Source organism: Chiroxiphia lanceolata, chromosome 4 (genome assembly GCF_009829145.1).
Source record: "Chiroxiphia lanceolata isolate bChiLan1 chromosome 4, bChiLan1.pri, whole genome shotgun sequence".
Lineage (NCBI taxonomy): Eukaryota > Metazoa > Chordata > Aves > Passeriformes > Pipridae > Chiroxiphia > Chiroxiphia lanceolata.
In genome coordinates this window covers 68,959,305-69,103,483 of record NC_045640.1, presented here as the reverse complement: position 1 = coordinate 69,103,483, position 144,179 = coordinate 68,959,305, and the positions used below count along the sequence as shown (strand labels likewise).

The 144,179-nt window shown below is 38.7% G+C and overlaps 2 protein-coding genes and 1 non-coding gene across 5 annotated transcripts; 2 read left to right on the top strand and 1 right to left on the bottom strand.

The window, feature by feature from the left end:
- Positions 1-26,747: 26,747 nt before the first annotated feature.
- Positions 26,748-26,819, bottom strand: TRNAE-UUC. The gene has a single exon. It is a non-coding gene; the product is annotated as a tRNA-Glu (tRNA).
- A 17,224-nt stretch (positions 26,820-44,043) lies between these two features.
- Positions 44,044-90,024, top strand: INTU (inturned planar cell polarity protein). Of its 2 annotated transcripts, none has more exons than XM_032686463.1 (16): positions 44,044-44,192; positions 52,684-53,270; positions 62,176-62,261; positions 67,381-67,584; positions 71,561-71,679; positions 71,986-72,075; positions 72,461-72,538; positions 73,315-73,504; positions 76,317-76,370; positions 83,333-83,395; positions 84,432-84,653; positions 85,224-85,646; positions 86,132-86,229; positions 86,832-87,021; positions 88,242-88,396; positions 89,188-90,024. In XM_032686463.1, exons 1-16 carry the CDS (start codon positions 44,104-44,106, stop codon positions 89,297-89,299), a joined length of 2,760 nt encoding a protein of 919 aa, XP_032542354.1. In that variant the 5' UTR covers positions 44,044-44,103; the 3' UTR covers positions 89,300-90,024. The 2 variants fall into 2 exon arrangements, with proteins under 2 accessions (XP_032542354.1, XP_032542353.1); XM_032686462.1 differs by lacking the exon at positions 44,044-44,192 and adding an exon at positions 49,645-49,787.
- A 9,036-nt stretch (positions 90,025-99,060) lies between these two features.
- Positions 99,061-120,826, top strand: HSPA4L (heat shock protein family A (Hsp70) member 4 like). Of its 2 annotated transcripts, XM_032684874.1 has the most exons (19): positions 99,061-99,309; positions 103,356-103,413; positions 104,846-104,986; positions 106,128-106,250; positions 107,619-107,718; positions 109,131-109,264; positions 109,872-110,116; positions 110,202-110,278; positions 111,416-111,567; positions 112,060-112,166; positions 112,572-112,705; positions 113,887-114,089; positions 116,036-116,137; positions 116,643-116,780; positions 117,107-117,232; positions 117,890-117,997; positions 118,973-119,092; positions 119,436-119,597; positions 120,043-120,826. In XM_032684874.1, the coding sequence occupies exons 1-19, from the start codon at positions 99,203-99,205 to the stop codon at positions 120,235-120,237; spliced, it is 2,532 nt and encodes an 843-aa protein (XP_032540765.1). In that variant the 5' UTR covers positions 99,061-99,202; the 3' UTR covers positions 120,238-120,826. The 2 variants fall into 2 exon arrangements, with proteins under 2 accessions (XP_032540765.1, XP_032540766.1); XM_032684875.1 differs by lacking the exon at positions 116,036-116,137 and having other exon boundaries at positions 99,064-99,309.
- Positions 120,827-144,179: the final 23,353 nt, after the last annotated feature.

Genomic DNA, 144,179 nt, shown 5'->3' with positions numbered 1-144,179 from the left:
AATCAGTATTTACTAAAAGAGAAACAAAACATTTGATGGGTGATCCTATTACATGGAGTATTCCTAAACCCTTCTGAATCATCAGTAAACTTTTCCATATGACTTTGCATCAGGTTATTTGACCTACCTATGCCTTGGTAAAACCAGCCGGAAAAATGTGCTATAAACCTGGTAATGTATCTGAGCTGAGTTCAGGGTAAGTGAATTGCAAAAGCAAGGAAAAGACCTGGAGGCAGCTCCATGCCTTGTTATTCCTGGGAGGCCCAAGGTGTGAGACTGCAGCCAGACCCCTGTCTTTGGGGGTTAGGCTGATGGATATTCATTAGCACATGGCAATGTACGAAAACTCAGCTAAGTCTCATTTTCTCACAGCAGTTCTCCACCTAATCACAAAGGTGAAGCTAGTTTGCAAAACAACCACATCAGTCTTTGTCTACTGTAGGCAAGAGCTGAGGCAGAAAATACAAATGCTTATCTTTACATTCCAAGGAGAGCAAGTTCCCTTCACATTTCACAGTTTCAGTTCACAATTACTGAACTATTGAGAAAATTATCTGGTCAGCTATGATTTACACAAGTTGCTTTAAAATTACTTCATCTGTGGGATCTTCCAATGTAGTTTTGATTTGTTTCCTGAATTTTCAAACTTTATGCATTTGTGGGCAATACAGACATTCAGCTTAAATCTACAGAGCTGGACATACTGTTGTGGCTGTGTAGCACGCGAAATTCACCCCACTAGTTTTTCAGACTTCTAGATACATGGAACAACACCTTAAGAAAAATCAGTTCTTTTGAATGCACTGAAGGAGAACAAGAACACACAGATGTGTACGTTGTTGGGAGAGAGGGAATGACTCCTCCTACATAAGTGAAGCAGCCTCAAGTAAGGTCCAAATTGCTCTGAGTTCTCTTGTAAAACAAAGTCTATTTCCTTAAAGTTGATTTCTAAGTGCATTTTAAAGTTTATATTTTCACCAAGAGGTGGAGCATCAATTCTGAAGTCATTATCTGTTTGTGATCTAAAACAACCTAAATATTTACTAAACAGTAAAAGAAAGTGTATTTCACATCCTGGCTGATGTGAGAGAAAGAAAAGCTACGCAGAGTTAAAAGGACCGACTACTGCGCCAAGACAGGAAGAGTAAATAGGGGAGTGTGCCAAATAAAAATATAGTGTTTCAGTATTCTGGATCCCTTTCCCCACCCACGACGTGGGGCGGCCCAGTTCTAGTTCCATTTCCATCTGAAGAACCATTCCGACGTCTTGAAGGATGGGGAAAGGGAACTCCAGGGGTTTTCTCAGGGTTTCTTCTGGCCCTGAGGCTGGAGGGGAGAGGTGCCCTCCCCTCCCCCCATGCACGTGGTCCCATGGCAGGCACAGAGACAGCACACCAGCGTGGAGAGGAGGCAAGAGAGAGTTTATTCTTGGGGATGTTACATTTATAGGGTTCAGGAGGATTCACAGAGTAACCAATTAGAAGTCTCAAGGGGCTTACAGGAACACCCAATCACAGGAAGGGGTTAACAAAGGCCAAGGGGAAACACCTCAGGACACCTTCCCAGGACATTCCTGAGATAACATTACCCTGGGGGGTGTTGGGAAGAAGAAGCATGTGTTTGCAAAGACCACCAAAAGCCATTTTAAGACACACTTAAACAACAGATTTCCCATATAATGCAGATTTACTGCCACACAGTATCATCATGAAAATATAGAGTATTTTTAGTCTAAGCTAAAGACATTTTCCTTTTTTAACTGATTTTCTATAGCCAGTAAGAGCAGTTTCTAAAAATGGCTAAAGTAGTACAAAGTTTAATTACAGAAAAAGTAAGCAAGACAGACATGTTTCAGAAGTTTGGACATAGAGATCTGGAAAAAGCATTTGGTTTTTCTGAAGTATAGCACTATAATTTCTGAACTTTTGACAAATTGCTAAATTTTAGGGATTAAATCTACTTCTGGATTAGTGTAACTTCCCTCAACTTCTTAAAATAATCATTCCCCAAAAGTTGAAGAAAATAACATTCCCAAGGAACTTCATAGTCAACAGGCCATTATTTTGGGTCTACTTCATAACAAACTTTCTCTCTGCTGAAGTATCAAATTAAAATTTCCATACTAGAATGCATGAAGCCTGAATGATACTTCACATACAAATAATCAGAAACCATCTGCTTCTTGTGGTTTTGGCATCACTTCTGTTTATAAACTGTGTAAAATAACAACACTTTAGGCAACATTTGAGGGAAAAATATGAATAATTACTCCTTACAGTATCGCATAGGTCAAAATACTATCACACCATTTATAGTGCCCATAGGAGCAAAATATTGAAGTTTCTTCCTTGATGCAAACCAAAATGTGTAGACATTGCAGTCCACAGCAAATGAAGCTTTGCTGGGCAGAGAGCAAAAGAAGGGGGTACAAGGAGAAAGAAGCATTTTATCAAGTATGGGAACACAGGCAACAGCTCAAAGGAGAGGGGAAAAAAGGTCACAGCTTCATTTTAATTAAGTCAGTGTAATCTCATTGATGCTCAGCTGATGTCAGACTGAGAATTTAGGAGGCACATAGAGTCTGTGTTCCAGCAAATCAACTCATAAATCAAATTTACATTCTTCAGCAAATTTCAGCCTCACTGATGACTAAATAAAAACTCTAATCCATTATTACAATCTCCTATTCCTATAATTTCTGTAGTAAATTCACAGGACCTTTATTCATTCAAATATTTCTTACTCTTACAAACTATCTCTATTTTCTTTGAAGCAAATATATTCATTAGTGAGAATTGAAGGATGAGACCAGAAGCATCAGGGTGCTTTTTCACCCTGAAAATCTGTTTGTTTGTACTTTACATAAATCCACCTGTTCGGGCTATCTGCCCTTTCCTAGTCTAGAAGACTTTTTCATCTGTTTTCTGAATAGGGTCAGATGACTTGACTGAGGTAGTGATACACCTACACAGAAAAACCAGCACAGACACATATGTGTGTGTGTATATATATATAGGCATATATATTTATATATATAAGAGAGTCATAGAATCATACAGTGGTTTGGGTTGAAAAGGACCTTAAAGACCATCCAGTTCCAAACCCCCTGCCATGGGCAGGGACACCTTTTACTATCCCAGGTTACTCAGAGCTCCATCCAACCTGGCCTTGAACACTTCCAGGGATGGGGCATCCACAGCTTCTCTGGGCAACAAGTTCCAGTGCCTCACCACCCTCACAGTGAAAAATTTCCTCCTAATATCCAATCTAAACCCACTCCCTTTCAGTTTAAAGCCATTTCTTCTTGTCCTGTCACTATATGCTCTTGTATATCTTATTATACATATATTTTTTAAATTATATATATTTTCAGCAGCTTTGAGGTACAACAAAAGACTAGAAAGTCTCCTTTAGCTGGAACAGAATTCAAAGAGTGACAACACTCTTCCTGTAGAGGAGTGCAGTATCTTGTAATGATAGTTTTTTATTATACAAATTGGAGCACTTCTCTACTCTGTGAAAACAAAAAACTGAAATATTTTTGCCTGGTATGGTTACATGGGAAACCATGTGACAGTATAGTCATGACAGCATTGGGTAGACCATAGTGAAAATAAGACTTTGGTTCGTACTAAGGTCACCAAGATAATATCTTTAAAAGCACTTTGGGAATTTAAAAAACACCCAAGACAGTATAAGGATACAGGCAGGCCACAACTTATCACATCATTTGTGTCCAAAGCAGATGAATGGAATGATTACAAATTAAATTGAACAATAGAAATGTATTACCAAATCTCCTTCCGAAGTAATAAAGCAAAAACCAAACCCTTTGATGATCTTATATGAGACTTAAATAATGGGGATATTTTAACAGTCCATTTTCCTCAGTCAAATTCAATTGTTTTTGAATATGACATCCATGAGAGTTTCTCTTAGTGTCTTGGGAGTTAAAAACCTACCCTGAAAAAAATCCAGACACAGCATAAGCATTTTTGCAGTCAGTGGCATGTGAGCAAGAGGTCTTCCCGAACCTGCTATTGTTGAGGTCTATGTTCTTAGCTAACAGATGCCAGAAAAAACAAAATTTAATAAATGAACTAAGATGACAAAGCTAAATTTAAGTGAGGAAATGAGATGCAAAACCTTTTACTGACATATGATTCTAAAGATAATGTAATTTAATTTTACTTTGTTAATTATCCCAATGTATTTAATTTGCTATTTTATCTGTTTCTTTTACACATTGTGTTTTTCTGAAGAGAAATTATTTTTAAAACATATTTGAAATTAATTTCTCTTGATTATAAGACCCATTTCAGTCCCAGTGATACAGTATTTATTAAATTTCAGGAGTACAATGAATACATAATAAAATCTGTTGCATGATATGAGAAAAAAAAAAGTGGGGGAAAGAATTGGTGAAGGTCACATATATGAAAGCTTGAGAAGAGATTAAAGTCACGCTGCTGGTCTTCTGTTGGTCCTAAAACAGAATTCTCTACAAACAATTAATAATATTTTCACCATGCCAAGAGAATGCTGCATATAGATTACTGGGGAAGATCACTATTTAAAACAGGAGAGTTGAAATTAAAGAGAAATCCAGCTATTCCCACGAGGGTTGTTATGTTTGAAATTCAAGATTCTTCAGTGCTACTCAGGCTGACCCAGGGAATATGCCTTAAGTGTCCCGAAGTTCAGTAGATGGAAAGAGCTGCAGTACAAATTAATGTTAATTCAATTAATTACATTGTTAATCTATGATAAAGATATGAATGCTATACCGGTTTTCTGTAGGTTACCTAAAGCACAAAATGACTGAACTAGATAAATTAGAGCAGAGAAGATCCTTAAGCACAGAGCAACCCGTTTCCTCTTGAATTTTCCTATAGAATTACAGTATTTGTAACATAGTTGTATCTCATGCAGTGACACGAGAAAACTGTGTACCGATGGTATCAGAACTGAGTAAGAGAGGGACGGTGCCTGGCTACTGAGAACCTTAAAGTAGTTGTCTTCTAGTTCCAATGAAAAAATCGAATTAACAAGTATCTCCATGAATGTAACTAGCAGTTAGACATTATTTTGGTGAGAATTTTGATGACAGAGAGATCTAATCATTTCATACAGTAGATATTTCTGTCACTTGATTCGCAGCTTCATTTTATCACTTATGTTCATCGGCATTGTCCAATTTCCAAACACACTTTGTCTGCCTTTCAAACTGCATACTTAAAATAATGCTTCATCAAGACCTGGCAGGTCACAAGTGCCAGACAAATTCCTCTCACAGACCCTTGACCAAAGCAGAGTTTTTATGGAATTGCTGTAATGTAATTTTGTCTAACTTTTAATTTTCTGATTTGAATTCTGTGGATCACATTACCCAGGAAGGAGAGCAGAAGTCTCTTTAGAGTTGCAGAGGTTGCAAATAGTTGCTGGAGTAGAGTTTTGGCTTATGCCACGTGTTCTGCTGCCTGATTAGAAACAGTTTTATTGCTGGATTCAGGTGCTCTTCGGGAAATTTGTTTTATGGTAGACATTTCACTGGCTTCTAGTTCACAAAGACATTGTGACTATCTCTGTTGACAAACAATGCTGTGTAACACAAATTGAACAAGAACCTTTCAGAAGTATTTCTTCATTTTTTTTTTTAAACTGATATGAAATATTGTGATATAAAAATTCTACAGAAGTAAACAACGAAAGTACTGAGTTTCAAAGCACTTGATATATCAAAATAAAATTTATACTTAATCTGCAGACTGAGACTAAAGCTGCAGAAGCTACCGTATTACTATGGAGTAGCGTGAATATGTATTCCTGGCTCTGCTGTCAGTTGAAGTGTCTATGTGTGTCTTGGACGTGCCATATGGCAGGGAACTCAGTGTCCTGGTTATTACCTGTGGAAGCGGGAAACCTGAACCTTCAACTGGAAATAACTGTAATTGTGATCCACCCTGGCAGCGAGCCTGGAGCCATGTATTGTCCCTCTGTGGGCTCCTGCCCACTCCCACAGATGCCATAGCGGTTTGTCAATACAGACAGGGAAGGAAGAATGAGACTATAAAATTAAAGGCAGCCTGAGAAAGGAACCCATAAATAAATGACACTCAGTGCATTACATGTGGCTGTTGGCCAGTACTTGCGCTTGGGTGTAAAGTGAGTGCAAACATACTGAAGTTCCCTGGTTACACTTCCCGCTTTTATTTGCTTATGCCCTCAGCTACTTCATTACCTTCTGAAGATGACTGTCTTCCACATAGCCAGCAAAAGAGGTAAAAATATCATTTTTTAAAAGGCAAGAGGATACCATCCTTGTCTTGAGTCAGTTCTCTGTGTTTCCTATTTATTTTGTGCCTGTCAAGTGGTCCAAAGTGCAGAGGGAGTCAGAAACTTTTATGAAGAGAATTCTCTGGTAGATGAGAATCTTGAAGAGATAAAGATGCAGTTCCTACCCCTGATTTCACACGAGTTAAAACACATATTAAAAGGGAAACAGAGACTATTTATCCTTGGAAAAAATACAACTGCAAGCACAAGCAAAAGCATGTAAAAGAATTTGTTGCAATTGACAGGAGCCATTTAAATCATGTTGAAAAGAGGTGAGAAGGCAAGGATAAGTATGCAGAAATAAAAGGAGAGCATGTTGCTTTCCAGTGCCAGCTTAAATTATTCTTCAAAAGCAAGTCAATGCTACAGCAATTCCCCAATCGTTCACACAGCCTGGGATTTCTTTACTTCTTTCTCTAAGTAGAACACATTTATAAGCAAAAAGTAGCAGTGTACATTGACATTTACATTTCCACGTCAGCATATGTTCTCATTTTCTACAGAAATCTAATTTATTTCCTATTTCCCTGTAGAAATACTCACAGGAGTATTATATAAAATAATTGTCATCTTTGCCTGACCAGCAATATCAGTTTTAGGTTTTCTGTTCTTTCTTTTTTTTGGTCAATTTTTTAATGAATAGATATATTGATGAAAAACAACCAGAAAAATTACAGCTAATAATAAGGTCAGAAGATACTTTCAACTGCTATATGCAAAACAAGAACAAATCTCTTAAAATTTGTTTCTGCAATGATAAAACTAAAAATGCTTTAACCTTTCCCAGTATTATATTTAGGATACAGACTGCATCTATATCAAGAGGTTTATCTTGAAGGAGACTCAGTACAGACCACAGAAGTCTCAATATTTTTCATATCCTAATTCTTAAAAATGTATGCAAACTGCTCAAATATAAATATCTAAAGCAAAGTAATTATATAATTTGCAGGTAAAAGAGTAAGAAGAGAAAGTAACCCAGATGTAATTAGCATTAACCTCTAAAAGCTAAATTCTTCCTATCTATGTAAATTCTGTAGCAATTCCAAAGAATCAAGTTATCTTTTATTTACATTGCTCTGTATTAAGGGACAAATGGGTTTCTGATCTGTGATCTCATCTTTCAACAACCTGCAAGTGTATGAGATGTTACTCCACTGAATTCAGACACCATTGATACAAAACGACGAAGTCTATGGTTCACCAATGCACTACAGTAAATCAGTTGATTTAATGAAGTCCTTGATGAAGTCATTCCTGTGAGAAGTGCATTCCACACAATAACAATCTTTCAAGGCAAACAGGCATTTGTGTTTCACCATTCCGTGGCCCCCTACTCTTAAAACCTTTTCCTTCTTCTGGCTTAATCAAAAACCAACAACGAAGATTTTTTTTTCCCCAGAAAAATGGTCCAAAGTTGTGGCAGTATTTCTGCAGTTATCCTGGGTAACACTGCTGAAGAAGGTAAAGTCTGCAGCCCTGTTTGTCACTACGTACATCAGAGCCCTAGGAAACCAGACTGGATGCTATCAATTCCATAACACAAGGGAACTATTTCCTATGGGACAATTCCTGGAGTGAGGGGTTGCCTCTCCTAGTAGTAGTGACAGCTAATCTCCCTTTCTGCCCCCCCTTCTTCAATTAGTAGAAGCAACTGCGTCTCTCTGGCCTTCCCTCCTCTGCACAGGTACAGGAAATCTATAGAGTAGTAGGACTGAAGCATAGTGGAGAAAAGGGAACTCCAGGGGAAGAAAACTGGTTGTGGAACCCCCAAAAAAGAGCACAGGGGCAAGGAAGGCTACATACTTTCACAACAATGGGAGAGGAAAAAAGCAATTACACAGCCTTTCATAACCCTTAAAACACCCCTGGTTTCTTACCCATTCAAATTCTTTACTAGTTCTCTCTCCCTCTGAGTGCAAACCCTTTCTGTCTCCTTCTCAGCCTCCCTGTTTTTTTCAGCACTCTTTTCATTTGCACCCTCTTTATCTGCTCCAGCTTTCATTGATCCTATCCAACTGCTTTTCATTCAACAGCTTTTCACCATCCCTGCCAGAATCACATCTCCACAAAATTGAACTTTGCTTGCACTACTGAGGAGCTCTAACCCAGTTTTTCCTTCACTGTTGAGGATCTTTGATCTAGTTTTCAGTCTCCCAGATTTGGAAATGTTTATCTGGTCTCCAGTTCTGCAAGGTCTCGAGCAGAATCACTGTGCTTCATACAGAAGTATTTCTGCCCAAAGAGAAGTCTAAAGCCAGGCGTTAGTGTAGAGATTCACCGTAACAGAAAGCAGGCGATGTTATAGATACCAGCTGGCTCCATGAGTCCTGCATTCCTTTCTTCATTCTGTGTTTTTTAAATTTGTCTTTGACTCCTCTAAATTTCTTTCTCATATGGATACATATTCAGTCAAACAACTTAGTGTTTTACTTAGTTAAATAAACAAGGATAATATATTGCTTTTAATTTAAACAAAATGCAGAAAGTTGACACAGCATCTCTTTTTACCAGTTTTCAGATTACATATGAAATTATGCGCCTTCCCCTCTCCCCAGTGACAGAGCTGGAGAGGAAACCTAATTTGCATTATTGTTTTCATAAATGTGTGTGTACATATTTAGATATTGATCAAACTTAATGCTGTTCAACACATGTTACAAAGAATGAAAGCCAAAACACTGAAACTTTTGCATTCCTAATGAGAAAACTGTTCCCTTTTTCATTGTCTTAGTTCTGGTGTGTTGCTGGATTCAGATAGCTCTGATAAATGGAATGATACAGAGATCTTGAAATAGTGGAACACTGTGCAGGTGTACCTCATTAATGTCAGATATGGAAAGATGGTTCCTCAGAGACTAGAGATTTATATAGCTGAGTGTTTTACATATTCTGTGCTGAAACAAGCTAGATGCCACAAGTCTAGGCCAAAGCAAAGCCAAAGTTCACAGCTAGACTCTACAACATAACTAGCAATCAACTATCTTAAAATGAAAAGCAGAACTTCTGCTTTAAAAGTATCATGGGACATAAACTCATATTTACTTTCAAGTTCCACAGCAGCTTGAGTCAAAATCTTTTTTTTTTCCCCAAGTTTCTCACAGGAATGAGTAAAAGTATTATTGTGAGGAGAAAATATGCATTGCTTTCTCAGAGGAGTTCACACCATGCAGTCCTTGCATTGATTGGAGCACCAGTTCTTTGGAAGAGGACAGTAGGAGCTTTAGTCTCCTGTCACTGCTAAGTGGTATAGCCTCCAATTCCACATCATGAGGCAGAGTCACAACCCTGCAGCTTCCTCAGACACAGGGCAACGGGTTCTGGTTTGTATCACTTGCCTGTGATCCTTTCCATTAAAATTGTAAAACTAATATCAGAACAGATTGCACTTTTGAACTCAGGTATTATGACTGTTCTTCCCGCTATAGACTAGAATTTGCTGGTCTTATTCCTAAATTTTCCCATATCCTCCAAATAGGATTTCTCGTGCATAAAGTAAATAGACCTAATAATGTTTTAATAAAATTACCTCAGAAGCCACACATTAACTCAATTTCTAAGTCACGCAGCAGTTCAATAGAGCATTCATTTTAAAATTCTCTCACCTTTTCAAATTACAAACTCTCTAGCCTATTTCAGTTTAAAAAACTATATATTTTAGTAGCTGCGGATAATTTAAACAGACTTTTGGAATTTGCTGAATTCCTGACTAATTTTTACTTCCAATTTTTCTGCTTCCTATCAAACTTTCTCTTCTATTTTTTAACTGGCAGGCTAAGTTCCATTGAACTGAAGGTTTCAGCAAGACACACGTCACTAAGAACTTTCCTGGGCTGTTGGTACACAAAAATATCACCATAAAATATCCACATATTCTCCATGGAAACAATGGGACAGAGCAGAAAGAGAATGTGAGAATGTTTTGTGTACCCCTTAATATGGCACTGAGTGCCAAGGAACCTGTGCAAAGGTGCTGCCAGTTGAGTTACTGCTTGTCCAGTAGTAGAGGGAATCATGGATTCTTAAGCACTTCTGTGCAATTCTCCCCCTTCCCTATCACAGGGTATGACTTTTGACATGATCTGTTGGTATGAACTGGATTATTATGGCTTATACTTTAATGCAAACATCTGTAAGTATTCCTGTAAATATCGGAAATCTCACTGCACACATGTTCTAAAGTCAGACCTCTTCAAGGCAGGAAAAAGGGAGGTTAGATTCTAAACATAAAAGGCGTTTATCTTATAAATTCATAATAGGAAAGACTGCAGTTGTCAAAAACAGGCAGTTTTTCACTTGATTGCATATGCATCCATTATGGGTATTTTAAGGCAGGCAGCAATGTGATTCGCTTCTCCAGCTTCAGGAGGGGACTGTAAGACTGACACATTCAGTAATACAGAAAGACTCACTTAAAAAAAAAAAGTCCAGCAATTTGGATGAATTGTCTCTACATACACGACAGAAGTCAGGCTTGTGCAAAGTTAACCAGGTTAGGAAAGATACCAGAGAGTCACAGAAGTTTTAATTCACAGGTTGAGAAAATAATTGCTATGATGGCACTCCCAGTCTGTTGGCCCTGTTACTTCAGAACTATGAGAGGTTCAAAGGAATCTAGGACAGATGAACATGAATTGGTACATGGAGTGAATGGATCTGTTTTGTTCACGGTTACTGTATGTTGTGTTACTTTGAAAGGTTGAGGCTGAGTAGCAAGGAGAAAAGCTCCCTGTTCCCGTAGTACTGGCTACTGCTCTCTGGGTTAAGGAGAGACAGGAGAGTCACCACCTCAGAGCAGATAAACTTGCTCAGCACAGAAAAATTCTGGAGCACAGTCTGCGGCAGCCAGAGAAAGGAAACAACGCACACATAAAGTGAGAAACCTGATGCAAGAACAAACTAAATTCTCTTGTTACAAGCCTCAGAGGTGATGAAATCCGCCCCCATGCTTTACCAAGGTGTGGTAGTTTGGTCTAGGCCTTCCTTAGTGACCAGTTTGTAGCCAAGGAAGGGCCCAGATTTACCCAGTATTCCCTACGATTTTTACGTAAGCCAGACTGTAAGAAGAAAGGAGGAGAGGCCTTCGCTCTCTTTCCTTCCGGCGACTTTGGAGGTGCAGGTTCCCTGCTGTTGAGTCTGCCGTGTTGGAGAGCGCAGCCTGGTAAGGCCTTGTTGACCTTGGGAGGCGGAGGTTGCCGGCGATTGTTCCAGAGTGACTCTCGGTTGTCCCAAGGAGAGTAGTGAGATATTTCTTTGCTAACTCTTTTAGTTGCTAGATATTGGGTTACTAATCAAGATATATATATTTTTTATTTTGGTTTTGTTCCTTTTTCCCTTCCCCTTCCCTTTCCCTTGTGAAATTGTATATATATTTCAATTGTATATAACTGTAACATAAGTGTAAATATATTTTTATATATATTGCTATAGCTGTCTCTCTCATTTCAGTTTTTCTTGGTTGTTTTTCTCCCTCTTGTCCCTGAGGTTTGGGGGGGAGGGAGGGACTTCTTGTGGTAAGGTTTGGAGACCTGGCAGGGAGCCAGCTTCAAACCATATCACAAGGACATGCAGGATATTCTGCAGAAGTCTCTGCAGCACATCAGACCATGACACTCTACTAGGAACAGCAGCAAACCTGAAGACACCTCATGCAAGGACATAACATGTAGGCAAGAGTCACATACAAACATTTTTTTCTGTCAAATCTGCAGAGAGTTTTTTTCAACTCAGTAGTTAAAAGCTCACAGTTCCAGTTTGTGCTTTAATAAAATTAAATTTTGTAGTTCAATGTTCTTTTTATATTTGAGGGGAGAGCTTTGCAACAGGGAAAATGGATCACAAAGACACCTCTAAATTCTGGGTGCACTGGAGTCCTGTAACAACCTTTCCTCCCTTGCCTTGCTGTGGTTTTGCAAACTGCTAATACAGAAATAGAACCTTTGTATGAGAATTCTGGCTCTAAGGCAATTTGAGAAACTGAACTGTATCATTATTTTTTTGTTCCCATCAAGACCAGTAGCAAGAGTATTGCCATCAGCAGATCTTCTTTGTCCCTGTCAGGAAGCATACAGCTTTGAAGTGAAAAGGAAAAAGAATTAGCTGGGTATGCCATTAAAGAAAGAAAACAATAGAGGGGAATTAATTCACCTTTCAACACCCTTCAGAACAAAGAGTAGCAACCAGCATCCTGCAGAATAATGCAGGTCATTCCTGCTGCTACCAACATCCAGTCATGGATGCAGAAACCATAGAGTATTGATGTGGATTTATAAATGAAATTGAAATTCATCTGGTAAATACAGAGTGAGATTTTCAAAAGTGTTTATCTCAAGGCCAAATAACTCCAGTGGGCATTATACAACTTGTGTTCAGGGCAAATTAGACGGACACTGAGATTTTCTGGAAATCCCACACATAGGGCTTAACTTGTAGCTCGGTTATAGTCATGTAAACCAGACATTCACTCAGGACAGCTGAATGACATTAGATCAGACTCACATCCTTACAGCTCTGACTCCTGCCAGGCATACCAGGTTCATTTCATAATAGAGTCCATAGCAGATTGGGAACTTGGGAGGCTATTTGATCCACCCCACTACCAGTAGAAAGGACCAGATAGACATAAACCATCTCTCATACATGTTTTTCTAATCTGTTCTTAAAAATGTCTCTGACACCTGCTCTATTTATCTATCTTAGGTACAGATTGCCAATAAATATTTGATGTCATAAAAACACAGTCTCTCACTATTCCTACCTCAATGCAGTTATTTTTATACATCATGACTGAATTGTATTTTTAAATACTTAAAAACTTTGCTGCAGTTGGTCAAGATACTTTAAAATTCAAATATTATCAGCTAATTTTAGGATGAAATTATTAAATCTAAGATTATTTTCTCCAAGGGACTTTAATGAAATATTCTATGCCATCATTCAAGTTATTAATGAAACTGTGAACAATAATGAGCACAGGAGAGACTCCTGAAGAACTCCATTTGGTGTATTTTTCCTTTTTATTGGGAACCTTTGATACATGGCATATGACTTTCCAGCAAAATCTGCATTCACATGGTAGTAATTTAATCCACACCAACTTTTATTGATTCGTTTAGCTGGATGTCATCTGAAACAGCCGCAAAATCTTTTTTAAGGTGATGTGATACATGCAGTTTCTGTTCTACACAATGAATCCTGCCAGAGATGAAAATTAGATTGCTTTAACAGGATTTACCTTGAAAATTCCATGTTTGTTCTTTCTAGTTGCTTAATTACCTGCTAGGTAATTGCAAATAGATTAGTTGATTATGTGGGGGGTTTTATTTTTATGAGATTTTTAACTTGGGATGACTCATGTATAACTTTCTTTTAATAATTTCACTGTGAAGACAGGCATGGTTACCTCCCAGGAATCTCATCTCTTCTCCATGAGTCCTCAAATACAGCTGCCAAAAAGTTACTATTCCCTCTGTATTATATTTCCAAACCAATTTTATATTCAGAAAGAAACCTTGAATTAAGGTACATCTATATGAATAATAAAAGACATGAACTGTCACTTCTTAGCATAAAGACATATCAGAACTTTAATGAACCCCTTTAAAATGTTCACTTTTATGTTTCAGCTGATCTGTCAGGGTAGGACACTTATCTATGATGAGGATATATCAGGCTGCTCATTTTTAATCTTTAGTATTGTACACTGAAAATGTCAGACATATAATGATTTTGCCTAGTAATGTTTTACCGCAGTGTGTATTATAGAATGACTGACAAGTAAAAACAGGTAAAAAGAGTTTTTAATCTTTGCAACCCAGACTGTAGCTATTAGCCAAGTAACGCAGCCTTTAAGAAAATGTGGAAAAACAGCGTTCCAGGTGAACGTCTCTCCACATCCCTGAAGTCTCACGCTATTTCTAAAACAAATTCCAAACGAAAACACATTAACTCAAACTGGTGGGCTATAGCCACTTGCCAGGTTCCAATGCAGGAGAGAATCTGAGTGTTTTCCCTGCAAGTCCCAGGCATCTCAACCCCACAGAACACTTGCTATAGCAAGGGTGAGCACCAGATTGCCCCCTCTTTCTCCCTGCCTTTTTGCATTTTGTACTAGACAAACAATTTGTCTAAAATGTAATAAAATGGCCCTTTTGTCCCTTGGCTTGTAGATCAAACTCTCAAACTGCAGTCATCTCAATTTCAATAAAACAAACAATAGCAACAACCATGACCACAAAAGTACTGCCAGTGTTCTATGCAAGATTATCTGCCACAGCCTTTTGTGGGAATACAACAAAAGCGTGTGGCTATCCTCTCAGTGCAATAACTTTGACCAAGAAAGTTAATAAATTATATTTTAATTGCAAAAACCTGTGCATTTTACAAACTATTTTTGAATAAAGGGTGGAGACACGGAAAATGAAGCTGAGTGCTACAGACTAACTTAGCCAGAGTGTGGAAAGCCTGGCAAAACTACACTTGCTTTTAGGCTTCACAATTAGGGAAAAGCCATTCCACCAAAAAGCATATCAAAGAGTTGAAATAAAAACCATTAGAAAAGTAATTTCAAATTAAACTGAAGAGCAGATTTCAGCTGTTATATGACTCGAGTCTATCACAAGAAGGCATCATGAATATGTCACAGTCTTTTTCGTATGGCAATGTCATAGGCGTGATACAATTGCAGCTGGATCCCAGACAAATAAACCTACAGACCTGCTAAGAGACGCTGTGTGCAAATATGTTAAAAAAGGAAACATGCCAAAGCAAGCATCAGCACTTCAAAAACACTTCTGGAGATGGCTTTTTTCTTGGATAAAAAGAAGAGAAAAAAAGTCAGGACAAGGCAGTAAAAAATGGAGGTAAAAGGCAAAAGGAAGTATCTTGCCAAGAATGTTGAAGTTGTTGCTGTAAGAAGTAATAGTAAATCACTTTATTAGTTCAACAAAGTCACAGTAAGCTAGTTTACATTATCTGGATATCAAGGATAAACAGAAAAAAAATTAATACAGAGAGAAAAAACAAAAAGTGCCACTTTCCAAGGACTAATGTAGCATCACTGGACACTTCACCAATGAGATTACATTCCCAGAACTATACATTAAACATGTTGCATCACAGAGTGAGGACTGGAGGACCTACAAACCAATAAGGTTTGCGAAAGTGGAGGCAGTCAGGGAATTATATGGGACCATGAAAAAACCTTTATTATAACAAGACTTGAAATTGAGATACCAAAAGAAGAGCCGTACATGAGTATGACTTAGTGTAACAGTGATGGAGGTGACAAATACTATGGACATAGTAATTTTAAGCTCCTTTTTTCCATTTTTTTTTTTTAGGACTGAAGTAAAGCAAGAACAAGCTGCATCTCATATGTTGGACAGATTTTTACCCTCAGTACAATCATCAAAGAGAGCATCAAATACCATTTTTACCACTCAGCACAAACCTCAGAGACTTCCCCAGCACATGGGGATCTTCTATCACAAACCACTATAGAACATCTTGAATTGTTATTATGTTCCAAGAAAAATCATTGCCAACATTACAGTGGAGCTTACATAGTTAACATAGGCTTGAAAGAATGGTTAATCAAATAGATTGATATTAAATAATGATGTTATCATGCTTGGTATTGCCATTAACTTTAGTATTAGAAATATAGAGAAATGATATAGGCATTCCATTCCACAGTAAGAATAGATTTTGAAGATCTAGAGTTTGCTGATGATGTAGCTTTGAGTGCTAGCTCAACAAAAGAGCAAAGACAAAAGCAGTCTTATATTACCCCTAAAAAAAGATTTTTCTGTTATGAGCAAAAATCAACATCTAATTAAAACATAAGTAAACTGTAACTCAATCACTTCATTAAAAAGACAAGTAACTACAACAGGAATCAGTCAATTTCCATACACTGGCAGTAATGAATGAAAAATCTACAGGATTTTCAGAAGGATACCATTAATGAAAGGGCAAGATGGCAGGTGCGTTTACCAATTTAGGCAAGATTTGATCACTAAAAATCTCAAATTTCACAATTAATCTGTGAACTTGTAACACACATTGTTTTCATCATACCATCAATCTGAAAGATAGACGTCGACTAATACAGGCATAATACACCTTACCTTTAAACTTATCAATAAAGAAAATGGAAATATTCGGGGCATGTTAAAAGATCGCCAATCAAAATTATCAAAATTGCCTTTTCATAAATCTCCTGGGAAGAGATAGTGTATGGGAACTAGGACTCTCATTCCTTTTCATAGAATCACAGATTCACAGAATGGTTTGGGTTGGAAAGGATCTTAAAGATCATCTTGTTTCAACTCCCCTGCCATGGGCCAGGACACCTTTCACTAGACCAGGTTGCTCAGAGCTCCAACTGTCCTGGCTTTGAACACCTCCAGGAATGGGGATCCACAACTTGTCTGGGCAATCTGTTCTAATGTCTCACCACTCTCACAGCAAAGAACTTTCTCCTCATATCCAGTCTCAACCTACTCTCAGTTTGAAGCCATTCCCCCCTTGTCCTGTCACTACATGCTCTTACAGGCTCTCTTCAGTTACTGGAAGGCCACAAATAGGTCACTCTCAAGCCTTCTCTTTTCCAGGCTGAACAAATGCAATTCTCTCAGCCTTTCCTCACAGCAGAGTTGCTCCATCCCTCTAATCAACCTGGTGGCGCTCTCTGGACCCGCTCCAACAGGTCAATGTCCTTCCTGTGCTGGGGACCCCAGGGCTGGGTGCAGCACTGCAGGTGGGGTCTCACAGGAGCAGAGCAGAGGGTCAGAATCCTGCTGCCCACACTGGCCTGGATGCAGGCCAGGACATGGTCAGAACATGGTCCAGAACCATTTTAAAACATAGTGGTAAAGCCCTATTAAATCCAAACAAAACTCTGATACTATAGAAAGAATTCTGACTTCAAATAAACAACAAAAGGTATAAACCAGGCATATTTAGAAAATATTTCCTTGGATTACATCCTATTTATAGTTCTTGCAGCAGAATCACTTGCTGAGAATTCAATGTAATATGAAAGAACAGAAATACAACATACTAGATCTTTAGTTATAAAAGAACAGTTTGCCATCTGGCAACCATGTAACAGATATTAAAAGACTATTTATAAATGGAACTTTAATTTAAAGTATTTCTCAGATTTGGTCCTTAAAAAGTTTTGAGTTTATTTCAATTGGGCCAAGTTAGCTTTATAGCATGTATGAAAATATGTAGAACTGCTTCAGGTTATTGCCCAGACGTGCTGCCAAAGCCATGCATTCTGTATTGGGGATTAAACTTTCCATCATAGCAGGAAGCTCAGCTAACAGAAAAATCTTCATTTGCAATCCTTTTCTACAGACACAGAAGTGCCAGCAAAAGAATCCATGTGCCTGAAGAGTAGCAACCAGTGTCATTAGATACTCTAGGACATTCAAAAGTTTTGCCTGCCTAGGTGTGACAAATGGAAGAGCTGCTCTTCCTTATCAGCAGCTGGAAACCAGATGGGATACCTCAAAGCTCCTAAAATAATACTAGATACCTACCCTTGAGGTATCTGGCTCACACTCATTGCTATATTCTTGTCTGTTTTACTAAAGTACCAGAAATCACAATCTGATTAAAATATGTGCAGTATGAGGTACAAATTACAGGCATAATTTAATAATTTATACTATAAGTTTAGTCCATGCAAACACATCAAACAAACAAACTGAGGGAGGGGGATAGTTTCTTTTTCACATTCTTGCTATTAATCAGTGTACCTGACTAATACTAGTTTATCTGCATTCATGGTACAAACCACTGTTTAGATAAAAATATTTCATTTGGAGGAATATGTTTTTGAATAATTTTATCCAGATGTTGAAAAGAAATTTCCAAAATAAAAGAGTTTACAAATGCCAGATCTTATACCCCTTATTTATTATCACAGCTGGGAAGCAGGATGCTGTCACCCAAATATCCAGTGTAGGACCACCTGATTTAATGCTGGGAGGTGTGCAAGTAACTAGTCCTGTTATTGAAGTGGGACACTAAAATGGGATTTAAACTACAGTTCATGTTGCAGCCAAGATATTACTAGACAAAGAATGAATGTGGGCAGGGAATGAAAACAAAAGCAAAGCATGAGGGCAAACAATCACATCCCTTGCTCTGACTCCTCTATTAATAATTTCAGACAACCCATTCATTCTTCAGGAACCTGTTACCCATCCTAAAAAGTCCAAGCTGTATTTCAGTCAACAAGCAACACAAAAGACTTCATAAAACTATCCCTCAGTGCCTGATCATCAGTCTTGAAACAAACTAAACAAGATGTTAGGAGAAAACAGTATTAATCTCTCACCATTTCCGATACTCTTAGCCAATTACGGCAACGACTCTCACTGACAGATTTGGGTAAGTAGGGTAATCTATATTCAGACCCTTTCCTATAGCAGTTTACTATGTCAAACAGAAAATGCCCTTGATGAATCTAAGCAATGACAGGAGTTACAGAACATGACTTTTTCCCATCCGAGCCTTTCCTGTCCTGCCAAATCAAATAATTTTTTATAGAACAACTGCCTTTCCAGTTTTGTGCCATTTTGTCCCACAACTTCACAAGGCTTAGCCCCATACTGGCAAATATAATTGGCAAAATATTAATTAAAGAAACAAATAATTGTAACTAAATATTAAGAAAACCACAATGAACATCTGATCAGAATCAGGTGCAATGCTAATTGTTCTTTAAACATATGGCTGCTGGTCTGGGCACTGATAAATAGGGCTTGAGCTGCTTTCCTACTATCAGAAAAGACTCCCTTACCACATTATATAAGATTACAAAAACCCTCATTTGTGAGGAATATGTGCAAAGGTTAGTCCCCCCCAAGGCAGTCATATCACAATGCAGTTTTAATAATTCTTTTTCTCAGTTCCACTGACACCAGCTTTTAAAATATTATATAGTAAAAGCATAATCTGATACACTACCCCAAATAAACAGATGGAAGAAATTTAATTCTTCCGTACCTTTTTACTCCTATGCCTATGTAACTCTTTTTATCTCGTATTGGCCTTTTCAGCCACCAACGCGCTTGCAACTAACGTGAGTAGAGCCCTTCCCAAATCTTCGTTCGCGAAGCCCAGCCATGATCTATGTAACCCTTCTAAGGATAGACATTCCCTAATTTTTTGAAGTCACAAAGACAAAGGCAGACTATTGCGGAAGCGAATTCAATCCTGTCCTTTCAGGTGACCCATGATGTTTTTTCAGAGCATTCAGTAACATAAAATCTGGGAGTGTTAGCAGCAAGACATGTACTTTACTTATATACCCAAGTCACAAGAATCTTAACTGAAATCTAAATTTCCAGTTTTAAAATGAAAACTCTGCATCAAAATCACCTCTAGAAAGGAAACAGTGCAATTACCCCCTTTCTTTCATACTTCCACTGTAGGGAGTACTAAAAAAACCCTAAAAAACTAAAGAAGAACAAAAAAAAAGCTTTTCCTCAGAGGCTGAAATTCAAGCAAAATAGCCTTCATGAATGAAAAAACATACATAGTCCCATATAACAGCCAACTAAAACTATGCTATTATTTTTTCACCTGTCAAAATCTTTGAAATTTATATTTTAATTTAGCACTTTGACTTCCTTTTGTTTATTGGTATGTATGTAATAGAGCCATATTTAATTCTTACATGTTTAGCTAACTCAACTTCTCTTAGTCTATTCTTTGATAGACTTTAGATTAGAGCTTTTACAGGAGACCAGTCCAAAAAATTAAGATGCTGTGTGACAGCAGACTCACCAAACAGACTCATACATATATGCATTAAATCCTCAGAAACATTTGTGCTCTTATATTTATTTTTTTGCTGTCTTAATGGCATCTTCCCCGCTCGGTTACACACAAACAGGTCCAGGGAAGTCACTGGTGTTAAAAAGGAAAGCATTTGACCCACTCTATTGACAGAAACAATTAGCATGCTTGTTATAAGAGCAAATGGACTAGGCTAAGGTTAGGTTTAGGAAAATGGGAAAGAGAAAAGATTCGGAGCCCTGGAATCCATAAAGTGGGAGGCAGTGAGTGAGGTGAGCCAGCTGTGCTGTTACACTGAAAGAGCTGCGTATGGGCTTAAAAACAACAGGTGCCCTTTGTCACCTTCAGAATCTCCAGACACACAGCTGAGGGTGAGTTTTAATATGCATTATTAATATATGATACAAATGTGTATGCTAAGAAGGCAAATTCTAATGAAAACTTGTGTTTTTAAAAGAATTGTCTCTCTATAACGCTTTTCCTTCAAAAAAGGAAAGTGAGTGTTGCTGTTCTTACATTTAATGCATTTCAAGCAAAAATGACATTTTACTGACTTTTCTGTGTGAGAGGATGATGCAAATTGGTCTGTATATGAAGAGACTCCTGCTTTACTGTCATGTTTGAAAGGCATTTCTCCAACAATGCCATTCAACAAAAGAAGCCTGGGTTTTTTCCCTGTTGTTGCAATTCAGATAGTTATAAAACCTGGTAAAGAAAATGCCTACATGTCTCTCATTTTGTCTCAGTCTGAAAAAGGATTGCTGATTTTTAAATAGTTGCTTTTCAGCTACTTGTTCAGAATCCCTTATACAGTTGAATATGCCAGCTTGTCTCTTACTAATCTGCCTGAGGCAGATTGCTATGATTTCAGAACAAACAAATATTAAAATACACATAGAATTCATCTGAGTGTTAAAACAAGGCAGTGGAGACTGTTGACAGCTCACTGCAATGTTTCCACAACAACAAAGACATTATATTTTATGAAATTACTTTAAAGCTCTGTTTATCAGAAAATTTCTGTTGCTGTTGCCTTATACTCGGAAAGCCTAATCAACTCATCCTTAACTCATGCAATGAGACTGTTTTAAGTCATATTTTAGCACTTTTTTCTCCAGATATAATCAATCTGATGTTTCAGGACCATGAAGGGACATGTAGTACCATTCCACTGCATTTGCAAGGAGAATTTTGAAGGAATATTTGACAGAGCAAAGCTATGACTCTAGCGATTATATTTTTCTATAAAAATCTAGGTAGTGAAGAAGTGTGTGTTCTTGGAAAGGGTAATTATAAACGTAATGCTAGGTAATTCTTTTCTTCCAGCATTTGAGCCCTTGCATACTAACCATTCCCAAGTTTAAGTTTCTTTTTGAAAAATAGTCAAAATCCTGAACTAATACATATACTAATACATGTATAATACATAGAATAATTTTCTCTGCTGAGATTTGATGGACTATTTGGTGCAGCATTGATTATAGAGAAATTTCAAAGTCACATTAAGCTTAATAATGTATGGCTCTTTCTTCACTAATAATTATTCACAGCTCAGCAACTCTTCCTGTGAAACAGACTATTTCTCAAAACGAGTTTTGGTCACCCTAAATTTGTCTATTGCTTATTTTTGCCTCAAGACCTCACCTGGAAGCTTTTTAGGGATAGGCGAACAAAAGGCTGTGGTGGCCCATGAAAAGGAATTGTGTTTCACCCAACTGGTATTTTTAAGTTGTCCTAGATCTCCCTTTCCTCCTATTGAAACAGTTGACTGTCCCAAATATGTTTTAAAGAATCATTGGAACAGGAACTGGTTTGGTCGTAAACTAAGAGCTCTAGTCACCAAATGAGGGAACTATTTTGTCTCTATCATTCTGAGGCAGCTCACATTTCAGCATCTTACAGAAAATTACACAGCTTCTACAGCAGTAGCTTTACAGAGGTACAAAGCTGCCCTGCTCCAGGGTAGTGATGATCCTGGGAGAGATTATTCAGCATCAAATATGGTAATGTCTTCCATTTCTATTTGTATACTCCATTTGCTTCAGTTTTAAGCTCCCCAGCCACAGGCTTACTACTAAATACAACAGAATTCCCTAATCTGCAATACTTATAGATATCAAGTAACATCCAAATTGAAGCTTATGTGATTGTATCTTGAACAAGTAGTGACAAGTGAAGAGAGATGCTCAAAGAAGTGTATCAAAAGACAGATTATTGTTAATTATGCATTTCAATAGAAAAACTTCTATTCCCATCTCTTTCACTTCAACCCCTGATATAAACTTATTGAAATATATTCAGGTAAAAGAAAGCAAACTAATGTAGTGCTTATATCATTCCTATGAAATAGGCAGCTCTACAAGAGTCATCTGAGTGATCTGGAGTACAGTAAATAATCCCCACAATGTCAAACCAGGCCAAGACAAATTGTAGCTTAACTGTCCTTTCAGCAACAGTAGCAGCATCATCAGTCTAGTCTTGTAGGTGAAGAAATACTTGAATGAGGAAAAGATGAAAACCTCTGATTTCATTTTCTCCACAAGGGCACACTATCCTTTTACTTAACTGGTAAAAATACAACCCCAAGGCTTGCAACTCTGAAGGGGATAATGTTACAGCAGTTGACATTTTAGAGCATAATTTTACAGGGGTACTTAAAATACATTTTCAAGTAAAAATCCTTGTTTAATATGATTGATTAATCTCTAAACGATCCAGGAATTGTTGAGGAAGAAGAGAACTGCCCACCAAGCACACCTTGCACTGCCATCCTGTCACGCAAGAAAAATAGCCTTTCATCTTGCATGCAGCAAGCTCCAGCAGAAACTCCGTGACATCCAGAACAAGTGGTGGATCGATCTAGCTGAAAAAACTCAATTATGTGCAGATACAGGTGATCACAAAGGATTCTATGAGGTCCTGAAAACAGGATATGGGCCTACATACCAGGTCCAAAGCCCTCTATTCAGTGCTGATGGTCAAACCCTTCTAACAGATAAAACCTTCATTCTGAATCGATGGTCTGAACACTTTCAGACTCTTTTCAGTACCAACCGTGTAGTCCAAGACTCAGCAATTCAGTCCATCACACAACAACTGGTGAAATACAAATTGGATATTGCCCACACTTTAGGAGAAACCCTCAAAGCCATACAGCAGGTGAAAATCAGCAAGGCAGCTGGGGTTGATGGAATTCCACCCGAAGTCTGGAAACATGGGGGCCTTGCACTCCATGCTAAATTTCACAAGTTTGTGGAGCGCTGTTGGGAACTAGGTGAACTACCTTCAGACCTTCGTGATGCTGTCATCATCACTTTGTATAAGAAGAAAGGAGTTAAATCAGACTGCTCAAATTACCATGGTATTACTCTGCTCTCCATTGCTGGCAAAATCCTGATAAGAATACTCTTGAACAGACTAATACCCACTATAGCAGAAGGAATTCTACCTGAAAGTCAGTGTGGTTTCAGAGCCAACAGGAGCACCACAGACATGGTATTTGTTCTCAGACAACTGCAAGAGAAGTGTAGGGAAGAGAACAAAGGTCTCTATGTAACCTTTGTCAACCTCACCAAGGCTTTCGACACTGTGAGCAGAAAAGGTCTATGGCAGATTTTGGAACGTTTAAGTTGTCCCCTCAAGTTCCTTAAAATGATCATCTCACTCCATGAGGATCAGCACGGCCAAGTCAGATATGGCAATGCGCTTTCTGAGCCCTTTCTAATAACTAATGGCGTGAAACAAGGTTGCGTTCTCGCTCCAACCCTATTCACAATCTTTTTCAGCATGATGCTCCAAAGGGCCACGGCAGCCCTCGATGATCAGGACGGCATCTACATTCGATATCATACTGATGGAAGCCTATTCAACCTAAGGCGACTGAAGGCCCACACCAAGACCTTAAACCATCTTGTCTGGGAGCTGCTTTATGCTGATGACGCCGTCCTTGTTGCCCACACAGAAGCAGCTCTGCAGAGTTTAACATCCTGCTTTGCAGACGCTGCTGAGCTCTTTGGGCTGGAAGTCAGCTTAAAGAAGATAGAAGTTCTCCATCAACCAACACCTCAGGAAGTCTTCCTTCATCCCCATATCACCATTGGCCAATCAGAGCTCAAATCAGTCCAGCAGTTTAACTACCTAGGTAGCCTCATCTCCTCGGATGGTAAGATTGATGGAGAGATGGACAACAGGTTAGCAAAGGCATAGAGTGCTTTTGGAAAGCTTCATAAAAGAGTTTGGCAAAATAAACACCTGAAGAAAAGTACAAAGATCAGTGTTTACAGAGCCATAGTGCTGTCTACTCTCTTATACGGATCTGAATCATGAGTCATCTGCCACCACCACCTGCGTCTCCTAGAACGCTTCCATCAACGCTGCCTTCATACAATCTTAAACATCCACTGGTCAGATTATGTGACCAATACATCTGTTCTAGAGCAAGCAGCAGTCACAAGTATCGAGGCCATGTTGCTGAGAACACAGCTGCGCTGGGCAGGGCACGTCTCCAGGATGAAGGATCACCGCCTCCCTAAGATCTTGCTTTATGGTGAACTTGCCACCGGCTGCCGCATGAGAGGAGCCCCAAAGAGAAGATACAAGGACTCCCTGAAACAACATCTCAGCCTTGGCCATATTGATCATCATAACCGGTCTACTCTGGCCTCCAATCGGGAGGTCTGGAGACACACCATCTGATGCTGCTGATGCTTCTGAGAACGCATGCAGGATCACCCTTGAGGAGAAAAGACAATGCAGAAAGAATTGTGTCCTGCAGAATTTACCATCTAAGGAGTCTTTCTGCTGTGCCTTTTGCAATCGGACATATCTATCTCGTATTGGCCTTTTTAGCCACCAACGCGCTTGCAACAAACGCACGTACAGCCCTTCCCGAATCTTCATTCACGAAGCCTAGCCATGAATCTCTAAACTTACTATGTTCATCTCAAGACTGCCAAGGTTCTTCAAATGAATTTCTTTTGTTGAGATGTTTGTTAGATTTTTATGCACCGTTGCATTCTAAAATTAAGATGTGTGCTGAAAATATTTTCCAAAGAGCATGCTGAAAAGCACTTATTTGAATGACCACTTTCCAGAATCAGTCTGAGTGAATGCTTTGTTTTCAGCCAGTTGATTGAAAATGTCCATTGTTGCCATCACCCATCAGGAATGCAGCTTTGTAAGGCCCAGTTGGGTTACAGCACTTTAATTTCTGGGTACCAACACAAACTAGGAGGGATAGTATGGAGCTTTACATAAGCTTTTAAAATTTGCTTCTCAGGAGGTGCAGTTCAGCACAGGTAGATCACTGCCAGCCTAGATTTGATTTCTGCATATGATCACAAAGTCTGCAGTCATGTGTTTATGAAAAACAGGAAGAAGTTGTGTTGAAAGGCATTCCTGACCATTTTGAAGAGCTTTAAGAGGACTAATGCAAGTACAATTTTATCCCAAATTTTGTCCTTTCTCGACCAGTCATCCTGACCTGTGTTTTTTTTTTTTTAAAGTACCTGCATAACTACTGTAAGCAGTTATTTACATAAATGTAAACAATCAGTACATTAGGGTATTGGATGTCACAACTACTACACTTGGTAGCTAGTTACACCTACCTTACTCTTCTGATGTAGCTCAGTAAGAGTTACCTTGTATGATCCAGCACGTTTTACTCAAGCCTTGCTGCATCTAAGGAAGAACCTCAGGATTTGTTAGACACACCATGTGTAAACACAATAGCCTGACAGGGTTTAACTGAGAAAGCTGCTGGTTCTTTGCAACAATATCAAGCTTTAGTCTGTTAATTCAAGGCTCTCAAATATCTAAGACAAGTTGTTTTTTCCTCAAACTTCCTTTTTGACCTTTTCACTGGCACATCCTTTCGCCTCACACTCTTTTTCAAATAATCTCAACTTTTTCTTGACTTGCGTCCAAAATATTCTTTTTGAACTCTCTTAGCAACAATCCCTCCTCTCCTCTAATTTTGTGTTATCTGCTCATTTTTTCTTGTTTTCTTTGACACTGAGCACCCAGCAGGCCTGGTCTGCAATCAAATAAGTGCTAGAGCTGAGTCCCCCTGAACACATGCAGCGGCTGCTGACATCAGAGGGTCAACTGCAGGATAGATTTTCCTGGAGTTTTTGCTATGGCTATCAAATGGACCGTTAATTGCTGTTGTCCTGATAAGTTATGTACATTTTTTTCCTAGTAAATCCTCATAAGAGCCAGGAAAATTTTGTGGGCTGAAATTGCTGGAGCAAATATATTTACCTATGGAATAAGTTGCGTTACCGAAGATTTGCATTCCAGGGTTCTTCATAGTGAAGATTTTCATTCTGGCCTCTTTATGTATGGCCAGTCTTCGCGAACGAAGATTTGGGAAAGGTCTTTACCCTTCGAGCCTGCGCAGTGGATTTTTTAGGTGAGACACAGCGTGCGCTGAGCTGAGCCCACCCTTTAATCCTAAGGTTCATCTGCCGGGGCCGAGCAAGCTTGGACAGTGGCAGTGAGGTCCTCAGGACGTAGGTTTGTTTAGAGTGACCTTCTCTTAGATGGATGGCCTTACAGGGCTAACGAGCTCCATCTGCCCGGGGGACTTCTCTGACCGGGAATCGAACCCGGGCCGCGGCGGTGAAAGCGCCGCATCCTAACCACTAGACCACCAGAGAGGGGCCTCTTTATAGCAGACCAGTTTGTGACACGTTTTTATGCAATGCACCATGCAGGGTCACGATCCCTTATCCTCCACATCTGCCAACACCTGTACAGGCACAGGATTCACCATAGAAATCTCTTGCTTACATTTCCTCTTAAAGACTATCTTGTCCCAGTCCAATTTTAAGCATTCAAGAATCAGTAAGTATTATCAGTTCCAATTAGGAACAACTCGCATCTCAAAATTATTTAAGTTCTTGCTCCTCTCTATATACAAATCCAATAGCTCTCTGTGGTCAGTTTAGGAATGTCCAGAAAATCATCCAACCCAAACAGTCTGAGAGCCTAAAAATTTGTGAGCAAACATTTTTCTCCTTTGTTTATCAGGAAATTAGGCTTATTTATATAATTTAAATTCAGGCACAATTAGCCATTCTGTATACATAAAGAATTAGACCTGATATCCCAGTGGAGCCAAAAGAGATCACATACGTTTTGGAAAATAAATAGATGGACGTTATATTTCCCTAATAATACCACTATAACATGTTTGGGGTTTTCTACATACACAATAACTATACCTCTCGGAGCTGCTTTCATGACTGTTCTATCATAAAAATTGAGAATTAAGGATATTGCCCAATAAGGGACATCACCGGGAAAGATATCTATTTTTTCAGTATTAAAAACAGTATTTATAGTTTGGACAGATGTCTACACACTCATATTAGAGTCTGTAAACATCAAGGAATAGTTTAGGTTAATACAGGACACTTAAATCAGGGCAGCAGGGCTATTATTCTTTGTTTTATGTAATAGCACCTAACTGCCTAAAGTTGTAGGAAGCTTAGTTGCTGCTACACACTGTCCAAACATAGCAGGTCTTTGCCTATTGAATCAGATGGGATACTGGAGAGGAGACATAACAACTGTGAATAGCATGTGGTGGAGTCTGGCAGAGAATGACAAGGGAAATGTTACCATAAGTCACACTGCTGGGTTGGCTATAAAGACATGCTTCTAAATCACATGCAAATTTAGTGAAATACTGTTCCTTTTCTTAACAAATCTGAACAGTAGCGACCCATACAGACCATGTCATCTTTTGAAATCAAAGAAGAGAAGATGGGATAGGGAAAATATATGCCAATGGTTAGTTCTATCTGGAGATTAAATGCTCAAGCAAACAAAGCTGAGGATGTTTTTACTCCTCTGGTCATTTAAAGTGAAAAGAAACACTGTAAGATATTTAGCAGTGGACAGTTGGGAAGAACGCAGACCAAAACACTTAATAGGACCTCTTAATAGCCTAGTGCTCTAAAAATTCATCTATATGCGCAAGAAAGGAGAGCTCTAATGAAAGATGAGAAATGTGAGAGCAAACACTGAGTGTTAACACAACATGGAATGAAGACGTGTCAGTAGAAAAGTATGAGAAGGGAATAGAATGGAGGGAGATGAGCTGTTAAAAACTCTGTAAGGGAAGTGAAGGAAGAAATAGAATCAACAGCAAGCCTGGGAGAAAGAACAAAAGAGAGGAAAAAAAGGAAAGTAGCTTATTTTTGTTGTTGAAAGAAATATGTTCAAGGTTTAGGGAAGAGGGAATAATCAAGGATAGAAACCTATAAAATTATGAGTTATTGCCTGGAATTTCATCTGAGGCTTTGTAACTTGAGTTTCACTGTTAATAATTTAACTTAATAGACCCACCCACTATTCTGATAGAAAAATGGCCCCTTGGTTTATACTGAATTGTTTATTCTATATTTAATATTCCCTGTAGGTGATGGACCACAGACTGCCAACTGTCAACCCAGCCATCTGACATTTAGTATTAATGAGTCAATAAATATGCCCTCTTTCTTATGTGTAAAGGCCCAAGATGTTCTTCTGTCTTTGATTTTTCCTATTCATTAAAAATATACAGCCTTTCAAAGCATTCCCTGTCAAACAGAGATAATGGAGATTTCATTGGCCATTGCCATGCTCACACTGATATATCTTCTAAACAAAAGTGTTGGAATGCTGACACAGGAGGAATCTGGCCAGCTGGAGGGCTTCAGTGAATAAAAAAATGTAAAATTAAAGCATTTGCAACTGTTGGATTTAATATAAAAATCTGCAAAAGTTAATGACTGGATGGCTAATTTAAAACAAAAGCCTCAGCAGTCAGAGAAATATAAGTAAAAGTTAGCAAGGGGAATTCTTGATCCAGCTCTCTGGAGAGCATAGTTGGAATGTGGCATATATTTTTTCAACATTATCTCCAAATAGTAAAAAACCACAAGATGTTCTGGTGTTCTGATTAATTTTTTTGTTAGATAAGGTTGAGAAGTTATAGGATCCCATTTCATGGTGACAGCTCTCCACATCCGATAGGAACACTGGGGAGATATAAATGCTTAAGTAATCAAATGTTGTGCATATTTTTAATGTACCCATTGTGTTTAGTACAGTATCATGAAAATGAATATATGAATATATGAACTTGTAAAAATTGAGAGCTGTATTTGTCCCTTAATGAAACAAATTCAGTGCCTGTGGATATCCTGAAACAACTCAAAGTACAGCCAGCACAAGATGTGAAACATCACAAAATCAAATCTGGTCTAAATTGATTTTTGTAATCTACTGTTGATAGTGACCATATCACCCACTGTAGGAAAATAATCCATCTTGTCTTTGCAATCTGATGAAAACTTTAAACACTTGAAAGTAAAAAGGATTTTCAGTTATTCTGAAAACCACGATGTCCTCCTTTCAGACTCACTCTGTAGAGGCTAATCTATAGGAAACACGGGTTTAGAAAGTTCGAAAAGTTTTGTCCCAATAAAGTCAATCAAAATGGGATAAGCTGTTCCTAATAAGAAATTATAAACATAAGTGACAGGTTGATAACAGACTCAATTAATAAAAACTTCTCATTATAAAGAAGAATACAATGAAGAAGTTTCCTTAGTTCATATTTGTCTTTGGACCACATTATAAATTGAATGGCAATATGTTTAGATTTTTCAACTATAATTGAAAAAATGATTATTTGAAATATTAGTAAAGTACATGTTGACTAGCTTGAAAAACAGTTTATTTATAGTTGATATCCATTAGGAATGTTCATTCAGCAAAACTGCATCTGATGGGGTTTTCTTGGCAACAGTATTAGGTTATTGGTATTTAATATTTTTATCAGTGATCTGAAAGTAAATATAAAATAAAGTAAAAGTAAATAATAAGTAAAAAATAAAGTAAAAGTAAAAATAAAATATACAGTTGATAAAATGTGTGGAATCCATGAAGAGTGCCAGACTGGAAGTGGACCATTTTGCAAGCTTATTTATATAACAGAAGCTGCATCCTGCAGAGTAATGATTGAAGCAGATTTAGTCAAAATTAAGGGAACACTAGCTTCGCTTCTGCTGTCAAGAGTCAATGTCAATGGCTAACAGAGTGAATGTGACCTTTAGGTCTGTGAATGGGGAGGATTGAATAGAAATAAATGAGTGTTGTTATTTTGTATAACATTAGTGAAATCAGGCCTGCAATACTACATTTTTCACTGTATTTGCAAAGCTGGGGAAGGTAATGTGACAGACATTAAGGTACATTCTCCTCTCCTTATATCATTTTAGAGTGAAAGACTGTACATAAGTCAACCTACTTATTTATTTAAAAAAAAGACTGAGAAGTTGTCATCTTCTGAAAAGACTAAAGAAAGACATAAAAGATAAATTCTGTTTAACAAAAACGATGTGGACAATGGAGGTAGGGCACAGATTTTAACTGCATTCACCCTTAAAGCAATAGACTCATGAATTAGAAGACATACTTTAAAATTCTCATGAATTTATTCCTTAGTATATAAGGACAGGAAGGAAAAAGTACTGTTCCATCTAACTTCTCAGGCATTTTTAAACTGCCTTTTTAGAAGTTCAAATACTGGCCAGCAACTAAAGGGATATCAAATTAGGAAGGATATCTTTATAAATGCTTCTTGTTTTCATTATATCTACAAGGTTGTTATATCCATTTGACTAAGTGAAATCTTGCATGTGTGACTCAGCAAACATGAGCATGATTGTCAGTAGAAAATATTGTTAGAATAGAATTATTACTAGTATAGAAGTATTGTTCAGTATAGAATATGTTAATATAACTGTCATGTTAAAATCATGTAAAAAATTGCTCAGTGATGAAACCTCAAGTGAGTGGATGCAGTTTCAGACACTGTGATGCAGTAAAGACAAAATCATTGGGAAAGCATTTGAAGGAGAACATGAACAAAACACATTTAGATGACATGATATATCAGGGAAACGTCAAGGAATTTATTCTTGAGAAAAGTGAGGGTAAATCATGTCTTTCAGTCTGTAAAGGGTGTTTGTAAAGAGTGCAACATTCAGCTATTGTGCATGCTAACAGGATAGGAAAGCTCAAAATGCCAAAAAAAAAATAGTTAAAAGTAAATGAAAACCCAGTTGGATATTAGGAAAAACCTTCCAAAACTGCAGGCAACTGGAGCAGTTTACTGAAAGACACTGTCTTTAGTTGCTGAGACCTGTTAGACTATCCATGATTCCAGCTGAAGTCAGGGCTTTTCCCATCCAGTAGAGACGAGCCCCATGGACTGAGTCAGCTGCTGGAGGGGAAGGCAAGGTAAGGCAGAAGTTACATAGGGAAGACTTGCAAGCACTAAGCCCTGAGAACTGCTGTGTTAGGCAAACATCTGGATTTCTAAGATCTATCTGATTGCGTACGTACACTCCAGTGATTAGATCAGATCTGCAGTATCTCCACACAGATACTCCTTGCAAAGCTGCCCTTCAAGGCTCTGCTCATCTCCATGTCTGGGATTTTAAAAGTTCATGTGCATCGATTATATTAGGTTAGACAAAGGAGAGATAATGACCCATGTTATAGAGAAAAGGTATCGGGAACTTGTTACTGACAGATGATGTGTAAAGTAATTCCAGGCAGTTCTGGTCAAATAACAACATACAAAGTAATTTGCAGTCAGCTGTTTCCTGGCCTCTTTCCTCAGCTCAGTACTCAAGAAAAGTTCCCACGATTTCTGGGGAAGCAACTAGCTGGGACTGTTTTCAATGGTATCTGCAGATTAAGCAGCATTTACTCTATTAAATCCTGTACTTTACAAAACATTTTATTATTGAGTACAAAGTACTAGTTGGAATGTTTTATTTTATTTCAGAGAAAAACAGAAAGCTTTTAAATACAGAAATATTAGATATAATGATTTGTTATATTAAAAACAATTTCTTACAATTGATGAAATAGGTACTGGTTTAAAATCTTTGGTCTGATATATTTTCAAACTGCACAATATGATTTTTTTCTTTAGTCTTTTGTAAAATTGTACTATCTCTGCATTTCCCAGCCTTTAATCAATAACACCCTGCTGTTACTGTGGGCCTCTTTTGTGGAAGAGATCAAACTGGGATTCTCTCCAGAGAGACAAGGTTCCTTAACCTTTACATAATTCTATAACTGTCTAGAGGGCAATTCTTCGTGTTCTCCCTTCACAAAGTGAGAGAGCTGCCTCTGCTGCCCTGCAGAACACCCTGAACTTGCTCATTCAATCCATTCCTCAATGCTTAGGATGAAACCAGAGAAATTCTTCAGTAAACTCTGTCTTCTAGTCAGAACTCCTCATTAAAAATTTGCACATGTTCCAAAATTTTACTTATTACGGAACTGATGCAATATAAATTACAAAGTTTTATTTCTTTCTTCATGACAGACCTTAAAGCTGACAATACGATTTTCCAAGTTTAGGAATGTCTTTTTAATTGCACTGATCGGCTCTTTTCTGAACATCCATTTTCAGTGAGATAAAAAAGAAAACTGGATATTTTAACACATAAATATCCAAATATATGCACAGCACCACAGTGGTACTTGTCAAAAAAGGTACCAGATCACTGAGCTTTGAAGTGTTTGTATGTTAAATTACTTCCTTTTTTAGAAGTATTTTTAAAACAATGTCCACATGTAATACATGCAGAAATATTCTAAATGTTTCAAATAATACTTAAAAAAAAAAAAAGAGGTATACTTTATAGTTTACTATGAGATGGAAACTAGTGCATAATATAAACAATATGATTGCACCTTGCCCTTCCAGCAATCTCCAGTAATTCATAGTATGACTTCACTGGTTACCAATCAGAAAACACAACCCTAAGCTACAGTATGATTTTTATGGCATACCTTGTCTCTGATTTATTATAATCATGAAGGCCTGTTACGCATCTTGACATAACTGGGCATTAATAAAAACAGAGTTGCGTTAGCTCTGCCTTTATAGATGTTTCTGGAATGCATCGGTATTATTTCGGCATGATGTTTTAAGTTGAAGAGATGTGCTCTGCTGTACTGCAGTTGAATTTTTTTGTCATATAAACCACTTGTGCTTCAGGGAGCTCCAGCTAAACATAAGCTGAAGTGGTTTGTGCAGCAGGTATCAGATATTATAAAGAGTTTTTAGTCTTTTTTTTGTTCCAAATTAACAGAATATTTTCTTTTTCCCTTATATAGGTCATGCCAGTCTCCTTCAACACTATCTGGAGATTTATATTGCTTTCCTATTTGGCAATACACTGATCTGGTTTCTCTTCGTAAAACCTTCCTGATGAATCCTGGTTCTCTTATTCATTAAACTACTGAATATTATCAGGCAGTCAGACAGGTGTTTTGTGAACATTAAAGATGTACAAATAATTAGCAGATTCCAGTACTTAAGATTCTCCTGAGAAGGAAATAAGGCTTTACCTTAATCAACTAAAAATGTAATTACATCTGCATGAAGTGCACTATAACTTCAGTGTTCAACTCAATGTACTTGTTTTCCTATTGAAGTCAAATGTGTTATAATCAGGTTAGAAAGCAGCAAGAGTCAATGAAAATGCTATAATTCGTTTTGGCTAAGCTCTGGTTATGTATCTGACTCTTCAACCTGGCTACAGATACTTGTCCCACATTTTACTTGATCTGTGCCACAACAGACCTTCAGTGACAGCTACACTGTCTCCTTTTTTCCAGTGGTATAGTACATATTAATGTTGTTTGGCATCTGAAAGTTGCAGATTAAGGCATGGATTGATGTAGCAAGTTCACCACCAAAAGAAGCCACAATAATTTTCTGACTAGCCAAAGCTAGAAAAAAAAGATTCTATGATTTGCTACTACCTGAAGTGGATGACAGTTAAGCACTGATGAGCTGTGCAAGTTCTTAACTACAGTTGATAAAGAGCAGAAAAATATTTGATTGGTAAAGAAAACAAGCTTTAAAAATAAATATAATGACAAAACACAAGGTATTTCTGGTGCAGAAGGTACAGATCCTGTGCCTGAGTTCCTGAAGACCTCTCGTTTAATAACTTTCATCTCGTCAGTGTTGGGCTGTATCTCATCTGCCAGCACCTAAATTTCCTGTCACAATAACTGCTAACAAACAGCAAAATCCACCTGAGGCATCTGAGACTGAATAGAAACATTTTCAAATCTCATGGTGCAAATGTTCAGTGAAACCTAGAGCTGGTGGTCACTCCAGCAGTTTTTCATAACAAAAAGAAAGTGATTCACAAAAGCCTGAACTGTCAAACACAAATCTGGTGCTGCTCCGCTGAGAAAACGAGTTTTGGTCTTCATTTTGTAAGCTTCCACTGTGGATTTTCTGTAATTTCCAAACAATTCTATGTGACCTTAAGCCTTACAGATTTTTACTGTCAACTTGTGAAGAATGCAGTAAGATGTCTGCTATTTTCGTAAGCCCCAGGGCTCATGACAGGTAGAGAGAATCCGTTTTATGTTCTCCCTTGCTGACAGTTGTTCTTTATTCCTGCAGTTACCAGATAAATATACAATATACTATAACCTTCCCACCAATGTTCTCAATAGTCATTCTATTTCACTTCTTGTTTATCTTTATTTTGCTCAGATTTTTTGAAAGTGAATTCTAGAAATTGTGAATTTGAAAGTAATCCAGTTTGAAAACTGAATTTGGACAGTAATCCAGTGATGAAAAAAAATTCATTTCCCTTTGTTTTTCCCTACAAAACCTACTTTTTTGAAAGGATCATCTGTACTGTAGCCATAGTACAAGATTCAGATCCTCAAATAATTTATTTGCTATTTGTTAAAGCATGATTTTAGTCACCATTCCTTTATCTGCAAGTCAAATACTGCATTCTACAGTGGATTATGCACGCAAGTTTTAATTGTAAAAGAAGTGTAGTCTGCTTGTTTTCCTATTACAGAATTTCATAGGATTCCTCTCTACTATGTGTCTTCATTCTCTAATGGGAATATGTCTTTGCTGAGACTGGTTTAAAGTCTTGGGATGCAAGTTTCATTGGAGTTGGCTTTCTGCTTTTCTGCTTCACTGCAGTGATATCCCTGATAACGACATCAGTGTCTGTATGTATCCTAGTTCTGTATAAAGTAGCTTCATTTCCTCTGATTTTTTTTTTAAAAAAAGGAAAACTCAGAGTTATAAAACTCAGTAACTTTTTTCTTGATACAAAATCTATAAAATTCCTAAGACCAGTTCAGTTGTGAGGGACATTGTTAAATAGCTACATGGGCTGGGTAGTTTAGCAATATACAAAAAGACTAAGGAAAAATCAGTTTTGATTAAATACTGGACTACATGTAAATAAAACAGCAATAAATACCAGTGTTTTGGACCCCAGCCTGTGACAGTGCAAGGCTTTGTGCAGGTTTTCCAAGCTGATAGGGATCAGGGAAGCAGGAGGAGGCTGCCTATCCTTGCACCACTTTGCATCACTCTCTCTGACACTGTGGCACCATTTGCACTTTAAAAAAAAAGGTAAACAAAACCCTCATATGAAGTCTGTCATATGCAGACACAAACATGCATCTAAAAGAGATAAAGAGATAAGAGAGGGTAACCAACTTGTCTACTCAAAGGACATTCCTCTGTGTATCCTGTATGAGCAGTTCTGTCTCAAGAACACTTTGTGTCCTCAGTGTTTCCTGCACTGTTATTTCCAGAAAGAATGATCAGTGATGTTTGATAGGGGACAGAAGTTTCTGGAAAGCCTGAATTTTTAGCAGCAGAATCAAAAAAAGAGTCTTGCAAATTCTACCACCATCACTGACTTCCAAACTACTCCTAAAATCTCCCCTTTGTGTATATACACTCTGCCTTTACTTTCCTTCTCTCTTTATAAAAAACACATGCAGTTTAGAATTCACTTAAAACTGATCCCAGTGAAATTATAAGTATTTTTGTTAAATTTTGAACTGAACTTGTACACTGTACGGGGAAAAAAATATTTTATTTTTCAAACCAGAGATGGGCTGGAATATATAACCCTGCCAACTGCCAGCCCCAAGTTACACAATTCCATTCTCAGAAATGGCTGTACCTAGTATAGTTCTGCTTCCATTTTCAGAGAAATCCATGTGCAACTTCACATTATATTGGTTTCTATGGTGCGCGCTGCATGTGCTTGCTGACCAAAGCAATCATTGTACTTGTCATTTTAAGTGCCAGAAGCTTTTTCTGCAATCTGTAGATGGTCTCCAGAGCTTTTTCCATCATTTTAGTAAGCTTTTATTAGTTAATCACACTGAGAAGACTGCTGTTACAGCAGAGCACTGCGGAGTTACCAGATGGACGAGCACAGAACTTGCAATGCCCTCTAGCGTTTCTTGCATGACAATTAAAATTTATAGTGAAATTTTGTTAGCTAGGTTTCAGTTCCTCTCTGGATACTGAAAACAAACCCATTGTAAATACAGCCATATCGTGAAACATAGAGCCTTGATAAGATGGAGGACAAATAGCTGAGATTTCAGAGACCAAAAGAAATTAAAGGTCCACAATAGTTTGATCGGAGTTGCGTTATTTCAGAGAGAGAACATCCTATCCTAAACAACTCAATGATTTTCCTAAATTTTATGTGAGAAAAAGCATGGATGCTGGAAGACAACAGGCAATCAAGCCAAGACATGACACAATATATTTACAAAGTTCTCTCCCAAACAGCAGAAATCATAAAGGCTACATTAACATCAGGATTTTGCCATTTAGCCAGCAACTCTCTAAGAAATAACAACTATTTTTGGAGCTGTGAATGCTTTGATTTCCTGATATGTAGCACAGCAGCAGCAATGTATCATTACAGCACTTAGCCCAAGCTAAACAGCTTTGATCACGCTTTTAGAGTCAAGCATCTCATATAGTATCGCTCTTGTTCTGCAAGTTTTTGGCTTGGTAGCTGAGATCTCCCCACCCTTCTGCTGTGTGCACTCATGAAGATATGTTCTTAGTATCTCTTAGATTAGATTTCTAGTCAGCAATTTCCGAACATAAGTGCTTAGTTCTACTTCATTAATCTGAAAAAGTACCATTTTCAGTTGTTTCTAATACTTCAAGCACATCAAAATACAACAGAAAAAAATTCCAAAACAATGCTGTGACAAACTGCAAATTATCCCCTACTCATTTGTGAGAGTTTACCCAATTATTGACTTGTTTATTTTATAAATGTGATGGTGTTTATTGTAGGACTGTGCTGGTTTCATAAAAATAATTTTCTTGCTTCATAAGAAATGATAGGCAATCATCTTTAAAAAGGAACATAATCAAAACAGTGACACACAAAGTGGTGTTTATGGGACAAAGTGATTCATAAAGTTACCGTCAGTCACTGAGGAGGAAGGAATGGGAAATTGCAACACAGAAAGACAAAACACCAAGCAGAAATAAACCCTCTTGTTCTTCCATGTTCTTCAGAGTAAGAACAGTGAACACCAGTTAACCCATTGCCAATATCTTAAGTGACAGCCCAGCTGGAGACTGAAATCTAAGCTATGATTCTAGGTAGCTTTAAGATGTAGCTGAAATTTAGGGTTCCTGCTGGGATGTCACACACAAAGTATTATACTTTTCACAGGCTTCACTTGAGGCCTGTGTAAATATCAAGGAGGAAGTGGATGATTTAAAAATAAGACATTATCTTTAGTTCTTTTATTTGCAGAAATAAATTTATAATGCCTAGAAATGGAATTCTTAGGGATACCTCCTCAGGAACTTAACTTCCTATTGATTTTGACAGGTTTTAGGCAACTGAAGTCCTTTCAGGATGTGGGTCTTAACCTCAATTACGCTTTTATTTCCTAGCACTATGAGGAAGCCCAGAAATAATTAGACACAAAGAAAAAGTGGTGAAGTTCATTTAGCTGTAGTTTCTCATCATCCTAAAATCTACACCAGTTGAAGAAAAGCCTAGAAATCAGATTTTAATCAATAACTCCTTATACATATCCTGACTGTTTAAACTACAAGAAGTTTTTTCAGAAGTCCCTAAAAACTAGGTAAATAAAGATTGGGGGAGGGCTGGGGAGGGCTTGTTAAGAAAATGGGGGCCAGAGCATTAATCACAGAAATAGTGATTGTTATTTCCTACCTGACCTCAAATCGAGATTGTGAAAGGCAGTAGTTTATCTGTACAGCAATAATCTCAAAAGTGATGGGAACTGATTGTAAAAACTTTGCTCAGCGCCAGGTGGTGCTATTTTGCTTTTTTTAAAATTCTTGTGACCTACTAAAATATTTACATTTTTAAAGAATAACCTCTGATGAAAACTAAATGAGTGAGAAAAGTATCTATTTTCTCATGCTATAAGTCAGTTGTGACTGTTTTTGGTGTTATGTATTTATGTATTTCAGAAGCAGAGGATTTCCAGCACACCTGATAGAAAAATTTTAAAAGTCTTTAGTTTTTAAAATAATCCTACTTCTGTCATGACTTAACTGGTTTTATAAATTGTTTAACGTACAAAAATTCTATATATGCTTTTCTGAGATTCTCACACACACACACAAAAAAAGAAAATTCAGATTAATCTAAAAGTGCTGGTTGTGAGGTGGTACATATAAAGTATGTGTATTTACTTGGAAATTTTTAAATTACAGACAGACTGTCTAATCACTGTTCCAAAGTGTGTGCCTCCAGAAACTCAGACAAGTCCAGAAGCTGGGGATGTGAGGGAGAGAGAGCCTTAGAATCAATCCTAGAAAATAAATCTGGTGTCAAAATTCAAGGATTTTTTTTTTTATTTAGCATATTTGCCATATATTCTTATATTTTCCCCAGTTGTTCATATAAAACATAAGTTGCCCCTTTTTATGGTTCTGATCTATTTCTCACAAGATCACAAGCTGTATTTATAGGCAAGTTTACAAGAACTTTGTCAACTTCAGTTTAACAAAATCTAATTTTGTTTTGTCTTTGCAATATATCAATAATCTAATAATTTTTGGGATAGCTTTTTCAATTAGATTTAGGTTTCTCATTAGTACAAAAACTGTCTTAGAGGAAGTAAGAATCCAGTAATTTATTTTAAAGGCCATGAAGTTGCCAGATGTTAACACCCTATCCCCACTATTCTGCAAACTGAAGAGTCTTTGCAGAGGTGAACTGATAGATTGATATGAAATGAGTGACATTATCCTATGCTGCTCTTCAGTTTATCACTTACTCCTTGGATTAATGGTTTACTCATGGACTACAAATTCTTATTTCCAGGGCTTCCTGTATTGCTGACTTGACCAGTTTGCCAAAAGCATTGCCTTTGTGGCTGCTTTTGAAGAGATCCCAGAAGCACAGGAGATTTGTTTGGCAAATAAAGTAGATTTTCTCTCTTGCTGCTGGAAGGCTGGACTGAAGGCAGACCTGAGAATGCACAGAATGTTTTGTGCCCCTGCACTCTAAGAAGAACAGATCATTAGACCTTCCTTCTGCTCTCTGCAGTGCAGTGCTGATGTAACACAAGGCAATTAACAGGACAGCTTGAGGAACCCAGCTGTCTCCATACAGACAGAAAAGAAGGAGCAATTCTTTAAGTGATGCAATAACACCAAAATCTCTTTGTGTTTGAGTTTTTTTAATATGCATCTAGCTTCAATTAGAATAGAAAGCAAATCCAGAGGTGGGTGTCTGTATTTGACCGTGTTAAAAGTGAAAATTAGAGTATTGCCTCTGCCTCCTAGAATCTTGATAGTTATTTGTAGACAAGAGGCAGAGCCTGGGAACACCTTCTTGGCAAAAATACTCCACCAACCCCATCCCTCAGTCTTTTAAACATGGTCACAGACAGGCAATAACAGTCTGAGTATGCATCTTCTGGTGAGGGAGAGCCTATCTTCTTGTCCAGGAACAAATACCCACTCCACAAAATTGCCATCACTGTCCACTGTTAATCAGCAGAAGATCAAGTAATACCAGAAATAAACCACTGTAGATCTGATGAGTGTTTCTATGCAGAACGTATGTATATTCGTTCTTTATGTTTCTTGATTCTGAGGTATATTCATTAATGCAAATCACTGCTTTTTACTAAGTTTTGCAGTTCTTCTTACATTTTTAAGACAGTAGAAGCATATTTTTAATGAACCCATGTATCAGAGCAGAGATTATAACATAACACAACACAGGACAATCCAGTGCTAACTGATTAATTTCCTTCATGGGTTTTCATCCCTTGTGCTAATTAGAGCTCCTTCTTGCCTAATACATCCATAGATAAACAATCCTCTAAGGTTTAAAAGTAAAAGGTAAACTACACTTGAGCCAGTCAGATGGGGAAAAAATCCTTAGACTGTCAAATCTCTGTGCTTTCAGATAAGTAGAAAATGTGGTCTCTGGTTCATCATTCCCGATTCCTTTCATTGCCACAGCTTAATGTAATGGATATGTGAACCTGACATTCAGCTGCCATGGTTTAGAGCTTGGCATAACAAAATAAATGGAAGTAGATGAGGGCTTCGGTTGATGTGCTGGACTGTGAATGGCAGCTGGTAAGGTGCATTCTCAGTGCCTGTTTTCTGCCTCTGTTACAGGGGTAGTTTCATGAGCCAAGAGGTAAGGAAAGTAACCTTGTACTCGAACAACCATTTGCCATGGCCCCTAGTTTGGGAACTGAATACAGTAAGGTACAGTCTCCCTGACTCATAAGTATAACTGAACAGAAAAAAATAGGGATTTTTTTCCTTCAGTTGAATATTTCAAGTCTCCTCATGTGCTAACATCTCATGACTAATGACATAAATGACAAATCAAACATATGAACTAATGACAACCTGATTTCCACCTGATGCAGCCAATGAATGCTGGTTAACCTTGGATCCTTGGGCATGCTAAAACTTGCTTGCCAAGTCAAGGAAATCAAAGGTATTCAGATACAGCAGACATATCTTTACTACCTCTTTGCCAAAAGGGGATTATGATTGAAAAACTTCCGACCTTGTCAGCATAGGAAATAGCTGCAGAATCAAGAGCCTAACATCTGATGAAGAAAAATACACAGTATAATCTCAGAAAGAGGTGTCTGTCACAAGTATAGCATCATAATACTTTATGTTTTCTTTTTTTCCTTTTACATCAGAAACACCAGAATTGTTCTGTAAAAAAGCAGAAGGGTTTTCATAAAGCAGTTCAACTGACAGTAAATCTACCACAACCAGAAGGGGAGCCCAGGCATGCTTTAATTATTTTGTATGCAGCCTCTTAAAATGTGCCTCTTTTGTATGTGCCTCTTAAAATTCTTCATTGTTGTCATTGCTATGTGTTTAACCTGGTTAAATTTCCTCCTTCCCCAATCCCTATTGGTTTTGTTTCTATGCATTGCAGAACTTTATCATCTTTCTCCAACTGCACTTATTTAATTGGATTCAGGAAATGTGCTGTAGTGCCATGTTCTCTATATGTACAGTTAAATATAAGAGCTGACAAACTTCAAATGGAATAGTGACCTTCCTTTTTCTGTGACCTAAAATGTTGCAGAAAATACAGTAAAATTGCACTTTTTTAGTGAAACTTCAATCTGTAAGACTCAATTATTTTTCTAAATGTCAGAGGCTGGGGTAGTTGCAGAAGTCATGTAAGAGGATTAATGCTAGCTCAGAACTCTCTCTTTTAACTTGAGAAATTTATGTGCAACTAAGGTAACAAATATATTCAGGAAAAAAAATTGGGCTTTGAAAATATACACTGTATCACTTCTGATTTTCTGCTCTTTTTTCATTTTCCAGTTGCATCATCCATAAATATTGAGTCTAGGCACACTAAATGTAGTAAAAGTTGTAATATTTTATGCAAGAAGCATAAAAAAATGTTCTCTCAGTGAGAAGGAATCCAGGGACAAAGAAAATCTGACAAGTTTCTTGGAAAGGCCTTCTGGACATGGAAGGTGATTTTAATGGTAATGTTTTGTTGTTTTCTGCCATCAAATGCCAGCCCTAGATGTGGGGACCTAAGGGAATTGCAAAAACACATCCCTGTTATGTACAAATTAAACATCTCTGCTCTCTTAGGGCACAAAAATGGTACAAAGGGTAAAAAAAAGTATAGCAAAGTAAGTGTCTACACTTTTTTGCTCTGCTGCTGTTGCATAACGCTGTTCTGAAAACCACATTGTACAGGAATCTAGCAGTCCAGATAAGTTGCTGAAGTGAGAGATTTCCATGACATTCTAGCCTAAAATTTATATCCTCAGTATGCATGTGTAGGACTCATTTACCATAGCAGACACACTGGGAAGACATAAAAGTAGCTATAGCTGTGAATAGCAGGAAAAATTCTCCCCTTGCCATCTGATCCATGCTTCCAGGAACCTTTCTATCTGAAATATTCTAAACTTCAGATCACACATTGTCCACTGGTGCAGTCATCTAGAAACATGGATTGTGCCTAAGTGTTTTACTAGAGCAATGGTGACACAACCACCATGAAACTTCCATCAGCTTTCTGAAATCAAGATGTGAGCATTGCAAGAAGTTCTTTGCTCAGTGTCCACTGTGGAAGCATTACTTTGATACTGTACATACCAGTCACTGCTACTTAAACCCAAAATCCTTCAGCTTCCCTAGCACCCTGGTGCCAAAGATCATGACAAAGGTTTTACGGTCATAACCCATAGTACTGCTGCTGTTGCTCACTTGAGTGGATGATGATGATTTCCACATCTTTGACGGGAGTAGAATTCAGAGGAGATTGTCCTTCTCCTAAAATTTCTTGCTGGTATCAAAGAAAGAATGAAAACAAAATTTTAAGAAAGGCAAAAATGGTGAGACATCTAAATATTCGAGTCATATTACTTGGGGAGAATCCCAGCCACAGACTCATAGCAATTCTGCATTCACCCTCTCCAAACTGAGCTGTTGCCACTGTCTGCTCAAGCCAAAGTTTTCAAAAAAGCTAGAGCTTTTGCTCCATGTAGTGGCCAACATCCCATGGAACATCCCACGGGTGTTAAAATATTCAATGGCTTCCAATTTGTTATCTATTCTGTATCACATTAATGGTCCTCCTTTAATGGTCTTTCAGAGAAACTACTTCATTGCTGTGTTGCTATAATTGCCTCAGACACAGTGACTGAGGGAAACTAAACCTGATGAAGATTTTAATAACAGATTGCAAGATTTTATTAGCTATTGATCTTATGTCACCTATAGGAGAAAACCTGGAGCAGATGATCGCATCTTGAAAAATTCTAATCATTAGAGAAAAATGATCTCTTTGTAAAAGGGAGCAGAGGAAATAAATTATGGCAGTTCATGGGTAAGAAATAAAAATGGAGAAGATATGGGTCACACCACTTTTATACATTGACATGCTTGTTCATTTAACACGCTGTGTCAGAATTTTGCAGATGGGAACTCAGTAACTCAGGAGTAACTCAGGAACTCAGTCCTGTAACTCAGAGATCAACTGAAACTACTTGTAATTACTATTTTGTCAAAGAGGGAAACAAGGACTGGATTAAACATTTGGGATTGATGATTATTCGTATTATTATTTAATAAATCAACTGGACAATTCCATTAGTTTGATCAACAGGAAAATTCGTGGGGGAAAACTATTTTCTCATATAGCAGGAGCTGTGGATGAAGCTCGGGGGGGAAAAAAATCCACGGCTGCAGTTAGGAATTATTTTACTTCATTTATATGAAACTTGGGTCTTCACGGTTTGCAGGTTCCTGAAAGAAGCAATACCGTGCAACAGCGCAATCCCTGCGGGACCAGTCCCACGCTCCCTCTGCTGCGCGGGACCCGCTCCCCCAGTCTTCCATCCCTGCGGGAGCAGTTCCGCGCTTCCCTCGCGCCCCGCGGCGCGGCGCCAACGGGCTCCGGGAGCGGGCGGGCAGGCGGCGCGGCGGGCGGGCTGAGGGGCTCTCACCTGCCCCCGACCGCCTGCACTCCCGGTGCCGCGGGGCGGGCGATGTGAGGACCCCTCGCCCGCCCACCCGCGATGTTCGGGGCGGGCAGGTACAGCATCCCGCGGCCCGTCACCAGGAACCTCGAGGACCTGGACTCGGTGCAGAGCGTCCTGCTGCACAGGTCAGTGGCGGGGACGGGGAGGCGGCTCTTGCGAGGGGGGCGTCTGCCTTCGCTTCCCGAGCTCTGGAAGCTCCGGCGCCCTGCGCGCTCCGACCGCTTACCCTGGGAGACTCGCCTCTGCCCCTCCGCAGGGCAGGACTGGCCGGGCGGAGGGACAGAGGAGCACCCAGCTCCCCGGCAAGTTCCCCTTTTGTTGTGGTGGCAGGAAGGGCGAGGGGCCGTGTGCTGCCGCCCCGAGCGCCGGTGGGGGCAGGCAGGGGGCTACGGGAGCCGGAGCTGCCGCGGCGGACCGGGAAAGGGAAGGGACTGCTGCCCGCGAGCCGCCGAGGCGCCCTCGGGTTTCCCTCTCTCCTTCCTGGAGAAAGAGGAGCATCTGCAGGTGAGGGGAGCTACGGGAGCAACACCTGGGTTCTTGCATCAGTGCCGTAAGCATTTTGAACCTTCTTCAGGGGGAGGGAAAAACGTATCCTAAGTCCAAGGGGGGTGGAAAAAAATCCTTCAGTGGATGTGCAGGAGGAGCGCTGTGTGAGAAGCAGCTGCTTTTCCCCCTGCCTTCACAATTCCTAACATGCGATTTTCCACAGTATCCCCCCACAAAGACATCCCGACAATAAGATCTGGCCCAATGGGCCCAAGCTAGACTTTGAAAAGCCACCCTTAAAGCAATTTTTCGTGCACTAGCTGAGAGCCGCTTACACTTTACAAAGAAAACAACAGTATCCAAGAGAAGCTCATCTCCAGTCCTTGAGTAAAGTGTCTGTCTCCTATGTCGCAGCTACACTGATTTCTTTCCTATTGTGAAAGCACACGGGTACTCCCAGTGCCAGCTCCAAACAGCTCTTGCTATGGAAACTAACAACTGATTATTAACTCCAGCTCAAGGCATCACTTAAAATCCATTCCTATGAACACTGGGGATAAAAACACAGAGTACAGCAAGGAGGGCATGCCAGAATCAGCCTGCTCCTGCATGGCAGTCTGAAGCTGCTTTATGAGCAATAAATTTATCCATCTGCTAACAGGGACCTTCTGGTTGCATGGATTTGTGCATGGATTTGTCAGTGACTTAACAGAAAATGTTGCATTTCAAAGTTGGATTAAAAACATGCTGCCCCATGGTATTGCTTATATTAATATACTCTAAGTGTAATAAAGCTATTCATGCTTGAAACATTTGCATGTTGACTGACTGCAAATAATGGTTTTCTTTCATGCTTGACATGCCTGCTATGCATAGCAGGCGATCCTAAAAAAACCCTGTAGATTTAAAGTGAAGTAAAAACAGTATTAAAAAAATCATATTTGAAGTTAGAGCTGCTTTTCATGCTAGAGGGAACTCTTAACTCTATAAGACTGCTTTCCAAAAGAATGAGATGGGTTGAACTAGTCTTCCCAGATTCTTCATGGCTGTCTTCTTGTTGGTTTTGTGTTCTTGTAAAATACTTTCTGTGATCCAGCAGAGTTGATACAGAAAGCTTAAGAAGTCAGAAAGAACAGTCTATTTTAATTATTGAACACTGGAGTGTTTTCTTACAAAATTTCTGTTCCTTTGGTCCCAAAGGTAGCCTTCATTCTAATTTAGTCTGTTTATATGTAAATATCGCAATAAAAATGACAGTCCAGTGTTACTGTTCAATTCATGCTACTTTGCTGTGGATGGTCTTGATGCAATCATAAAGTTGTGAACAGAAGATGCTGTAATCACAATCTTATTCACGTAGTTTTATGGAAACCTTGTAATAAAAAATCTTATTTAATAAGCAGTGCTTGTGAAATGTGCCTTTTGTCCTTTAAGAAAGACTTTGGCAGGGCAGGAGAAAGCTGTGCTGTTGTCATTAACTTTTAAAAAGAGGAAATTATTTCTGTTATATTTTTGCTGATGCTGTGCACTGGAGGAATAAAAAAATAAATAGGGATCAACAGATGAAAAGTATATAATGTCACTCTTTAGCATTCCATTTTTTTTGTTAGTTTTTCTTTCAGTAAAGCAGGTGTTAGCATCAAGAAACAGAACTGATAAACAAAGATGAAACTTTTTCCTCTTAGTTTTCTCTGTTAGTAATGTATCAAGTTACATATGTAATGTATCATTTGTGTCTAGTTGTTGATAGAGCCTTCCTGGAAATAGTAATGGATTTGAAAACAAGCAGAAAGGAAAAAATGAAACAATAACAAGTCACTTAGGTCTTCTTAGTTCTTTATCACTAATGAAGAGCTGTAATTTGAAGCATGGAAGGGGAAAGCAAAGGGACACTTAAAATGCTGTTGATAGCCTTATAGTAAGAAAGGTGTATCCAGTGAGATTTGTCTTGCAGTATTACTATGGCCCGTTTCTAGCGCCTGAACTGTACAAAAGAGCCAGGGAGCTGGCAGATCCAATCTTTGGAGAATTCTTCCAGTTTGGAGCACTGTTCAGATATTACAGGAACAGCACTGCAGTCATTGCTCTTCCTCACCCACACTGGCAGTCACTAGGGGGAATGACCCTGAAGAAGAAGGGGAGATAGCTGAAAAATCAGGGATCTGATATAATTCCTGGATAGCACATTGGCACCTCACAGGCTTAAAGCAGGTGCTCCTAAGCATCAGGTAGCATTCACTCATAGCACAGGGTACCAAGGGCATAATGCTGTCCCAGTTTTCAGCCCTGTGTTGAAAAAAGCCCAAGTACATCCGTGATTCAGGCCCAACACACCTGCAGAATGTGAATCAGTGAAATATTTTGGAATACCATCAGTGAATTATGGGTCCTGGGAACATTGCTAAGATTAGGCCTGACTATACCAAACACAATAAGTTAGTCATAAACGCTAATCCTAAATTTCCCTGTGCCCTTCCATCTAGGCACTAGGAAAGACTCTAACTCCAGCTTCATTTCTTTATCATCAGGTTGAAAAAATCAGCTGTCAGTATATAACAATGAAAAATTCTAGTAGTTGAAATTGGGCAGTGGTTGGAGTATCCATGCAACTGCACCAAAAAAACTAGCACTCTAGTTATTTTAGTACTTTATTAGACAGAACCAGTATATCTCTTTAGTTTGTCCTATACTCTGTCTTCTTTTAACTTCAGTCTATTTCTGAATATTTTTCTGTTATTTTCTGTTATTTTTAAAACACAGCAACTTTTGAAGCAGGTTAAGCTGAAAACAGTAACAAGAAACTCTTGTTCCGGAATAAATTTATACACGTCGATTTAGTTCTTTGCAGGAAGAGCTAATCAGAACAACCTTAAGGCGAAAAGGAGTGCTTTTTAATTATCCACTTTTAAGTGTTCATTAACCAGTTGTCCAGTGAGGGTGAGCAGTACTATTGATGCCAATGATACCCTGTGGCAAGTTTTTACCATCTGCTTGTTAATAACAGCAGCTTAGCATAGAAGGCTTATGGGTTCCCTAGCAAGAAGCATCAGCCCAACTACTTGGACTAAGTGTAAAGTATCTGCCAAAAGACAAATTATTTCAAGTCTTTTCCTAATACTTATGCCCAAGAAATGAGAGGCTTTCCTCTCAAGAGAGATTGTATGGGAAAATCTGTATCTTCACTAAAATAAAATCCTGCTGTGTGAGATATGCCTTGCAGTCTTTAATTGTTCCCAGAGCAGCAAAAATTCCACATTTGTTTCAGAAAAATACTTAGGTGACTCGAACTACCCCTCTCAGTGGACCAAATCTTCCATCACCCTTCCATTCATAATGAGCTTATTCCTATAAAACAGCAAGTAGTGTAAGACCACTGCCTCCTTGAGAGAGCCTGTATTTCTCACTTAGAGAGCAAACAACTGGAAACAATTAACCAGCTCTTGAACTCAGCGAAATTTAACTAACACAGGACCATCTGGCATTGACTATCACTTCTCTACAGAAACACTTCAGTGTGCTGCTCAGCATATTTAAAGTGCTTGCAAATGTAAGCAGAATTAGGGAGGGTGGGACAGTGTATCTCACCTACTTCTCCTAAAATTCTAACTCCTACAGTATTGCTTTTAGGAAATCTTAACTCATTAGGCTCTTTGGGAAATGCTGATTATGCAGACTATTTTGCTTTCACAAAGTAAATTGTCTGGGAAGTGGGGTACTTGAAAAATATTTTTTCCGCCTGTTCTTCTGGAAGTTATAGACAGAATGAAAGTTGGTGCATAACTTGGAGTCTGACAATTGCAAACAACCAAAGATCTAATTTTTTATTTTTTTTTACCATGCATGGGTTATATATTTTGTGTGGCGTGGTTGTTGCCTGCTCAGATAGGGGAAAAAAGCCCCTAAAAGTAACTACACTATCCTGTCCTAAACCAAATAAAACCATAGCAGAACAAACTTTTTACTTTAGATATGGAATGTTTCTGTCTTCCCCCTTTGGATAGATTTGTAGTCTTAAAAACTATAAAACAGTGATTTATCTGCAAAATCAGATCTTGTACAGGGACTTCAGAATGGCCACAGTATTCAATATAGGTATCTTTAACAACTGCAGTTGAAGCCTAATCACATGGATACGAATCCAAAACATTTCTTTCGGTTAATTCACTTGGAATCACACTTACTAACAAACGCTTCCCTAAAGCAGTTTCAAGCACAGGGATTTCATACTAGAATTCTGTGACTCCTACATAGTATTCCAGCATTATAAAACCCTGCTGGTGAAGCTGTGCAAATATCCCACTGAGCAGACCTTAAATCCAACATATTAAAAATGTTCCAACAATTATTCTCCATCCTTTCCCTATTCACCACGCGTGTCCTGATGGGTTTACTGACATAGCTACACAGCAAGTTGCCTATGGGGTTGCCATGGGTCTTGTTTTTCATGGATGGGAATAATTTATGTCCTGAAAACAGAGTATAGGTTTTTTCTCTCCTTTGACTGCATGATTTTCACGTGTAGATTGCATGGGCTGTTTTAAGGTGCTTGTTTGGGTCTGTCACATCCTTGTTTCTCCTGAACCCCACTGTTCTCCTGACTAACCTAAATACAAGCTACCTCAGTTTCTCACAACTCCATAAACAAATATAAGAGTATAAAATAAAGCAGAGAGGTATCCCACTGCTATGTATTTGACTTGACTTACCTCACGTTTCCCCCTCCAGATTAGTGTTTGATTACAAGCAATGCTCTGGCCCAGGACTCCGAGTTTCACTACCAATCTCTTTTATGGGACAGATGTGGGACCTTGACATCGGGCAACTAAATATATAATCTGGTCATTTGCGTTCCATATCGACCTACTGAAAGACTTTTAAGGGATCGCTAAGGCAGTTTTTTTGTTTCGAGGAGGCGAACGGGGGAGGCTGGGCATTACTTTCAGGTGGCGCACTCAAGGCGCAATTTCCCCCGGTCGAGGCGGGGGCGGTGCTGCCCCTCCCGGCCCGGGCCCCTCGCGCTTCCCGCCGTCTCCATGGCGCGCGGGGACGCGGCCAATGGGAGGGCGCGGCGCGGACCACGTGGCCGCCCGGCGTGGGGGTGTAATGGCGTCCGGGGGGCCCGGCGGGAGCGGAGTTGCCGAGGCGATGGAGCCGCTGAGGGGAGAAGGCGCTGAGCCTGCGGGTACCGGCAGCGAGAGTGACTCTTGCGGCTCCTCGCTGTCTGCGAGCTCCGAGTAAGGGGCCGGGAAGGGCGAGCCGCGGGCCCTGGGTCGGGGGCGTTCGTGGGGTTGCGCCGCCCCGGCGCAGCGGTCGGAGTCCCCCGGCGCTGTGGGTGTAGTGGTGATGGTTCTAGTAGCAGAGAACGCTCTGTGCTTTCTGAGACGTCTCCTTGCCGAGCCCTGACGGTAACGCGGCTAGCAGCAGCGTTAGTTCAGCTGCAGGCAGTCCTTGGGATGGGTCCTGTATCCCAGCTGGACACGGCCTGCGAACTAGAGGGGAGGGAGGGACATCGCACGTGTGTTATAAGTGCCAAGCTCAGACAGAGCTGAGAAGTGAATGGTTTCATGTGCCAGCGGGAAAGTAGCGTGTTTGTGTTTTTAGTAGTTCTATTTTAACAGAGTTTAACATTTTGTGTCACTAAGTCAGAATCCTTCTGGGCAGCTATAGCCAGTTAGAGGATGGCAGCTTCGCCTATACCAAATCGATGCCTCAGCATGAAGCTGTACTTTGTTGTGGCACAGCCAAAGCTTTGAAAAACTAAAGATGATGATCTTCACTTCTTCAGAGTCTCATACGGGTGGAATTTAACTCGAGTGCAGTTACTTAAAAGTAGTTAGTCTTTGATTTGTTGTTTAATTGCTTTAAAACAGGCTCAAAGGCTCACAGAATCACAGAATGGTTTGGGTTGGAAAGGACCTTAAAGATCATCCAATTCCAACCCCCGCCTTTGGCAGAGACAAGATCATAATGCTTTTATTGTTTCAGTTTCCTTGGGTGAGAAGAGCCTTCTCTTGCTTCAGAAACAGAACTTGGATCCTTTGTTTCTGGTATATCTTTCTTCCATACATGGACAATTTCAATTGGCACAGTTTTTCGGGCAATGGAAGAAATAAATACCTGTGTGTGATCAGTGAAACTGCTCTTAGAGGAATGTGGGTCTTTCAGATTTTTAGATCCCTTAAACTGAAGCTTCCGGACCTAGATGGAAGCACTTGTTTTGACACAAGGGAAGAGAGATGGACATTTTGGTTTTTCCTAATTTTGCTTACATATACCAGAATGTAGAAGTACTTAAAAAACAAAACAAGGAAAAACTCTGGCATGTTATTTCTTCCCTACCACCTTTTGAAAGATGTCGGATCAGATATTGTCTGGCCTTAGCAGCCTTGAGTAAGATACACAAGATCTTGAGTAAGACTTAGTAGTAAGTTGCAAACTGACTTACCGATGACCATTGGGATTAGCCAAATCCTCACAAGTCATGGCTCTTCTTTTAAAACTATCAACTTGGGCACAAAAAATTAATAAATGCAGAGGAAGTACATGATGTTTCTTCCTGTGCAACATCCATATAGTTCTCACAGTAATTGGGGCTCCAGGAAGAGAGTAATGCCAATGTTTTCTGTGTTCTTAGTCCAACCAGATCTTTTCTGTGAGCCCTTAAAGATGCTATGGTGCAATGTCTTTGCACAGTGTTCTCTATTCAGCTATAATTTGAAGCTGTTTCATTTATCTGTTCTCAAATCAATGCACTATTTGAATTATTTAATACTAGTTCTAAACACAACTCACACTCATTATTCTGTAAAATTAGTTCTAGTATAAAATGTATGAATGTATGTTAACTTTAAACAATGAATGAGATGAATTCTGATGTAAATCATCAACCTAGTTTTTCCTTATATGATTTTTATGAAACACGGAGACCTGTTTGTTGTCTAGTTGGGATGAATGAACTGTCTTTGTCTGTTCCTGGAAGTCTTCCATATAGAACACTTTAGATAATTAAAATGCTAAGTACTCTACTTATTGATCCTCATCCTATAGTAACATTTGGTGGTTCACCTTGGGGTTCATTTGGCCTGTTGCCTCTCAGCAACCATTTTTCTGGTTGGTTTGGGTTTTTTTCTCAGCCAAAAGAGCATGATTTCCTTCAGTCTCTTTCCCTTTAAAACATGTTTATACACTACTTACTATTTGTCTCTATGATGTGGATATGTTCCAATTATTCCATCTTTCTTAAAATGTACTATCCGAAACTGGACATGGTTGACATATTATTGTTGCCAAATTAGGACAAAAAATTTTTTGTACTGTGCAGATGATACTTTTGGTAATACATCCTGGTGCTGCTTTGCCTTCGCTTTGCAGCAGCATGTTGCTTGTGACTTAAAGTGATCCACTCCAGCTGTCAGAACTGTTTCTATAGCAGTGCTGCCTCTTTTTAGTGTGTATTTTTGCATGTGAGCGTGAATGTGCTATTTGGAACTTGACTTTTAAAAAGTGTTACCTAGATTTCGTGTTGCGTTGTTTTGGGATTTTTTTTGTTAAATTTAAGTGACTTTAAAATGTTAATCTTGTCTTGTCAAAAGGCTGACAGTACAATCTGTCTTCCCATAGCATCCTTAATTAGAAGGGACCTACAAGAATCATCAAGTTCAGCTTCAGACTCTACACAGGACAACCCCAAAAATCACACCGTGATTATATTATAAATGCAAAAATAATATGAGAGAACAAATAGGATGGCATTTTTTCTCCAAGAGAAAGCCCCATCATGCCCATTAATGCAATTACTAATTAAAACAAGTTTGTGGTTGTATTTTGTTGTTTGTTTTCAGAAAAGGGAATATTGCTTTTTGCAATGGCTGTTTTTCTGTAAGGCACTTGAAGAAACTATTTTAAGTTTTGGGAGGGATGTCTTTCCTTGCCATTTCCATCATTTGTCTAAGACAAGCACTAATCCTTATGGCAAACTTAAGCAGTTGAACTGTCAGGAGGCAACTATTTTTTTTCCTTTTTTTATCCCTTGCACACTCTGTCCCCTTCCTACTTAAAACAATCAGATGTCACTTGCATAGCAGTCTTCCTTATCAGAACTGTCACTGATCGTTCTTCTTTCTTTCCCAGTGATCTTGAGCCTGAATGGTTGGATGGTGTGCAGAAAAACGGGGAATTATTTTACTTAGAATTGAGTGAAAGTGAAGAAGAAACTTTGTTCCAGAACAGCTGTCCAGAAATGCCAGCAGTGAATCACGTCAGGTTTCGTGAAAATGAAGCTGAAGTTATTCAAGAGGAATCACGAAAGGAAAGAAAGTATGAACTGAAGAAATGGACCAAAATGTTAAAAAAGAAAAATCTTTTACCAAAGCATTCTGGTAAGAAAGGCAGTGGAAGCTGTAATGTGCACTCCACTGGTCCTACTTCCATATTGAAACACCCATCCACACAGAAAATGGGTGTCACTGTTCCACAAAAGTACAAAGATGTGTATGTTTATGTAAATCCCAGAAAACTGTGCAGTGCTAGAGAAGAGGAGCAGCAGAGGCTGCTGGAGGCCTTAGTGGGAATTGTCCATCAGTCCTCATGGAGCAGCAGAAGAGTGGAGAAACAAGGCAGGAAGGATAAAGTCATCAGAGGAGTTGGTGAAGAGAAGCTTGTGGTACATGGCTTGGTGCCAGGTAGTTCTGCAGTGAAAACAGGTCAAATCTTGATCGGTAAGTAATCAGAGGAATAGTCAACTTCTGCACTCTTCCACTGAAATGAAGACTTATGGGTTTTTTTGCTTTTTTAGGCAGCTGATTTGAATATTCCTGAGACATAAGCAGTTCTTGAGGGATAATTTTAAATCAGTGTCATGGCATCTGATGCTTTGTTACCTAGTCAATTTTACTATATTAGTGGTTTTAAGAACACGTGGCATAACATAAAAGGTGTTACTACAGTAAGGAGACAACTATCCCTTAGTGTACAGGGATTGAGCAGCTTGAACATGGAGCAAGAAATACACCACCCTTTAATTTAATGAAGGATTTAATCCCTAGATAAATGGGACTGGGGAAAGCTTATAGTGTGCCAAATACTGTATTTAGTTTTCAGTCTTTTCAACATCATCCCTCTTGGATGAAAAGCTTTACTGTATATCCTTTAAATGGATTTTGTATCATAAAAATTAGGAAAAAATACCAAGTAAGATATATGTTACAAATTTTCTGCACAGCCTTGTTTGGTTATTTTTCTGTTTAGCGAGTCTAACAGCTGCTTCCTCAGCAGTTGTGATCAGGAGCCTCCAAATCTATATAGGTGCTGCAGTTTGGGAAGGCAGTGAGCCAGCTTACTCTTCTTTGTGTTGGTTTGGCTCATCAGACACTTTCTTGAGCTGATACAACTAAATAACCTGGCAGGAAAGTAACCCAGAAGCAAAACTGGCTGTGTAGTTTTTTGTGGGTGTAGTACGTTAAACCTGGGTCACAGAAGGTCTGACAAGCACCCAGATGGGAATAATTGAGAGGAATGAACTGCTGGGAGTGAAAATGAGGGAGCAGAAATACTTCCACTTTAATTGAGGCTGTTAGAAGGACTTGGCACTCACAGGACACCAATCTTGGAGACAGTAAATGTGAGACAACCAGGCCACCTCTGCAAAGGGCAGAAGGTTGTTTAATTACCCTTGAAGTTGGTCCCTCATGGAGCAAGAGAGCAAAGATGTGATGTTGGTTAGAAGATCATGAAAATCTTAATACTATAGTAGCACAAATCCCACAAAGTCAGCATGAGTTCTTCTGTAATTCCAGTGTTGTGTGTGTAAAAAGGCAAATCGTGCTTTGACTAGCTGATTCTTCCAGCACGTGTTTTTGGTAGGGATCCCAAAGAATACTCCAGAGGGAAAACTGGATAACTTTCACATTTTGCCGGCAAGAACTGATTAGTCAAGAAGTGGGGGATGTGGATTGAGGGGGAGGAGTGAGTGAGTTTGATCTGTTTAATGGTATTTAATCTAATTAGTGCAAGACTGTGTATTTATAACCTCTAAGTTAATTTTGGGACACAAATTTGTATATAGCATGTTCATAAGAGCAAGTGTGAAGTCAAAACAGTGTAGGCAAATACCAGATCAAGGAGATCAAGTGAACCTAAACAGAGATAGTATTTCATCTAATGCACTTACTGATTCACAGAGCTAGTGAGGGCAAAATCTGTGGGGTTTTCATTTTGTTTCAAATAGAAGAAAGTTTACCTTAATCTAAAGAGTCTTGCAGTTCAGTGTGTCCTAGGCTATCACCAACCCTTGCCTTGGTTTTGCACATTGAAAACAAAATAGTTCTAAGCGTACTGGAGTTATTCAGCTCTTAACTGGGAAAATGAGCTGTATTCAGTGCCAACAGTATAAAACATATGATTTTCATATAAAAATACTTTCAAACTACGTCTCTATAGCGAAGTTGAGTACTCTGGGATTTTTATGTGGTGTGTAGAAATAGGGATGCTTTGCATGAATTAGATGCTCAGATTTCAGTGCTGTCTGCCTAAAGAATATACAGTAAAAAAATTTTTGTTCTTGTCAAAAACTGTCTGGTTTACTGCATCTGTATTGCACATCAGAGGATGGGATAGCTGTGGTATACACGCAAAGCCTGGTTTTGAAGCAACTGTAGTTCAGTAGATCCTCAAAAGAGCTAAAGTTGGACAGAAAGTTCAAAAACATACAGTAGAACTTTGCCTTCCTGTTGTTGTTGATAAAAGTAGGTTTTAGGAATCCTGTTCTGAATTGTGGAAACAGTCAATAAAGAATATTTTTGTGGTCAGGCTAAAATTGAAGAATTAGCACAAAAGTGGCCAGCTTCTTGAGCTATCACAAATGAGGAATATCTGATCAGTACAGCATGGTACCTGCTGGCTGGTGTGGTTATAACTCTGTTCATTTACATGTGTAGGGATAGACATTAACCTTTTTAACATTTTTAACATTAACTTTTAATTTTTAATTTTTAACATTAACATTTGCTTTTTAGTATTTTAATGGCCCCCAGTGGTGCAGACCAGTTTTTGTAGTCTTCCGTGAGGCAAATACAAACATACTTTCCTTTTAAAATACATGCTTTAAATGGCATCCAGTGGTCTTCCTTGTGACCAGTTTGCAGCGCTCATTTTGACTCACAAGGTGGTTATTGCTTTAACATTTTTAGTAGAAATAGCCACCTTTTCCATCCTTAATAATCACTTTCCTCAGGTAACTTCTTTTATTTATTTTGAAATGTGTATCCCTTATAGCTTTGAACACTTAAAACATCTGTTTATTATTTGTGCACTGCACTTTAATTTTTGTTTTCAAGATTGCATATGGAAGTCATAAGTCTTTTTGTTGTACTTTATTAACCAAGTGGAATGCAGACACTTGACCATATGAAAGTAAATACAATGGTTTTTCAAGCTTAAAAAACTCTGCTGCTTCATAACTCTAAAAAGATGGCACTCCATCCATGTGGTTTTTATCAGTTCGTTTATCTTTTTTTATTAATATTTAGCAGTTCAGCATCCATCTTAAATTTTCAAAACGGAAAAGCCCTCATTGATTTTTAAACTTTTGCTGTCAGTTTCATTTTGATTAAGATGAAATACAGTTGCTTTTATCTCATGTTTTTAAAGTGTCTTTTGTATTTTTGGCAAAACATTTTCTTTGCTTAATTTTCAACAATATGCAGAACTTGGTCTGCTATGGAGAACTTTCTAATTTCGTCTTTGAGTGTATTTTCAAAAAGGAAGAGGTCCCCAAAATACTCACTTTTAGATCCAGACAAATAAGGGGTACGATAGGAAATGCTGTTATGATTTGCTTCCCATCCCCCTTAAAGTTGAAATCTGTCCTACTCACAGCAGGGAAAACTTTTTGTAAATGCTGATGAACATCATCTTTACTATAGTACAAATGAAAAAGTAATTTCAATCACACTGAAAGTACAGCAAAGCTCTTGTCACTAGCAGAGCGTACTATTGTTACCCTCTTTGAAACTACCTTACTGCTCTCATCACCAAATATGTCAGCATGAATCTTGTCACCTTATCAGTACGTACAATTGTCAGAAAAAAGTGAAAACTCCTCAGGGACAGCAATTAATTGTGGATGATAGTAAAAATGGACTCTAATAATCCAGTTTTGAACAGGTATGCAAAAGCTACAGGCTGCTGTTTCTCTTGAGAAGTCTATATCCTTAGAGTCCTGTTAGGAAAATATGTCCTTGAAAGGACCAAAATACGGTGAGAGTTCAAGATTTTTATGTGGAGTTACATGGTGTATTTCTGGAGAAGACTCTCCAAAGCAGAGACTTCGGGCATGCAAGATGGAAACACAGAGCTTGCGTAAGCTTAGCTGTGTTCTCACTGTGGTGTTTGGGATATGGTTTATATTCTTTTAATCTTCTCTTGAAGCATAGCAGCATTGGTTTGGGCAGAAGCAGCCTGCTAACATATAAAACAAGTAATTGATCTGGCTTTCTTCAGAAGGAATGCGTTCCATAGTTTGCCTTTTTTGGAAAGGAAACTTTTGTGCATACTTCCACCAAGTCATTACCAAGAACAGGGGAAACCAAATACTCGGACTCCATGACAAAAGTGTCCTTCATCCTCTCCCATGTGAACAACTTGATTCAGAAAAAATGTTCATTTTCCATCACAGTATGGAAGTGGTGTTCACTTACCAATCATTGTCCCTTGACTTAATGCATTAAGGGACATACATACAAATACATAAGGGACATGCATACAGATCTGCTTTTAGAAATGGTACTTGCAGGTTTATCACTAGGGAATGGATAGTTAACGGAAGTAACAGTCCTGTGCCTTGCCTCATGTGGCAAAGAGGCAGTTCTGAAATAAACATTCTAGGGATGTCAGCAGTGCCAAAGACTTTTCTAAACTTTGTCTTTAAAGAGGCAGGAATAATTTCATCAGCTGTGTTCAAACTGGGTGTTTGAGATCAATACACACTGTTCTGAGCTGCTGCTGTCTGGATGGGAGAAGTCTCTTCTCATGAGAAGATGGCAAGACAGAACAAAACAGGAAAGAATTCCTGCCTCACCTCTCTCTTTTCTATCAATCAAGTAAAATTCAGTTCTGCTTAACATTGTGTGGAGAACATTTATGGATATCTTACAGCTTCTTTGTGGACTGAGAATCATAGAATGGTTTGGGTTGGAAGAGATCTTACAGATGATCCAGCCACACATCAAGTCTCTCACAGCTCTACCCAACCTGGCCTTGAACACTTCCAGGGGTGAGACATCCATAACTTCTCTGGACAACCTGTTTCAGTGCCTCATCACCCTCACAGGGAAGAATTTCTTCCTAATACCTGATATAAATCTACTCTCTTTCAGAAGGACATATATTTTTTTCTAACAATAAGTTTGTTAACTCAAGGTCTGATATCTTGGAGCTGCCTGAAGAAAATTCATTTCCTCTATTGTAGTTGCTCAATGTGTCTCTAAAAATGGAACTAAGATTTTTTTTTTCCTAATGTTTCTGTCTACATCTGCAATTCACCAATACTTAGTCTGGGATAATTCAACTTGACTCTGCAGACTATCAAGTTAGATGAACTTAAACAATTGCAATCGCTATTTAGACTTTTATTTCATTTAACCTAAATTGGTTGAGCATTAAGTGAAATCAGATTAAACTTTATACATTTGTGCAATTTTTTTTTACATACTTAATGTCTGAAGACCTAAGTCAGTCTCACTTTCTGGAAGTTTTTCACACTGCTAAAGGAGAGGAGACAATTCTCAAATAAAATGTAGATGGGAAGCTCTAACAAAGTTAACTTGCACGTATAAACTCTTTCACTGCAATTATCACACTGGGTAGGTCTTGGTCATGTCCTACTTTAAAGATATTCGGTATTCATAATTTTACATACTTCTTACTTTGCCTAGTGATGTAATTTATTCTGTTACTTCATAATCTCTATTCTTTGAATGCTGTTGTGTTTGGCAAAAAGAAGGAAAAAATGCAAATGCTCACCCACACCACCTTCCAGCCCCAATTCTGGAAAGTCCATACTGATGCATATAGATTTTCTCACCTATATATCAAGTTGCTCTTCCTTGATAGTGACATAGTATTTTCAGGCAGAAAGAAGGCAGCCTTACAGGACTCCTTTGGCTGTGTCTTCTGGAAAGCTGTTCCATTTATGATATGTGATTACATTTTTTACTAATTGAATAGAATAAATATTTATTGCTGCAATGAAAGCTTTACATACATGCCTTAGGGATACAATAAATAATACACTTTGAGTCATCATCATCATCATCATCATGGCTGGGCTTCGTGAAAGAAGATTTGGGAAGGCTCTATCACATTTCTTACAAGCACTCTGGTGGCTAATAAGGCCAATGCGAGATAGACACGTCTGATTGCAAAAGGTACAGCAGAAAGACTCCTTGGGTGGTATATTCTGCAAGACACAGTTCTTTCTGCGTTGCCTTTTTTCCTCGAGAGTGATCCTGCGTGAGTTCTCAAAGGAGACAGCTGCATTATAGACGGTGTGTCTCCAGGCCTCCCGATTGGAGGCCAGAGTAGACCAGTTATGGTGATCAATATGGCCAAGGCTGAGATGTTGTTTCAGGGAGTCTTTGTATCATTTCTTTGGGGCTCCTCTCGTGCAGCAGCCAGTGGCAAGGCACTTTGAGTATGTAACATATAAATAGTGATGGCTCTTCTTTCAAAAATGTCTTTGTGTATTCCACCCTGGGAGATGTGGTTCCAAAAGTGCTAAGGTGCATATGGATTCACAAAGTGTGTGCAGCTCCTTTGAATGGCTTTGTGAATCAGATGACTGTTCTCTTTACAACAGAATTCCTAAGGTCTCTAGAAATTAGTAAACAAACAGAACACAAAACAACTTTTGTGTAAACAATGCTTCAGTTAAGTAGAAGAGCAGTTTATGCTTTCTTTTGTAGTTGTGAGTGATGATTTTTAATATATTGTTCTTAATAAAGAACATAGTAATTCTGTTTATAATTCTTGTTATATTAGAGCAGCCTGAATGCTCTGCCTTTCATTACTAATTTTCAAGTCCCAGACCTCTGGCATGGACTTACTGATTTGTTTTTAAATGCTTTTTAAATCTCAGCTTTTCTATCTTCGAATTACTGTTGTGTTGAAGATTTGATAGGCTAGAACTTCACTGTACTGTGCATCAAGAAACACAGAGGTTAGTGACAGAGCTACTATTACTGAAAGAGAAAAACCAATTTAACTTATTCCAAGGGGAGATAGCTTATTTATGTGTATAATACAACTTAACCTTTTCTTGATTTTGCTGTCAGAAAGAGTAGGAATGAATTTTTCTTTAATGTAAATAAGAGTGAGTGGTTGGTTGTTGTCTGTATTAAAGAGGAATATTGCTTGCATTTTTGGGGAATTCAGTATTTCCTTAGTGCTGGTTAGTTAAGAAGAATGTTCTTTCATTAACTGTGTGTTGCACTGATTTGGAGCAATCAACCTTGTACTTGGGAAGAATTCCCGTTGCATTTGATGGTACTTAACAAGAAGGTAGAACATAGAAATAATGATAGCTGTCAGTATTCTTCTGAACTTTCACATTCTGTGGCCTTTAGTAGATCCTCAGGAAATGGAGAGACCTTAGTGCCACAGGTTGTGCTTTTCCTTAGTACACATGTCATTATCATCACTGTGTCAGTTTGAGCTGAGCAAGTCTTCTCCCTTGAAAATTGAAAAACATACTGAACCTTACACTGGTTCAGTACTTTTATTTCTGCAGTTGCTCACATTTTTGTTGCCAAGTGAAGGCTTAAAATATAATTATACTAATATGCACATTTGCTACAAGTCCATATCCTTTTTCTTATGTCTTTACACTACCTGAGTGATGAACACTGTATTAATAATCTTGGAGAGGATGTGGAGGTAGTTTAAGGGAGTCTTTGTGCAGCTGAAGCAATATGAGGCTTGGTTTTCAATTTGCTCTTCCAGAGGAGCTCTTGGTATTTTTAGTTCACACATAAGAATGACCTTGAAATCAAGTGATTTTCAGTGTTAAGTAAGAAGCTAATTTCTTTATTTCCCTTTCTACAGACAGAAGGTACCACTTAGAAACTAAGCAGGTTTTTCACTCAATAGGAGAGAAAGCAGAGACAACTGCAAGTGACACCAAAGAAAATCAAGTAGAAAATAAAGGCCTATTTTGTTACTCTGAAGTTGAATATTTGGCTCAGGAGAGGACCTAATGAAGCATCAAATCCTATATCCTAGTGCCACTGGCAGTCACTTCGTATAATTCTTGTCATGAATTTATGCTGCCTCATGTAATCACGACAGATGGTAAGGAGGACTCTATGGGATCACTTACCTTTTAAAGAAAGGCCTTTTCTGATGCATCCAAGTGTTGCATTTGTCTTTTTTGTGTTTTATGTTACTTGACTACCTTCTTGAGAATGAATATCCTATTTAATTCCATTATATTTCTGTTACTCCAGTAATATTTGTTGTTTTCTTCTTGATGGTAAGAGTGTCAGATGTAGAAAACGCAAGATGCCGTTAGGCAGGAAGAATGGGCAGATAAAAGTATGGAGAGAGCAGAATAACAAGCCACAGCAGTGGACAAGGAATGGAAAAGAAGGGAAAGGACTAAATTGTGATGTGGCTTGAGAGACGAAGGAGAAATGAGGAAGAATGAATGGTTTTCTGCCAGTTCAGTGAACTAAGCTAAGAGTTACTAATGTGCACAATAACTGCCAGGAATTCTTCAAAGAGGGGAGCTCAGGATGGTGAGATTCTTCCAGAGTTAGGCTCAACCAACACTTGAAATCTTAGGTGTAAGTGATGGCCTAGAACTTGTAAGCTGCTACAGGAAGAGTGAGTTTTGGAGTGCTTTTGGAAACTGTTTTTATCAGTGGCAGTAGCACTGGAGAAGGCTTGGCAAGTGAACAGAGGTGGTTTCAGAGCAGGGGAAGGGAAATAACCTGATTGGTGAAATTGTTGTGTTTTCTGGTAAAGGAACACGAGTGATATAAGCCTGGGTGGAAGGAAGAAGCTTCCAGTCACAGAAGGGAGCCTACAAGAAAGATGGAGAGAGACCATTTACAAGGGCTTGTAGTGAAAGTACAAGGGGAAATGGATTCAAGCTGAAAGAGGGTGGATTTAGATTAGATATTAGGAAGAAATTCTTCATTATGAGGGTGGTGACGCACTGGAACAGGTTGCCCAGAGAAGCTGCGGTTGCCCCATCCCTGGAAGTGTTCAAGGACAGCTTGGACAGACTTTGAGCAACCTGGTCTAGTGGAATGTGTCTCTGCCCATGGCAGGCGGGGTTGGAACTGGATGGTCTTTAAGGTCCCTTCTAGCTCAAACCATTCCATGCTTCAGTGATTTTTTTAAAATGATACAAGCATGGCAGTAAGGCCTTAAGAGCACTGAGGTGACAGACTAATGTTTCTAAACACAGTAAATGTTGCATGTAGAAACCATCTTCTTAAATGTAACAAATATACATTTATGACTGTTTGAATGTCATACTAATTTTTAAAACAAGACACTTTGGCTGTGTATTGTGGTGTGATACCAACTAACTTCCTCATGTTTTGTCTGTTTCACCTCCAGGAGATGCTTTAATTGCTGTCAATGATGTCGATGTGAATTCTGAAAATATAGAAAGGGTTTTGTCTTGCATTCCAGGTCCTATACAGGTATAGTAGTGGAACATTTATTCCAAATGTCCTCTGTAAATGTTAATATTGTTTCTAGCCTTTTTTTTCCTGAGGAAACAGAACTTAGGGCTGGAGATGTGCAGCACTAGCATGCATGAAGCAAGATATTGATGTCTAGCTTAAATATAACTATGTCAACAAAATAGTAGTGTGTCTTTTTTGGCAATTACTTTCTTAAAATGATAATAATTGCTCCAGAAATACTTAACTAAAATAATTATATATTCATTAATATAAACAAGATTTACAAACCACAAGAGAATAAAAGCAAGCCTGAATTAACAAGTTAACACCATTAAAAATATTTAAGAGCACTTAAATGGAGAAATTGATACTACTTTAATACTTAAATAGAAAGAAGTCTTGAGGTTTTAAGAGTTTTTAGATTAAATGCTTCTAAGATCTTTCAAAACTTAACAGTGATGAAAATTGACAGAAGCCAGTAATAAAAGTTGATAGAAAAAAATCCAAAAACCTGACGTGATGAATAATGTTTCTTCCCTCCAAACCTACTGCTTATATCTTTTCTTCTAGATGAATAATAATTTTGGAACTATAATGAAGAATTAAATAACTAATAAATACATAGCTACTTCAGAGCTAAATCAGGAGAGTTGTTACTTACATAGGATGTTAATAGCATAAAATTTAGTATTTTGCATTATTCTGTGCAAATCCACTTCCTGGTGGACAGGAAGACAAAATAAAAGTTGCAACTTACAGATATGAGAAGGAACAGTTTAAAAATTGTAGTGTCTCTTGGTAGTTTTTCTTGAGGTAGAATACACGAGGTGATGATAATAACAGAAATGTTTTACAGTCCAGAGATAAAAAGTGGAAATTTTAGATTTTCTTAAACATGCCTCTGTTTGCAACTTAGAACCTGTGGAACTATATCTGTAACTGCAGTGAGATTGAGTACTGGGTTGTCAGTTCAGGAAGCTTTCCAAGATATTTGACATGATATGAAGCAACCAGAGTTGTGGTCAGGTATTGACAGAGCTCCATGGGAGAAAAATCTTGTCTTGTCTGTCTTTGACCAAATATGGAGTTGCTGTAACTGCTATTAAATACAGAATGATTAAAAAAGCAGAGATTATATAGTTTATGTAATAGTATCCTTGCTAGATTAGAGTATATGTATTACTTATTGGTAAAATACAGTGCAACCCTTTATAGAGTAGTTACTTTTAATGCAATGTTAATGTTTAAATTGTCAGTAAATCTGTCAAGTAGACAGCAATTATTTGAAATGTGTAACAGTTTGGCATGTTGGCTTTCCAAACCCTTTTATTAAAGTGCAATTATTCCTTTTTTACTGTGCAGTTTGAGTCAAGCCAGTAGAATGATTGCTGGAATAGACCAGAGGAGATTTAAATACAGAGTTCTGGAGTTTTCTTGCAGTGTAGAACCCTGGGTTCATGCTGTTAAAGAAACAGAGGGTTGTTGTATCTGAGATTTTGTAATACATGCAGAATTGTTAATGTGTTCTCATTCATCTTGCATTGCAAAATATCAAATAAGAAGCAGTTTCAAGACTTTTTACTTAAATACAAATTATTTCCATAAGAGAAGTCCCTGCTCTTCTGAATTCAATGTTAAAAATCGCTGGAATTAATTTAAAAACTTAACTCCCTATATTTTCTCAGTTTTGGCATGTGACATAACATAACTCATTATTAATATATTTCCAGAATTTTGTTTTCTTTGCCTCAGTTTAGGCAACTAGATCTAAGCATGTAAGGGCTAGTTTAGTAAATTTATTGAGCTATAGAAGTCCAAATACATCAGTCCTTCTTTTTCTCCCTTTCTGTAATCAAAATAGCTGCTGCTTTCTTGCACCAGAAGACAGAATAGGAAGGGCAAGATATGCTAAAAGAATATACTCTTCCTTACTGTGATATTCAGAAGTTGCAGAACCATTTTACCCAAAACTTTCTAAAAATATTCAGCCTGAGGCAGACAGAATCAAAAATTCCAGCCTGAAATTTTGAGTTACAGTTGTGCGAACGGTAAGCACATGGAAAACAGAGCCTTAAAACAGGAAATGGCAGGCAGTTTTTAAAATGCAGGCCATGCCACCAGCTCTGTCTGTAATAAAATCCATATTCTCAGCCATACACTTTGCTGCAGATGAACACAAATCATGCCTTTCTGCGGCAGACGAATGGTATAACAGCTACATTTTCTCTTTCTATACTGACAAATGTATAAGAGTATTAAGAAACAAACTACAGTGACCTTCCAATCATTATTTTCCAGCTTCCAGCAGTTAATAGTTAAGGTCACTTACAGGTTTGCACATTCTCCTTTGTTAATCTAGTCCTTAAAATTCCTTTGACCTCCACAGCATCCTGTAGCAGTGATTTTATATACCTGATTTGTGTTATGTTCATTAACATTGACTTTCAAATTGCCATCTAATTAAGTGCATTTTATACCCCCATGTTTCTGTGTTATTAAAAAAAGTTAACTGTTCATGTCTTACTCGTCATATCATTGCGTGGCTTAGGAGAACTCTGTCACGTTCCACTTTGGTCACATATTTTCTAAGCAGAAAATTCCCATCCATGTCCCTCACAGTTTTCTGTTCCTGCCACCTTCATCAGTTCCTTTTTGCCATTTGATTAAATTCTTTTTGAGAACTGTTCTAAGCATTGAGAATGTGGGCATGATATATAGAGTAGAATACTAATGTTTTCTGTGCTTTTCCCATTCTTTCTGTCATTTCCTTTTCTGTTTTTCTGCTGTGCATTGATCTGATTGTCTTTAGGAGAAATGGAATCAAAGCTGTGGAAGGTTTCATAGTCACTACTTATAAAAGGGAACTTCAGTAGTCATACTTAATCAGGTCTGGTGCACTGCTCAAAATGAAGATTCATTTCTCCTTCACAAAAAAAAAATAGGTTTTAGGGTACGTAGAAATACAGTCTCTTGTTCCTTTTCTATTACAGTGATGTGGGAGGCAGCATGGATGCCTCCAGGAGGAGGGACAGTTCTGTTTGGCCCAGTTTGTTTTGAGCTCTTCCCTGGAGGACCATACAGTGATGTCTTTACGACAAGACAGACTGAGTTTATTTTTTTAAAAACTGAGAGACTAAAAGATTGCAGCAAGAATTATATCTGTGCATCATTAATGTAGAGACTGTAGCCTAAGTGTCATGTATAAGTGTCCACAGACAAGATGTAATAGAAGTTAAGAGAAATAACTATTGAGCCTTAAGGAAATCTGCAAAAAATTAAATGGGATATGAGGAAAATGCTCTGAAATATATGCAGATGGCACGAGAAAGAAAGAGAACTGAATCACAAAATGCTGGAGAAGAAAACATACACCTCTGCAACTGTGAACTATCAAGTTACTGGGTCTTAAAAAGCAGCTGCTTCTTAGTTGGATGTTTCTGCTCCTCAAGACCTGTTATGTGCAGTGTAAGGAATCAAAACTGATGAGGAGAGGGCAAGGGACGAGTGACTGTAAGAAAAGACAGGGGTAGCACAGGACAGGAGAGCAGGATGGAGGGCAGTGCTGTTCCAGGGAACAGGAAGAGAAAACAGAAAAAAGCTGATAGCAGCCAAAATAGGAGAGGAGAAGTGAGAAGTAGAGTGGAATGGGAAGGTGGCAGCCAATGACATAAATGTTGTAGCTGTAAGAGTTGATGATAGATAGCACTTCTCTCCAAGCCAGTTTGACGGGCCCTGGGTGTTTTAAAGCATCCTTATTTCTTGCTGGCACTCCTCTTTTGAAATATGTGCATACACATACAAAATTATGAAAATGAGAATGATCTCCATTTAAATGTATAAATTACCTCTGCCTGGGCTTCTCAGTTTTATTGTAACTGGGACAATATAAACTTTTTTGCTGCATCAATCCTTAGGCTAAGTTGTCATGGACTTAACAGAGAAGCAGGATTTGGTGTGATGTGTTATGTTCAGAACTTCCCATTCAATAGGTGTGTTACGGTTATTTTAAGGTAGACAAACCATCTTGAGTAAAACATATGAAAGGGGGAACTGAGAGCATGCCTGCTTAGTCCAAATATGTCTTCAGTCACTTTAAACACTGATAAAGACTTGAGGTATCATCAGAGAAAATAAATCAAGTTTTTCTCCTTGGAAATGACAATTTTATGCTCAGTCAAGAGCTAAATGTTTCTCACATCTCCTTCTTTCATACTTAGGATATCAGAATTCATTCACAAAAAAATTTAAAAATTACTCTTTCATCACTGCTGGAACAACTAGCAAACATAATTTTTGTAAGGCAGTGATAATTCAACATAGTTTGGATTATGTGTTGCTTGTTAGTCAGGAAATATGTGTTTCTTCTAATATTCCTGGTTTTTACTTTATTTGGAAAATAAAGACAGAAAACATAATTCTTTGGCAAAGTAAGCTTGATCATTTAAACTTTTGTTATTTAAGAGAGGATACTCTGTGCTTTGATCTTTTTTTTTCTTCTAAAGACAGCACAGCAAAGTATGTAAACAATTTTTATGCTTGGTACTTGTGTGAATTGTAAAATACAGCAACAAAACTCTTATATGCTGATTTTATAGTTAAAAAAATTAACATGGTGAAAATGAAAGATTGAAAGAATTGCTACTGTTACAATTTAACAGACTTTTTCAGCCTAATGTAAATTTAAACCGATTTTCCTGTGCACTTAAAATGGCAAAGAAGTGCTCCAGAAAGAGCCTTGAGGATATATACTTAGGAAAGTGCTGACATTTCAAAAGAAGTTAAATATTATGTGTTTTTCAAAGTCAGGGTAGTATAGGTTTTGCGTTCAAAGTAAGTATATTTTTCCATTCTCAAGACCATAAGAATTAAGCATGAAAACACAGCAAACCACATGCTTACTCACATGGTTCATAGAGCATGTAATAGCTGGCTTTGTCCTTTGTAATAGATGGTTATATGATGCGAAATGTACAATTGGTTTTCTTGAAACAGCAGGAACTTTTGTGAGCTTACATGTCAGTAAAGCTGAGAAAACTTAATCTCTTAAAGGGCTCAAACTGCATCTCTTTCATTTGATGTTGGGACATAATTGTAAGTACAGCCTCATTTTCACAATAATTAATTATCTTAATAGGTTAAACTTACATTTGAAACCTCAGTATTTGAGTCTGAAGTAACTTCTCAGCAAATGAACAAACAGACACATTCAAGTATGAACAATCTGATTCGGCTCCTGTGGGGAGAAGACAGTATGGACTTTCAGCAGGCTGTTCAGGACGTGCCTCATATTGTCATGTTCCTCACACTGAAACTGGACTCTGAAACATCCAAGGATGAGGTATGTGACTGACTGAATAAATCTGAAGTGAAATAACAACTGACAACAGCAACTGCTGTGACATTTGATGTTAAATAAATAAATGAATAAATAAATAATCTTGCTAAATGTTTCCAGTAGTGAGTCATCTGCAAAATGTCCCTTTTGGCAGAAATAAGGCCTGAAATTCCAGAGGGATAAAAAATAGCATCAGTGCTAACAAAGTCTAATTGGACCTAAACTCAGTTCAGGTCAGCACATGAGGAGAGGCCAGAGGTGTAACTGCCAAGCCGAGGTACGTTCACCAGTGCGGTGTTGTGTCTCGTGTCCTCTCTCAGATGCTGGACGGGGTGTTTTCAATGCCTCTCCAACTTGGAACTATGGAATCTGCCGAGCCAAAAGAATTTCCCCCAGCAGGAGATGTTGGCAGTCCACATTCATAATCTGTCTGGCTCCTGTTTTGAAATGCTAATGTGCCTTTTCTTAGAGGACTCTGGCCTGCCTGCTGTTTGCAATCAGCAAACAGCTTGTTTCTTGCTTGGGGCAGCGGTTTAGAGCTACTGAAGTACTTTCCCTTTGTCCTGTAAAGCTTCCTTTCACATCTCTTTCCTTTCTGTGTTCAGAAAAATTTTGCCAGTGTAGATGTAAGCCATTGTAAGTTTGTGTAGAAGTTGTCCATGATGTAGCCATAGCTACAGATAGTCCTCTTAATGCCGGGACGCAGAGCAGTGCGGGGGTGGGGGGGGGGGAAGAGGGAGGGCAGAGTTGGTGCTGAGTTTGGCCTCTTGCCTAATCTAAAAATGACAAATGGACAAAGTAGACTTTCAGGGACAAACATTTGGAAAAAGACTCTTCTCCCCTTGTGTGAATTCTCAAATTTAGCATTGTGCCCTAGTGATCTTATATTATCTGTGATGAGGAGACATCAAACAAAGTACAAGTTTTGCCAGTCCTTGGGGACTGGGATGGCAGGACAGTGATGGAGTGGGGAACAGAAAAAAGACATTTTGCTTTCTTTCCCCTGGAATTTATCCTTAGATTCACTCAGTGCTCCATCCCTTCTCTGAAATATCTTTACTTCCTTTATACTGTTTTTCAACTGGTACAAGTCTGTCTTGTTCTGTTAGTGATGTGTGATAGAGAAGAAGTGTTACAGCTGCACATAATGGAGTTTAATTTTATTTTCTAGAGACAGGGCTCGGAAGAGAACCCTAGAAAATTACATGATATCATAATACATACAATATCTTCTTTAGTATTTTCTTACAATAAAAATTAAAAGAGCTCATTTAACTGTAAATTAAATAAACTTAAGATTCTTTATCAAAGTTCACTTGCATATTTCAAATAGTTCTCTTTTTCTTCAGTTCTGAGTTTTCAGTAGTCCAAGATTGCTATGTTATGTGGATAGAGCACTTGTGGATGGTTGTTGTAGACTTAAAGACCAGTATTTTCTTGATCCCATAAACTTTATGAAATATTAAAAAAAATAATTTCAGGATCGCTGGCTCCTCTGTTGGTAGGGAAATAGACATGCAAATGCCTAATTGCAATTCCTACACTGCAGTGTAGATCCAGTACTGCTTTCTTGTCCCATTATTTCTTTAAGCTCTCCCAAGAAACGGGATTAATCCTGAACATTGAGCAGAGGTAAAAGAGGAATTGTAATGCACATGTTGTCCCTTCACACCATGAAATAATTGTTTCCTGAGAAGTCTTGGCAGTTACGCAGCCCCAAATAGTCTAATGTTGAGGGATGCTTTGCTGGTGTAATCAAGCTCTTTATAACATTTCCTTAAAAAAAAAAATGCTGCCTTCTTCAAGGCATTTGTCTTTTTACTGAACATTAAGCAACTTATAGCCTGTAGATGTACTGTCCCAAATTTAGTTTATATAGTACTTTAAATTAGCACTGAAGTTATGATACACCTATGCCATACTGCATAACAAAAATATAATGATCCTTTACTAAACTGCTTTACCCATATCCAAAGGAGGCATGGTATGCAGATCACATCCATGTAAACTATGGCAACTGGAACTAGTAACTAATTCTTCCACTTGTGAGCTTTTGGCACCTAAAAATAGAATTAATGAGCTTTAAGACTTGTAAGCTCTGTCTATTCAGCTATAAAAGAAAGTAGTGTTGGAAATCATTTTGGATGTGTGTATGCCTGTGGGGGGTGTCACAGATGGCAACAGTTTCAGTAAGATTGATCCTGTCTTTTTTAGATTTTAGTTTAAGGTAAGTATTACAGTTATACATTATTCATACTAGTGTGCAACTATAACATCTTTGTGTTTGACCTGATTTTTGGTGATACCAGGTCTAAAAAGGAATAATGTTCATATTCCTCCTACACGATAGTGTTACTAGAAGCCATTAGTTCAGAGTCTGTCCAGGTCTGGATCTTTGGGTTAAGGGAGGGTTTACACTTTTTAAGGAATGAGCTGCTTGTCGTTTATTAGTTCCACTGTGTTTGGCCTGTGACCTTTGGGCTCGCTTTTGAGACAGCTGACCTGGTATGGTGGCATGTGCTGAACCTTCCTAAATCACTATATACAGCTGTGATACTGCTCTGCCCTTTTGTTACAGTTGGCTTTTCTTTCCCTGGGAAAGTGTACAGATAATTCACAAATTAATTCAGTGTAAAGGCCCTAGTTTATAGTGAGGGGTGGAAAAAGGCTCTTTCTAGCCCTCTGCACTGCTGTAATTAGAAAACAGCAGGGTTTCTCCAGTTGAGGGATTGATTCCAGAAAAAAAGATCCTTGTCACTAATGAGTATTTGTAAATAGAGCTAATTAAATTGGATAAGGTCCTTCTGTAATGAAGCTTCTTTTAGTCTTGATGAGGAAAATTTTCTAATGGCACTGGCTGAATGTGCTTAGTGACATAAATAGGGAACTTAATCATGCTTATGTTTCTTTTGTTCGTGTAAAAAGATACTCTTTGCAGTGGATATGCCTAATACTACATGCATTATTTTTGGTCCATCATGATTTGGCAGAAAGCAATAAATTACGAGGAATCGTGTTTGCCTATTACTGTATTTTTATGGTTGCTGAAATAATACAACATTTTTAAAAGTGCTTGCATAAAAAGATTATTTAAAAAAACTGGTTAGAAAAAGAAAAATAATTGTCACAAATATTTATCTGAGCTTCAAGATGACTTATTTTACTGAGCGTCAAGATGACCTGTTTAAGAATATGCTGACACAGATGGTCAGAGGTTTCATGAGAAATGTTAATGGCATATGTTATTTGAGTATATATCTCAGTTATATTTTATGCTGTACAGGTAAAGCAGTTAGGTAGGATTATATAGAGAGACTGGAGTTTTCATATTCTTACTGTAGGTTTTGAAGAGCTGTATGTTTGATGATGATTTAAATCAGAATTTAAACAGAGAAAGAACCATACAAATAGTAGAGTCATAGAAGGCTAGGATGGCTTGGGTTGGAAAGGACCTTAAAGATCGTCTTGTTTCAGCTGCTTGCCATGGGCAGGGAGACCTTCCACTAGACCAGGTTGCTCAAAGCCTGTCCAGCCTGTCCTTGAACACTCCTAGGATGGGGCATCCACAGCTTCTCTGGGCAACCCGTTCCAGGGCGTCACCACCCTGACAATAAAGAATTTCTTGCTATCTCTTGGAATCAGACTGGTAACAGTGTACTTAAAGCTTTAAAATGCAGTGGCCATACTGTTTGTCATTTTATGTTTCTTCATGTAATAATGATTCTAAGTAAGTTGTGCTTTTCTATAAAATAGAAAATTTAAAACTGTCAGAAGTATTCATGTGCATTTTAGAACTTTCCAGTATGCCCATGCAGCTCACTGCTTGTTTCACTACCATATGAAACTATATGAGAAAAGTTTTCATGTTTAAAAAAACCCCTGTTACCACAAAAAAAAAATTATCTTGTTTTCTGTGGGGATTCTTTTGGGGGGGGGATTGGTTTTGCTTTGCTTAACTAACAGCTAACTTTCTTCGCAGCAAGAAATTCTTTATCAGTACCCCATATCCGAAGCATCCCAAAAACTGAAAAGTGTGAGAGGAATATTTCTCACACTGTCTGACATACTGGAAAATGTTACTGGTACCGAGATTATCAGGTAAAAGTATTTGAAATGTAATGTATTGTTATTTTTTCTTACTTTATACATGCATGTACAGCAAACATGGGTTATGTATCAAGTTACAGACAAAACCAGAGTGACTTAACCTGTTTAGGCAGTAACGTTTTAACTAGAACAACATGCCTGAAGTTGGACTGCTCAGCCTGCAGGTACATTGGTACGGGGGAATTTCCTTGTAGTGGGTAGCAGTGACTAGTAGGATTTTCACTTCAGTTAAATTGTTTTTAACTCTTTTATAACGTCATACTGTTAACAGAAGTATTTCTGGTTTAATTTTTCTAGTTCCTCCCTTTTCTTATGTGAAAAACTGGTTCAAGTTGTTTACTGGAAAGAATCTGACAAGTTGCTCATAATTGGCCTTCCTGAAGAGAAGTGAGTTTCAGAGGAAAGATTTTGTTTTCCCTTAAGTTTTATTTTGTGTCCTCAAATTGTACTCTTCTAACAAAAAAGCAAGAAAGGGCTTACAATGTACTCTTTTTACTAAAACTAGTCTTTATACCTGTGATTCTTATTTTTTGATTGACTTTATTCTCATCTTTTATATATCCATTGTTGCAGTTTCTTTTTCATTTGCTCTGAAGGAATAAGATCTCAGAAATACATGTAGGTTAGAAAACAGTAATATTTTATAGGATTTGGTAAATTCAGGTACTTCGTAGAGACTGCTGTATAACATCAGTAATATTACACACTTAAGTGTTCTAGGAGGACTACTTATTCATAGTAAAGCTGTACGTTTTAATTTTTTTTTTTTTAGTGTGCCACTTTCTCAGCTGAAGAACATGATTGAAGATGTTGTCAGGACCTTGACATTTATGTACGGTTCTTTGGACAGGTGAGTTCTTTCAAAAGTATTTTCTTTTCACTCACATATTTCTCATTGGTGCTCACTGAAAAAGGCAAATAGTAGCATTAATTTTAATGTCTACATGGAATTTCTTTGTCTGTGCTTTTACACTTGCATAAAAAATAGAATTATGTTCTTCTTGCCTTTTGCTTTCAGTCTGAACACTAGTAAGACACTTTTTAAACAGTCTTTCTCAATTCAGGAAGTTTTGTCCTTGATTAGGTTAAATCATTCACATAATCTAAGTCCTGGTGGATGTCAACAGCACTCTGCAAATGTTATCCTTTACGTTCAAGCACTGTCTGTAAAATATACATATGAATCAGTATTATATTTTTAATAAAATAAACACTCTGGACTTGCAGTGACTGTCTTTCTCTGCATTTGGAAATCACCCAGAAAATTTTGAGTCTTGACCTAGATAAAATTGCCAAGATAGATTATTCATATGCTTGCATCAATTCGTGCTTAAGGTGTGTATGCCATAGAGAAAGAAAAAGAATAAATCTCAGTTTCCAGAAGGATGAGACTGATGTTTAAATCATATCGAGTTGCTCTAAGACATCTACTATGATACCATACTGCTTTAGTTTGTTCTTTATTTTTAGCTACTGCCTGGATATTAGCCTAGTGGGTTGTTTCATGTTAAAAATACATCCAAATGTAGCATCATGCTGCAAAGAGACTTGTGTAGCACTGAGGGTTATATAAATAAGCTGCAAGTTTCTCAATGTTATTCTAACTTGGAGTTCATGTTTGTTCAGTGCTTTTTGCCAGGTGGAAAATGTTTCTCGCCTCGATCATTTTTTCAACCTGTTCTTCCAGCGTGCACTTCAGCCTGTGAGGCTAAAGCTGAGTGCCAGCCCCAGTGCTCAGCACTATGAGACCTGCAGTGCCTTGTTCTTGGACAGTCTCCCAGGCCTGCGCTGGCTGACGCTGCCTCGGGAGATCAAGGTAATGTCCTTTTCACATCTCTTTGGAAAAATTTGTATATGAGAGACCAAAAAATCTTCTGCTGTTATTGTGTAATTTACCTTTGCTCATCCAAGACCGTCCATTTTCCTACCAGATCCTTTATTCAGGTTTGGAGCTACACTGTCATTCCCACAGTGCGTTTAGTGGCTTTAGAGTTATCTAGGAAGAGATTATGATGACAGAGGACTTAAAACTTTATTTAAAATATATACACACACATCTCTAAGAACTAGGATATAGAGTAGGGAAAGCAGCCCATAGTATGTAGCTTTATGTTTGATTTTGACCATTGAAATATTTTTCCAGGTAGGAAATACTACTCCAGAAGCCCATAGCTTGTAATTTGTGTATGTATGTATGGCCAGTCTTCGTGAACGAAGATTTGGGAAAGGTCTTTACCCTTCGAGCCTGCGCAGTGGATTTTTTAGGTGAGACACAGTGTGTGCTGAGCTGAGCCCACCCTTTAATCCTAAGGTTCATCTGCTGGGGCCGAGCGAGCTTGGACAGTGGCAGTGAGGTCCTCAGGATGTAGGTTTGTTTAGAGTGACCTTCTCTTAGATGGATGACCTTACAGGGCTGACGAGCTCCATCTGCCCGGGGGAGTTTCCCTGACCAGGAATCAAACCCGGGCCGCAGCGGTGAGAGTGCTGCATCCTAACCACTAGACCACCAGGGGTCCCCAGCTTGTAATTTAGGAGAGTTATAAATGGCTGTTGCAAAATCAAAATAAATATCCACATGTCATTTGTGTGACACATACAGGTACAGCTTTTCTGCACCTTTCCACTGTGTCTGGTTACCTCCTAATTAGAAACTAGGTTGTGCATTAAGCACTAGTAAGACAAAAGGTAGATCATAGTAAATGGAATTATAGCTGTCAGTCATAAATGTCATTTTCATGGCTTTAATATCTATGATTCTGGTTTAGAATATGTTAGTCTTGTCATGGTAGATTTTGTTTTTTAATGAGTATTTGCCATGATTCAATGCAAATAAAACAGCTTGGAAGTTTTAAACTTGGAGTTTCCTTTCATTTTGGATAGACTCAAAATACTTGTAAGTTTGTAGATAACATAGTTAAGGCTAATTCTAATTATTAGACAATGATTGTAATCTGAGCTGACCATAAACTCCATTATCCAAACTTATTTCATCAGCAACAATAAGAGAAATGAACATTGTACTTGCTGAACTTCATGGAAAATTGCAAGTGTTTCTCAGAACGGCTTTGTGAAAGGACTGAGTTTGGATGTTCAAAATGACCTTTTTTCCTGCAGTAGCATATTCTGTAATTTATACAGTCTTTATTTGAAGATAATATTAACTAGGACTTTCCTGGGTTTCTGATTTTTATGTTTAATAAGACCTCACTGTATAATTTTTATAAGTGTGTTTGGAGGGGAAGGGATGAAGGGATAAGTCTTTAACTTTACAGGTTTGCTGTGATTCAGTAATAGAAATTGCCCTGCATGTTGCAGGTTGTGCATCAGTCAATGCTATTAGTTTCCAAACATATTTCTGTGGTCTTCTCTCTTTTCTCCTTTAAAGGAGAATTGTCTCCTCTTTTATCTTTAGTTGCAGACTGATAGTTATTTAGTTCTTTCTACCTTACCCTGTAGTATGTGTCCAGATACATTTTTGCTAAATATGTGCTTGAGGACAATATGTTTGCAATTATTTTAATCCAACCTCTGCTTTTATAATATGTATGAACACTGTTATATATGTTTTAGCTATAGAAATGCCTATTTATGGAGTGTCTCAGAAGAGATTAGGTTTTTTCCTCCATGCTTTTTTCTTCTCTCTCAAGTGTCTGTAGAAAGACTCTGTTGCACTTTGTTCTATAGTTCCGCTTCCAGGTTGTTTCTTTCTTGAAAAATAGTTACGTTTCAAAGAGATTTAGACAACAGCATCATTTACATTTGTGATACAGACATCACTTTCCAAAGTTGTCTGAGATCATTCATATTTTCCAGAAAAAATGTTATTGTTGCAGAACGTGACATTTCCAGTTAACATTTTGGTGAAGATATTTATATAAGGAATATAAAACTAAAAATGTCAGTTCTTTGGGCAGAAAGCCATTTAAATTTTGACTGGGGAAAAGCTGAGAGACTGGTTAATTTTTGACTGCTAGCAGCCCCGCTAGCAGTTTTTGTTTGAAAACTGGCTGTTTCAATTAGAGGCAGCCTGTTAATAAAGCCCAAGAAGCTTGTAATTATGGGGTTTAGGTTCTTTTCATTAAGTACTACCTTTACGTCAGGGGTTTCAGTGCCTAGTACTATGTTTCTTGAAGTACTCTTAATAAAATTTACATTAACCAGCACCTTTTGTAGTTACAGACATTAGGACACCTAAAGCAGTTTTAGTAGAACAAAGATAATGTGTGAGAAAGTTTTGGCAATTTCCATAGAAACAAAAAAACTAAATCCATTGTGTAAAAGATTTTTCTGATAACTCAGTTGGATGCAATAGTGTGCCAGATTTGAGATTTGTCTCTAGACATCTAAAGCACCTTTGCGCCAAACACTATGTTCAGCAGGCACACAAGGAGGGAAATTGTACAGTTTCAAAGAGCAGGGGGATAGACAGCATTTAAGAAGGATTTTCCTTTAATCTGATGGCTCAAGTTGTTCTTGATATTTGATGTTACTATTGAAAAGTACATGCAAATTTTTATCCACTTACTTTGTTACTTTTAATCTGAGACCAGCGAGACAGCAACCTATGCTATTTTGAGAAATTAATGTGTTGGAAATGTCTATTAAGAAGTACTGTTTAAATATTTCAGATGGAAATTGACACGGCACTGAGTGATCTGGAAGCAGCTGACTTTGCAGAGCTGGTAAACATCTTATTTTTGTTTGCGTTGCACACTATCTCTTTGCCTTGGTGTCATATTCAGCACTAATTTCAAACTCATCTACCTTTTCTCATCAAGTGGGAGTCAAAGCAAAGGAATATTGTATTATTCTTTAAAGATACATGCATTTACCCATTCTATTTATCCTGAATTTCTCTCCATGGTTAATATTACAACATATTATAATCCTATAGGATTAATCACTGAAAATCCATGATTTAATGTAACTTAAGTCCGTGGGATGTTGTCTCAGTTTGGAGGGGCAGAGACCTTGGACAGAAGTCTCCTTCCTCCAATTCAATACCCCTGCTTCTCTCCAATAGAAAGAGAGAGAGAGAGATCAAACATGCCCGGATGTAAGTGAAAAAATAACTCTTTATCGAGAAGAATGCTGAACAATACTGATAAAACTGGGATAAGCTAGCCAGAAAAATTTCCAAGCTCCTGCCCATTGGACCAAAACAAGATGGCATCCGGCCTCCCCCCACCTGGTAAAGCCTGTCAGGAGTGGTTTGGAGGGTCAGTGCTGGAGTGAGGCTGCAGTGCCGGCACAGGCAGTTGGAGCAGAGCTGTGGACCTCTCAGACAACAGGAAGGACCCACAAGACACCTTCTGGGTCCAGTGATGAGACCTGGTTGCAGCAACTGATGATGGCTGTAGTCCTGATCCGCTGAGGAGGTGGTAGAAGCCCACGTGGTAGAAGTCCCATGGAGTGAGGGAAGAAGACCTTGGTCTGCCGAGTGAAGTCCAAATGTGGTCTTTTATTAGGCTCAGGGTAGGTGAGAACACCTCTGGTACCTCCCTAGGGGCAGGGAGTTCTTCCCTGGATGATTAACACTGGATCATGGGACATTTCAAGAGTCTTTGACACCTTCTAAGCACATGTGGATTCATTATGGCCATCAGCAGAGATTAATATCTTAAAGCCATCTCTGTGTGTGTGTGTGTGTGTGAATTGTCCTGATGCCTCCCCAAGGGGAGTTATCGCAGATGAGTCATTTGTGTAAGGACAATGAGACAATACTCAGCTCATTGCCTAAGGTGGCAGGTGTGCTTGTCCTCTGAGTCATCAGCCTTCCAGTCTTTTCACACTGGTGGATACATTCTTTCTCTACGATAATAGAGTACCACCCTTATCTTAAGTCCCTCCCCACAGCCTAAATTAGTAGGCATATTTGGAGAAAAGAGAAGAGGTGGATACCAGAGTCTTTGTGTAACCCAGGACAGATGTTTACAAAGGCACTTTAATTTTTAACACAGCTGATTGTTGTTACATTTCTTCTTTGTGTATGCCTGCTGGGAGTGGGCTCCCGAGCCTCTAACCTCCTGGCCGGGACCCTCTGCGGCCGGGGGCCGTTCCTGCGGCGGCTGGGGCATGTCCCCGCGCCGCACGGAGCGGAAGCCCCTGCTGGGAGTGGGCTCCCGAGCCTCTAACCTCCTGGCCGGGACCCTCTGCGGCCGGGGGCCGTTCCTGCGACGGCTGGGGCATGTCCCCGTGCCGCGCGCGCAGAGCGCGCGCGGTTGAGCCCTTGGCCGCAACCATTGCATGAGAGAGGAGAAACAGGGGGAGCCTTGCTGGCAGGTACTGCACCTCCATGAAAGAGGAGAAGGAAGATTCGGAGCACACAGAGGTTTGGCGTTCCAGGGTTGGGGGGGAGGGGTTGGGGGGGGGGGATTATCGTAGTGTGTCAAGCGGGCCACGGTGGTCCACCGACTAGCAGGAGGGAGAGTGGCACAATCCCATATGTAATGTCGCAGGTGAGTAGTGTGCCTGAAGATATGTGGAAACACAGTGGGGGTTGGATAAGGTCAGGGTGGATAGTAGGTTCTTTTAGAATAATGGGGGGCCCCGCCAGGCTGGAGCCAATAAAAGGCACCCCTGCCTGGATGGGTACTGGGGTCAGAATGTTTGCTTTGTTTGTTCTGTCTGTCTGGTTTTGGTTCTCCTGTGGCTACTGCCCAGGCTCGGCATACTGGATATACTTGCTTTGCTCTGTTACATCCTGAAACGGTGGACAGGACAAAGGGTTGTCCCTGGGTACCTCCTCCAGTTTATTTATAGGTAGGTGATAATAAAGCAGGAAATGAAAGACTTGCTCAAGGCGTTCTAATAGGAACATAGTCTCCGTTCCCCTGTGTGGTTGCAAACTGTATGGTACATGCCTCCAGTAGGGTCGCCCATGCCAGACAGATCAAAACCGTAGGACCAGATTTAATACATTCTTGGGCAGGATGAGCTCTTTAGCCTCCTGGCAGTCATCCTAGGAGAAGGACAACTCCAATCCCAAACCCGGGCAGATGGAGCTCGCTTAGCCCTGTAAGGCCGTCCATCTAAGAGAAGGTCACTCTAATCAAACCTACGTCCTGAGGACCTCACTGCCACCATCCAAGCTCGCTCGGCCCTGGCAGATGAACCTCAGGATTAAAGGGTGGGTTCAGTTCCGCGCACATTGTGTCTCACCTAAAAAATCCACTGCGCAGGCTTGAAGGCTTTACCCACATGCAAAAAGTCCTGTAGCGACGGGCGAGGGTCGAAACGGCAGGTGAAAGGTGCACTGGGAGCCGCAGACCCAACCCTGCATGCAGGCGGTTCAGGATATTGGTCATTTGAGACTGACTGGAGATGACAGTCTCTTGGGGCAGCACCCTGAACGACCAAGCAGCCTTTTCAAGGACAGCACTGCTTGCTCCACTCGGAGAGGGGCCTAGAAAAGGTGGCCTAAACAAAGCTCATCTCCACTTTCACCCAGTTGGTTAACCGCAGACCAACGGGCATCTTCCTCCAATGCGGTCGCACAAAGAGCAAAAGACAAAGGCATGCACCTGCCTCCAAAGGTGTACCTAAATTAACTCTAGCATGTTGGAATATCAGAACCATGCTCGATTATGCGGGTAGCGGACGTCCTGAGCGTCGGTCTGCCCTAATTGCCCATGAGCTGGCTCGTCTCAACATCGACATCGCCGCTCTCAGCGAAGTTCGCCTTCACGAAGAAGGCAGCCTCAGAGAACATGGTGCCGGTTACACACTCTTTTGGTCAGGCAAGCCCAGAACCGAAAAACACCTCTCAGGAGTCGGCTTCATGATCAAAAACTCCATTGTCCCTAAACTCGAAAATCTGCCGACAGGTCACTCTGACCGCATTATCTCCCTACGCCTTCCGCTAAACAACAAGCAATATGTTGTCATCTTTAGTATATATGTCCCAACTCTCCAAGCTGACCCTGCTGAAAAAGATAAATTTTACACTGACCTGCGCCTCCTTACCCAAAAGGTTCCTGCAGACGATAAGATCATTATCCTTGGTGATTTCAACGCCAGAGTAGGCAAGAATTTTGAAGCCTGGAAAGGAGTATTAGGCAAGCATGGTGTTGGAAACTGCAACGACAATGGTAGACTTCTGCTAGAATTCTGTGCAGAGCAACAACTCACCATCACTAATACTATCTTTCAGCAGAAAGATAGTCTGAAGACAACCTGGATGCACCCCCGTTCTAAGCATTGGCACCTCATTGATTATGTCTTAGTGCGACAGAGAGATGCCTGCGATGTCCTCCATACCCGCGTGATGCCCAGCGCAGAATGCCAAACAGACCATCGGCTTGTGCGCTGTAAACTCAATTTTAAGCTCAAATTCAAACCAAAGAGGGGCAGCATCCCAAGGAGAAGACTCCAAGTTAACAATCTCCAATCAGCCACAGTAAGAGACAGTTTCCAGGCAAACCTTCAAACTAGGCTCGAAAACATTCCCACAGATTCCTCTCCTGAAACAATCTGGCTTCATATTAAAAACAGCATCCTGCATTCCTCTGAAGAATCCTTAGGGTTCTCCCTCAAGAAGAACAAGGACTGGTTTGACGAAAACAACCAAGAAATCCAAGACTTGTTGAGGAAGAAGAGAACCGCCCACCAAGCACACCTTGCACTACCATCCTGTCACGCAAGAAAAACAGCCTTTCGTCTCGCATGCAGCAAGCTCCAGCAGAAACTCCGCGACATCCAGAACAACTGGTGGATCGATCTAGCTGAAAAAACTCAATTATGCGCAGATACAGGTGATCACAAAGGTTTCTATGAGGCCTTGAAAACAGCATACGGACCTACATACCAGGTCCAAAGCCCTCTACTCAGTGCTGATGGTCAAACCCTTCTAACAGATAAAACCTCCATTCTGAATCGATGGTCTGAACACTTTCAGACTCTTTTCAGTACCAACCGTGTAGTCCAAGATTCAGCAATTCAGTCCATCACACAACAACCAATGAAGTATGAATTGGATACTGCCCCCACTTTAGGAGAAAACCTCAAGGCCATACAGCAGGTAAAAATCGGCAAGGCAGCTGGGGTTGATGGAATTCCACCTGAAGTCTGGAAACATGGGGGCCTTGCACTCCACACCAAATTTCACGAGTTTGTGGTGCGCTGCTGGGAGCTCGGTGAACTACCATCAGACCTTCGTGATGCTGTCATCATCACTTTGTATAAGAAGAAAGGTACTAAATCAGATTGCTCAAACTATCGTGGTATTACTCTGCTCTCCATTGCTGGCAAAATCCTGGCAAGAATACTCTTGAACAGACTAATACCCACTATAGCAGAAGGAATTCTACCTGAAAGTCAGTGTGGTTTCAGAGCCAACAGGAGCACCACAGACATGGTATTTGTCCTCAGACAACTGCAAGAGAAGTGTAGGGAACAGAACAAAGGTCTCTATGTAACCTTTGTCGACCTCACCAAGGCTTTTGATACTGTGAGCAGAAAAGGTCTGTGGCAGATTTTGGAACGTTTAGGTTGTCCCCCCAAGTTCCTTAAAATGATCATCTCACTCCATGAGGATCAGCACGGCCAAGTCAGATATGGCAACACACTTTCTGAGCCCTTTTTAATTAAGAATGGTGTGAAACAAGGTTGCGTTCTCGCTCCTACCCTATTCACCGTCTTCTTTAGCATGATGCTCCAAAGGGCCACAGCAGACCTCGATGATCAGGACGGCATCTACATTCGATACCGTACTGATGGAAGTCTATTCAATCTAAGGCGACTGAAGGCCCACACCAAGACCTTAAACCATCTTGTCCGGGAGCTGCTTTATGCTGATGACGCTGCCCTTGTTGCCCACACAGAAGCAGCTCTGCAGCGTTTAACATCCTGCTTTGCAGATGCTGCTGAGCTCTTTGGGCTGGAAGTCAGCTTAAAGAAGACAGAGGTCCTCCATCAACCTGCACCTCAGGAAGTCTTCCATCATCCCCACATCACCATTGGCCAATCAGAGCTCAAATCAGTCCAACAGTTTAATTACCTTGGTAGCCTCATCTCCTCAGATGGTAAGATCGACGGAGAGATAGACAACAGGTTAGCTAAGGCATATAATGCTTTTGGAAAACTCCACAAGAGAGTATGGCGTAATAAACACTTAAAGAAAAGCACCAAGATCAGTGTTTACAAAGCCATAGTCTTGTCTACTCTCCTATACGGCTCCGAATCATGGGTCATCTACCGCCACCACCTGCGTCTCCTAGAACGCTTCCATCAGCGCTGCCTCCGTACAATCCTTAACATCCACTGGTCAGATTTTGTGACCAATACATCTGTACTAGAGCAAGCAGCTGTCACTAGTATTGAGGCCATGTTACTGAGAACGCAGCTGCGATGGGCAGGGCACGTCTCAAGGATGAAGGACCACCGCCTCCCTAAGATCCTGCTCTATGGTGAACTTGCCACTGGCTGCCGCAAGAGAGGAGCCCCGAAGAAAAGATTCAAGGACTCCCTGAAACAACATCTCAGCCTTGGCCATATTGATCACCATAACTGGTCTACTCTGGCCTCCAATCGGGAGGCCTGGAGACACACCATCTATAACGCAGCTGTCTCCTTTGAGAACTCACGCAGGATCACTCTCGAGGAAAAAAGGCAACGCAGAAAGAACCGTATCTTGCAAAATACACCATCTAAGGAGTCTTTCTGCTGCGCCTTTTGCAATCGGATATGTCTGTCACATACTGGCCTCATAAGCCACCAGCGTGCCTGCAGCAAATGTGGATAGTGCCTTCCCAAATCTTCATTCGCGAAGCCTAGCCATGATGATAGAGTTGTCTCCTTCCCAAGCAATTGTGAATAAACCTGAAAACACCTGTGGAGCAATGAAAACTTAAATTTTCCAGTTTACAGAAAATAATTACAAATTATGCTTATTTTTAATACTGTTAAAGGAGACTGTAGTAATTTACTTAAGTAACTCTTGTTGTGCGAGGTGTAAACATATTGAAATTTCAGCTTTACTTTGTCATGAAAAAGCTCTCTTAAACTCATGTTTCAGAACAGTTACTTTAAAATTCTATTCAAGAGAATCACTGTTCTAAACAACCTGGATGAATACTTACAGAAAGCAGTGGTTGTAAGTTACAGTTTATTGCACAGAAATTGATTGCACCTACTTAATTTAAACTACAGTATATCCAGCTAAACAGATTGTTACTAATCAGAGACCACTGGGCATTAAAAGATCAATGAATGGGTATATTTTAGGTAAAATGTCAAGTACTGGAAAAAAATGCTTTGACTTGAAAGTTTTACTCTACGAGGGCCCCTGGTGTCAATAGTTACACTGCTGTTAAGGTAGGTACTTTGCTGTTAAGAACTGTGAAAGTGAGCAAATCCTAACAAAAATTGTTAATGGACAAATAACTATTAAATAGGAAACTTGTTATTTTCTGCTGGAATTTTTTGAGAAAATTTTAATGATATGAAAATTAATAATGGAGGCTGAAAATTTGGTATTTCCCTTTACTGCTCAGTATTAATTGCTGTACTAGTAATAAGAGGTGGTCAAATATGAAAACATTAAGTAATATATTGATTACAATTTACCAGAAGTAGTTCACTTGCATTTGGTAAATAAAATAAAAATTCTGAATTAAAAACGATACAATTATTTTTTTCCCCACAGTCTGAAGATTATTATAACATTAGAAGATTATATATGATTTTGGGCTCTTGTCTCTTCTACAAGGTAATATTAATGATTATTAATGATTAAGACCTAAAGATTAGCAAAAAAAATAAAAATCTAATTTATTCCTGGAATTACCCTTTCAGAACCTCACAAATATGAAATAATTGTATGATTGCTTTAAACATGAATTTCTAGTACAAGAACTCAAACACCATAACAGAAAAAAATTGTGAAAGGAAATTATATGTACTTTATGATCATAAGAACAAAATACATCTTTGAAACTGGAGTTTTTTGGTGTGTGATCAGAGGATTAGAGAGAGTGAGTAATAAAGCAATAAGTATCAATTCAAGTGAGACTGTAGGATATTCTAATAGGAATTTTTTTGTTCACTGCAATTTTTTATCAGCAGGCAGTCTATCTTTAGTCCGTCTTTAAATGCAAGACTTGAAAAATTGTATAGACAGCTTTTTTCACTTTGACCTCATTCATAAATTTTTTTAGTAAATATAGACGGTGTAATCAACAGTATAAAGAGGCAGATAAGTGCCTTTACTTAAAGAAAACTTTGGTGATTTTATCATGCAATTGTTCTTTATGTTGGTAGTGTCACAAGACTAAACTGTTCCCACAAATGGACCTGCACAGTATCTACCATGATAGCACTTGAGCTGTAAAGCTCTTAGTGCTAAAACCGCTGCTGTACTATGTATCTTCTTTGTAAATTTTATTAATTCCAGTGAGAGCTCACTAATTTTGGAGAGAGAATTAAATGAGAACTCAAGCAACTTAATGCTGTAGGTGTTTTCAAGCTGTTAAAGCCATGCATTACCCAACTCACCTTTGATAACTTGCATGTATGCTGATGGTTTATTTGTGTATATTTCAGTATTTTGAGTCTTTAGATGTGGTGCAAAAGCTCAGTGTTATCTGTTGTACAACTGTATACCAAGATGACAGTCTATGGGCAGATAGCTTAAGATGACAATGCATGTGGAGCAGGGATACCTCTACATAGAAAGTACTCTGAAGTGATATATGATGGTGTTGAATTTCTTACTGAATACACTTCCTTTTCTGTGTTTACTTAAGGGTTACTTGATTGGTAATCACTTGCCAAAGGAAGATCTTATTGATATAGGTTTATATTGTCGGCACTACTGTCTGTTACCCTTGGCAGCAGAACGGAGAATCGGTCAGTTAGTGATGTGGCGGGAAGTATTTCCACAGCATCATATCCAGCCATGTGAAGGTTCAAGTTTTACAGGATACAGGGAACCTGAAGCAAGATACTTCTTACTGATAGTTGGCTTGGTAAGTTAACAACTGCAGTATGCCCATTCTCTGGGTCTCTTCTTTGGTGTTGTATCTTGCCTATTGTTCACTAAGATATATATATTACATGCATTTTCTTTGGTAATTCTACAAAATACTTATATTGTAGTTTTTTTATGGGATAGAATTTCTCAGAGAGTAGCATTATTTATACATCTGCAAAGCTTGCAAAGGTTAAGTATAAATTCTGATCATTTTTATGCCTTTTCAGTTCAGTTGAAAGTATTTTTACCTTCATGATCTTGTCTTTTCAGACAACTCATTTCAGAAATGTGTCTGGTTTTGTTTTTTTAAATGTAGACTTTCTTTAAAGCAAACAGCTAATGAGTTTGTAAACAGTAGCTTTTATGTTTGGGTCATTAACTTAAATAACACAATAACAGAAAGATGTCCGTGGATGTGATTTGATTAGAAGAAAATAACTCCTCTGGAGGTGAGGAAGGAGTGTTGAATATAGTGCTGTATTTTACCCAAATCTCAGATAAGATATAACACAGCACATACTGTACATTAAACCAAAGGCTAATGTTGCTCCCTTCATATTTGCAGAGACACTTCATGTTGTGTGTCCTACTAGAGGCAGGAGGCTGTGCATCCAAAGCTATTGGGAATCCAGGACCAGACTGTATATATGTAGATCAGGTCAAAGCAACCATACTCCAGCTGGAAGGAATAGATGTCAGCATAGAGGAAAGGCTGGATTCTCCTTCCATTCCACCTTTAGCTTGTGCTGACTGGTTCCTTCCTGCAACACGTGACAAACTGGAGAGCTTGACCACCTCGCCTATCCTAAGCAAAATACAAAACACTTGCAAACCAGCGACTACTCCAGCGAGCAGAAGATCTCTGTTTGGGGACTCTTCCCTAACAACACAGAAGCTGAGCCCTACGAGAAACAGTGGAGGACCCCAACAGGGTAACGAAGGTCCTGCAGAAGATGAAAGCACTAATCCACAACCTGTAGTGGATCAGGTCTGAGAGAATTGATAAAGTTCTCGTGGGCTTAGGGGGTGGTGTTCTTTCAGTGTAAAAGAATAAATCTAAGAATCCCTGAATTCAGTAGCAAATACTTCTGTTGGCTTGGGAAGCTTTGGGTCAGCCTCAGAGCCATCACATGGTTTTTTATTTTATCATTGCTTATAAATATTTGGGGTTTTCACATGACTGAAGTGGGCACAGCTGCATTTGAATCAGCAGAAATAATTGGAGAATATCCCTGAAATAATCATGTAAACATAAGTTACCAGGACAAATTGCTGTACAATTGTCCAACTGCTTCTAACTCATTTTAGTCTAAAATAGGCTATAAAATACATTTAACTTAGTTGATGCAACTGTTTCGGCCTTTTCAAAAAATGCTGCATTATTTTCTTCTAAGTTGGTCATTTGTTGGTTTGATTCTGTTTTTCCTTTAGCTGTGTTTTCTCTGTTATTTCATCTATCTGCGTGTTTTTCAGGCCACTAGAAAAAAACACACCCTGCCAAATCCATGTCATTTAGGAAATCTAAAAAAGAACCTTTCAGAGAAAGATAAAGAACTTCTTAATGCTATCAAGTAAGAAATTATTTTTGTTAAGTAGTTCATATTTTAGGCCATACTTGGATCATTTTTTGAATATACACAGATCACAGAAGTTCCTGCATAATTTTATTCTAACCAAAGCTTCACTATGCAAGGATTATCAGAAGTGAAGCTCTTAAATTGAGAGCTTAATTAAAGAAAAAATACAAAATAATACAATAAAACACTGTTTCTGAATAATATGTCACTGTTGTATGCATATATCTCACATCTGTATGACCTTGAAAGTTCAAATAAAAGTTCTGAGCCACACATAACCTTGTACTCCTTGGTATCTCTAGGTAGGTGTACAAAGGACAAAGTTTTTATTTTTCTTTCCATTTTTCTTTGTTGGGGCAAATTTTGAGAACACAAATGCAGTACCTAACTAGTACCATGATTTTTTGATTTGTTTTTAGTTGTTATTTTAAAATGAATATTAACAGTCCAAATCAGCAGGATCTCCTTGGTGTAGAGAAAATACCTGTATCCATTTTGGAACTCTGTTATAGTTACCAGAAAAACAATTCTGTCTTAAGAAACAAAGTATATGTTGATAAACTGGAATTTCTGAATCCTGATTTAATTTTTTTAAGGTTGACATCTGGTCCTGAGAATACTCTCTTCCACTATCTCTCTTTGGAAACGATGCAAGGAATCTTTATTACTCCAACTCACAAAGAAGTAGCACAGCTCGGTGGCTCCATCCACCCTGAGTTAATCGAGAATTTCTATCGGTGCTGTCTTTCAATTCGTTCCATTTTTCAGCAATCCATAAGGAAAGAGGTACAGAAACTTTGCTTTTGTTTTTCTATTTACATTCTCAACTCAGTGTTTCAAGATTGTTTTCACTTAATTATTTCAATGCTTTGCTGTATTTGCATGTGTGTCGTTTTTAAAGCTTCTGATATTACTGTTATGGGCGGGTTCTCAATTTATGAGATACTCCATTCAGATCAGTCATTTTGTGTTCAGTGCGCACTTTTATTGTGCTAAAAGTCTGCTTTGCTAATTGCACAGTTGATTTTTTACTGACATGAAACAATTTTATGTACTAAGGAAAGATACAGGAAGGGTTGTCTATTGTGAAATCTCTATGAACCTATGAGTAATTTAGACTATGCTTTATTAATTTAATCCAAAGCATGTTTAAGGAAATTCAAGACACTCAGACAAATATTACCTGTTTTGCTTATGAACTGCTAAGATGCATTTCACTTCTACCATTTTTGAGAAATTAGGACAGTGGTGTTTTGACCATCTTTTCTAGATGTTCAGCTCCCACATCTTCAGTATTGTAGGCAATTGAAAGTTGTGGTTTCTGGGTTTGCGTATGGCAGACATAAGTTCCTTGAGATTTTTTTCCAAGAAAACCTTTTATTTCGCCTTTGAAGCAACTGGTTGGAATAGGAGTTTCATTTGCAGATCCAGAGATTAACTGAACTTTTAAGGTTTATTCAAAAGCTTTGTATAAGACATGGCTCTAAAAGCTCAACTAAACACAAAAATGTCTTTATTTTCTATAAATCTTATGCCCTCATACTGAGTAAGAGTAAGAAAATACTCTGAGCAAAGTGCTTCAGCTGTTTATTTAGAAAAAGAAATTCCTGCCTGGACAAGTTTATTCAATGGACTTTTACTAGCACAGTTCTTAATTAGGGAGGCACACAGAGAGAGAAAGATGAGAGCTTTAGCTGTTTTAACAGTTTTTTAAAGGACCTGTATTATTTCAGATGTCTAAAATAGAGAAATAGTGTTCAGCTAGAAGGAAAAAAAAAGTCAAAAAAGGGAGCATGTGTCTAACTCCAAATTGTGTAACAATGGAAAAGCCTTCTGATGCCAGAGGAACAAAACCACGGGGAGAAGTAAGCAAGTTAGTTACATATTCTAAGCCTGGCTTTTTGATAGCAATGTCATCATCAGAGAGTCTTGAAGAAATCACATAGTTGCTAGTGTTTTGTAAACAAGTTTCCTTCTCTACTAATGTTTCAGCAATTCTTTTACAGAAAAAGAAAAAGGCAGGCAGTGGAATTTCAGAATTTAGTAAGGCAGCTGAGGGGACAGGTCTGGTAAGAGAACACGGTGTTTTGTTTGAGTGCTCTCCTGATAACTGGACTGACCAGAAGAAACCGCCACCAACAGTGAATTACTGGGTTGTGGGGTAAGTTTAAGGACAAATTTTGTCTCCAGCTTTTGAGTGTGCCATTGTACTCTTCAAGAATAAATACTGTAGCACATCACCGAAATGCTTGAGCAAACTGACTGAGGTATCTTTAATTTGGGACTGGGAAGTTGCCCTGTGTGAAGTTCCACCTTTAACTGAGGGGAGCACCGAGCCAGTGTGAAAACAGCATGGAGCTGACAGCTTTTGCAGAGGGGAGGGAAGATGTTTAAAGAGAAAAAAAAAGCAGTTGTTTCCCACCAGGAATGTACATAAATGGAGTTTGCATGGAAAAATTAAAATTGTTAATTTAAACATTTAAAAAATGTTTATGCTACTGTTGATATCTTTAAAAAATAATTATAATGCTACACAAGGTTATGCACAGATATTAACAGCTTTCCTATTTTAGCTCTTTCCCTAAAAGAGCTCATTGGATTAGTATGTGGGAATTAGTAAATTTTTGAATACTGGGGCTTGCTCCCAAGGACCTTGATTGCAGCTTGTAGCCCAGAAACCTGGAATTGCTACAAACATACTAGTACCACACAAATAGATCCTGATATCCTAAAGATTCTTTTCCATGCACAGCCATGAGAAAACTGAGCAGAGAATAACTTGATTTAAAAATTAAATGCAGGAGAGACACTGAAATTTGCCAGCTGTCTTACACAGGAGCTGGTTTTAACTTCTTACTGAAACCTCAGAGTAAAACAAGAATTTATCATTTGAGGAGAAAAAAACTAACAACTCTGAAGATTTTCTTCTTTCTATTCTTTTTTCTTTCCCAGGAGACTCATTTTACATCCAAAACCTCAGGAGTGTTACGTCTGTTTTCATGACTCAGTCACAGAAGCTGCTGTTGAACTGGCCTTTAAACTGTCTTTTGGCTTAGCTACATAGATGAGCTTCCTGGACACTCAGCCATCCTTCATGGTGGTGTTAGTTCTTTAAAGTATTCCATATAAAGGGAAATGAACTCAATTTGGGTGCCCACCCACAGTGTATCTTTGAAATGCTTTAGAAAAACATAAATACCTTGTGGTATGACATAGGTAAAACTTAAAAATATTTCAGAGAGCCAAAGTTCCTATTTTTACATACTGTCAATTTTTTTATCCTGATCATAACTTTATTGCATGAAAACATCACATAATTTGTACAGTCACTGCTGTCAGTGCACAATATGTACTGTAAAATGATAAGCTGATCCTCAAAGTACTCTCTGAACATCTGGCAATTGGTGATGAAGGAAAAAAACTTTTTCCAATTAGTTAAAATTTTGTTTCTCTAAGGACCTTGAAAATACTGAATGTTTTCAGTAGCATTGTGTTGATCAACACAGAAAGAAATCCTTTAGACAATTCATGGCACTTAGCCTCAAAAAACTAATGACTAATCATTTTTGCCCTTATGCTTTCCTGCACATTCAAGGACTATAGTGTGGTTGATTGTTTTACTTGACTTCGTGAGTTTTAACTATAAATAATACTTACATTTGTTAAAATGCAATTTTGAAGACACAGAGAAAGATGGGGGGCGGGGTAGATGGTTTTAAGACTTCTGCATGGACTTGGCTTATTTTATATTCCTAATTTCTTAATAAAAATACATATTTGTTAAAAACAGTAGAGCATTCATCTATTTTTTTTTTACTTCACATATTTTCTCCTTTGTTTATTTAAACATAATTTGTCTAGTTAGATCTTCCACAATTTACAGCTGGATATTACAAAACCTGTTAGGTTATAGCCATGTAAGGCAAGAGTAGGCAAGATGTTTGCAAAATCAGAATTTTTCTACAAAATTTAGCTTATTATTAAAATATTTGTAAATTACAGATCAGCTGCTCCTAAAGCTTTTTTTTACTTAAGTTTGGGTTAAAATGTAAGATTTTGGGTCTTTTTACCCCCAGCCTGCATATTTAGATCTGGTCATTTGCACATTTCATCGTGTTCCATGTCAACCGTGCACTTTTTTTTTCTACTGTTTCTACTTGCTTTTCGTAAAATGCATGACTGAAGTTGCATTTTGAACAGGATCAAAAAGTTTAAGTGTTCAGGAAAGTAAAGTCAGTTTCATAGGCATCATGACCAAATCATTAGATCTTGTTTTCACTTGAAGTTACAACTGTCAGGAGTAGTTCTAAAATAGTCAATCAAATGCTTATAAGAGCCCACTCTTATGGAGTGATTTACAGCTTGTCTTGATCACTCAACAGTTGCTTTAGTTCCAAGCAGTAGAAGTCTTAGGCCTGAAGTTTAGGCATATGATTGAAGATTTTGTTCATCAGCTTTCTCCAGAAGTTATTGTTCTTAGCACATAAGCAACAGTATTTCACTTTGAGACATACAAAACTGAGTTATATCAGTAACATGTTAGATTTGTTCCCCGTCTGTAAATTCTGTGATGTGAGATGTAACTCATGTTTGAAAAATGAAAATATATAATTGTATGGATGACATCTGAACAGCACCTCTGAAAAGTCTAAAATACATGAGGTCTGGATATTAGATTTCATAGTAGATGGAAGGAGGAACATATAGAAAAGCAAGCAGTCTGTGCACTTCTGTGCACAGAAGTGTGTATATGTATGGAAAAAGGTAATTTTGCTGATGTTTGTCTCGTTTCAGCCTTTTAAAAGCAAGGCTATATGGTTTGAATGCTAAAAAGAGGATATTTAAATGCTTTAGAAAGAGAGCAACTAACATCTACATCCTAGTGTTCAGTCAGACAGGCTTACTCTGCTGCCAGTTACTGGGTTAAACTGGGTTTGACTCAGCTGGATCAAACACACAAGTGAGTCACTGCCAAAGAAACACTGTATATGTGCAGATGTGTGTGGAGGTGGGACTCCTTCCTTACCCATCAGCTATTTAGCTTGGCTTGCTCCTTCACAAGAAGCCTTCCTTTAAACAGAACTGAGGGCATCCGAGGATAGTACAATTCCTTTTCTCAAAGCCGTGTAGTAGCACTGCCTCCTCAGCTTTAGACTTAGTGTCCAGAGGAAGCCTTTCTTTAATTTAGAAGAATAACATAATTTAAAAAGTGCTACCAAGTTTCTGATACCTCTGTAAACCGTCTGGCGTTGCTTTCATGTGGACTGTGAGCACCGCCTGTGTGCAGGAAAGCAATTTCTACACATTCTTGTGAAATACTCTGCTGTCCTGCAGTTTCCATAGGTATCCCTAGACTTAGAAATGTATGAAGAAGGAAGTTGAAAATCTAAGCTATTTCTCACTGTTACTGATATTTCACTTGCAGTTTGATATTGTGCTAACACCAAATTCATACCCTGAATGCGTGTCAGAATAAATCCAGATTGCCAAAACCAAATGGTTGAAAAAGAAAGGACCTTAAAAGGAAGGTTTTGGGCCATTGTTACAGCTCATAGAAGAGATATACTACAATATACTTGGTGTAGTGTCAACTTTGAAAATTTTAAAGGTTTTGGTTATTTTTAAGATCCATTTCTTTCTCTGTAGGATTTTTGGTGTTGGTGATTTATTAAATGTTACACAATATTTCCAAACACATGCTTTAAACTTTGCTTTTAAGGACAAATGCAAACAGATTTTCACGTCCAAAGTGGATAAAGAAAAGCAGGTAAATAATCTTTTGCATATTAGTTGTGTTTAATAAACAAACTGCATCTGGTCAAGAGCTGTGCAGTTCTTTCCCTCAGCGTGGGTTGATAATTAGTAATGTTATATTGATACGGTTTTCTAATGAGCTTATTTTCTAACAAGGAAGGGTCAGCATGGCTTACTGTGTAGCGTAAGTAATAAAAGTAATAAAATCTGGCTTTTGCTCTTTAATGACTTTGTGAGGTGCATGTAAATGTTCTTTCATTTGGATGGATTCTTGAAAGACACAGAGGTCTACACCCATGTAATTCATTACAAAAAATCATGGTCTTGGAATATGAAATGTTCATATTGGCATTTGGCAAATTACATAAAATCCATTCATATCAGCAGAATGGAAAAAAGTTCTTCATATCTAATTGCTTTAATATGAAAATAGATGGAAAATATGCTTTATTTGTCTCTGTCTTAGGATTTCTCTGGTTAGGTTTTGATAATTTAAACAAAAATCCAGCATTCTGTGCTTTTTCTTGTTGACTGTTCTTTACTATAACGCCAGAAACTTTTCTTGCCACAGACTTTTCTGGTAGTGCTGACCAGGAGAAATTCTGTCAGTCATTAATGTTTGATTAATCTCCTTGTATCACATGCAAATTCTTAAACAGTCCTTTTTCAATTACAATCATTTTGTATGTAAAGAGTTTAAGGTGGTTTTATTTCTTTCTTTCTTTACAGTGGAAAAAGTAAAACATGCATTATGTAAATAACACTGTTTATACTTCTTCAAATCTCCTGTCTCCTGGAAGTGCTTCCAGATGGCTTACATGTGTATGACTCAAATTTTAGAAACATTCCATGAATAACACTCAACACTAATTTCCTTAGAAATATAGTATTTAGCAAAGTGACATATCCATTGTTGAAGCTCAGAATCTTTGGATGCTTTCTTATATGTTTTGTTCAGGATAGGGAATGGGATACAACGGCTACAGTGTTGTTGTTACTGAACCAGCAAATCAAAACTGATTTGGAGTACATCCACATGGTCTGCATTTACTACACACGATGTACCTGTGATGTAGTTTAAGTAAACACAGGTATTATTCTACTGGGATTAGCTTTTACAAGGGGAAATTTGGCAATACCCTAGTATAGAAATTATTCCATGTTTCTTGATTATTTTGTAGAGAATAAAATGTTTTAGATCTTGCTCTTCATGTTTTATAGTTTCATTTAGTATCTATAGCAAAGATCAGTGTACTAGTATTGTAATACTGTATTTTCATAACTGTATACAGCAATTCTTGTGTTTCGGTTTTGGAAGGGGGTTTTGGCAAAACTGGCTTCTGGCAGAGCAGCAGGAGTAACATCCTTGTGTGGACTGTGCCCATCACACATCACATGAGCTCATGTGGCTGCTGAGACTGGGAAAGGTAGTGAAATCTCTGAAGTGGCAGTTCCAGTTTTACCTGATGTGTCTTAGGTATTTATATTTACTTCATTTTAGAGGTATTAGAATTCTGTTACTTAAAAATTTACTAATATGCAATTGTAAGCATAAAATTAATAAGAAATGTAAAATCTTTAAAGAAGAGGATGAAGTTGAGTGTAAGAAGATTCTCCGGAAACAGTGCTGTAGCACAGCTCTCAAAGTTTGTGGTTGTTTAGATTCTATAGGGAAAAGTTTAACTGAATTTTGCCAACTTTGGGTGCAGAAATTAGAGGAGTTTATTTTTTGCTAACCTATGGCTGCATGGGGTGCCATTTAAAGAGTTAATGACCATCTTTTTTCTATATGAAGAATATCAACTGAAGATTTTCAACAAAGATTTTGGGTATTTTATGTCTCTAGATATGCTTCAAATAGATAAAATTAATTTCCTGAAAACAGGGTCTGGAAGGTTTTGCAATAGAGAGAGAAATCTCTGTGGTTGTTGGCTTTCCTGATTTGCCTGCAATGGGACAAGTAAACTCCAGTTGCTGTCTGTGCTGTGCAAGGTTGTCCCAGGAACTGGCTGCTTTGATTCACCTGTTGCTCTCTCTGCCCTGTACTTGGGCTGAATCAACAGTTCTGTGATACCTTCAGTTTAAGAAGGTGTTTGGTTTGTAGTTCTTCCTTCAAAGGCTGGTTTATTGTATGCTGTGTTTTCACCTGAAGGGAACCCTAAGAGCTAGAAAAATCTACAGATAAAAAAAGTGGATTTTTTTAACTTGGTCACAGTTTGTGGCTGGTATTCCACTATAGGGGAAAGTTGAAACAAGTAACACTTCTCATAAATATGAGTAAGAATTTGTGGGTTGGAAGTGAAAGCATGGTATTACAGAGAAAATTTCTTTCCAGAGAAAGAGCATGAGAATTCATACTGGATTCTGCTGAATGAGAACAACATTGGAATGATAGTTATTTGACCTGAAGTGTTTCAGCAAATGGGAAACACTCTCTATTTGAATAAATTGTGTTCACCCCTCCACATCTTGATTTTTTATCGTTTGTTAATAAGGGGACAAAACAATGGTCTACTATGTTTAAATGTTTCAGCTGTGCAAGTACTTTGTACTTAAAAGGAGGGTGTCTGTAATGCATAACAATATGCATAAATTTCTCTGCTGCTGAGCAACAATTCCAGGAACCTGGTGAATGTATAATTAAAATTGCAAAGACAGATGGACTTCTGGTCTGTACCAGGGGTTTGGTGGTTCAGTACACCAGGGCTTCTATTTTGAATGTTATAACACCATTAAGGTAGCTTTTACAAACAAAAATGAACACATTTTAAATCTTTATAATGATATTCTAAATATTTATTATGAACTAATGAGGGTGTTAGTTACAGCTTTTCTGTTTACAGTTATTTGTGCTCAACAGGCTATTACTGAAGAGCCAAGTCATTTTACAGTAGGACCAAAATTATACTTCTTATCTCCTGGATTTGACATACATTTTACAGAATTTGTGCAGGCTTCCATTTTTGTTTTGTAAAAGTACATTCAGTTCACAGCTTGATGACAGCTTTTAGTACAAAACCAGGATTTGTTTTCTTTTTCCTGCTCAGAAACTGTATTTGGAGTAAGACAGGTTTGTGGGTAGAATAATATCCTTTATTAGGTCAGCCCATGCAGCTAGAAAAGTAGTCTGTGTGGCACAGCTGTTCTTCAGGTGAGAGGCAGAATCAGAAATAGTACGAGCTGAGAGTTACTTCTCATGGAAGTTACTTACAATGGATATGACAGTGAATTATTAGCAATGAATGATGGATCTAGTTGCTAACTATTAGGTAATTTCACAAGGTAGTTCAGTAGCATTTTAAGTACATTTAATAATATAAATTATTGCTATGAAAATCATCCTTAAACAAGAAGTAAAAAAAACCACAAAAATGCTCTTGAAAAATCAGGACCGTTTTCCCTGCATCCCCGAGGAAGTTTTGCCATGTGATAATAGAAAGGAGTTGTTAGTTCCAAAGTGTCTGTATGCTTTTTTTTTCTAGAATCTCTTCTCTCAGTATTCCAGGAAGTCAAAAGAAATTCTGAATAAATGTTGGCATAGAACTTGCTTAGGTCATTTCAAAAAATCCCAGGGATACTTAAATTCTTATGTAATACCCACATACCTCTGGTAATCTGTCCTAAATAACAGAGACCTTGAAGCTTACGCCCTTAGCACTACTGACATCTTCCTTTCAGACTTATTATGATTTCACTGTCTTCATATTCTGCTTTATCTGCTCCATGAGCAGCAGGCCTGCAGTTCATGCTGTTTTTACTCCCAGGTGCTGGTAATTAACTTACTGCTAGGATAGGAAACATTATCAAAATTACTAAAAACATAAATTATAATCATAAGGAATAAGATAACAGGTTTACTAGCACAAAAGATGAGACTGGGAGAATTTTTATATATGTCATGGATGTATAAATATATTTTGTGGAGGATCCCCATTTCATTCATTTAGTTCTGAAGCTTTGGGTACAAATGAAGCTGATTAGTACGATTTTTAACAACTCCTTATCATGCTGCTTATTCTGATCAAAGGGGGGGGCCTGAATTAAATATAGCACCTTTTATTTTTCCACTTAAAACTCTATTGTCCAGATGGGATACATTTCCAAAATCACAAGCACACTACAGTTGCTGATTTCAGCAAAGTTTGTTTCTGTTAGCTAAGCAGTAATAACCATTACAAAATAGCCTTTCATTTGCATATATTCATGTTGCTTCAAAACAAAATATGTTAAATGGTTTTTAGCTGTGTTACTGCACTTACTTATATTGACTATATTTCATATGTGTATATCACAATGGCCTAAGGCAAGATTGCCTTTCTGTCATTATGCAGAACCTAGAACTTTACCTGGATATTGCAGGTGGATTTGATTTCAGATGTACTAATTTAAGTTAAAACTTCAACATTAAGTTAAAAAAAAGTATCTTCTCTCCAGTTAGAGTTGGACATGAAGAAAGGGATTTGGATTCATCTCTGCCAAAAAAAGTGTTCATGTTTTTTGCTAGTGAAGACAAAAACCAGCCCATAATATGATTTAGAGGACTCTACTGATCACTAATGAACTGCAATCTACTTGGTATAAAAATATTTCAGTGATACTAAAGAAGGAAAAGGAATTAGCTGTGTAAATTTTAATAGCATTGAAACAATTCAGAGCACCCTTAGGACTGGAGTGACCTCATTTAATTCCTAAGCCTTCTACTTGCCCAGTAGAGCTTAAAAGAAGCATCAGAAGAAGGATCACAGCCTTTCTAAATTTAGTCATTGCAACCAGCTAACAGAGCATGACACCAGATAAATATTTATTAGGCAAAAGATCACTCCCTTGGAGTAAGCGAAACACTAGGAAAAAAGTTCCTTAGAAAATACTTACTTGCCTCTTGTTTAAAATTCTCATTGTTTCCATTTTATTCACACTGAATGTTATGCATCTTGAATTTTAAATTACAGCTTGTCCCTGAATATATCCTGGTAACAGCAGTTTCCCTGGGCTGTCAGCAGAGCCCATATATGGACTCCACCTGGGAGTATGGATCTGCCTGGGACAGGTTCTACATGAACCACAGAAAACTTGTTTCTCACCTGTTGTGTTTTCACGGTATTTTAAAGCATGTGTCAGGACAGCAAAGGAATTTGTGTTTGTGTTTCTTTTTAAAATTGGCTTTAAGAAATACAGCCGTTAACTTTTCTCCCTGTCCCATCTCTCAAACAACATACAGAAGGCTCTTATCTGGCTGTCAGCATTTTAAGTCAAAACAGAGCCCAAAAATATAGAGCTCTAAGCACTTAGACACTTGAGACATAGTATTTCTTGAGAGAATTTTAAATGCCTGAGGATTCTTATCTCAGTATTGAAGATAAATCTTAGCATGCACATCCATGAGGAGACTTCTTTTTATTTCTTAGGCAATAATTTTCAATAGGGAAAGGAAAAATAAACCAAACTTTGTGGAGTACTGATAACTTAAGGTCCAAAAGAAGCATTTAGGAGACCTTTATGTAAATGTCTGGTTTCAAAGAAACTAAAGCTAGCAGCATTCCTAACATTTCTCCCCAGCCATTAAGTTTCTCATGAAACCCTTAGCTCATTGAGTTTGTACAAATATTTTTTTTGCTGCTAAAAAATCAGATGCAATCCATGGGCCAAGAATTGGCAAGACTTGGACAACCCCAGTTCCAAGATTTCTACAGTGGCAGTAGATGATAGGAGAAGAGATATGCTCAGACAAGTCTGTGGTTTATCTGACTGAATTGAGTTTTGTTCATACTTGCAGGCTGGGCATCATGACACTGAAGCACACAAACATGGCTTTTACAAAGTAAGAGTTTGGCTTACCCTGCTTATGTTCTTATCTCACAACTCTTGTCAAAGCAAAGGTCCACTGGCACTTTCTGGTTCACTTGCACAATTTCAGCTGGGCCTGGTTTAGTGAGGTTGCAGAGGCACTTAGGAGTATTTGCGTCCAACCTCTTAGCCTGGGGTTTCTATTCAGTCAGTAGTCATCCTCAGGTGGTGCTGCAATACCTTGAATCATTGGTTTTGGAAGAGGGATGGAAAGAGCAGAGCAGAAAGCAGAGCTGGGATGTGTCTCCCTGGCTACTGCAAGTGGGACTGGACCTGGTTTGCCTTTGTGATCCCAACACTAGGAAGTAAAATGAGGTAATTAACGCATATATAGTAGGTAAGTATAGTTATATATATAACTATATATATCTCTGGTCAGATTATGTGACCAATACATCTGTTCTAGAGCAAGCAGCAATCACAAGTATAGAGGCCATGTTGATGAGAACACAGCTGCGCTGGGCAGGGCACGTCTCCAGGATGAAGGACCACCGCCTCCCTAAGATCTTGCTTTATGGTGAACTTGCCACTGGCTGCCGCAAGAGAGGAGCTCCGAAGAAAAGATACAAGGACTCCCTGAAACAACATCTCAGCCTTGGCCATATTGATCACCATAACTGGTCTACTCTGGCCTCCAATCGGGAGGCCTGGAGACACACCATCTATAACGCAGCTGTCTCCTTTGAGAACTCACGCAGGATCACTCTCGAGGAAAAAAGGCAACGCAGAAAGAACCGTATCTTGCAAAATACACCATCTAAGGAATCTTTCTGCTGTGCCTTTTGCAATCGGATATGTCTGTCTCGTATTTGCCTCATAAGCCACCAGCATGCCTATAACAAATGTGGATAGAGCCTTCCCACTCCAGGCACGGCTGTATTAATGACCCCAATCACCGCCCGGCACTAATTGCTACGGATTGCTATAATCTCATTAACTCGAGCCGTGTCGCAGCCAATCCTAGCTCTAAGGGGGGCTCCGCGCTCCCTTTAAGGGCGCGCGGGGCGGTCCCGCCGCAGAGTGACGCGAGCGCGGGGCGTCGCTCCCGGTGGCACCCCTCCCTCCCTCCCTCCCTCCCTCCCTCCCTCCCTCCCTCCCTCCCTCCCTCCTTCCCCGCCTCCCTCGCCTCCCTCCCGTTCCAGATCCTTCTGGAAGGGCAGCGCCGCCCGAGAAGTGCCGGAAAGAGCCGAGGCGGAGGCCGGGGTCGGGCAGGTTTCCCGCCGGCGGCGCCTGCGCACGGCGGGGCCGCTGCCGGTTGGTGCCGGCGCTCCGCAGTGGGGGAGCGGCGGGCGCGGAGCCGGGGCCCGTCCCAGTCCCAGTCCCAGTCCCAGCGGAGCCGCGGCGGGCACGGGGAGCAGCGGGCGCAGCCATGTCTGTGGTGGGCATCGACCTCGGCTTTCTCAACTGCTACATCGGCGTGGCGCGGAGCGGGGGCATCGAGACCATCGCTAACGAGTACAGCGACCGCTGCACCCCGTGAGTACCGGCGCTCCCGGGGCCCGGCGCTGCTGCTCCGCCCGCCAGGGGCAGCCCCGTGTATTCTCGCGGGGCCGTGTCCCCTGCGCGCCCCGGGGCGCTCCAGCCCCCGCGGCGGGAGCCGGGAGAGTGCCTTTTGCCGAGAACAGGCGCAGCGGTGCGTGTGTTGGGGCTGGAGGTTGCCCGGAAGACATTCGTGTGTCTGCGTCTGGCTGTCCTGGCTGCTGCCTCTGCGTGTCCTTGAAATCCTGCGCTGTGCATGTGCCGCACCGCTCCGGAGGCACAGCGGACTTTTATTTCCGTCCTTGTCACGCTTTGTTTTCGGGTAGTCAAAGATCTCGGTGGAATGCATGTGTTTCCCCAGCTCTGGAACGCCTGCCAGAGCTGGAAGCGTTTTCATTAACAATTACATGATGGAGTGGTGGCGAGACTGGGAAGGAGGAGGACGTTGATTCACCAGGGAAATAGGGAAGTGGCGCGATGAATTCCCTCTCTTTAAACCTGTTCTTACTTGCACCGCATCTGGTGGCCGTGGAATACCGAGGTCTGGCGAGGAAGAGGGGGAGGCAGTGGGCAGCGTCTGTGATGATGGGATACGCAAGAGTAGGTGGAGACTTTGCTCCTCTGTTTCTATGGGATACGTCTAGTATTTTCATAGCTCTGTCTGTGCATAATTTTCAAGGAGGATTAAGGAATTCGTGTAATACTCATGAAAATCGGGGGTTGGATGGTGCTTCCGTTTATTAAAGGAACTTGTAGCCAACAGAGAAAGCTGTTACTGCTGTGTGAGGTTGTAGTAACCTCAGCGTTGCGCTCCTTTTGATGTCGGAGAAATGTAGGTGTTGGTTTGCTTTCTAAAAAGTTGGTTTTTAGAAGTGCGAAGAAATTGAGTGCTGAAATGCATACTTTCTGTTTTAATGGGAATACTGTTTAATACTCCTTTTATTCTTTAGAAAAATATACTTTTCACATTAACTCTGAGGCAGTCATTATCCTTGTGCACGTTTTATGAGAACTGAAATTCAGGGACTTTTCAAATTCAGTGCAAGGAATCCCATGAAGTTGTTGCCCAGAGAATCCTCAGGCAGCTGTAGTTTCCTTCCCCCTTATGATGAAGAACAATTCCAATTCTTAGTTGTTCTTGGAGTATGTTCTTTGCAGAAAGGCTTCTCGGCACTTAATATTTTTCACATTAATATATGATTAACTGTACTTTCAAGATACTTGCAGAGGGATTATGAAGCATGTACAAGTTGGCAATTACAGCATCTGGAGTACATGTACACTTAAAGGCAGTGGGTGTCTCACTTAAAGTGACATTTTCCTTGCCCTTCTCTGTCTCAAAATACAGTAATACAAGACAACTTGAGGAACATCTTTCTAGCACTGTTATCTTGAGGCAAACCAGAAAGGTCAATATAAATGTAACAAATTTATTACTGTTATGTAAGTTTGTAATAGTTGCTAAACCTTTACTTCAGACAGGATTTGAATGATGTAGACAGATCTAACTCTTGAATTGTCAAAACTTTTCTTCCTCTTGCGCATAGCAACACAGGAAACGTTTTAAATGTTTCTATACAGGTGCTTACGTCATTCAGATACTTAAATTAGCTAATAGTTAACATGGATTGGAGATGTCCCAAATACTTGTGACTTACTCCCAGAAATCCAGAGTCTGCTGCATCTGTGTAGCGCTGTGTAAAAATACCTGGACAAGCCAGTAACCCTTTCATGTGCAGGGTGCTGTTATTAAGCCATGTAAAGATCCTGGCACAGGGCCTAAAGATAGGACAGTCCTGGCTGTGCTTTTTCTGGGCAAGGCTCATCAGTGCAGTCAGATTCCAGCTTTGGAGCTGGCTCAGATACCTGCGCAGTGCTGCTGTGAACATCATCATTTACAGCATACAGACAAAAGCAGTGTAGACTTGGGGAAGATCTGTATTACCACAGTTTAACATAGGATTCTTAAGTCATAAATCCAGTATCCCTGTTGTTAAAACATTCAGGTGGTCCTTTGTCTGAAATGTACATCCTGTAATCTGATGCTTGGGATTGTTAGTGTTTGTAAGATGTGTATCATCTTGGAAGCTTTAGAACGAATATTTCTAGAAGGAAAGGAGAAAGATTTTGCTATGAAGCCATCCATTTTGGTAGAACTTGTATATTTTAAGGCTTTTGGCCCTTGCATCTCTTTGGAAGTTAACTGATGCTTGGCTTTTTCTGAACTTGCAATTCCAACTAGTCTGTTGTACATGTTTCCAGTGCTCCTAGCACATTAAATTCATGGCTAGTGGCCCTTTCAGGTGCTCTCCCTCACCACTGTAGTTTTGTGGGAAGAGAGCCAATTGTTGGTAGCTCATAATGTTTTAGTAACTTTTTTCAGACCACGTGTGTTTAGTGTGATCACAGGCTGTAATTAAGATCATGAAGGTAACATCTTCTTCAAAACAATGCAGGGAGAGGATTGAAATGTCCTTCCAGTGAGGAGAGTTGCTACCTTAGTGAAGTCTGGGTACTGCTCTACAGCTCTCTTCAAAGCAAGCTGAGGGTAGTGGTAAGGGAAGCAGTTCAGTATCCTTGTATCCTTAGGGTGGATGTTCTTCCTAGAGGACTGTTTTGGATACTGCAGAAGTTTTTGGTGCCAAAGAGAGCACATTCATTTTTTGGCATTGTTGCTTCCCAGCCAATGGAAGAAGAAACCATCCATCCCTCTGTGCTGGAAGTGAGTAATTGAAGTAAACCCTGGCAGGAGCTGTGGTGTGTCAAGTAGCTTCTGACTTGATGCTTCATGCTCTGCGTGGAGTATGTGCCAGTAATTGTCTGTCAGCAGAGTCAGATTCCTACACTGAAAAGGTGTGATACAATAGCAGTAGTTTGTAAACCATTTGCTTACTGTATAAAGAGCTCTTTTATCTGACCTTCATTAATTATCACAAGGTATGATTGGGAACTGTAGCATTGTGACGTTAAAAATGGTGAAAGCTGAACTACATATCTGAAAATGTAGAGCAATGCCTTGTCTGTTTGCAGCAGTGAAATCTGGAGGTTTTGTATGTTCAGTGTGGTGTCACAGAGAAGAGGTTGCTAGAGGATACTCTCAAATTACGGTAGCCTCGTTGTAGTGATGAGGGAGAGGAGGCAGGAAGTAATCTGCTGTAGTGACCTTTATACATTCATTAAACAATTACAGTTACATTTGAACTGTATGAAATCTGGGTTGTATCTGTTACTTACTCCTGAATGGTTTTAGCCAGATTCATTCCCTTTTGGGAAGAGTTCTATTTCAAATCTGTAATGTGAAGTGTGGTGATAGTAACTTCCAGAAAAAAACCCAACCATTTCCAAAGGTGGTGGTGAGGGGGGCCAGATGGTGACTGTGACCTAGGGCAACCTTTGCTGAACCAGAGGGATGTTCAGTGGTGACACAAGAAACAGCAAGGGTCTGTGGACTGTATTAGAGCTTCCAAAATCCTGGGAGCTGTTCCCAGATATCCCCCCTTTTGCCTGTTTGCAGCATGTACTTGGTAGTCCTCAGTTACGGAAGTGCTCAACAACTTGTGGGCTGTTCAGCTCCCCTGGCCTTAGATGTTTGGGTTTTTTTCCAGTTGTTGTGTCAGGATTGTTGGTAAGGGCTCTTGCAATGTGAATGTGGTCCTGTCAGACTCAAGGGTTTATTGAGTCAAAAAACCCTGACTGGTAAAGTTCAGGTTTTTAAATTAAATGTCACAGGCTTCTTTTCAGTTATCTGTGACCTAAAAATGACTATTCATGCCTTTCCTTCGTGATGAGATCTGTAGAAACTTTTACAGAATTCCCTAAATGCAATTATAATGACAACAGTGGCAGCGCATGCAGTTTCTAAAGTAATTTGAAAAGAATAACTAGAATTCCACTTCAAGTTCTGGTGCTTTATGCAGTAATGCTCTTAAACACCACATCCATATTCTGCTACTTGAATTTTTGTGGATATTTTATAGTACCATGGAAATGTTTTATGATGTTATCTTTTAAAGCTGATATTTTTTTTTTCTGTTTTTACTTAGAGCATGTATATCTTTAGGATCCAAGACCCGAGCCATTGGGAATGCAGCAAAGAGCCAGGTAAATTGATGACAAACTTTATTGTGACTTATTAGACTTATGTCCTGTTGAACTGTGGGAAGACAAGTAACAAATGAAGTTGATAATTTTATGTTTTGAAGTGAATGTTGTGCAGTAAGTGTATATTTCACAGTTACTGCTTCAACAATATTAACAACCCTATATTAAAATTGCAACTGTATTTCTGCATTGTTTTGTCACGGGGGGGGGAAGAGAAGAAACAGAAAACCTTGTTTGTTCACCAGTAAAATAATATTATTTTCTTGCTTACTCATGACAGCAAGAATAGAGTTCGTAATTAAATCTCTACTGGGGTGAGGAGGGATAATGAGCTTATGCTTTAGAAAAGCTGAAACTGAAGTTGAACAGAGTTTCATAGAAATACTGGTTGTTGCTTATAATGGGAAATGAGTGCATTTTAGTTATGTACTATCTCACTTCGGAGCTTTGAATGAAAGTGAAATTTCTCTGATCCTCAGTAAATTCACTTGCAACCTAGGAAAACCTCCCTTTGGGGAAAAAAACCACATGTTAAAGATTTGTAATAGACGGTATGAATCTACAAATTCAAAATAGGTCAGGTCTTGCTCTCTTTTTTTGTGTCCATGCACGATGTTAGCATGTTGAAGACTTCCTTCCCCTTAGATTTGCCTGGCAGATGTGAAGGTAGTAGAGCCCTCCTGATGTACCATGAGCAGGCAGTAAATGCAGAAGCCATATTATTACTTTCATTCTGAGCAACTTTACACTTTTTATCTGAGCTCAGCCCCTGAACTTTGCTGCTGAGAAAGTGTCCTGTCAGTATTCTTCCCAGCTGGAAAATTTGCTGTTTAGATTAGTAAACTAGTTCATCTTGGACAAGATTACCCTGGAGTAGTTTCTTTTGATAGCTTAAATACTGTGTTCATTGGGATTTCTTTCTTCTGGCCCTTTCTTTGCTTAAAAGCCTGTCCTTAAAGTAACTGGGTTAAAACACTGATGAGAGAACAGATGTGGGGAGACTTCACATCCAGTTGGGATCTGAATTAGAGGAGAACTTCAAAGGAAGTGAAATGTGTTCATTAGGTGAAGGTTCATATAAGGTTATTGTAGGTAATAACTTCATTTATTCCTACTGACAACCATTGCAACAATATACGATCTCAAATATTGCATAATGTATCAGAAAGTTCCTCTAATGTAAACACCACAGTGAAAATTGATGGCAGCAAGCTAATGAATATTACAGAGAGAAGTAAACTTCAATTTTTTTAATGGAGGTCATAGATAAAAAAATAGGTTCTTCTTTCTCTCCCCACATGTTTCTTTCCAGTGAATGTGTAGAGCTTTACACAGGTCAGTGTGTGAATTAAACCCAACATAACAAGAGTTTCTTTCTTCATGGTCCTCTGTAGCCTGCATGTCACAGGTAATTAAAATATGTTTTCCACAGATTGTCACAAATGTAAAAAATGCATTACATGGTTTCAAAAAACTGCATGGAAGAGCATTTGAAGATCCTTACATACAAGCTGAGAGGACCAAACTTCCCTATGAACTTCAGAAGATGCCTAATGGCTCCGTGGGAGTAAAGGTGAGTTAAAGCTTTGGGCAGAGTACTTTTAGAGGTAGATTTGGACTTTTGTCACTTCTTGCATGAACAGACTTACATTTTCCTAAAGAAGGCTCTAAATTTATTCCTGTTTCTCTCAATAAGTCCTGTACTTTCTAACCAAGATGTCGATCGAGATTTCTCATCAGTTTTATTTGCTTTCCATAGTAATTTCCATTACTAGCTTTTCACCTTACTCTACTAGATTTACCTTCAAATATGTTCAAATACCTTAAAAAACTACTGTGTGTGATTATTAGTTTCCCTCTGAGTTTAGGTCTTAGACATGCAGAGACCAAGTTTTGGGAAAACAAGATAATGCTCTGAATATAAAATCTGAACAAGTTATTTGTAATTTGCTTCCAGACTAAATGGCTGGAAACTGCTCTTCTCAGAGTTCAGGCTTTCTGGCTTCAATTTCTGAATGTGTCTATTTTTTTAGCATTTTAATTTGGATCAGGAATGCACTTTTGAAGCAGATTTCCCAATCATCCTCAGTGCTCTTTGAGTTGCTTTTTGACAGGGCTTCATACCACAAAGTGAGTTTTATTCTGTACACCTGGTCATATCACAATAATTGCTAGTGTAAATATACATCCTTCTGGTTTTCCCTGCACAGGAGTGCTTGGGATTGCTAGAGAGACAGTAGTCTCTCAGGAATTCAGGACACAGAACTTCACACGAAGGCTGAAGATTCAGATGTATTTCCTGAGCAGGGCAGGACTGTTAGAATTGCCTTGTTTGCACCTTCCCTGCCTCATGTGCTTAAGTGACCCTTGCAGGAAGAAATGTTCCTTGGGTTTGCTCCAAAACTCTTATTTTCAGCTTGTGGTAGGGTTATGTATAATGCTTTGTTGTTGTTTTTTAAATTAAAAAAAACCCACATGAGCAACAGAAATACTGTATCGTTGTGAATAGCCCCTTGAGATAACTGAGGTGTTAAGTTTTCCATAAAACAATTTGCACCTAAACTGAACTGTTTTGAGATTTGTTGTAGGTAGCACAGATCTGTAACATCAATTGTTATGGCGTTATTTGTGTCTAAAGTTTGGTATTAAGCTTCATCACATCTTCAGAGAAAAGTTGAGATGATGGATTACAGAATCACAATTCTCTGTTTCAGGTGAGATACCTTGATGAAGAGAGACTTTTTGCAATTGAACAGATTACAGGAATGTTATTGGCCAAACTGAAAGAGACTTCAGAAAGTGCTTTGAAGAAGCCAGTGGCAGACTGTGTGATCTCAGTAAGTGGTAATATATTTATTGTAATCTATAGATAGCTTTACATAAACTAGGACCAGTTATACCGTGTTGCAGTGGGAATAGATAGTGGATAGAAATTGTATCCCCAAAAATAGGCCTTTGTTAAAGGTTTTCCAAATGAGAATGCTTTTGGAATTGTATGTGAGAAGATGAAAAATTTGTTAAATCAAGAGCGTGTTTTCAGAAAGAACATATTGTTTAAGCTAATCCAAACTGTCTGTCTACAAGGGCTGCATATAGTATTCCTGATTACTGTAGTTCCTGTTATAAATGGAAGCTGTCCTATGCGTAAGCATATCCTCCTCGATTCCAAAGAACCTTCCCAAATTCATGTTAAATTTCTTTGTTATTACCTAGTTGAGTGCTGTTGTAGTGCAGTTGAGAGTTGCCTAAACTCTCTGAGGGTCATAGTAACAATTTGAGAAGCCCAAATTACTTGGCTTTGTTTGAAAAAGTCTTTTTATTTGGTTGGTTTGCCCATGATTTTTCTAGCTGATGGCCTTCCCCTTGAGGAGGTTTTGTTCCTGATATGAATTCCTGTGTCTGCTTTTCACATGGTTTTTGTTTACTGGCTCAGCTGGGAAGTCTGGGCGTGAAGGATTGGAGAGACATTGCATCTGTCAGAGACATGGAAACTGGAAAGTCATGTAATTTAGCTGTTAGAAATCCACTTTGATGTTTTTCCTTGCTTCCTTTTGGTATACAAAGACACTTAGAGAGCACCTCCCATGCACAGAGGGATACACCACAGTGGTAGCCAGCAAAACACACTGTGAATGTGGTTCTGACTGACGCTGAAGATGTGCCAGCTGATGGCAGCCAGTTTCTAAATGAGTTCTGATTATGCTTTGGCTATTTTTGATGGCACTGAATGTTGTAGCTCCCTGTAAGCTGGCACTGTGCTGGAGGTGATATTTGAAAAATGAATACAGGTTCAGGTTTAGTTGCGGCATCACTGCAGTGCTTCTGCCTGTAACTTATTTTTGGGCCGTGTGTGAATATTTATTGTATTGACTTTGTCCTGCACAAATGTTTTCAGTAACTAGTAATGACTTTAAGAATCTGAGAAAGCATTTTCAGGGGGATTTTTTGTGGTGCTTAAATCGGCTTTATTTAAAACAACCTTGGATGCCACTTCATTTTTGTCAAATTTTGAAATCTTAATTAAAATATGAACTGAAATGAATTAACCACCTGTTTTATTCAGACTGCCTTATTAATTTGTGGCTAGCTCATAACAGTTTCTTGTGGCAATGACATTTATAGGGTAGCTTAATGGACAAGTCTGACTTATTTAAATTAAAAAATCCATATTCCATAATACCCTGTGTTTTTGTTTTTGGAAACAGGTCCCTAGTTTCTTCACTGATGCTGAAAGAAGGTCTGTAATGGCAGCTGCGCAGATTGCAGGATTAAATTGTCTGAAGCTGATGAATGAAACTACAGCAGGTAAAGGGCAGAAACTTTTTTTTTTTCCTTTTAAATCCATTCAGGCTCTTGAATGTGAGGGTGATGACATCCTGCTCTTACAAAATTAGGAGCTTGAGAGAGAGCTGTCTGGGCTGGTACTGCCCAATCCAGCTTGGGAACTGGAAACACCGCAGTGGGGTGGTGTGCAACACTTAGGAGGCGTGATGGAAGTTGGGGTTTGCTAACTTGAACGCAGTGCCACTGGGGGATAGCTTTGGAAAGCTGGGATCTGTGCTTACCTCTCAGCTGTACCATGAACCTACAGGAGCTGTATCCGGAAGGCCTGAGCTACCTTCTGAATCTCTTCATGATCCAACTGGGGTGTGCACCTGACCTAAATTCTTAATTGCTGTATTAAATAATAGTACAGTACAATATTATCAGATGTGTCTAAAACATTATGGTAAATACATTCTTTTACATAGGTGTGTAGTGGGGTCTTCTAATTTTCTTTCCAGCTTTCTAGAAGATGGGTATATTGAAGTAAAAATAAAACTCATGGAAGCATTAGAGAAATACTTTTATCGTAAGCTAATACTTAGTTGAAGTGATAAACATTGAAGGGAAATTATAAAGTATAATCCAAAGATTTTTCATTTTTAACTACTTAATGTGTATGCTTTAAGAGCTGCTTCTACACAAATTGCATTTTTATGCACTTCTCCAAAAGTGGATTTGCTGATCATATCTACAGACAACTTGAGCTATATGACTTTTCAGATCTCCAAGTCAACTGAGTCTGTGGGGTTATGACAGTTGAAACTTGAGGCAATCCTGTCAGCTGCGGCAGTGGGACAACTGGTTCTATAAAGTAACTTCCCTCTTCTGGTCAGGGTAGAGCATAGAAATACTTAACACTTTATGGGAACTAAACATGGAGCTGTTTAAATCAGTAACTTTTATTTTTCTTGATCGAAGTTTTCTTTGCGCTTAGAAAGTCTTAAACAACTTTCCAAATGAGTGCTGGGTAGTGAAATCTTAGATTTGTATAAACTAGTCTTCTAAAATGCTTTTTTTGTTTGTTTGTTTCTTGGGTATGCGTGAGTTTTGCAAAGCTAAGATAAAAAATAATGAAAGTAAACATTTCAAGGGGGAGGTGTAAGCATGAGGCTTAATCTGTGCAATTTCACAAATTACAATGTTAATTTGGCTGCAAGCAGAACTGAATTACAGGGTGATGCTTCAGTGTTAAACCTTCACTTAACATTTCTTTCATCTCTTGTCAATGAAAAATGTATTTTCAACATTTTTTCAACATTTGAGCAGTTGTGGAGGTGTTTAGAAAGGGTAAAGAATGGGTACTGTGTGTCTTTTGGTAGTGCTTTTAATGCACACTTTACATCTTGCCCTTAACTTCCATGTTAAACTGATGTTAAACTGATGTTTTTCAGTTGCATTAGCCTATGGAATATACAAGCAAGATCTGCCAGCCTTGGAAGAGAAGCCAAGAAATGTGGTCTTTGTTGATATGGGACATTCTGCATATCAGGTTTCCATCTGTGCTTTTAACAAGGGAAAACTGAAGGTAATCTTTTAAGTCATGCATTAAAATTCCATATGCCTGAAGTATTTAATATTCAAAATACTGCTCTTTGGAAAGATTATTTTTTAAATGTCTATAGCAAATACTTTTAAAACGTGGAATACAAAACTCTTCTGTTGTTTTTTGCTATTTCAGTAAGTCAGTTTTTGTAAAATGCAGAAGTGAACTATCCCAAAGTATGTTTTGAAAAGTGCTTGATAATTGAGCACACTGCAGTTTTTGTGCCATGTTATATTACTGATATATTTGCATAGTCAGGTAGTCTCAAAAGCATTGTAGTTGTGCAGCTGACTTACTCATGGGAAATTCTTGAACTGCCCAAGTCACTCCATGATGCTGGGGGGTTTTTTCCAAGTTGAAAGTCTTAAATCCAATAGGATGCAAGGTAAAACTGAACAGTTTTCCCTTCCTGCTTTGGAGACTTTTGTCTATGAGCTGCTACTGGCTGAATGCTTTTGTGAACTTGTCTTTGGTAGCAAAATGCCATTTGAAGTCACATGGAAGATGATAGCACATTTTGCTGTGTTGAGTAAATGACACAGAACAAACATTGTCTAATAACTTCTCATCTTTCTTTCTCTTCTGTCAGGTCTTGGCTACTACCTTTGACCCTTTTGTAGGTGGTAGGAATTTTGATGAGGCTTTGGTAGACTACTTCTCTGAAGAATTTAGGACAAAATACAAACTGAATGTAAAAGAGAATCCGCGAGCACTGTTGCGATTGTATCAGGAATGTGAAAAGCTCAAGAAGCTTATGAGTGCAAATGCTTCTGACCTTCCACTCAATATTGAGTGCTTCATGAATGACCTTGATGTCTCCAGTAAGATGAACAGGTGCGGTGTGCTGTTTTCACTGAGGTGCAGGGGAGGGTGGTCTCTAAGCTGCCTCATAATGTGGAACACTCTTCCTGTCCTGCAGAGCTCAGTTTGAGCAATTGTGTGCTACCCTCCTGGCCAGAGTAGAGCCTCCTCTAAGAGCAGCCATGGATCAAGCAAGTAAGTAGGAGTTAATTTAGGTACTGCTAGTAATCCAGTTATCCTCTATCTCCTTAATGATTATCTTTTTAATATATTTTTGTATTTATTAGAATTGCAAAGCTAAATACTGAAAAGTTAAATGTAAGTTCCATTCATACGCTTGTCATGACTGCATGATCCCATTCCTGCCTCATTTATTGCACATGCCACTCTGCAACCTTGGTTATTGACCCTCATTCACCCTGTGTCATGGAAAAGGCTGGCACTCCGAATTGATTTAAAAAAACACAAACCCAAACCAAGCCAAAATTATGATGGGGAAAAAATATTATTCTTTACTGGAACCTTTGGGCCAGCCTGTTCCATGTGATACATACATGTCTTCACTGACCTGAGAATTTGGCAGTATATTCTTAAAACAAGTTACCAGAAGCATGTGCATATAACAAATTAATTTCTTTTTTGCCTAATGTAGTGTAAAGGAGAGAATTAGACTTTCACGGGAAAAGGTTTTACCCCTAATTCCAACATCTTCATCTAAAAGAAAGGGAAGAATTCTGCTTCTCTTGTGACTTGGCTAGATAGCTAATACAGAAATTAACAACCTGAGTAACATCTGAGCAGAGCTGTTCAAGGACTGATAGTTTGAGATTATTTATACACATAACTTCTTAATTCTGAATTCAAGATAACCTGCAAGCACAGTCTACTATTTTTTACATATATTTAGCTAAAGGTTTTGCTTTACATTTTTGGCAACCAAGATTGAGCCAGCCATAAGATGAGGTATATTTGGGTTTCATTTTGTTGTTCAGGAGAGGTGAGGTATTGTCCAGTAGGGCAGGGCTCCTAAAGAAGACCCAATTTTACACTTTTGGGTCTATTCACACCAGAAAGGGGATGGACATGCTGTTCTCATTGATGCTTGGCTTCTGCATTTCCCAGGTTTATGCAACTAGAAACCTTTGTAGCCTGCAGGAGGGACAGAGAGTTACAAAGATCTTGTCAGCTGTTAAATGCCTTCAGTGCTTGTCACAGTGTCAGATAATAAGAAGACTCTTACCTTTTCTTCCTTTTTTTCTTTTTTTTTAGTTGTCCAAAGACAGTTTTTTGAAATCTTGACGATAATTTAAAGCCATGCACTCTCTTTTCTAGAACTTCAGCGTGAAGATATCTACAGTATAGAAATAGTAGGTGGGGCTACTAGAATTCCAGCAGTGAAGGAACAGATCTCTAACTTTTTCTGTAAAGAGATAAGCACCACACTAAATGCTGATGAAGCTGTTGCAAGAGGCTGTGCCTTGCAGGTATAGTTATTGAAATAAAACTTCGGTATTGCTACTTTAACATCATGTACTAATGAAATAAAACTAACCACAAGCAAAAGGTGCTACAGCTGAAACAAGATACAGAGTCTTACTTCTCTCAACAGTTTGTCAGAAATTATTCTGTTACATTCATTAATTTGCTGCTGTGTCATGTTAAAAGGATAGTCTTGTTAGAGACCTGTTAAGTTTGATGACCGAAATTCTGCTGTTCCACTTCCGTGTAGTCGTTTGAAAGCTTTGCTGGGTATCTTCACTGAAAATCACTGGGGAAGTAGCACCTCTTACTTTAGTTAAGTCTTTCAGTTCAACTAACTATGAGAAGGTTCTGTTAAAAAAAATTCTATGATAAGTAGGACCTCCATATGACCAATATGATTTGTAGCCTTTTAGCACTTAAGTATTAATTCTTGTACTTGTTATTTATTTGATTATATGGATATAATAAAATTTTGATCTTTTTTTTTTTTCTAGTGTGCAATTCTTTCCCCAGCTTTTAAAGTGCGTGAGTTTTCCATCACAGATGTTGTTCCTTACTCTGTAACATTGAGATGGAAATCATCTTATGAAGAAGGAACAGGGTAAGTTGGTACAGTGCCGACTGAAAAGTGTGTGTTTGTATATCAAGAAAAATGTTGAGCTGTGGGGAAAAAAACAGGCCTCTGGCTTTGAGGCTCTCATCCACTTGAACTGTTTTAGATTTTTTTTTGCACTGTACCTTTTTGATTTCCAATTACTGCTTAATAATTGGAAGTACATTTAATTAAGAAATGTTGCAATGAAGTTGCTTAGTTTTTAATAAGTGTCATCTTGAATGCAGAGTCCAGCTTTGAGAGCAAGAGGCTTTCAACCTCCAAATGTTGTCATAAAATGACTTAAATTACTCAGCTGTTTGCATGGCTGCTGATCATTAACATACCTGGATTTTCATTATCCATTAAATTATGCTCAGAAGTTTAACCTCACTTAATGTTTTACTGCTTTAGGGAGTGTGAAGTCTTCAGTAAGAACCATGCTGCTCCATTCTCAAAAGTAATTACTTTTCACAAGAAAGAGCCTTTTGACCTGGAAGCTTATTATACCCATCCGCATGAAGTGCCTTATCCTGATTCCAGAATAGGTAAGGAAATGTGAATAGAAACTCCTTACCCAGCTCCTGTTGATATTGGGAAGAGTGGTTCTCCTTTCTTCTAAGATCGGTCACTTCCATATTTCCTAGTTTATAGTAAAGCTTTGGTTCTTTAGAAAGGCTCAGCACAGTCTTTTTGGTTTAAATGTAGTGATCAAACAGTATTGACATCTTTGTTGGACAGTTCCTAAAAAAAATTCTGCTTTGTTCATTTTATTTTTAGTTTCTGAATGCTTTAAAACAAGTAGGTACAAGGAGTTTTTAGTGCTCTATTGTCTGGTTCTTTCAATTTCTATAAAATTGATAAAGATCTTATGTGCCAGCTAGCCTGGATTTTTCAAAGAAATTGGATCAAAGGAGCTGTTACCTGTCTGGACAGGTAACATCTAGTGCTATCCATCATGTCTCTTTCTGTTAATATGAGAACACAAAAGATAGGCATTTCCTCAATTTAAGTATCTGTAGTAGAGTGTAAAGAATTAGATGGTATGAATAAGTTTCTTGGTAGCTAATGCTGCCTTATTTGCAGTATTAATACACTCCTCAGGGTCTTTAATTCAGGATTTTATTTCCTGATTTATTAATCAGATATAAACTTGGTACTGTTTATTTAGCTGTCTATGCAAGAAGTCTTCAGGAAGAAACATTATTCTTTATGTGTGCACAGTCTGCATCATCTACAGTCAAATTTCCAGCAAGTTGCAAAATGTATCAACCTCACTACTTCCAGAAGCCTTGATAAGCACTGTTCATTCTCCAGGAAGTGTAGTGTAGCCTTGTTATCAAATTCATCATTCAAAATCTCTGTTAACATTTTATTTTGCAGTGTGAAGTTTGAGTTACATGGACAAAAGAAACCATTTGAGATCATCAGAGTAATTTCTCTAGTGTGATGGTTACAGAAGGCAACAGAGAAGTAGAATACCTAGTAAAGTGGTATCTTGCTTTTTTATGAAATACAGATAATTAGTAAGATGTTTTTGCTTTATCAGTGAACTGATAATAATTGGGGAACCAGGCTTTAGTTTATCTACCTGCAGCTTACATTGTAGGATTGACAACTAAGTAGAAAGTTTCCAAGTAGTTCAAGTTACGTGAAGGTGCTGTTTAAATTAACACTCTTTCACTACTTTTTTGACACAACAGTTAAAGCCGTCTTTGTTGTTTTCAAGGGCGTTTTACTATTCAGAATGTTGGTCCCCAGCCTGATGGTGACAGTTCCAAAGTGAAGGTGAAAGTGCGTGTCAATATCCATGGCCTTTTCAGCGTGGCTAATGCTTCCATAATAGAGAAGCAGAACATAGAGGGGGATCACAACGACACACCCATGGACACTGAATCATCGAGTAAGAACCAAGGCAGAGATGAAGAGCTGGTATGTAAACTTGGAAATATCTACACTGTAATTCTGATAAGAGAGCCAATAATTGCAGATTAAATCAGTCTTTAGGTTTTGACAGTTACTGCTTCTCCACCCTTAAATTACTTCTTCAGTTATGTAACACATTTCTTCATGTTTATTATTGAAGTACTAGTGAAGTGTGGCACTAAGAAAGAAAGAAGAATGTAAAACCAGATTCTAAAGAATAAAGTGATTTTTTTTGTTATTGTGCTTCACCATCTCACCAGCATTAGCATTATCTGGTGTTGCTAGCAAATGGCAGCATATTTAATGAGATCTGTTGACAAATTAATCTTAGGGTTTGTTGTTCCTCACGCAGTATTTTTTCAATGAGTAAAATTTATATATGGTAGCCTTGGCAGCCTTTCATTTAAGATTTGTTCTTAGCAGCTTTTCCCACTTTAGTTCAATATACTACAGGAATTAGAGCAAGTGGTTACACAACTAGCATTACATAATCTATATAAGCAACTCCTTAAATACTACATTGCTTTCCAGGAACGTGAGCATATTTGAAATACTAAATATGATGCAGTTCCTTGTGGGCAAGTGTTCTGTATCTGATGTTTGTAGTCAAGTGGAAAAGGATTGGAAGTGATAGAACTGGCATTTAGTCTGAGGCATACTGCTCATGGAGTTCACTGGGTGTTCAGTACACGAGTAACTGCTTCCGTCCTCAGGCTTTCCAGCTCTAGTACTCCATTTGTCTAACATATCTTCTGTTTCACAATGGTGCTTGTCAGCAATTACCTTTCAGTATTGAGGATGATCCCCTTGACTCTGAGGAGGAGGTTTGTGGTGTATATGTGTATTATTTCCCCTCTATAGCTATTTCCTGTAGGTAAAGCAGTTCCTAATGTTGTTGGCTTTTCTGTGTGAACAGTAAGAACAGTAAATTTAGCATTTCGATTTTTTTTTTTATTTTTTTTTTTTCCCCCCTACTCTGAAGTGACAAAACTTACATTTGGTAAAAGTAACCTTGTTTTCCACTCTAAACTGCAACATATGCCTCTGTGGTAGAGTTTGAAATCCTTAAGTGACTTTTTTTGTATTTTGGAGAACTAACAGTAAATGATTTTTCATGAATATGTAGTTTATGAATCCAGAAATCTGAATTCCTTTTAGTAGAAGCAGTCTTGGATCTTTCAGACTTCATCTACAGCTCCTTAGTTATCAGTGTGCTGGATGTCCAAATATTAGAGTCATCCTGAAAACTTCTCTTGAAAGTGTTTTTCAGTGATGACAGGGAGTTGTATTACTTAAACCAAGTGATCAGCACTAGTAATTAGTGGTGTCTTTTTCAGATTGTTAAATTTAGAATAAAGCATAAGTGATGAATTTAGGATAAATTTACAGATAAATTTAATTGAAGCGTGCTTTATTTTGGGTGGCAAGGAGGGAAGACAGTTGGTCATGTACTCCAAGAGGCTACTACTACAGAAATTAATTTTTATTAGTCTCACTGTCCTTGAGACAGATGCAGGTAATAATTACGATGATTAAATTACTTCTGCTTTGGACTACAAACTTTAAAGTTTAAGTCAAAAATTATACAAGGTCAGAGTTCTGGCTGTTCCATAGAGAACCCATTGTTATTGCCTGTGTTGGTGGTGTGTTTCTAGAATGTTCTTTGCTTGCATTTTATATGTATGCATTACTAATTTAAAGTGAAGGGAGTATTCACAGGGTTTAGTGTAATTATGTTATGGGTTCAGACAGCAACATCAAAAGGCTGAGTTCATTTAATTTGAAAGATAGAAATACAAGCAATATATCAAAACACCTGTTCAAACATGGTGAATCAAAAATTTTTAGGATTGATTCTGAAGGTTATATATTGCGTGTGATCTACTGTAACTGACATCAGTCTTAAATCTTACAGCAAACCATTGCATTCAGTTATGTAACTCTCTCTCTAGGATAAAATGCAGGTTGATCAAGAAGAAGGTGTGCAAAAAAGTCAAACTGAACAACAGAACCAAGCAGATGAGGAAACTGAAAATGCTGGAACCGAAACAAAAGTTTGTATTCAGTACTGATAAGACGGTTTTTTGCCCAGTATTCTCACACTCACTGATTTTACTAGTTGCAGAATGTAGGATTGTATTTAAAGAAATGCATATTTACATAACCATTTCAATAAATGAATATATGTAGGTTAGGAATCCTACCATAGCACTTTAATTTTCAACACAGTATGGTTAAGAATTTGAAGTAGGTTTCTGTTGTTCAACCTAATTTTATAGTGAAGATGTAATTTAGGGAAACTTACGAAATACTGTAAAGAATAATAGCTTCTGAACAAGTTTTCTTACAGCTCTTTATGTTTAAAGAAATTAAATTTCACCAGTTTGGTTCAAAACTGAGGTAATGGTGATTTTGAATACAGAGGAATAATTAGGTGCTAAATCTATATAAAATTAATTTGTAGCTGTCTTAACTAGTTTTATTCGTCTCTCTTTTTTGAGCATAAATGTAGTAATATTTCCATTCCTGGAAGTTTCTTAGTAGTGTCACTCTTTATAGGCTTCTTCTGGAGAAAAGCAAGATCATCTATCCCAGCCAAAGGCTAAAACAAAAGTTAAGAGTATTGACCTCCCTATACAGGCAAACCTCTATAGGCAACTGGGACAAGATCTGATCAATTCCTATATAGAAAATGAGGTAAGCAGCATAAACAGATGACCACTCAATGTCGCTGTGAATAATTATCTAAAATAATTGGCAACCATCAACTTACCCAATTTAGAATTGTAAGGGGGTTTGTTTTTGTTGGGGTTTTGGTGAAATTACTCAGTTTCATTAGACTTAGCTTACACTGTTCTGGTTGTGCTTGCAGTGCAGATGACTTACACAGAGGTGAACACTTTTATCAGTAATTGGAAATTAGCAGGCTTCTGCCAAGTTCTGTGGTACACTTTCAAGAGAGTAGTCACTGAGCTTGACATTTAAAATGCTTTTAGTTTTAAATAAGCTTTTCTCCACCCTAGGGGAAGATGATGATGCAAGACAAGCTTGAGAAAGAAAGAAATGATGCTAAGAATGCTGTTGAAGAGTATGTGTATGAATTCAGAGACAAACTGTGTGGAGTCTTTGAGAAATTTATCACTGAAGAAGTAAGACTTGCTTATATGTTTCAACTGTTGGAAAAAGTTCCTTTGTATTAATAAGTTTTGAGCGTGGGTTCTGGGAAGGCTCCAGCAGTCTCTTGGACTAGTTTTGGAGTAAGAGATGGATCAACTTCACAAAAGTGAAGTTCAAATTACACTTGGACCTAACATTTGACTTGCAAGCAAGCAGAGTTCTTTATTGTCTGAGAAGTTCCTCAGTGGCAAAGAAAGATTTGGGATGCAGGCAGAAAATAAAAATCCTATGGTCAGCATAGGAAAGCAGGCCACAAGCTTCTAGATGGTGTCAGTGGGTAGGAATAAAAAAAAAAAAAAAAAAAAAAAAAAAAAACAGATAATATGGAATAATATTAAGAAGTGCATGGGCTGTCTTACATAGCTTTGGGACTGATTTTATAACTCCAATAAACTTCACCTGCAAATCAGATGAGTAGGGCTGTCCTCCCTCTCTTATCACTCTGTAAAATCTTGGCTTTGAAGTCTGTTAATTACTGTTTTCCTTCACTATCACTTTGAATGTTTCAAGCTGATGAAACAGTCTTTTTTGAGTAGGGGTGAAGTGCAAAGAAGGTGTGTTCCAGTGGGAGAAAAGTCTCATTTGATGTGTTCCCTTCTGAACTGGAGTGTCCCTAACTTGCGTTGTAGGATTCAAACAAGCTGACCTTGATGTTAGAGGACACCGAAAATTGGCTTTATGAAGATGGAGAGGACCAACCAAAACAAGTATACATGGATAAGCTTCAGGAATTAAAAGTAAGGTTTTAAGTTGCTTTCTAGAAAAGTCATGCATGTATTTATGGGTTGGTGTTCAGGTTGTATATATAAGTTATTTATGAAGCAAACATAATATTTAGAACGAAAACTACGGTTTGTTTTAATGAGAGTTGTGCTCCTAATTTGAAAATGGTTGAAATGAAGCAGGCTGTTACTAGTGACAACAGATTTAATTGCTATGGGAATTTTCTGTCAGTCTTGTTACAATCTGAAGGAGGTTTTTGAATAGTTTGACTGCCTTCCTGGGTAATCAGAATTACACTCCAGACTATATGCTCTGATTGTCCTGTTCTAAGTGGTCTTCTATTGCTGTATTATAAAACCCAATTTTTGAGTCTAATGTCTAACAATAAAGGCTGAGAGTGCTTTAACAGTAGCTTCCACTGTATCATTTGATCAATGACAAAAAAAAAACCTTAAATACTTTAGATTTTAATAATCTCATGGGCAAAATGTGAATTCTGATGAATGACTAGCTACTTTGGAGTAAGTTGAAGTATATCTCTAGCCCTAGGGCTCCAGCTGTTTTTTCTGAAGTCAGATTTCCTTTGTGGGAGGGATAACTGATGGAAACAGCAGTGCAGATCCAGGCAACTGCCTGGATACCACTATTCAAGAGAAGGAAAAACAGACAGTGGATAAAACTAGAAGTTGTCAGATTAATTGCTTGAAAATTAAAGCATCCATTAAATCTTGATTTGTTTCTGTTCCAAAAGCTCTTTTTGCAGAAAACTGCAAAATACCAAGCTTGGTAAGGATAGGTACTACTCCTTTGTTTAAACCTCTGGGATTTTTTTTTGTTGATGATGCACTAAAGAAACATGCAAAGATTTAGCTCTTGAGTGGGTGAGAAAAGGACTTAAAGGCAGCCTTCCTTCCCATGCCTCATTTTATTCTTAGACCAGACTAAAGGAAATATGTATTTTGTAAAGATCTTTGTGCTTACTATTCCAGAAATTTGGACAGCCTATTCAGGAAAGATGCATGGAACATGAAGAGAGACCAAAAGTTCTAAATGAACTGGGAAAGAAGATTCAGCTCCTTATGAAAGCAGTAGAAGCATACAAAAATAAGGTAGAAATAAATTATTTAGTGATTTAAGGATTATAAGTGTTTTGAGTTTGGCTGTAGAGCTTTTTGCATTTAAAAAAAAATCCTATAGGATTAACTCTTAAACTGCTTTAGAAGGGCTGTTGTACTTTGACTCCTGAGAACTTGAAAACTGTTTTGCATTGCTAGCAGAAACAGCTTCTTCATAAGAACATAAATCAAAGATCATTACATTTTTCATGGTCACTTGGACCACTTGAAATGGATCTCTCAAGTTATGGCTGTTACGAGTGTTTCTGTAGCTTCTAAGATTAATTTAATTGGTGAGCAGCATATATTAATTGGTGATACAAATATCTCTTCTTAGGATGAAAAATATGATCACCTAGATCCTGCTGAGATGGAAAAAGTTGAAAAATACATCAATGAGGCTATGAATTGGTTGAACAGCAAAATGAATGCCCAGAATAAACTAAGTCTGACTCAGGATCCAGTTGTGAAAGTGGCAGAAATACTGGCAAAATCTAAGGTAAAAAAAAAAATCATAAAGATCATTGTTGCATTCTAATAAGCTTGTCTTGAACCAGATTTTGGTTGAGATTTGAGGTAGAATATTACATCTACAAATATTTTAAAGCTATTAAAAGATTTATACAGAGGGACCAACACTTTCAGCAATCTTCAGTGCTGGCTCTTGAATTACAGCATACCTCTGCATAAGCTTTTTTAAATACCAAGTTACAGCACCAGACTTTTTGCAGAATGGATTGCCATTTAGGTTTGTAACAGATCAGAAGTTCTTTAGGTAGTGAAAGGCTTATTTTAAGTTTCTAAATTTAATAGAGTTGAGAAGTCTAATCCTTGAAAATTGAATTCCAGGCTGTTATGGACCAGAAATGAATGAGAGATGTTCTAGTATAGTACAGTTGCTGTGGCACCAAATGACCTTGCTGTCTCAATTCTGTCACAATTAGGAATTGGATAGCTTCTGTAATCCCATTATATACAAGCCCAAACCGAAGATAGAACCTCCCAGTGATGGGCAGTCAAAAGCTAATGGTGAACACAACGGACCAGTGAACGGACAGAGCGGTAGTGAAACAAAACCTGAACCAGCAAAGGACAACCCTCAGCAGACCAAACCCTCCGGAGAAATGGAAGTGGACTAAATTTTGCTTTTCTTTTACTTAATTAAAATAGTGCAAGTAACCGCAGGGTCCATTCTTTTTGTCTGGTACACACTTCAGATATTCAGTTATTCTTAGCCAAACTTCTGTCATTTGTTGATGAGTAGTTTTGAAAGTGTTTTATGTTAAGTACACCTCTGATGTTCATTTCCACTGATGCTGCTTATGTGGAGCTTTAGCCAAATGTAGATTGTATAAGTCAGTTTAAGCTTTCCCGATATATTTTATATCAAACATACAGAATTGATATATAAATGGCAACAATCTACCTTATTTAAAGCTTTTATTGTGAATAAACCTCAGCTCCTTTATTCAGGAAAGGATACTGTATTCCACTACTGATGCTCAAGTGTAGATCTAATCGCATCATTATTTTGGAAAAATATTGGAATTGAAGTGGCAAAAGCTGTCACTTGAAGCACTGACCTTTTCTAGTTATTGTATTGTTATAATTTAAATATTAAAATAGAGGTTAGTTGGCATACCAGTCGATCTTGTTGATGTACCATGGGAATTGTACGGTCTTTTTCATATAAACTGAATAATACAAGCTTAAATGTGTTTCTTTTTTTAGGTTCCCGTGCCACTAACAATCTTAGTTACAAACAGCTCCAGTATAGTGGCTCTGCCATGTGCTGAAATTCATGGTCTTGGTGCACACCGCTGTACATAATGTACTGTGCTTATGATAGGATGATGCTAATGATAATAGGATGAAAGGTTAGAATTCACAAGGCCTGTTGTGTAGCTTTCCCTTGAAAATGTCTTATTGCACTTGTTACTATTTCCACTTCTTTTGTTTTGAATTAAATTTACATCGTGTCTCATGCTGGGAAGGAGAAACAACAGAAATGGTGCTGCACAAACTGGATATCAGCACCCTGATTTTGAGGTTGCTTAAATGCTGTTTACTGCAGTCTTGAAAGAAATGCTGAGAACTTATTTAAGCCTTGGTATTCAGCATGTAAAGCTTTTGGTCTAGGACCAAAACAAAAACTGGATATTAGTACTGCAAAGATGGAATCTACTTGATGAACTTGCCTAGCTTACCACTTATTTTTGGTCGTTTAGTTATCTAATGAAAGTGTCTACAATGTATTGCTATTTTCTTTGATACACTGGACTTTGACAGTGTTTAAGATGTATGTTCCTATATTCCAAATGCGTCTGTCCGTCACCAAGGTACTGTAGCACTTGCTAGAGCCAGTCACTGTTGACTTCAAACAGCTTCTCTATTACCAGAATGGGAATGGGCTACTCTAACTATGAAAAGTGGTTTCTGATTCCAGTCAGCATAAGAAACTGGGATTAGTTGCAGTGTAATGCTTCAGTGACTTGAACTGTGTTGCAGAAACAAATTTAGGTGTGTTCAGGTGTTAATTAGGCACTCCTGCAGCAGTTCTCCTGTGTGAGGTGTTGCTGTTGTAAACAAGTGAAGAATCATGGTCTTGTTTCTGGCTTTGGCAGCCATTTTATCTCCAACCACGTCCTTCATCTTCCATCACTGTTCATACTACAAAAAGTAATCCATGACCAGTAGTAGAAGTAAATTAAACTCTCACATATCTTCACAGAAAAAGGAAGCACCATTTACAGCTGTACATAAACCTGCCAGACTAGTTCAGGTTCTAGAATTGCGTCTTCATTACTGACAGCAAGTGACTGAAATGTACGTGCTTTGCTCTACTGACTGTTGCTCCTCCATGCACTCAAGTGTGGATGAGCTGACACCATAAGTTTACATATGTGAAGTCCTTGAACAAAAACAGTGACCTTGAAGAGCTGCTCTGCAGCCACTCTGCAACCTCAGTCTTGAATTCTGCCACTCTAGTCACACCTCTGGCACTGAGGGGGTGACTGTACTTCAGCATCAGTTGTCCTAAGTTTAAGTCAGTAATGACTGAGCTAGCTTTGGTCCTATAGGCTTTTAACACCATTAATATCTTTTTGACTTTTACCACAGCAGTGTAATAAGTAGCATTCTTAAGTATTGGCTTAAAATCCATCTACACGTTAATTTGTCTAGTAGACTTCCTGATGCCTGGCAGAAGAGCTCACACAGCAGAAATCTCCAGTGTGAGTTCTTCAATAGCTAAAAGGTCATGTGCAAGAACAGAGTATCTTCTGCTCATGGTCATCAGAAGCTTAATACTACATTACAAATGTTTGAAGCAATTCTTAGGATAAGGTCTAGAATAATCCTACAGCACACTTAAAAGCAGATATGGTTCAGACAAACAATTGTAAAGTTTTCTTACTAGGATAGGGTTTTCTTGCTATGGATCTGGTCTGTCTCTAGATCCTTAGTGAAAAGGAATACTGCCCACAGACTGCGAACAGCAACTGGTTGCTGAGGTACATGTTAGGAATCCCTTTGAGAAGGGCAGAGTTGTTCTTTCCACGGTGAGCTTCACATTAAAATGACTTGTTAATATGTAATCTGTTTTCTATTACAAAGAGGAGATCTTACCAAGGCAGATCTAAGATTAAGTACTTACACAAGCTATGCACAACTTGAATGTGAGGCTTTGTGTATCAGACTCAAAAAGTGAGTTACCCTGTGGCTACTCTGACAGCACCAGAATGGCTATCTTTGCAACATAAAATTTGTTAGGAAAGCAACAGTAGTGTGCTACTCTGCATCTGGGGTATTTTAAAAGCAAGTATTTGTCAATAATGTCTTATTTGAAACTTTCTGCTGAGGGCAAGATACATCTTGAATGTTTGAAAATGTTCCCTTAAACATTTGAAAACGTTTTCATTTTGAAACATCCCACAAAAACAAAAAAAAAAGGAAGTGACACTATCTTTGTAAAGGCAGTAGAGTTTGTTGGTGTTTTTTTTAAATTACAGTAATTGCATAGTTACAAACCAGCGGCAATACTTTGTTTCATTTTACTAATAAGATCTTTCTTTCAAGAGGACTGATTCTCTCCTGTATGGACCTTTAGTGGACTTATTCAAGAAATGGCTTTAAAATAATTTGTGTTAATTTTCTTTACTAAACGAAGTTGCTGCTAGCTATTGTACAACTGATTCATGGGTTCCTTTCCATGTTTTTTATTATAGTACTTCAGAATTTCAGGAGTTGCTTCAAGATTCATGCAGATGTAAGAAACAGATTTTTAACTACACATTTAAGTTAAGCTTTTATACAGTTCTTTTTTTAAGCTGCTGCTCCATGACAAAATACCCCACTAGGAGCTGCCTGCCTTGTTTGGTCTGAATATGAATGTGTCTGCATTTGAATAAAGACTCCTCTCCCTTGCTTGCTCCTGGCAGTGCCCTTCTTCCAATGTTTAAATACTGCCTTTGGGGCATGCTTGCAAAACTTGGAGGGGGCAGTTGGGAGAATCCTCAAAGGCCCTTTGGGTGAAAAACCCACTTGCCTCACAAGATCATGTGGTAGCACAAGGTGCCCCTGTCTCTGGTATGGCAGCATGGGACAGGAACCGCAGTGACTGGAGTGCAACTGCAGCATACTGTATACCTTGTGGTGTGTGGGATGAAGGTTTTGCTTCTTCCATGCAAAATTAGAAGCTGTTAATGTAAAGCATCCACTCTGTTGGTAGGATTCCTTTGTATCTTCAACATTTGAAATTCTGTAATGTTTTTAAAGATCTCAGTGTGCTAAACTCCCACCTCTGCTACAGATTGTTACACTGTTCTTCAGTATTCTATATTTGAAGTGGGGGTCTTCCTGTAAGGATTATGTTGAAGCGTAATTTCAGGAAACAAGCAAGGAGCTGGCAGGAGACTTTTTTTCCTATGTATTTTTTGACACCAGTGTGAAAACTTTACAGCCTTAACAAACTTTGGCATCTACACTTCTCAGAGTTCTGTCAAAGCATCAAAACATGAAACTGTGTTGCAAATGTGCTGCATTTGCTGGTTCAAAGCACCTACCCAGTTGCTGTAGGAAAAGATGCTAAATTCAATTCCCATAGATTAGAACCTCTTTTCTCAAAATAGAACTTTCATTGCTGTGTAACCACACTGTAATACTTCAATACACCGATTTCTGTGAGCCCTTCTAAGGTGAAGCCCAGATGCCCAAACTTCAGTTGTGGATCAGTATTAAGGTCTGCATGTTCTAAGGATGCTTACATTAGCTGCCACTAGCTGACTTTATAAGTGGATGGAGAAATATTCTGGGGTTTGTTACTTGTAAGTTTTCTAGTCTTTCAGGCACCAGGAGACATAACCTCTCTGTCAAAAGAGGTAGTAAAAAACATGTTGCTTAACAAAAGGTGTTAATGCCTCATAAATTTTTAAGTTCAGCTCCCAAGATAGCATTTGGAGTATAAACACAAGCTCTCAGTAGCTAGAGACTGTGTGGTGGCGGACTCTTAGCTAAATTCTTAATTCTCCAGAGTTGAAATTTGAAGACTTCAGCCACTTCCTACACATGTAAATAACAGTGAAAACAACAAAATGTGATTATCAGCACTGCAGAATACTAAACCAGGAATGTGCTCAATGTGATTTCCCTAATACAGATGCTAAACTGTGTTTTCCTTCTTTCCCGGTCAGAAGGAAATAATTTCAAGCAGTGAAAACCAGGAATCATTGTAATGAAATCGATTTTAAACAAAAATGTAGTTAAGAGCTATACCCACCAGCCACCTTTACAAAGTGTTGAAATGGTTTATTTAAGTTGATTTTAAAAGGTGGTACTCCCTGAATGTTGCATAGTTGGAAAAGTTTGTTTACAAAGTCTATAAACATATCTCCACAGGTTGAAGGGGGAAGAGAGGGAGGTGTCAGAATTTAAAGCGGTGTTAAGGTATGCAAAATGTTTACTATGTATGTAAATGGGATTATTAGTAGTGACAGATTGTGTGCAAATTGACAATACTTCAATTTATTTTTGAATGGCAATACAGATTGTCAAGGTTGTGTATAATTATAATAAATATATAAACCGCTACTTGAACCATAAATGACCACCCAAGATTTCATTTTTACATCAGTGTTCTTAAAAGCAGCTTTGTCTGATGTCATGGATTGAAATTTATGTTTGTACAAAAGACCACAGGTAAGAAATAGACATTTTTGGTGGCTCACCTGTCCTGCTTAGGTGTGGCTTCTCTCTTTCTTCTCTGTCCCAGTCAGCTGTAGCCTCTCTTCTGGCAAATTCCACCAAATTCCACTGACAAGTTACCTATGAACACGGACTCCTCACTCCACCTGCTGCAGCCCAGACATTGCACTGCTTTGCCTCTGGGGAACTCCAGTTATTTTCACAGCTGCTGTCACATTTATATGTTTGGATGAGTACAGATAGCCAAGTTTCAAGTAATCCATCTCTCAAAAATTATTTATTGCAACATACAAGTCCAAGTTAATTTTCCTGTGCCTTGAACTGCTTGGGGAAATTGATGGTTTGGGGCACTGTTGATTCTCTGAGCAGATCCCAAGGTGCAGCAGGAAAGCAGCAGCCTGTGGGATTACTCTGGGAATTCTTCTATGTGTTAGCAGTGTAATGAGAATCCCTCTATCCTCCAACAAGATGTGGACTATAGAATTCTGCATAACCTATACAAAAGTACCAAAACACAATATGATTCAACACGTTCATTTCCATCTTACTCAGTACACTTTAAGAGCTTCTCGAAGTCTGCATTTCTTCCAGGCTTTGTACATGTGGATCTCAATAAATAGTCTAATAAAATATTTCAACTATATTCATTTCAAAGGCCAGGTTTGGGATTTAGAGGTGGGGAAAGGTCCTTCCTATTAAAAACCTGTATGCTTATATGTACGTATACATGCACATATATATATGTGCATATGTGAAAAAGGTATACTTTAAAAATCAACTCCGTGTGCTTAACAGTCAGTATAGGGGAAAATAATGCCCTTAACCTACTGTGCTCTCTGAGCATCTCAGACTACTGTGAAAGGATGTTCGCCATCAAGAGGTTCCTCTGCAGAAGAGGAAGATCAACTATTCTGGCAAAATTAGGTGAACATGAAAAGAATCATACAATATGCTTAGTTGGAAAGGACCCACAAGAATTGTTGAAGTCCAACTCCTGGCCCTGCACAAGACAGCCCCAACAGTCACACCATGTGCCTGAGAGCATTGTCCAAATGCTTCTTGGACTATGTCAGGCTTGGTGCTGTGACCGCTTCCATGGGGAACATGTTCCAGTGCTCAAATACCCACTGGGTGAAGAACCTTTCCTAATATCCAATATCCAACTTAAACGTTCCCTGACACAGCTTGATGCCATTCCCTTGGGTCCTGCCAGTTGAAGGTAGCCAGCTGAAACTCTCAAGGAATTAAAGACACAGATGTGATGTCATGCTAATGATATTGCCACCAAAATTCTGAAATACATTGTGAGGACCTAGATTTCGAATTTTGCCTGAAAATCAGCTTCTCTGGCATTGTAATATCCTAACACTGCCTCAGGTGGTAGACTCAGTGCAGTTTCAGGAAGAAAAGAGCTGCTTGCAGAATATAAACCATTTATTCACAGAGATTGTGTTTATCATAGAGCTTGTGAAACAAGAGTGTCCCAGTGATCGTTACCATGGCTGCAAGTAAATATTATCCTTTCCTTTCTCAACCTAGTTCTGTCCTACATTCTTCATCCTCCCTACAAATAGCAGTGTGCTCTTCCTTTTATAAGGTTAATTGGATTTTCAGTAGTGCTGAAGCACTTGCAATCCAAAGAAGAAAATGACACTTTCTATAGCAAGTACAACATTTAAAAACTACTAGTCAACATTATTTTACTTGCAAATTGCTTCGGAAAATACCTTTATCCTCACATCAAATAACACTCCAGAAATAAAAATGGACATTTTACAAGCATTGAACCAAAAAAAGTCAGTGTGTATGACTACTTCTTCTCCAAAGGAGAGTGAAGCAATGCAGTCAAGTCACACAACATCTACAACAACATCTACAACAGGGGCAAAACATGCTACATTCCTGGGGCCAGAGCCATCCTCAACACCAGGAAGGCAAGACACCTGCATAAAAATCCTAAGCAAGAGCTTTGAGTTCCTCCTGGAGAGTGTGTCAGCAGCCAGCATAAGGGATACTCTTGGAAGATAATACGACAAAGCAAAACAGCAAACATTTGTCTTGACAATACTAAAGGGAGATGTGGCCCAAGAAGTTTCCTTTCTCAATGAAAAATAACCTCTCCCACTTTACTTGCTCTTTTTGCATCCTTCAAAACTTCCAGGAATCTGTTGCAATAAATATTCCCCATCTACTCCATCATCTGCCTGCACTGCCTTGTCTGCAAGACCAAAGCAGAACAAATATCCTTATGAAATTTTATATGGCAATTTTAGCATAGAAAGTGAAGATGGGAAATGAGATCTGGAAGACAAAGGTCACTCTATTTATGATGGCTTTTCTAAACCTGTGCTTTGTAAAGTCACCAATGAAATAATAACGACACAAGCTCTTGCAAGTTCTTATTAAGTGAGGATTAACAACCTGCTCACCAGGTATTTGGAAAAGTCAGTGGCATTGCCTTTGCAGCTTTTGAGTGTGAATTTACCAGGAATAAGCAACCCATCTTATCAATTGCTTGTGTGATCTATACTCATTTAACCATTTAACCCAATACATGACAAAAATACCCTCCAGCTCTCAGAAAGCTCAGGCAGATAAACACTCAAACAGCATGAGGGAGTATAAAAAACAGTAGTTCCATACATCTTCTACCCAACATCTACTGAATTTGTGTTTCAAGTCTGCACTCTGTTAGAAGATCTAGGTATTCTAATACTCAGAAAACAAAATCTAGATGAAAATAAAGACGAATCGCATCCCAAAAAGATCTCTCTACACAGCACTGAGTAAACTGTATGAGTAGGTACATTCACACAGTAGCAATAGCCAGTTTCACAGACATCTGATGGTATTAACTCCAAACTGTCCACTTTCCTTAACATATCCATGAAATTTATTTCCTTTTTGCACTTTTTATTTTTCCTCTCTCTCTTAGAAATTTATTTTATAAATTACATCAAAGTTCTTCAGTTCAAATAAAAAACTCTCCCTGTTGCCTTTTCAAAAATAACATGAAGTTCACAAATGTGTGAATTGGACATCAAGTTCAATCAATTTCACAAAAAAACTCCCTGTGGCTTTTTCAAAAATAACATCAAGTTCACAAACACCAAATAAAGTTTACCAGGCTGATATTTCTGGGCTTAAAATGATAGTGAAGGAAGTATTCGGTGTCAAAGAGAAGCAAGCTGTCTACCATGGGAAACTTTCATTTTCTTCCATATATATGACATACACAATTATAAATATAATTTGACAGGTAGAAATATAAAATGTATCTAAATTCACTCAGTTGCCAAGAATATGGAAATTTTACAGATCATTATCCTACAACTTTAAATGACAGAAATATAGTATTTGCATTTGTGTTTGCTTGCAAGGAAATAAACAGCCACAGTCCAATTTCCTAGATTTCCAGGACAGTGCTTTTTCAAGACAAACTAACTGAGCTCAGACAACAGAAACTTATTTTTTAGTATCATCTTGGTGATAAAACAAGCCATTAGAGAAGTATTTGTCTGCTTTCCTTTAATATCATGTCAGAAAAAAACACCACAACAACGTTTGCCACAAAAAGGGCACTAAGAAATGTCATTTGTCTTAATATGCTAAACTGTGGATCAAAATCCTTTTTAAAGAGGTGGACAAATGCAAAAATTACATCTTTATGCTCAGGAGAAATTTTGTTTCCATGGATAATATCAACAAACAAATTTTCAAAACCAAAAGAACAGACATATGCCCTGATGGGGAAAGATGTACTGAAAAAAAGGGGAAAAAATATTGTCAGTATTTTAGTCGGACATGCTACAATGTAATTATATTTTGTTGAGGAAGCCTTCAAATCTCACACTGCATCCGTTGTTATGCTCTTCAAATCCACCTGAATGAACATAGCAGATATCAGTGCGCAAGGGATTCAGCTTCTTTGCAAATCTAGCTGCTTGCTCAGTAACTAAGTGCTAATTACAGCGAAAAATTTACAAAAGTAACTTCAAAGGGAGTCAATCAAAATTTCTGACATAATAGCCTAGGGTAATACTGAATAGATTTGTATTTAAATTGGTTATTAGCTCTAGATATTAGCTCTAGCAGTGTTGCTACACATAAAAATCTGTCCTCTACTTTTCAGCTTGTATCCACTTTACAAGGCAGAACATCACTCGTAAGGGGATGTGATGCAAGTGCTAACCTGTAAGTATCTGCACTGATTTGAAACTCCTTCATCTCTCCTGTGGTGATGTTTTCACTTTTGTGTCATGAATTCCTTTCATTGATGTAAGCGAGGTTTGTGAAGATTGTGTGATGAATTTAATGATAATTCTAGACCTAACCAGGTCTTCTTAATAAACAGTTCAAGTACCGAGACCATCCTTTCTCATGGAATTTATTTTGACTTGCAAAAGTTTTCTCTATTAGAAATGATCACTTAGTGGTCACAAGTGCTGTACAATCAAAAAAATCACAGAAAAGGCATCTGGAAAAACTTGCACAGTGGTCCATGTCCTGCTCAAGAACATGGCACATTCTCATGCCATGTTCCATACAGCAACAACAGCAGACACACAACCAAGGCATCAGCCAAATTAGCAAAACATACCAGAGACCTCATAGTTTCCATAACATTATATTACGTCAGCCTGGCTCTAGTGGCAAATCACTGACTAACTCATCCTTCGCATCTGTAGAGACAGACAACTATAGCACACAAAGTTGTATGCTATTTGTGTACAAATACGGAAACATCACTAAGATGCACAAAAGATTCGAGGGAAAAAAATTTACAAAAATGTGTGGGGAAAACAACTTATGTTGGCATAAATGGCAAAGTATCACCAGACTACTAAATGCTGACATTGTAGTCCAAGACAATTAGTAAAAACAAAATACCCACCAGTCTTTGACAGCATTTATACAAGCAAAATAGTTACTGCACGGCCAGTAACTTGATAGGAGGGTTCAAAGTTGGAATGTCCATAAAAATGTGTTAGTCATTGCAACAAAGCCTTATGACACACCAAGGATTTTACTCAAAACAGATTATATTTAATAACTAACATTTCAGAAACAATCATTCTTTGCACAAACTATTTTTTCTTTCACTTACATTACAAATGACTCCCCTCCGCTCACATTCCTCAGCTAAGGGTGAAACATGTCAGTTATATAGATGAGTAAACAGAGCTGACAAGTTTGACTTGTTTCTTAGAGATACAGATTTAAATAAAAAAATCCTTCTCTGAAATAAATGGATTTCCACCACAGAAGTAGGGTAGGTAAGGAAAAAATTTTTTCCTCATCTTTTCTTCTTGATCAGCAATGCAACGGCATGGCCAGTTACAGGATGAAGAAGTTTTCAGTTATTTTTTCTGTCTGAAACAGATGTTCCCTCTGGAGACCTCACCATCATACAGAAAAATGAGAATCACAGCCCTTTCCTGTGCGAGGCAAATCATCAAAAGTGATACAGGTCTCAAGATACTTGTTCAACTCTCAGCCTCTCACAACTCAAATATTCTGACATCTGAATGCACACATCTCCTTAAGAGAGAAATGTCATTCTCCTGAGCAGCCACATGCAGAACCCAAAATGGAGAAAATTAAAAACAAACAAACAAACAAACAAACAAACAAACAAACTTGGGCTACTGAAAGGAAAACAGAGACTGTACTGCACTGTAGCAATGCTACAGCAATAAGGTATCATGGCCTTAAGCAATAAGGTATCATGGCCATAAACATGCCATGGAAACTTCTCAAGGAAAACAAGTCTGATCTCTTCGTAGTAGGAGAGAATATCAGGGAGGAGAACTAAGAGCTCAATAATTAAAGCTGAGCATGGGCTGTTGCTTAAGAAAGGAGTTTCAAAGCTAAGCCTGTGTACCTCCAAACTTCAGGCACATTGCAAACATACCCCTGCCAGTTCTAACTGCCCTGCTCAAGTCCTGGTGCTGCCAAGGCAGCACCAAGCTCAACACAGGATCATTAATCCTCAAACATGGGCCCAACCTCAGTCTCTAGTAAAAACTAGGCACGCATGGTTGTAAAAGAAGTGGCACATACGTGAAGCCATTAAGTCGAAGTAGCCCTGAGACTGGAACATGCAGGAAAAAACCTTAACCTGACAGTATGTAAATTGTACTGGTGCAAAAAACTCATTATTCTTATTTTTCCTCCTATTCACTATGAGCAAGGTTGTTTACCATTGAGCTGCAAATATTGCAGAAGAAATGTGACTTCCCAGTTTTTTAAATATGTAAATCTCAAGCTGGAAATCAAATTGAACCTTTGTACAAAGCTATACAACTTCAATGGAACTATATCTGCTTATTTTTAGAGCTGAAAAGAGTCCACTACAGTTTCCGCCCTTGAAAAGTGCTGTCCCGTGATTGCTTTCAGAGGAGTTGTATGGTTTAGGCAGGCACTGCAAATTTATTTTCAGCCAAGATAATGGAAAATAACCACACTCATTTAGTTAGTCAGTTCTATTGCTAAAAGTGACAGAAATCTTTCTTTTTTATTGAGCTCCTCTTATTTTAGAGGAAACTGAGGATGCTACAGCTCGGCAAGCCTCTGCAGCTACATGAATGTCACAGGTTGTTCTGTATCCCAGGAATACAGCAACAGTCACTTCAACTTGTTTATTCCCATACACAACTTCTGTGCTTCATGTGACACAAGGCAATACTTGATGGCACAGTGAATGATCACAAATATTCATAGTACAAATAAATACACCTAACAGAATGCTGCATATGACAGGTACATATGTTTCCTCCTGCAATTTAGTCAGCTTGGCTGCTCACATGAAGCATAAAGATGGGGTAAATCCATTCATTCTCTTTTGACAGAAGAGCAAGATAAACAGTTCTACCAAGGTAGACTAACTCTTTTTTTACCCATGATGTCTCAAAAGAATATCTATTTTCAAGAAGATGTGGGGGTTTTAACTTTAAAAGACTGTTATGAATGCTCCATTTATTTATTAGCAAAAGCATTGCTTCCTATGATCTTGTTTTCCCACATAAATAAAGTGCAGTTCAAAATGCAGTTGTTTTCTATTCAGGAGATTTTTGCATTCTGTGGAAGAGAGGTGAACTTCATCTGCTCCCAGTAAGTTCAGTGTACAACTAACTACTAATATCTGAGTTCTGAACACATATATAAGAACAAATGTAAATTACGAAAAGGATTAAAATATGACATAAGACAGTAGTTACTCTCAGGACTGTTGCATAATTCCACATGGCTTGGAAACAGCATCAACAAAGGAATTGTGCCTAAGGGAGCAGTCCACATTTGCAAATAAAACCAGCTGTCAACACTGGCATTACACCCACCGCTGGCAATTACATATTCAGTAAGAAAGAGCAAGGAAACCTCTAGTGAACACCTAAATAAACTGTTAGGTAGTGTGTGAGGGGAAGCGGCAGGCCCACTAAGCCCCTAGAGGTTGAACCCCTAGACGAACATAATATATTGGATGGCATAAGACTGTTTCCGTAAGAGCAGAGAAGCTAATTAACCATTCCCATGAACAGTGCAGCCTTGAGAAGCTGGGATTTAACTGGAAAGGTGATAAGCAGGTTTAGGGAGGATAAAATGTACAAGGACAAGAATGTTGGCTGTGTTTATGGTGCAGGTATATAGTGCTAGTGTTTTGTAGAAATTATATTATTTAAAGAAAGTGTGTGAGAAAATGTGGGCTAGCTGTCCCAATAAAGGATGCTGCTGCACTGATGCAGCAGACAACTCTTGTCTCAACTCTGTGTGTGTGTGTGTGTGTGTGTTTGTGTGTGTGCTTTTCTATCGGCCAAACCTAACTACTACAATAGATACCCCGTGACATATGGTGCCCCGTGGAGGCCCAAGAAATGACGAATAGTGCCCGTGTCGTGTGGGGTATCACGACTGAAGGCAGCTGAACTGCAGGGTTAGGTGCAGTGAGGTTTGGGGCCCAGGAAGCTGATAGCAGTGAGGGCTGCCGCAAAGGATCTGGATCCGTTTTTTCTGACACCTGGAAGGCACGAGTGTATCTCCCACACTTGGAAGGCATAGGTGACCTGGAAGGCACAAGTGTATCTGTCACTTGGAAGGCACAGGTGAGCTCCTGAGAACCTTTTCTAGGCACTATGGGGCAGACCATGAGTGCGGATGAAAGGCGTGTGCTTGCTGCTTGGAATGCTTTATTATGGCATCGTGATATTAAACACGACGATATTAAGTTACGTCGTTTGTTGCTTTGGTGCCGTCGGGCTGGGCGAGAGGCCGCGGTGCCTACTGCTTTTAGTATTTCTATCTGGGAGGACATTGGCAGAGCGCTGCTAGATGCCATCGCGGAGGGAAATCGTGAAGTGGAGGGGCTGGCTCCTACTTGGAAATTAGTGCTTTCCACCCTCAAGGACTGGTAGACTGAACTACAGCACCAGAACAGTCCCGGGACGACTGCGGGGGATGACCTTGCGGACTCTTTGGTTGAATTCCACCTTAAGGAGCCTTCTGCTTCTCCTCTGAGCGGTGCCACGGGGCTGCACAGCGCGCCTGCAGCTGCAGCGACGGCCGCGAGTCCTCACGGCACGCCTGCGCGGGCAGCGGCCGGTCCGTGTGGAGCGCCTGCGGCGGCCGCCGCTCCCCCGTGCGGTGTGCCTGCAGCGGCGCCGGCCCCGGGCGGCGGTGGGCTGGCAGCAGCCATGGCTCCGGTCGGCGCGGCGGGGGGGCCGTCTTTCCTACTCAGCAATTCTACCCTTGAGGCGGGTGTGTCCCCTGTTACCCCCCCCCCACTTAGGAAATATCCATCTGTGGCTGTTTCTCCACCTCCTATACAGTATCTTCCCCGGCAGAGCAATTAGCTAAAATGCAATGTACGGAGAGCAAAGACAATTCGCCTCCTCTTATTGACTTTTCCAAAACTGAACCCAACCCCTATCCCCCGCGACAGTAGTGGATCTGGAGGGGGGTGGAAACAATGTTGACATTGGGCAAGGATAAAACTAACAGACTAATGACATGAAACCACACTGAGTGTACCCTTCATCCAGTGTGTATCTGCAGAGGTGCATGTCCAGTGTACCCCAGTCAGCTGTCAAGAAGGTAAAGAAACACAAGGTGGAAAGGTTTTCAGAGCTGAAGACAAACAGCTAAAATTTCACCTGAGTATAAACTGGAGGCTAGCATAACCTTTGGATATTGAGATGGTCAAGATAGAGAAAGAAATAGTAGACTGAAGTCTTGACATGAATAAAATGCATTTACAATAAACTGATGCTGCAGTCCTCTCAAGGCATTTTTCCAGTCTGAATTTGGCATAGATTAAGTCTGAGGTGGAATGCCCCTTGCATGAGTGTCAGAGACTGAAACAGTTAATGATTTATGCATTCTAAGAGACTTCTGCAGGCTTTTGACTTTCTGATGGGCAACTGGGCCCATCCCCCCGCTCCTCCAGTGCAGCAAGCCCCAAAAAGGCGGGAAGAGCCGAGTTAACTCCGCGCCAAAAAGGGGGACACCAACCCATGAAAACAATTCCCCGCCCTACAGGAGGTGCAAACGATATGGATTTTGACTGGTGACTTTGGGGTTTTGGCGGGGTTTTTGCTTTTCCTTCTCCCCCCACCACCTGCGGATCAAGACATCGCTGGATCCAGTGGGCGGTGATTATCTCATCTTCTTTTTTTTCTTGCTCTCCCTTACTCTTACCCTGTCTTTCTCTCCCCTATGCATTTTTCTCCTCCCCAGAAAGGTTATGACAGCACCCAAAATGTTAACATACCTATTGATGCAGAATTGTTAAAATAAATCTTGTCAATATATGTTTTCAGACACCGATTATTTAGTGTCGTTTCGCTTTAATCCACCCCAAAGGAATTATTGATAAAACCTGGCTTACCCCCTCCCCCCTCTTTTCCTGGGGCGGGTCGTAACAATGAGCCAAAAACTAAGCATTTTTTGGTTTGGGTTGGGTTCTTTCCCAGGTTATCTTCTGACTCATACAAGAACTCTAAATTATGTGGATAGTTTGTAAATAACTTCGAATACAAAATAAATTTACGGACAGTGAAGGCGTGGATAATAACCATACGTAATAGCTCATATGCTCCTACTCAAGCGCAGTCAGAGCCAAAACTTTTAATGAGATTTGCTCCAAGCTTCAGTATAATCAAGATATAGCGGGGTTTTTCTTACAAATTTTGGTATGGTGACTTTTAACATAAAGTACGTAAGTGGGAACAGCTTTTTATGCTCATCTCTAAGATGTATTTATTGCAATTATTACATTACTATGTTTAACATAAGAACATTACATTACTGTGTTTAACAGTTGTGGTGTGAAGACTGCAAGACTGTAAACAGTGAAAATCCAGAAAATACATTCCAAAATTCATGATCAAACTGCTAAAATGCCAGACAAACAAGTAGCCAGTAATGAATTGTTACTGACAGAAATTTTGCTTTTCATCACTCAAGTTTTTATCAGGCAGGTGATTCTAAATTACAAGAGCAAGGTTTCTCATCTCTGAATACAAAGTTCGGTTCTCTTACTGAAAGGTGAACTTTGAAAGCATTTGTGCAAGTGGGCACCAAAAGAAAGAAAATTTTCATTTGATAAAATTTTATTTTATTTGTAGAAACACATAATTCTGTTTAGTGAAAAAGAGACAGAAGCAGCCAAGTCTCCATCATCATGTTCTTTCCCGTGAATAAAATAATAAAAAATACACAACAAAACCCATCAGAAACATACAGGAAAACAAAATACGCATTTTAGCAGTATTAGGCCTGAAAATACCCTGCTGAAGTTTTATGACTGTATCATTACAATTGTTCTTGACAGTTGGACTTGACAACAGAATTGTGTAGACTTTATCACGTTGCTAGTGCACACAGGCAGACTTGTAGGACCAGCCGTGATGCTTGGACTGCTGTGCTTGTCCTTCTTTGCACCCCCAGCTGCAGTGACACTGACATTCATGCCCTGCAGGAGCACGTTGACAATGAGCTCGCTCCCGGCAGGTCACGGCAATCTCTTGAGCATGTGCTTCTGAAGCTAAGGCATCATTTATTCTAATATTTAAAATATAAAGTTAAAACATCAAAGCAGAACTGGACAGGGATCCTTTCAACACCTTTCTGTGCCACACCTTGTCTTAAGAGAGTGAATGACGTACTAATGTGGTTTGTTTCCTTTCCTCCCTTTCACCTGAGCTGAATGTGCTATTTCTAGCATTCTTGCACATATGGAAGTAGTCATAAGTGAGAGAAGTAATATAAAACTTAAAACATCAAATTTGAGGTAATGAAGTACTCAAACTTTACCATGCTGTCTAAATGAGCTTTCTTCAGAAGCCCAGCCATCTTCCCAGTTCTTCAGGGACGAAGGAAGATATGACTGACTCATTCTCCAAACCATTTGTGCTTCCTTGGGTAACAGAATAATACTTAGTGTAATACTGAAAACAGCCAGCAAATCTATACTAAATGCAAGGTATCAGCTTGACCATTTCTGCGTTTCTTTAGAAAAACTGTTCCGTGAACACAGTAAATCCAGTAATAGGAATAGTTTCAACAGAGCACCTCTCACTATCATAGCATGCAATGTTTCTGTGAAATAAAGAGAGCTCCTACAGTCTCTAGTCGTTCTACTGATACACTGTTCTTGGTTTTGAAGCCTCAGATAACTACTAAAAGATTAATATTGTCATAATATTTTTAAAGGGCTAATGGAATCACCTGAGATATGGGTGGATTAATCCAAACATCAGTGCAGACCAAAGTAGAAGATGTTGAAGCATTAAAAGGTATTAACACCACAAATAAGAATCACAGAGATGGCACCAAATACTGCAGGTGTACTCCTTAATTCAATCAGCAGTCTTATGACAAACCAAATACAACATCATTAGACAAGTACTGTACCTACTACCACCTGGCATTTTTGTTAAAGTAGAATGATGCTAGTATTTTAGCAGAAAGGAAACACAAAGTTAAAAGACTTGAAGCCAAAGGTAGGTAAAGTCACTCTAGGATAAACACATGCATTTAAAGTGAGGGTAATTAACTACTGAGACAACCTAGCTAAGGGCATGACAGGGTCACTGTCACTTGGCACATTTAACATGGAAATGAGATCCCTGGAGATGGAATTGCAGAGTTGTGGGCCAATCAGGCAAACACACTACCAGTGGTCTTCCTTCTCTTTTGTGTAGAAAACAATGTAGTTTGACTAATTCTGCTCATGGCAGCTGCAGCAGAGTAACTCAAAGAGATTTCTGTATTTCTCTCTTTGTTTGAGCACATTTTGTCTGAAAAAAGGCTGGTATAAACTCTGCGTCCTAAATGACATATGTAATTTAATAATTACTGCAGAAAGCCTAACTCAGATTAATTTTGTTTTTGAGACTGTACAACATGTTGATGATTAACAGACCAAATAAACAAGAACTACTATTGATAAAACAGGGTCAAATCAATTAGAGTATTCCAAACCAGGATTCAGATACTCCACTGGGATAGGGTAAAAAGTCCAGAGGAGAATCAGCTTTAAATAAGGTTAAAGAAACTGAAGCTCTATCACAGTCCTTGCCATAGATGCACTGAGCCAGAGAGAGGTGACACTACTTGGAATCTGGACTGGCAACCAGCAAAACCACCATAAAAAACCGCCCTGTTTATAGAAATAATCACATAACTGTCCTTTATGTATCGGTTCAGAAAAAATACAATTCTTTTATATGAAGATTTTGGAACTGAAGTATGGAGAAAGCTTAGAATTGTTTATTATCAAAGGTGTAAAATATTGAAAATTTAAAAGACCATCAATGGCCCCGTTATCAAAATATGAGAGCTGCAAGAATAAGCTTTAATGATAACATAGAATTAGAATCCATCATAAAACCAGAGGGTTGGGTATTCTAAATATGAATCAGATGACTCTCAGAGTCATTAACAGAGGTGAAATGAAATCCAGTAATACAAAGTCTTGCAACTGTGGATTAATCAATAATAAATATGATATTAGAAGATGCTTCTAAATTTGAAGAATGATAACAAAGGAAGGATCTGAATGCAATAGTCATGAAAATTATAAACTGCCAGTATAACAGGACTGAAAAAGGAAAATATGATCTTCTGAAGTACCAGGAGAAGTATTTCTAGTAAAAGAATAGCAACACTAAGTGTCAATTTAATGCCAGCCCTAACAACTCATGTTGAGATAAAGATGAATTTGATACAGATGAAAAACATACAGACTGACACGGGGAACGGGGAACATAGCACATGACAGGAGAGTAAAAAAGCTTGGTTTGTTTATAGCAACAAGATAAAGACTTGAAGAGGTCATAAATGTTGTTTATAAGTATGGTGTTAGAGAAACAGACACTAGTATCATGTACACTAGTAAATTAGGTAGTTCCAAAGCATTAGTTTGACCATTGCCCTACTGCTTAATTACCTGAGCAGTGTAAACACGGTTATTAAAAATCAGTTAATAGGCATCATTGTTCTCATTTAACAACTTTCATGATGCTCAAATTAAAAAGGCACCCATGAAGGAACCTTAATACTTGTTTGCTTAGCTAAAGAAATCAAGTCTTGGCAAAAACATTGCAAGGGTGGTGACAGAAAGGGGAAGAGGGGAGGAATATAGCTATGACACCATTGGTTGCCTTATTCAAACTTTTCCTTCTCCTCCTTCAGCAAGAAAGAAACCTTCAAAATACCACAACTTAATTTTTAAAAAAATCATCAACTACACCTTGCTTTTGATTTTTTTGACAAAAATGATCCATTGTGACTATGGTTTTGTGGGAATTTTTATTTGCTGAACAAAACAACTTCCAGTGTTAACTTGGAAATAACACTGGGAAACAACATCCATCACAAAAGTACGTCAGTAATGATTTTATCATGACACTTGAGTGTCACTGAAGGAGAAAAGCATAAAACCAGGTGGTTGTTTGTTTTTTTTTTTCATTTAGTCTTAGTGGTGAAATAAAAGCCATGGCTGATGGCTCACAACTCCTTATGTACCTAGGACACACCAACAATGGTTTGGAAAAGACTCAATTTCTTTTGTCCAGACTGGCACTACACTACCCGATATGTATGACAACACACTGCATCTGTCAAAAGTAGAAATAAGAAATAAATATATATGTTTTAAATAAGTGAAACTACTAGTGTCATAAACCTTGTTGGCAAAATGGAAGCAAAGCTGCAGAACAACCAATGCTGACAGATCATAATTTGTAAAATGTAACTTTACGCCCTGTGATCAAGCAAATTTATGCCCTGTGATCAAGTAATCTCTGAGAGTGTTCCCGGTGTCAGTGTGTAAACATGCTTATTTTGTAAACACATATTCTTGCCTATATGAACCCAACAGCTGTATCCATATATTTCTTAATACAGCTTTACAAATACATTAGTTGCTTCCAGCTTTTACAAATAAGTCTTTCTTACTTAAATGGTTTGTTAAAACTAAGAGTTACAATCAGAAATCCAAGAGGGCTTGTTTTTTTGGTTTTGGTTTTGTTTTTTTGTGGTTTTGATTTTTTTGAGAAAATTGAAATGAGAAAGGCCTAATAGAATAAAAACTTTGTTGTTGGTCTAGCCCAGCAACCTTTTATATTCTTCATGTCAGTTCAACGACAAGGTTGATTTGCATAATTTGTGTTACACATAGATGGATCTCAATATCCAGACAAATATCCATGCTCATAAAATTAGCCAGTGCAGCCCAGAGACATCAGATTTGAATAACCATTTTTACTACCTAATACTGTGTCTAAGACACAATGCACCAGCACAGGCTAAACCATCACCACTGCTGCAGACTACAGCACTTTGGGCAGTTCTTGCTTACCTTCTACTCAAAAATCTGTGGTCGCTCCCTTACGCTCTGGGGAAGATTGGCAGAGTTCCATCAGCTTTAGAACTTTATGGTGTCTTCTGAATGAGGCAGAATGGCAGGAAGGGATGATGACTTCCCCTCTTTCTCCCAATTTCTGTGTTCTGAGTAATTTAGTTTTGCTTTTCATCATTCTCCGTACTCAGCTCCTTTTTACTTTTGTTTCTAATCAGGCTTCTCCACTGATGAAGGACGCATTAAATCTTCACATTTTGTTAATGCAAAAAAGTTGAAAGAAGGTTGGCAGGCCCTGTTTTAAGGGAGTCCTATTACTCTCTTAAAATTATTTAAAGAAGACTTTAAGATAACATTTCTTTCAACACTTAAGCATTGAAAATAAGATTAGGTATCTGTGCTCTCTCTGATAGAAAGAGTTAGCAAGGGATTGGTTACATCAGTAGTTTTGTCTCACAAGCTCTGCTTACAGCAGATGCTGACCCCTGCAGTCATAAATTCAACTGAAATAGTGATTTCAGTTTCTTTTTAATCAGACAGAGGAAAGAATTACTTCACTGCATGTTACTGGCTTGACTATTAGTGGAGAAGCAGCTACTCACTGAAAGTCCAAAGACTCTGGCTCCTCTTTTAATGGGGAGACATGAAAGAAAAGGAAGCCAAACTAGACATTGACATCTACCTCCCAATCTTATGCTAGAAATATGATCATCTTCTGAAGGTTTCCTATTTATAACCTCCCAACTACTATGCACCCCCAAATATGCTATGCACTACACAACAGAACTTCAGAGAATTCCATGCCTGGGCCCTAAAGCACATATACTTTTCCAACCGTGGTAGCTAATATAAAAAGGAATTATCTATACCTAAAAATTTTGTCCTCTGTATAGTAATGCAGCATATTTTGTATGCTCTTAGTTATTTAGTTTGCCCTCAATGTCAGTATGTATCAACCATACTTATGGCACATGAATTCACTCACGGAACTTTTCTTATCGCTGTTCGTGTTGAAAATCTAGCCTTGAAATTAAATCGAAAGTCTTGTTTTTGCTAATCTTCCACCCTAGTTACTCAAACCAGTGATCACTGTTAATATTGCAGAACTTGACAAACCAGTTTTATTTAATCACTCACACAGCTTCCATTTTACCTTTAAGGATTCTCAGCAATTGACGCATACACTTATCCACAAGCCATTTTACATCAATGGTTTGATTAAGGAGTGCGTGACTGCATGCACATTCCCGAGAGTCTTCTTTTCTGAAGGAGAAAGTGCAGTCACCTCTGTATTTTATCCTGACAATGAAAGTAGGCAGGCAGTGTTAGAACTGTTTAAGTTTATAGCCACAAGCTGGCAAACACTGGAGAAGGTGAAGTGCTAAATCAGTACACCTCCTCCTTGCATCCTGGATGTCTGCCCTAGCTAGAATAACTCTTCGGGAGCACTCCCCTGGTACAGAAGGAGCCAGCAAGATGTTTATGAGGTGGGGTGATTCAGAGGACAGACTAATAAGAAAGAAACCAAGAAAAATAGAAGTCTTTTTCCCAGCCCAAATCAATTCCTTGATCTAGAGTTCACTGTATAGCCACATGATCATCGTGCCACACAACAAAGGAAGAAACAGAGGGTGGAAACATCTGCTTCAGGCAGTGTAAACAGCACTGCGTCTGAACGTCAAGCAAGAAGTAAAAACAAAAGTGAACTACCAGTTGAAAAATAAGAAATGGAAAAGCAAACATATCCTCAAAAACTGGGGAAAATTTGTTCTGTGCAAGGGACCCGCAGCAGTTCACTATAGGGACTGAGTCTAAATACTGTTTGAGGCCATACTTGCCCAAAGATGAATTTCATATTTAGTAGAGCAGCCAGGAATAGAAAAGCTCATAAGAATGTAAACAAACTGGTGAGGGGTTTGAAGATGTTCCCTCACATTTTGAATTCACCTTAACTACAGAAAGAAAATTCGTCAAGCAAAGGCTACTAGCTCATAAATACAACCTTGTTACAACTATGTTGCTTCATTTCACATTAGCCATGGAAGTGCTGTTGACCAGGTCTGATTGCCACTGTAACAATAAACAAAAGCTAAATGAAGGTGCCAAGGGACATGTGAGATTCTCTGTTCGTAGCTACAGGATTTTGTTTTACCATATAGTTTAGATAGAACACAACAGAAAAATGTCACTCAATGGTTTTAAAGTCACATATGGAAACAGCTGACTTATCAGGCAGTTCTACAATGTAATGAAAAGGAAATATAGGGTGCTTTTCCCCTCGCACAGCCTCGTCTCACATCTCCTACCTATGGGTGTAATTGCACAAGAATATCAGTCCATCCGAGAGCTGCTGCTGCCCCACCATCCGTCTTGCTCCCATTTTGCACTCCTGCCTTTAAGGGTCAAATGCAAGCAGGTACCCCCAAAATACCAGGCAGTGAAAGGATTTAGGAGAATTTATTTCCAAAGTTGGGAACACTTAATGTCTCAGCACAAATCTGCACTGGGCCTAAGAAAGAGACACATCCTCTGTTCTTCTCAGGCCTTTTATCATCGCTGGCCCCCCAACTGTGGGGCCTTCAGACGTGTGCAAGAACTTATCTTCTCTTGTGGCTGGGAGTCAGTGCCTCTAGAAGTCAGGAGGAAAAAACATCTGAAACTGTCTCTGGGAAAGATGCCTTTTTCCAGGCATAAAAGTATCTTTATCCTAACCCTAACCCTAAATCCTAACTCTAGCCCTAACCCAAACCCAAACCCTATCCCTAAACCGTAATATCCTAACCCTACCCCCTAACCCTAGCCCTAACCCAAACCCAAACCCTATCCCTAAACCGTAATATCCTAACCCTACCCCCTAACCCTAGCCCTAACCCAAACCCAAACCCTATCCCTAAACCGTAATATCCTAACCCTACCCCCTAACCCTAGCCCTAACCCAAACCCAAACCCTATCCCTAAACCGTAATATCCTAACCCTACCCCCTAACCCTAGCCCTAACCCAAACCCAAACCCTATCCCTAAACCGTAATATCCTAACCCTACCCCCTAACCCTAATCCTAATCCTAATCCTAATCCTAACCCTAACCCTTAAACCTGAAGAGAGATACCTGGAAGCATGCAGGACTGTCAGAAGTGATCATTTTTCTGCCACCAGGCCAAGGTGACGCATAGGGCTGAGGTGACGCACAGGGCTGAGGTGACATACAGGTGGGTAGTGTGGTAGTGTGGGGTTTTGGTAGTGTGGGAGCTAACAGGGATGATGTCTGTGAGAATCTGCCAGAAGTTTCCCCCCATGTCCAACAACAGAGCCATTGCCACCTGACTCCAGGATGGATGAGCCGCTGACCAAGACTGGGCCAATCAGAAACAGTGGTAACTCCTCTGTGATAACATATTTAATGGGGGGGTAGTTATTGTGCAGATGTAATTGCAGCCAGAGAAGAATGGAGTAAGAATATGTGTGAAGAATAGCTCTGCAGACACCAAGGTAAATGGAGAAGGAGGGGGAGGAGGTGCTCCAGGTGTCAGAGCAGGTTCCCCTGCAGCCTGCAATACAGACCATGACGAAGCAGCTGTGCCCCTGCAGCCCATGAAGGTCCTTCCCCTTAAGGGTGGGTTTTCACAACGGGAGTGCAGAAATCTACCTGCAGGCCATGGAGGAGCTGAGAACAGGACACACACATGAGTAGAGGAACAATCCTTCTGTGTGTCCAGAGCTGATAATAAAAGAATACCTGCCCAGTAATGCTCACAAATTGAGTTTTAGGGGTTTCTTACTGCCGATTTATGGTAACAATGGGAAGGACCCCACGGTGGAGCAGGGGAAGGACTCTTTTCCCTGAGCAGTGGCAGAAACAACCTGTGGTGAACTGATTGGAACCCCATTCCCCGTCTCCCTGCACCACTCAGGGGGAAGAGGTAGAGCCCAGGAAGGAGGGGTGGAGGGAAGACGTTTAAACGTTGGTTTTATTTCTCATTATGTTACTCTGATTCGATTGATAGTAAATTATTTTTTCCC

What these genes read in the sequence shown, in the direction of transcription:
- HSPA4L (XM_032684874.1), top strand. Translation starts at nt 99,203, where the DNA reads ATGTCTGTGGTGGGCATCGACCTCGGCTTTCTCAACTGCTACATCGGC. An exon ending in GTCTCCAGTAAGATGAACAG is followed by an intron (nt 110,117 to 110,201) that starts GTGCGGTGTGCT and finishes CCTGTCCTGCAG; the next exon opens with AGCTCAGTTTGAGCAATTGT. An exon ending in AAATACTGGCAAAATCTAAG is followed by an intron (nt 119,598 to 120,042) that starts GTAAAAAAAAAA and finishes TGTCACAATTAG; the next exon opens with GAATTGGATAGCTTCTGTAA.
- INTU (XM_032686462.1), top strand. Translation starts at nt 49,657, where the DNA reads ATGGCGTCCGGGGGGCCCGGCGGGAGCGGAGTTGCCGAGGCGATGGAG. An exon ending in GCATTCCAGGTCCTATACAG is followed by an intron (nt 62,262 to 67,380) that starts GTATAGTAGTGG and finishes TTATCTTAATAG; the next exon opens with GTTAAACTTACATTTGAAAC. An exon ending in ATTGGCCTTCCTGAAGAGAA is followed by an intron (nt 72,076 to 72,460) that starts GTGAGTTTCAGA and finishes TTTTTTTTTTAG; the next exon opens with TGTGCCACTTTCTCAGCTGA.